Consider the following 144179-nt stretch of genomic DNA (forward strand, 5'->3'; position numbering starts at 1 on the left):
GGATTGGGTAGCGTGTCCCCAATCCCATGCTCGGTCTATGTTTTTGTATAAACTAATGGGTCAAAATAGTCACTTGTGGTATTTTGGGTCGATGTGGGCCCGGTGTCGTAAAACTCGGTTTTTATTATGAAAAACTCTTAGTTTAAACTATTGTAATCTATTGTGAAAGTGTTTTGGTTTAAAAGTGTCGGGAAGCGGATTTTCGCCCGCGTGTGTTCGAAAAACTTATCAGAATGTTTTAGTACATCTGGACGCCGTCCCAGATGGCTGGACGTCGTCCCAGTCTTAAGTACTGGACGCCGTCAAAGCTTTTGGACGCCGTCCAGAACAACTATTCCAGAAAAAAAAATTGTGGCACAATTTCGGAAGGTTAACGGGTTGGGTTGTTACAAGTGGTATCAGAGCATGGTCTAAGGGATTTAGGTGACTTGAGATAGGTGCCTAGACTTAGACTTTTGTGTGTACTTAATTGTTGCGGGACTTGTAGGATTACGGGTCGGAATGGGTTCTAGCTAGTGCCTTTTTTTATAGGTTGGCTAACGTTTATATTAGTAATGCGGATATTATTAATATGCTATTGTGATGTGATAATAATTCTCGCGTTTGTTTATATCGCGTAGAATTTTGTTTGTGTTTGCATATATCATCAAGCGAGGCAGTCGTTGTACTCACGAGTCGATACGGCGTGTATGCGTAATAAGGACTTGCAAACCTTATTACTGGTGCAAATCGTGTCAAACAAGTGATGTACGACGAATGTTTAGCAAGATGGGGTGGTGTTGTGCGTGTGATTTTATACGTTCGTGGTCTAATCGCTTTGCATTCCTTAGAATGGCGACGAGAAATGGGATCGAGACGAACGACGCTGAGTTTAACGCTAGAGTTGCGGCCGCCGTTGCGGAGCAAATGAGTGCGTTTTGAGAAGAAATGAATAGGAAGTATTCTGAATTTCGGGGTAGTAGTGAAATGGAGCGTTGCCTTAAGAGCTTCATGAGGACTAAACCCCCGATGTATGACGGGAAACCGGATCCTTTGGTAAGCACAACTTAGATCTCGGATGTCGAAGGGTGTTTTTGTACTATTGAATGCCCTCCTAAGAAGAGGACAAGACTCACTACTAGTTTGTTGCGGGGTAGGGCAAAGGATTGGTTGGATGGTAAGATTGATGTTGTCGGTGGTGAACCGTTTATGGCGTTATCATGGGACGGGTTTAAGAAGGAATTCTTCGAGGAGTTCCGGACTTCAGCCGATTTGTCGGAAATGCGTAATGAGTTGCGAAAATTTCAACAGGGTTATATGGATTTAATTACTCTCAAGACGACCTTTATGGCGAAGGCTCGTTTTTGCCCGGAGTATTTGGGGAATGATAATTTGTTGATGCAAGATTTCTATCGAACCTTGAATGATGACTTGAAGAATAAGATTAGCCGGGGTCACGCGAAATAGTTTGCGTAATTATTCACCGTGGCTAGAGATTTTGAGTCGTATACGCGATCAAATATTGGTGAACCTTCAAGTGAGAGAAGGGTTGTTTCGTATGGTGCTCTGAGTAAGAGGACTAAGGGTCCGAGTGTGAGCACGGGTGGTACGCGGACTGGTATACCGGATTCTAGTGCATCTAGATGTTACAATTGTGGCATGAGGGGTCACAAGTCTTGGGAATGTTCGGTACCAAAGAGTGATGGCATGGTGTGCTTCAATTTCCAAGAAGAAGGACATCGTAAGTCGGAATGTCCCAAGTTAGCGGGGACGGGTGCGGCAAGGAGACGTTAAGGTACGTTTCGTTTTAATAAATATGTCCTTTGATTATTTATTATGTGCCGTTTGAGTTGGAGTATGTTAAATGCATCGTGTTGTGCATGTTATCGTCATGGGTGACGTTCCTAATGGAAGTACCCTATGGTGACGTTTTGATTGTTGGGTGAATGGCGTAAGACTTGGTGCAACCAAGCATTCCTTAGTATTTGGGAAATGTTCTACCAAGCCGTGGAAATGGGTTTTGGTGTTCGATTGTTAAGCGCGTGTTCGCTTTTGCGTTGAGATTGATGAATCGTGAGGTTCGTCGGGTGGTTGAAACCCTTGAAATCGAGTGTTGTGAATCTCGATGTACGTTGGTAAAGGAGTCTACGTGACGCGACATTAGGTGCTTCTTTTATACCTACTAGCGTAGTGTTCGACTCCGATTATGTTGTGGTTACATGGTACTTAGGGTACCGAAGTGAAACCCTTAGGTACATGAGTGACAAGGTGGAAGTTGACAAACTAAAGCAATTGGATGATTGCGAGGGTATGGTTTGTGTAATTGGTGGTACACTTTTAGTTCGACGTGTCTAAGGATAGGTTAAGATCCTTGGTATGCTCAAGGTTGGAGCAAGAGATGGTGATGGGTCGTGTGAGCCTAATTGTTGGTAAGGTCTACCTTTGGTAGCATGGTACGGTTGTACGAGTTGTGGATATGGAACATAGTTCCAAGTGGGGGAGTTACATTTTCGCCCGAGGAAGTTTTAGTGTGAGATTTCGGATGATGCTTTTGGTAGATCCGGAAAATGTTGTCGAGACCTGGTTTTGGTCGATTTGTGGTAGATTAAAATTTCGGATAAATTGTACTTATGGTTTGGATTTGAATTATCGCCGAGGTGGTAATGTGGTAAATCTCGTTGAGAGATAATGGACGTGTTGGTGAGCAAGGTGAAATCCTTCGGTTAAGGGTGGTGTGTGTCGGATCTCTTCTAAAGAATTATTGATTTGTGCCTATGTTTGATATAGGTGGTTCTTGCTCGATTGTGTGGATGGTTAGTGGTATCCGTTAGGATTCACTATGGCGTAACAGAGCGCGATGTTACGCTACTCGTTGTTCGAGGCCAAAAGGGCGTTGATTGGTGAAGCATGACCTTCGGGGTCCGCTGACTTCATCGTGGTAGTACGTGATTGGTGGAGCATGGCTTTCGGGGTCCGCTGACTTCATCATGAGCGTGGTGTTATATCGGTGAAGCATGACTTTCGGAGTCCGCTGACTTCATCCGGTGTGGAGATTGGTGAAGCATGACCTTCGGGGTCCGCTGACTTCATCATGGTAGTGGATCACGTGTAATTCGGATTCACAAATGACTCGTGTAGTTCGGTCATTCCTCTGGGTTAGTGAGTCGCGTGTAGTTCGGATTCACTAAGGCGCGTGTGTTTTCGGCCAGCCTTCGGGTTGTGTGATCTGTCGGTTGTTTTATACACCGATGGTGGGGTCGTAAGGACCATGATGTTTGATCTATCAGTTGTTTTATACACCGATGGTGGGGGTCGTAAGGACCGTGTAGTTTGATCTATCGATTTTTTTATACACCGATGGTGGGGTCGTAAGGACCGTGTGGTTTGATCTATTGGTTGTTTTATGCACCAATGGTGGGGTCGTAAGGACCATGTTGTGGGAACTATCGGTTGTTTTATACACCGATGGTGGGGTCGCGAGGGCCGTGTTGTGTGATTAGTGATGCGATAGCCGTGTTTCGCTCACGTGTTGTTACGGGTGTGACGATAGTCGATTTTGGTACACCTTGGGATCTAGCGTTGCCATGATCGTTTTGGGCGCTATCGGTTTTAACCGTTGGATTATGATGTTACGGTAGTTGCGTATTGGTCGTATTGCTCACTACAAGGGATGTTAGTGATTGGTGTTATCCGTAAGGATTCGTTTGGATCGGTCTTCATCGTTTCGGATTGTTGACTTTAGGATTGAGACTTGGTTGCTTTTAGCATTGTACTTGGTAATGGTACGCTAGAGGTTTGATATCTCGGTTCGAGATTTGGTTGAGTTTTTCCCGATGTTAGGGAATGAGCATGGTTTTAGTGCTCGGGATTGTGAATTGATAAATCGCGTGTGACGATTTAGTTGTTAAAGGCGATTCATTGGGAAGGATTGCTTAGGAAAGTCAGATTGGGGCTATGTTTGAGGACCGTTGAGTGAGTTCTGTCCGGTTACGTGTTGCAGATCGCGAGGACGCGATCGTGTTTAAGTGGGGGAGAGTTGTAAGACCCTGTTTCTATTTCTGATTTTTGCAGTATATCGGGACACCGTCCAACCTTCGGGACGCCGTCTAGTAAAGAAGGACGGGACGCCGTCCAAAATTCGGGATGCCGTCCAAACTGTCTGTCGAGCCAGCTGTTTTAATTAATTAAAAAGGGGTAAAATGGTAAATTCACTTGGATGCCGGTTTGGAGCCTTCAAGGCTGGTTCCTTGGTCATTTGTGGATGATATTTCATCCTCACAAACACTCTCAACCTTATCTAGATAGAGAGGAGGGTTTTAGAGAGAGAGAGAGAGAGAGAGGTGGATTTGGAGAAGAAGGAGTCGGATTCTCGCAAAAGCTCGGGTTCTAAAGTTGTTCATCTCGCTCCTAGCTATGTTGTGGTGGTATTGGTAAGCTCAAACTCCGATTTTCATTTGTTAGATTTGATGTTCAAGTTAGGGTTTTGAGCTAGATTGTTGTGAAGCCCTTTTAGATGATGAAGTAGGTTCATGGTGACTTGTTAACCTTGTCACTTGGCGGGTTTTGGGTTGGTTGACGTTTTAGCGTTGATTAGGGTTTAATCTTGAGTTTAATCACTAGGTTTAGTGATTATGGAAGTGGTGAAACTCTTTTGGGTGAGTTTGGCTACCTAATTTTAAAATGGGCCAAAATTAGGGTTTTGGTGTCAAAATGGGTATGACACGTGTTTAACACTTGTGTTCGGGTTTAATTGGCGTGTTAGGACCATTTTCACTCGTGTTAGCGATTATTGGTTAGTTTGGGCGCGGTTTGTGCTTGGAAGTGCATTTGGGTCGGAATTGCACTAAGTGTCATATGGGTTGATTGTAAGTCAACCCTAATTATGTTGTTGTGTTTGTGATAATGGAATAGGTACGTTCCATTGGGGCATTGCGGATTATTTTGGAAGCATTCATCAAGGCGACAAGGTGAGTGTTAATATCCTATATGCATATGTATGTGTAGAATGGGTGCGGGTCGGGTGAAGGGGTTCTCGGTTATAGAGCTCACTTCTCATATAGGTGGAATTGTTGGACTTGTGTATAGGTCCAATTGGCACGGTTGTGCGTTTTGGTTGACTACCTTGACGAGGTGCACACTTTGTGTGTACGTTATCACATGGGCGTGTGATGTGGATTATATAACCCCAATGGCGAAGGGTTAATATTGTGAGTGGAATATCTATGTATGTATGTATATGATTTATGTGCCCGTACTAATGGTGTCACATAGCCGTTTTTGTGACCATAGTTGTGGGACATAGCAGTTTTGTCCAATTGATAATTATGCACATAGCCGTGTTTGTGCATATGGTGGTGAGTAATAGCCGTGTTTTACTCCCACGTTGTTGCCCGTATTAATTGTTGCACATAGCCGTGTTTGTGCACATGATTGTGAGTAATAGCCGTGTTTTACTCACACATTGATCAAGTGATGCCATAGCTGTTTTTGGAACACTTGGGGGTGATGCCATAGCCATTTTTGGAACACCTCGGGGGTTAGCATGCCATAGCTGTGTTTGGAAGCTAACGGTTGTTATGAACATCGATGACTTGTTTCGCGAAGTCATTCCCTTGCGAAGATTTGGTTAACCCTGGTTATTGTGTTGTAAGCGTAAGCAAATTATGTTATTCGAGATATATATATATATATATATATATATATATATATATATATATATATATATATATATATATATATATATATATATATATATATATATATATATATATATATATATCTTGTATACGTATAACGTTGTATTGTCGTGATGTAGCTAACCCTCTGGGTGTAGCTTATTGGCATTGTTCACATCATCGTTGGTGAACTTATATTTAGTTGATGTATCTTTAGCTCGTTGCTTAGTGATCTTACGGTATGCTTAGTGTAGTTGCCTTATACATGGATGCTCCGGTGTGCGGTATTTGATTATTTGTATGGCGTGTCCATTTTATGCATATATATGTATGTAGTATATTTTCACTCCCTAAGCGTTAGCTTACCCTCTCGTTGTTTACATTTTTATAGATTGCACGGATGCGGTAGCTCGGGTAAGCGCGGGGACTAGTGGACTTGCGTAGTTGCTTTAGAAGACTTGCTTTTGGATTTGATTAGGATTGGGTAGCGTGTCCCCAATCCCATGCTCGGTCTATGTTTTTGTATAAACTAATGGGTCGAAATAGTCACTTGTGGTATTTTGGGTCGATGTGGGCCCGGTGTCGTAAAACTCGGTTTTTATTGTGAAAAACTCTTAGTTTAAACTATTGTAATCTATTGTGAAAGTGTTTTGGTTTAAAAGTGTCGGGAAGCGGGTTTTCGCCCGCGTGTGTTCGAAAAACTGATCAGAATGTTTTAGTACATCTGGACGCCGTCCCAGATAGCTGGACGCCGTCCCAGTCTTAAGTGCTGGACGCCGTCCAAGCTTTTGGACGCCGTCCAGATCAACTGTTCCAGAAAAAAAAAATTGTGGCACAATTTCGGAAGGTTAACGGGTTGGGTTGTTACAGTTTGCAGGTAGTGAATTCCTTGTAGGAGCATCCTACACGATTTCTTGCGCTGTTAGCTGTACTGCTAGATTCAGAGTTATTGTTGGTATGTAGCACGGCCTGTACTGCGGCTATGTTTGAAGCAAGAAAGGCACGAAATTCCTCTTCGCTCATATTCAAGGTGTGTCGAGTAGTCGGTGCCATTTCCTTCAAAATAGTCAAATGAAACGAGTTAATCATATAGAATATCAAGAGTAGTCAATAGTATTTCGTAGCGTAATATGAACTTATTTATAAAAGCTCTTTCTTCATATTAGCGTTTTATACTCTTTAATTCGGGTAGTACCTACCCGTTAAGTTCATACTTAGTAGCTAACATACCATTTCAACTACTACAATTCTATATGAAAAACTAATCACAACAAAAAAAATAAATATATATCATATTCAAACCTTTATACAATAACTTGCAAACTTACAATACCGCTATTTTACATATAGCATGAAATATAGCACATAAAACTTTGATACAAAGTAGTTGCGAAGATAATTCTAGTTAATAAATAAGGCGTTCAGCAAAGGCAATAAAGACACGTAATTCATACGTCCAGAAACAAGTCATGCATTCTGGTTTTACTAATACCACTTCCCATCCTTGGTTTTATGGAACATAACCGTTGTGACCGATAGTAAGACAATGTGATGTAACGTCGTCAAAAGGATGAAGGTTACGTAATGACCAACAGTCTCGTAATAACCTAAAAACCTCATTTCTTACCCCAATTACTGACTCTGTCACTTGTGGGAACGTTTTGTTTAATAGTTGTAGCCCGATGTTCTTGTTCTCACTTTGGTGAGAAGCGAACATTACTAACCCGTAAGCATAACATGCTTCTTTATGTTGCATGTTAGCCGCTTTTTCTAAATCACGAAGTCCTATATTCGGATATATTGAGTCAAAATAATTTCTTAACCCGTTGCGTAAAATAGCATTTGGGTTCCCCGCAATATATGCATCAAAGTAAACACATCGTAACTTATGGATTTCCCAATGTGATATCCCCCATCTTTCGAACGAAAGCCTTTTATAAACCAAGGCATTCTTGGAACGTTCTTCGAATGTCTTACAAACTGATCTCGCCTTAAATAGTTGTGCCGAGGAATTCTGACCGACTCTAGACAAGATTTCATCAGTCATGTCTTCGGATAGGTCTCTTAAAATATTGGGTTGTCTATCCATTTTGTGTTTTTATACTGTAAAATAGACAAGAGTTAGATTCATAAAAAAAATACTTATTAATACAAGCAATTTTTACATATATCATAAAGCATAAGCACACTATATTACATATATTACACCACACGAATACAACTATCTTATTCTGACTCGCTCGTTTCTTCTTCTTCGGTTTTGGTTCATTTTGCCATCTTTCTAGGGATATATGATGTTCCCCTAATACGAGCCGTCGTTTTCCACATTGGTTTAAAAAAACCTGGTGGTTTAGAGGTTCCCGTGTTATTGTCACAACTTAAGAAATACGGGTGTTGACGATACATATAAAGTTCATTGGGTTTGGAATCAAATTTCTCTATTTTTATGCCCTTTCCCTTATTGTTCTCTTTTGCCTTATTAAATTGTGTTGGGGTAATTTCTATAACATCATCGGAATCCTTGTCAGGATCCGATTCATCAGAGAATTGGTAATCCTCCCAATACTTTGCTTCCTTGGCGGAAACACCATTGACCATAATTAACTTTGGTCAGTTGGTTGAGGATTTTCTTCTACTTAACCGTTTTATTATTTCCCCCACTGGTTCTATTTCTTCTTCCGATTCCGATTCTTCTTCCGGTTCCGACTCTTCTTCCGGTTCCTCTTCGGGAACTTGTGAATCAGTCCACGAATCATTCCAATTTACATTTGACTCTTCATTATTATTAGGTGAGTCAATGGGACTTGTTCTAGAGGTAGACATCTATCAAATAATATCAAACACGTTAAGAGATTAATATATCATATAATATTCACATGTTAAAAATATATAGTTTCCAACAAAATTTGTTAAGCAATCTTTTTTCAAGTAAACACGGTCGAAGTCCAGACTCACTAATGCATCTTAACAAACTCGATAAGACACACTAATGCAAAATTCTGGTTCTCTAAGACCAACGCTCGGATACCAACTGAAATACAGTTGGGGACAACCACCGTCCCACCCAGTGCCTTCCCAGCTAACCGCCTGGTGACCACTGAGTGTACCTCAGATACTGATTTTAGGGCCTGCCTCTCGGCAACTGCCAACCCTCGTAAGGGATCGCAAGGAGTAAGAGCCAATGCTTCGTCACAGGTAACACTGTGAGAACCTCCTCTACGACTAACCCGCCACACATGGACGGCATTATACCAGCTCTGATACCAACTGAAATGTCCCGTTCTTATTAATTAAAAACGTTACATATTAATTGATTTCGTTGAGAGGTTTTGACCTCTATATGAGACGTTTTTCAAAGACTGCATTCATTTTAAAACAAACCATAACCTTTATTTCATCAATAAAGGTTTAAAAAGCTTTACGTAGATTATCAAATAATGATAATGTAACGACCCGGAATTTTTCGATCGTTCTATACTTATGAGATTAATATTTACATAAATTAAACCTTACCAACATGATAAGCAATCCAAACTGTTGAGACTTATATTTTTGAAAAGAGTTTTACACAACGTTTGACCGTCCAATTTGACCGATGATATCACGAACTATATAACACATGATAATTATACGATTATGTATATGTACATATCTATACATATTTAACATGCTTTAAGGATGGTTTAACATTTCATTGTGAACTAACAACAATGAGTTATAAGTATACTTTGAGACCACTAACTTAAGTTTTCAAAACGATAACTATATGTAACATTCTTTGACATATATACTTACAATCTATAATGTGTTGTGATTTATGTCACCAATATGATTTAAGTGTAATGGAATTAATTTGTAACCAAAATAATCTTGATAAATATCGAACAAATTTGGGGAAGTGTGGAGTGCACACTTATTTGAACTTATCTTGATTATGACGGGGGTTCGGGGGCAGCGCCCCCGATAAGCGGGGTCCAAGGGGTGGCAACCCCTGGCGGGGTCCAAGGGGCAGAGCATTGCTTTATTAAAAATTTCTTAAAATTTTATTTTTGGCCCGGTTGGACCCAAAATAAAAGCCCGATTTTGAGCTTCTTTTACCGTATCATACCCATCATCTATACGTATTTACTATTAGTAAATACACATCAAATCAATATCATTATCAGCCTTAGATCTGCCCTAGATAAGAGGGAATCTTATTTGTAAGCTAGCATACATTATTACTCAAAAATTCAACACAATAATTTGTCCTTGTTCCCTCAACAACCAGACTGTCCTATAAGTATCACCATCACCTTGGTTTTTCATATCATTCTTACCACCATCTTTCTCTAACCAAAAACACACTCTTAGGAACTCTAAGTGTTCTTCACAATTTCAGCAAATACTCATGAAGAACTAGCTTCATGAACAACCTATAATCATCATAAGAAAGTTTGATCAAGATTATTTTCTATCTTTTCCAGTAGCTTTATCCAAGTAACTTGAGGTAGTAACCTTATTCATAATCTTATTCGATTCATATTTATATAGCTATCTTGTTTTGTTATAAAATTTTTAACAACAAGAACATAGTTTGAATGATTTCAAACCTGTTCACAAACTAAATAGATCCTTCTAATTTGATTTTTAAAACACTTCAAAACCTGTAATATATCATATTATGACAAAATCAGATTAATCATATCTTGGCTAATTAACATAATATTTAATATATATTTACTTATGATTTGATTTTATATATTTCAGGACCACCCGTAAACAACACGAGAAGATTAATCATAAGACCCCATGATTGTACGCAACACGTCATCTGACAACACGGTACTTTATGTACGCAACACGTCATTTGACAACATGGTACCATGGGTCGAGATTAATTCTGATCAATACGAATACGATGGGGTCTTTATTTATTTTATTGAGCAACTAATTGTGGACCATTAACAACAGACTGCTAACTACAGACTAAGAATATATTAAAAGTATTATAAGTATATATATATATATATATATATGTAACGATTACTTGAAAATAAAATATGTTGATATATTATATATATGGTTAGGTTCGTGATATCTATCGGAGACCAAGTCGAGTTAAATACCTTCAAGGAAAAAGTGAGTATATAGTCTAACTTTTAAACTCTAAATATTTCGGGATGAGAATACATGCATTTTATGATTTACGTTATGGACACAAGTGATTAAAAATATATATTCTACGTTGAGTTGTACCACTGGCATACTTCCCTGTAACTTGGTAACTACTATTTACATGAGGTATTGTAAACGCGAATCCTGTTGATAGATCTATCGGGCCTGACAACCCCAATCGGACTGGACGACCAGTATTCAACGGTTGCACAGTACTTCGTTTTGATGACTACACTTGGTACGGTGTAGTAAGATTTCATAATAAAGGGAATATACGACGTTGATTAAATGTTAAGTATGGTTATCAAGTGCTCAACAACTTAGAATATTTTCAATTAAAACGTTTATATATGAAATCTTGTGGTCTATATTTATAACGTTGCCGGCATTAAACCTATATCTCAACAACTTTATGTTGACGTTTTAAGCATGTTTATTCTCAGCTGATAACTAAAAGCTTCCGCTGTAACATGTTGAATTTAAGCAAGATCTTGAGTATGCATATTTGTGTCAAAAATAAAACTACATATCGGAGGATTTGTAATGTAAAATATGTTGGAAGTCATATTGTTATTATCACATGTAAAGTTTGTAAGTCTAAGATTATCGCTAAACGATAATCATTATTATCTTGTTTAAACCTTGTATTTGTAATAAAAGTTATGGTTTGTATTGTAAAAACGAATGCAGTTTTTGAAAAACGTCGCATATAGAGGTCAATACCTCGCGATGAATCATATGTTATTGTATTCATCCTTATGGTTAAGGTCGGGTTATGACATGTGGTATCAGAGCGTTGGTCTTAGAGAACCATAGAATTTGCATTAGTGTGTCTTATCGAGTTTGTTAGGATGCATTAGTGAGTCTGGACTTTGACCGTGTTTGATTTCGAAAACTATTGCTTATCCTTGTTGGTTAAAAATTAATATGTAAATATTATGTGGTATTAACGTGCTAGTTGTTATGTGATAGATGTCTGGCTTAGAACTTATTATCACATTCAGCGACTCCGAACCAGACTCTTCAGATGGTGTTCCAGTCATTAATCTATTCGATGATGAAAACGACACCTTTGGGGAAGACTCACAAGTTCCGGATGAATCAATTGAAGAGGAACCGGAAAGTGATCCTGAGGAGAAAGAAATACAGGAAATTACGAAAGACAAGTTCGAACGAGGAAAGAAACGAAAGGCTACTGAAATGGAAAATCTAAATCCCGAGTCTAGAGAGGATGTTGTGGCACCAAATCCACCAGATACTTCCACACCTATTTCCGCTATTCCTATTAGTTCTATCCCAACATCCAGTTCTTCGGTTCCTCAGCCAAAACGCAGGGAGACAACCAGGATAACCTTTAAGCGATTTCTTTGAACACAAATGCTTTGGGTTAAATGATGCGCTGTTGTTTTAAACCATGGGATCATATAATGTTTTGTATAATATTACTAGTGTGGTTTGCTTAATGTTTGATGTAAGATAAGCATATGTAAAATAGTGAAGTGTGAAATGCAATAATTTTCCATGGTTAAGTATTATTTGGGTGGTAGTAATTGATTTTCGTACTAAGCTATTAAGTATGAACTTTAACGGGTAGGTACTACCCTAGATATAAATATAAAACGCTAATAAGAAGAAAAGGCTTTTATAATAATAACTGGTTCATATTATTAATAAGCTACGATGTACTGTAAATACATACTACATCTATAATATTCCATGTGAATAATTATTTTTTTCATTCTTATTGAAGATTATGGCGCGATTGAACCGAATGACGGAACAAGAAATCCAGGAACTCATCAATCAGCGAGTGAACGACAGAATGTTATGGGTCGAGGCTGCAAGAGGTGCTGCAGTTAACCCAAATCCTCGTGTGGGGTGCACTTACAAAACTTTTCAAGGTTGCAAGCCCTCATCATTCAGTGGAACAGAAGGACCGGTCGGTTTAACCCGGTGGATCTAAAAGATTGAGTCTGTGTTTAAAATCAGTGATTGTATTGAGAAGGACATGACCAAGTATGCATCGTGCACCCTACAAGATAGTGCACTCACGTGGTGGAAAAACTATGTGAAGGCCATAGGAGGAGATGTAGCTTATGATACTCCTTGGGAAGAATTCAAAACAATGCTAATCAACGAATATTGTCCAAGGAACGAGGTTAGGAAGTTGGAAGCTGAATTATGAAGCCTGAAAGCTGTTGGTACTGAACTCACCAACTACAATCAGCGATTCATGGAATTAGCTTTGCTATGTCCCGAATTGGTACCAACCGAAAACGGAAGATTGAACTGTACAAAGACGGTTTGCCTAAAAAGGTCAAGGTAAATGTTACAGCATCCAAACCCAAGACTATTCATGAAGCTATCACCATGGCGAACGAATTGATGAACCAGATTATTCTGGATAAGAACACCGATGTCAAGACATCGGGAAACAAAAGAAAGTGGGAAGGTAATCATCAACAATCCAACAAGAAACAAGAAACCACGCAAGGTGCGGGTAGCGGTTCAAACTCAGGTTACAAAGGATGAAATCCTTTTTGTAACAGATGCCACAAACATCACTCTGGTTATTGTAATGTGGTGTGCAACAATTGTAATCGAAAAGGTCATCTTGCTGAAGATTGTAGGGTTCCCACTACAAATACAAACGGTACCAAGACTCCTGCCACCAATGCAAATAGAACTGCCTTGGCCACTATTACTTGTTATGGGTGTGGGAAACAGGGTCATTATAAGAGCCAGTGTCCGAATCCAGAGAAGAATAATGGATCTGCACGTGGAAGAGCATTTGTTATTAATGCTAGAGAGGCGTGTGAAGACCCGGAGCTTGTTACGGGTACGTTTACCATTAATAACTTATTCGCATCTATTATATTTGATACTGGTGCCGATAGAAGTTACGTGTGTAGAGACTTTTACGCTAAATTGAATTTTTCATCATTACCTCTAGATGCTAAGTACATGATTGAGTTAGCTAATGGTAAACTAATTAAAGCCGATAAAATTTGCCGTGATTGTAAAATAAATTTAGCCGGAGAAACATTTAAGATTGATTTGATACCCGTAGAATTAGGAAGTTTTGATGTAATAGTCGGCATGGACTGGATGTCCAAAATAGGAGCTGAAGTTGTGTGTGCCAATAAGGCAATTCGCATTCCTCGTAAGGATAAAACGCCAGTAATGATTTATGAAGAGAAGGGTAACTCAAAGCTAAAACTCATTAGTTGTTTGAAAGCTCAAAAGTGCTTGAAGAAAGGGTGCTATGCTATCTTAACACATGTTAATAAAGTCGAAACGAAGGAGAAAGTGAAGAGCATCAATGACGTGCCTGTGGCAAGAGATTTTCCTGAAGTCTTTCCGGAAGAGTTGCTGGGATTACCTCCATTTAGATCTGTAGAATTTCAAATAGATCTAGTACCAGGAGCTGCACCAGTGGCTCGTGCTCCATATAGACTTACACCATCTGAGATGAAAGAGTTACAAAGCCAGTTACAAGAATTACTGGACCGTGGTTTCATTCGACCAAGCACTTCACCGTGGGGAGCTCCGATTTTATTCGTCAAGAAGAAAGATGGATCTTTCCGAATGTGTATAGATTATCGTGAATTAAATAAGTTAACTATCAAGAATCGGTATCCACTACCGAGAATTGATGATTTATTTGATCAATTGCAAGGATCATGTGTTTACTCAAAAATCGACCTAAGGTCGGGCTATCATCAACTACGCGTCAAAGAAGAAGATATTCCAAACACTGCTTTTCGGACACGCTACGGTCATTATGAATTTTTGGCCATGCTGTTTGGATTAACGAATGCGCCAGCTGTATTCATGGACCTCATGAATCGAGTTTGTAGTCCGTATTTAGATAAGTTTGTTAACGTTTTCATTGACGATATTCTTATCTATTCCAAGAGTGAGCAAGAGCATGAACAGCATTTAAGATTGGTATTAGAATTGTTAAGAAAAGAACAATTATACGCCAAATTTTCTAAGTGTGCTTTTTGGTTAAAAGAAGTGCAATTTCTTGGTCATGTTGTTAGTAGCAAAGGAATTCAGGTTGACCCAGCTAAAATTGAGGCCATTGAAAAATGGGAGACTCCTAAGACACCAACGTAGATACGCCAATTTTTGGGTTTAGCCGGTTATTATAGAAGGTTTATTCAAGATTTTTCCCGAATAGCTAAACCATTGACAGCGTTAACACAAAAAGGGAAGAAGTACGAATGGACCTTTGAGCAGGAGAGTGCATTTCAATTACTCAAGAAGAAGTTGACCACGGCACCTATTTTATCGTTACCTGAAGGGAACGATGATTTTGAGATATATTGTGATGCTTCGCGACAAGGTTTTGGTTGCGTCCTTATGCAACGAAAGAAAGTTATTGCATACGCATCCCGACAATTGAAGATTCACGAGCGGAATTATACGACGCATGATCTAGAATTGGGGGCAGTAGTGTTTGCATTGAAGATATGGAGACACTATTTATATGGAGTAAAATGCACTGTGTTTACTGATCATGAAAGCCTTCAACATATTTTCGATCAGAAACAGCTGAACATGAGGCAACGTAGGTGGGTCGAGCTGATAAAAGACTACGATTGTGAGATTCGCTATCATCCCGGGAAAGCGAATGTAGTGGCCGACGCTTTAAGCAGAAAGGAACGAGAACCAATTCGAGTACGAGCGATGAACATAAAAATTCGCATGAATCTCAACTCACAAATCAAAGAGACTCAACGAGAAGCTCTTACTAAAGAAAACATAGGAAATGAAATAATGAAAAAGTATACGAAGCAACTCGTTATACGGGAAGACGGAATTCGATATTTTGCAAACCGTATTTGGGTACCGAAGTTGGGTGGATTAAGGAAGTTGATATTGAATGAGGCGCACAAGACAAGATACTCGATACATCCGGGAGTTGGAAAGATGTATCAAGATCTTAAGACGCATTATTGGTGGCCTAATTTAAAGACAGACGTTGCAACGTATGTTGGGGAATGTTTAACTTGTTCTAAAGTTAAAGCAGAACACCAGAAGTCGTCAGGGTTACTTCAACAACCAAAAATCCCAGAATGGAAATGGGATGGTATTACCATGGATTTCATCACAGAGTTACCTAAGACTGCCTGGGGTTATGACACCATTTGGGTAATAGTTGATCGACTCACCAAATCTGCACATTTCTTTCCTATAAAGGAAACGGATAGAATGGAGAAACTATTATGACTGTACATAAAGGAAATTGTTTCAAGGCATGGAATACCTATTTCCATTATATCCGATCGTGATAGTAGATTTACATCAAAGTTCTGGCAATCACTACAGGAGGCCCTAGGAACTCGTTTGGATATGAGTACCGCATATCATCCGCAAACTGACGGGCAGAGTGAAAGAACAATTCAGACTCTTGAAGACATGCTTAGGGCATGTGTGATCGATTTTGGAAACGGATGGGATAAATATCTACCATTAGCAGAATTCTCGTATAATAATAGTTATCATGCGAGCATTAAAGCTGCACCATTCGATGCACTGTATGGAAGGAAGTGTAGATCCCCTATCTGTTGGAACGAAGTAGGAGATCGACAATTAACTGGACCCGAGATCATCCATGAAACTACTGAGAAGATAGTGCAAATCAAGGAGAGATTGAAAACAGCCCGTAGTCGCCAAAAGAGCTACGCCGATGTCCGAAGGAAACTATTAGAGTTTCAGATCGGTGACATGGTTATGTTAAAGGTGTCACCTTGGAAAGGTGTAATACGTTTTGGAAAAAGAGGTAAACTGAACCCAAGGTATGTAGGCCCGTTCAAGATCATCGAACGCATTGGACCGGTAGCTTATCGACTCGAATTACCACAACAACTCGCCGGAGTACATAATACATTTCACGTTTCAAACCTTAAGAAGTGTCTTGCAAAGGAAGACCTCACCATTCCTCTTGAAGAAATCCAAGTCGACGAGAAACTACAATTCATAGAAGAACCAGTCGAAATCATGGACCGTGAAGTTAAACAACTCAAGCAGAGCAACATACCAATCGTTAAGGTTTGTTGGAATGCTCGAAGGGGTCTCGAGTTTACTTGGGAAAAAGAGGATCAGATGAAACAAAAGTACCCACATTTGTTTCCCGAGAACGCAAAATAGGTACAATTTTAAAATTTCAGGACGAAATTTATTTAACGGGTAGGTACTGTAACGACCCGGAATTTTCCAATCGTTCTATACTTATGAGATTAATATTTACATAAATTAAACCTTACCAACATGATAAGCAATCCAAACTGTTGAGACTTATATTTTTGAAAAGAGTTTTACACAACGTTTGACCGTCCAATTTGACCGATGACATCACGAACTATATAACACACGATAATTATACGATTATGTATATGTACATATCTATACATATTTAACATGATTTAAGGATGGTTTAACATTTCATTGTGAACTAACAACAATGAGTTATAAGTATACTTTGAGACCACTAACTTAAGTTTTCAAAACGATAACTATATGTAACATTCTTTGACATATATACTTACAATCTATAATGTGTTGTGATTTATGTCACCAATATGATTTAAGTGTAATGGGATTAATTTGTAACCAAAATAATCTTGATAAATATCGAACAAGTTTGGGGAATTGTGGAGTGCACACCTGTTTGAACTTATCTTGATTATGACGGGGGTTCGGGGGCAGCGCCCCCGATAAGCGAGGTCCAAGGGGTGGCAAACCCTGGCGGGGTCAAATGAACTAGACTCATTTGATGTATGTGAATCTTGTTTACAAGGTAAAATGACCAAAGCACCTTTGGGCTAACATTGCTTTATTAAAAATGTCTTAAAATTTTATTTTTGGCCCGGTTGGACCCAAAATAAAAGCCGATTTTGAGCTTCTTTTACCGTATCATACCCATCATCTATACGTATTTACTATTGGTAAATACACATCAAATCAATATCCTTATCAGCCTTATATCTGCCCTAGATAAGAGGGAATCTTATTTGTAAGCTAGCATACATTATTACTCAAAAATTCAACACAATAATTTGTCCTTGTTCCCTCAACAACCAGACTGTCCTATAAGTATCACCATCACCTTGGTTTTTCATTTCATTCTTACCACCATCTTTCTCTAACCAAAAACACACTCTTAGGAACTCTAAGTGTTCTTCACAATTTCAGCAAATACTCATGAAGAACTAGCTTCATGAACAACCTATAATCATCATAAGAAAGTTTGATCAAGATTATTTTCTATCTTTTCCAGTAGCTTTATCCAAGTAACTTGAGGTAGTAACCTTATTAATAATCTTATTCGATTCATATTTATATAGCTATCTTATTTTGTGTTATAAAATTTTTAACAACAAGAACATAGTTTGAATGATTTCAAACCTGTTCGCAAACTAAATAGATCCTTCTAATTTGATTTTTAAAACACTTCAAAACCTGTAATTTATCATATTATGACAAAATCGGATTAATCATATCTTGGCTAATTAACATGATATTTAATATATATTTACTTATGATTTGATTTTATATATTTCAGGACCACCCGTAAACAACACGAGAAGATTAATCATAAGACCTCATGATTGTACGCAACACGTCATCTGACAACACGGTACTTTATGTACGCAACACGTCATTTGACAACATGGTACCATGGGTCGAGATTAATTCTGATCAATACGAATACGATGGGGTCTTTATTTATTTTATTGAGCAACTAATTGTGGACCATTAACAACAGACTGCTAACTACGGACTAAGAAAATATTAAAAGTATTATAAGTATATATATATATGTAACGATTACTTGAAAAGAAAATATGTTGATATATTATATATATGGTTAGGTTCGTGATATCTATCGAAGACCAAGTCGAGTTAAATACCTTCAAAGAAAAGGTGAGTATATAGTCCCACTTTTAAACTCTAAATATTTCGGGATGAGAATACATGCATTTTATGATTTATGTTATGGACACAAGTGATTAAAAATATATATTCTACGTTGAGTTGTACCACTGGCATACTTCCCTGTAACTTGGTAACTACTATTTACATGAGGTATTGTAAACGCGAATCCTGTTGATAGATCTATCGGGCCTGACAACCCCAACCGGACTGGACGACCAGTATCCAACGGTTGTACAGTACTTCATTTCGGTGACTACACTTGGTACGGTGTAGTAAGATTTCATAATAAAGGGAATATGTGACGTTGATTAAATGTTAAGTATGGTTATCAAGTGCTCAACAACTTAGAATATTTTTAATTAAAACGTTTATATATGAAATCTTGTGGTCTATATTTATAACGCTGCCGGCATTAAACCTATATCTCACCAACTTTATGTTGACGTTTTAAGCATGTTTATTCTCAGATGATAACTAAAAGCTTCCGCTGCAACATGTTGAATTTAAGCAAGATCTTGAGTATGCATATTTGTGTCAAAAATAAAACTGCATATCGGAGGATTTGTAATGTAAAATATGTTGGAAGTCGTATTGTTATTATCACATGTAAAGTTTGTAAGTCTAAGATTATCGCTAAACGATAATCATTATTATCTTGTTTAAACCTTCTATTTGTAATAAAAGTTATGGTTTGTATTGTAAAAACGAATGCAGTTTTTGAAAAACGTCGCATATAGAGGTCAATACCTCGCGATGAATCATATGTTATTGTATTCGTCCTTATGGTTAAGGTTGGGTTATGACATGTGGTATCAGAGCGTTGGTCTTAGAGAACCAGAGAATTTGCATTAGTGTGTCTTATCGAGTTTGTTAGGATGCATTAGTGAGTCTGGACTTTGATCGTGTTTGATTTCGAAAACATGCATTAGAGAGTGTCTATGGTTGTTCCAAATAATATATATACATGGGTCGATATGATATGTCAAAACATTTGCATACGTGTCTATGGTATCCCAAGATTACATAATATATTAGAATACATATATAATACAATATAAGTTAGCTAGGATATGATTTGTATAGAATTGTTAATATTTCCCGTAGCTACAAAAATAAAAAATATCCAATCTTGTTTTACCCATAACTTCTTCATTTTAAATCCGTTTTGAGAGAATCAAATTGCTATGGTTTCATATTGAACTATATTTTATGAATCTAAACAGAAAATGTATAGGTTTATAGTCAGAAATATAAGTTACAAGTCATTTTTGTAAGAGGTAGTCATTTCAGTCGAAAGAACGACGTTTTGATGACCATTTTGAAAAACATAGTTCCACTTTGAGTTTAACCATGATTTTTGGATATAGTTTCATGTTCATAAGAAAAATCATTTTCCCAAAAAAACAACTTTTAAATCATAGTTTATCATAGTTTTTAATTATCAAACCCAAAACAGCCCGCGGTGTTACTACGACGGCGTATGTCCAGTTTTACGGTGTTTTTCGTGTTTCCAGGTTTTAAATCATTAAGTTAGCATATCATATAGATATAGAACATGTGTTTAGTTGATTTTAAAAGTCAAGTTAGAAGGATTAACTTTTTTTTGCGAACAAGTTTAGAATTAACTAAACTATGTTCTAGTGATTTCAAGTTTAAACCTTCGAATAAGATAGCTTTATATGTATGAATTGAATGATGTTATGAACATCATTACTACCTCAAGTTTTGTAGATAAACCTACTGGAAAAGAGACAAATGGATCTAGCTTCAAAGGATCTTGGAAGGCTTGAAAGTTCTTGAAGTTGAATCATGACACGAAAACAAGTTCAAGTAAGATTTCCACTCGAAATAAGATTGTTATAGTTATAGAAATTGAATCAAAGTTTGAATATGAGTATTACCTTATATTAGAAAGATATCTTACTGTAAATAAGAAAGATTTCTTGAGGTTGAATGATCACTCTACAAGATTGGAAGTAAGCTAGCAAACTTGGAAGTATTCTTGATTTTATGAAACTAGAACTTGTAGAATTTATGAAGAACACTTAGAACTTGAAGATATAACTTGAGAGAGATCAATTAGATGAAGAAAATTGAAGAATAAAAGTGTTTGTAGGTGTTTTTGGTCGTTGGTGTATGGATTAGATATAAAGGATATGTAATTTTGTTTTCATGTAAATAAGTCATGAATGATTACTCATATTTTTGTAATTTGATGAGATATTTCATGCTAGTTACCAAATGATGGTTCCCACATGTGTTAGGTGACTCACATGGGCTGCTAAGAGCTGATTATTGGAGTGTATATACCAATAGTACATACATCTAAAAGTTGTGTATTGTACGAGTACGAATACGGGTGCATACGAGTAGAATTGTTGATGCAACTGAACGAGGATGTAATTGTAAGCATTTTTGTTAAGTAGAAGTATTTTGATAAGTGTCTTGAAGTCTTTAAAAAGTGTATAAATACATATTAAAACACTACATGTATATACATTTTAACTGAGTCGTTAAGTCATCGTTAGTCGTTACATGTAAGTGTTGTTTTGAAACCTTTAGGTTAACGACCTTGTTAAATGTTGTTAACCCATTGTTTATAATATCAAATAAGATTTTAAATTATTATATTATCATGATATTATGATGTACGATATCTCTTAATATGATATATATACATTAAATGTCGTTACAACAATAATCGTTACATATATGTCTCGTTTCAAAATCATTAAGTTAGTAGTCTTGTTTTTACAAATGAAGTTCATTGTTAATATACTTAATGATATGTTTACTTATCATAATATCATGTTAACTATATATATAACCATATATATGTCATCATATAGTTTTTACAAGTTTTAACGTTCGTGAATCACCGGCCAACTTGGGTGGTCAATTGTCTATATGAAACCTATTTCAATTAATCAAGTCTTAACAAGTTTGATTGCTTAACATGTTGGAAACACTTAATCATGTAAATAACAATTTCATTTAATATATATATACACATGGAAAAGTTCGGGTCACTACAGAATGATGATTTTGTGATATATTGTGATGCCTCAAAGCAAGGTCTTGGTTGTGTATTAATGCAACGAACTAAGGTAATTGCTTATGCATCTAGACAATTGAAGATTCACGAACAGAATTATACGACGCATGATTTGGAATTAGGCGTGGTTGTTTTTGCATTAAAGACTTGGAGGCACTACTTACATGGGGTCAAAAGTATTATATATACCGACCACAAAAGTCTTCAACACATATTTAATCAAAAACAACTGAACATGAGGCAGCGCATGTGGATTGAATTGTTGAATGATTACAACTTTGAGATTCGTTACCACCCGGGGAAGGCAAATGTGGTAGCCGACACCTTGTACAGAAAGGACAGAGAACCCATTCGAGTAAAAGCTATGAATATAATGATTCATAATAACCTTACTACTCAAATAAAGGAGGCGCAACAAGGAGTTTTAAAAGAGGGAAATTTAAAGGATGAAATACCCAAAGGATCGGAGAAGCATCTTGATATTCGAGAAGATGACACCCGGTATAGGGCTGAAAGAATTTGGGTACCAAAATTTGGAGATATGAGAGAAATGGTACTTAGAGAAGCTCATAAAACCATATAATCAATACATCCTGGAACGGGAAAGATGTACAAGGATCTCAAGAAACATTTTTAGTGGCCGAATATGAAAACCGATGTTGCTAAATATGTAGGAGAATGTTTGACGTGTTCTAAGGTCAAAGCTGAGCATCAGAAACCATCAGATCTACTTCAACAACCCGAAATCCCGGAATGGAAATGGGAAAACAATACCATGGATTTCATCACTAAATTGCCAAGGACTGCAAGTGATTTTGATACTATTTGGGTAATAGTTGATCGTCTCACCAAATCAGCACACTTCCTGCCAATAAGAGAAGATGACAAGATGGAGAAGTTAGCACGACTGTATTTGAAGGAAGTCGTCTCCAGACATGGAATACCAATCTCTATTATCTCTGATAGGGATGGCAGATTTATTTCAAGACTCTGGCAGACATAACAGCAAGCATTAGGAACTCGTCTAGACATGAGTACTGCCTATCATCCACAAACTGATGGGCAGAGCGAAAGGACGACACAAATGCTTGAAGACATGCTACGAGCATGTGTTATTGATTTCAGAAACAGTTGGGATCGACATCTACCGTTAGCAGAATTTTCCTACAACAACAGCTACCATTCAAGCATTGAGATGGCACCATTTGAAGCACTTTATGGTAGAAAGTGCAGGTCTCCTATTTGTTGGAGTGAAGTGGGGGATAGACAAATTACGGGTCTAGAAATAATACAAGAAACTACCGAGAAGATCATCCAAATTCAACAACGGTTGAAAACCGCCCAAAGTCGACAAAAGAGCTACGCTGACATTAAAAGAAAAGATATAGAATTTGAAATTGGAGAGATGCTCATGCTTAAAGTTGCACCTTAGAAAGGCGTTGTTCGATTTGGTAAATGAGGGAAATTAAACCCAAGGTATATTGGACCATTCAAGGTTATTGATCGCGTCGGGCCAGTAGCTTACCGACTTGAGTTACCTCAACAACTCGTGGCTGTACATAACACTTTTACGTCTCGAATTTGAAGAAATGTTTTACTAAAGAAGATCTCACTATTCCATTAGACGAAATCCAAATCAACGAAAAACTTCAATTTATCGAAGAACCCGTCTAAATAATGGATCGTGAGGTTAAAAGACTTAAGCAAAACAAAATACCAATTGTTAAGGTTTGATGGAATGCTCATAGAGGACCCGAGTTTACTTGAGAACGAGAAGATCAGATGAAGAAGAAATACCCGCACTTATTTCCAGAAGAAACGACAACACCTGCAACTGCTTAAAATTTTGGGATGAAATTTATTTAACGGGTAGGTACTGTAGTGACCCAAACTTTTTCCATGTTTATATATATTAAATGAAATTGTTATTTACATGATTAAGTGTTTCCAACATGTTAAGTAATCAAACTTGTTAAGACTTGATTAATTGAAATAGGCTTTATATAGACAATTGACCACCCAAGTTGACCGGTGATTCACGAAAGTTAAAACTTGTAAAAACTATATGATGACATATATATGATTATATATATGGTTAACATGATATTATGATAAGTAAGTATCTCATTAAGTATTTTAACAATGAGTTATATACATAAAATTGAGTTTATTGAATTAAGAAACTCGAAACGATATATATAACGATTATCGTTATAACAACGTCTTACTAAATACGTATGAATCATATTAATATATTGATACACTATGTTTAATCATGATAAATGATAAGTAAACATGTCATTAAGTGTATTAACAATGAACTACATATGTAAAAACAAGACTACTAACTTAATGATTTCGAAACGAGACATATATGTAACGATTATCGTTGTAACAACATTTAACTGTATATATATCATACTAAGATATATTAATATATCATAATATCATGATAATGTAATAATTTAACATCTCTTTAGATATAATAAAAAATGGGTTAACAACATTTAACAAGATCGTTAACCTAAAGGTTTCAGAACAACATTTACATGTAACGACTAACGATGACTTAACGACTCAGTTAAAATGTATATACATGTAGTGCTTTAATATGTATTCATACACTTTTGAAAGACTTCAAGACACTTATCAAAATACTTCTACTTAACCAAAATTCTTACAATTACATCCTCGTTCAGTTTCATCAACAATTCTACTCATATGCACCCGTATTCGTACTCGTACAATACATAACTTTTAGATGTATGTACTATTGGTATATACAATCCAATGATCATCTCTTAGCAGCCCATGTGAGTTACCTAACACATGTGGGAATGATCATTTGGCAACTAGCATGAAATATCTCATAAAATTACAAAAATATTAGTAATCATTCATGACTTATTTACATGTAAACAAAATTACACATCCTTTATATCTAATCCATATACCAACGACCAAAAACACTTACAAACACTTTCATTCTTCAATTTTCTTCATCTAATTGATCTCTCTCAAGTTCTATCTTCAAGTTCTAAGTGTTCTTCATAAATTCTATAAGTTCTAGTTTCATAAAATCAAGAATACTTCCAAGTTTGCTAGCTTACTTCCAATCTTGTAAAGTGATCATCCAACCTTAAGAAATCTTTCTTATTTACAGAAAGATATCTTTCTAATACAAGGTAATACTCATATTCAAACTTTGATTCAATTTCTATAACTATAACAATCTTATTTCGAGTGGAAATCTTACTTGAACTTGTTTTCGTGTCAAGATTCTGTGTAACATCCCAGGTAGTTCCCCGTAGCATGATATTGTCCGCTTTGCCCGTAGGTGCATGGATTTTTCTTGGCAACCACACACGACGAGCAATTTCCAAGAAGGTCACCCATCCTGGTAGTGCTCTCGCCTGAGCACGCTTAACTGCAGAGTTCTCATGAGATCTGCTGCGCTTGTGGTTCCAAAACGCGTCATGCTAGGAAAGGTCTCCACACCCTTATAAGGCATGCTTCGTTCCCCTCTCCAACCGATGTGGGACGGATGTAACATGGATGTTACAATCCTCCCCCTAATGGGACACAGCGTCCTCGCTGTGCACGTTTGGTCCGGGGCCTGGCTCTGATACCATCTGTAAAATCCCAGGTAGTTCCTCGTAGCATGATATTGTCCGCTTTGCCCGTAGGCGCACGGATTTTTCTTGGCAACCACACACGACGAGCACTTTCCCAGAAGGTCACTCATCCTGATAGTGCTCTCGCCTGAGCACGCTTAACTGCAGAGTTCTCATGAGATCTGCTGCGCTTGTGGTTCCAAAATGCGTCATGCTAGGAAAGGTCTCCGCACCCTTATAAGGCATGCTTCGTTCCCCTCTCCAACCGATGTGGGACGGATGTAACACGGATGTTACATTCTGCTTCAAGAACTTTCAAGCCATCCAAGAATCCTATGAAGCTAGATCTATTTTTCTCATTTCCAGTAAGTTTATCCACAAAACCTGAGATAGTAATGATGTTCATAACATTATTCGATTCATATATATAAAACTACCTTATTCGAAGGTTTAAACTTGAAATCACTAGAACATAGTTTAGTTAATTCTAAACTTGTTCGCAAACAAAAGTTAATCCTTCTAACTTGACTTTTAAAATCAACTAGACACATGTTCTATATCTATATGATATGCTAACTTAATGATTTAAAACCTGAAAACACGAAAAACACCGTAAAACCGGATATATGCCGTCGTAGTAACACCGCGGGCTGTTTTGGGTTAGTTAATTAAACACTATGATAAACTTTGATTTAAAATTTGTTCTTCTGAGAAAATGATTTTTATGATGAACATGAAACTATATCCAAAAATCATGGTTAAACTCAAAGTGAAAGTATGTTTTCCAAAATGGTCATCTAGACGTCGTTCTTTCGACTGAAATGACTACCTTTACAAAAACAACTTGTAATCTGTATTTTTGACTATAAACTTATACTTTTTATATTTAGATTCATAAACTTAAGTTCAATATGAAATCATAGCAACTTGAATCACTCAAAACGGATTTAAAACGAAGAAGTTATGGGTAAAACAAGATTGGATATTTTTACTTGTTGTAGCTACGTGAAAATTGGTAACAAATCTATATTAATCATATTCTAGCTAACTTATATTGTATAATACATATATTCTAATATATTATGAAATCTTAAGATACCATAGACACGTATGCAAATGTTTTGACATATCATATCAACCCATCTATATATATTATTTGGAACAACCATAGACACTATATATGCAGTAATGTTGGAGTTAGCTATACAGGGTTGAAGTTGATTCCAAAAATATATATACTTTGAGTGGTGATCTGTAAGACCCAAATATTTATTGTACATAATGTATTTATGGTGTACGATGCGTATACGAAGTGTACGAAGCATGTACGTGTTGCTTGCTCGAACGTCGAAGAAAACTGGACGTTGTTTGAGGTACAAAGTGTGTACGTATCTTTTCAACCCAAAATAAAGTTTGAGTTGATGTTTCAAAGATTTACCATTGGAAAGAATATCTTATTACGTTTCCAACGATATTTGGTTCATCGAAAACGGAGCTACGGTCAAAAAGTTATGGCCAAAACAAGTTTCTGAAATCTGACCTGCAGTGTGGAGCGGCGCGCGACCTTTTGGCGCGGCGCGCCGAATGGGTCTGATGCGTTTTTTTCAGCATTTTAAGTGTCTAAATGAAGGGTATTATGGTCCTTTCACTTGTGGACGGATTTGTGGCTTTTAGATCAGTTTTAGATCCACTTTTGGATCATTTTCAAGTCCACAAACACTCTCATCTTCAACCTCAAGTTCTAGAGTGAGAGTAGAGTGAGAAAGCTTGAGAAGAGGAAGAAGAAGCTTGGATTCTTCAAGTTTAAGCTCATTACTTGTGTTGTTGTTGTACTAGCTTCGTTTTCTTCAAAAGGTAAAACCCTAATTCGGATTTAGTTGTGTTAATTCGTTTATTATGCTAGGGTTTGTGTTAAAGTAGATGTAAAACCCATTTCTTGGAAGTTTGGGGTAAACGGGTTAAGTTTTAGTGCAAGAACCCTAATATTGGTGGGTCTAGGGTTGGATGATGATATTGTGGGTTTGTAAAACTAAATTAGTTGATGAAATCACTAGCTACTTGGATTGTTGGTGATTAGGGGTGTAAACTTACAATTTGGTGTTTTAACTAGTTTTAGGTCAAAATGGGTTTTTGAGTAAACAACCCTATAAATGGCGTTTAATGGCTAAAAGAGTTAAGATTAGCTATTTCGGGAACGCGGGGAGTGATTTCATAAGTTTTGGACTTGTGAGTATCGTTTTATGCTTAATAGGGTGTAAAACACACTTTAGGACCAAATGGGCGGGTCGTGTGTTTAAATGAGTGATCGAATGACCAAACCATGTTTAAATGATGTTGTTGAGGCATAATCACAAGTCATTTGTGATTATGAAGGTTTTCGAGCGAAAAATGGTTTTTGGTCAAAGTTGGTCAATAGGATGTTCTAGGAGAACATATGTATTGTTTAAGTCGAACAAGCATTGTGAGTAGCTTATTTGCATGTATACCTTGCGTAGGTGATTTGCGTGAAGTCGGTGGAAGAAGTTAAGATCGCGGAATACGTTCTTCAAGTATTTCAAGGTGAGTGGAATATTTATACGCTTATGTATATAATTTGGTTGCTTGTGTGCGGGGTGGTAAGTGATATCCGTTAGGATTCACTTTTCGTGGACCACATTTGAGTTGGGAAAAATATAGTGAGTGATATCCGAGTGGATAGCTCTTCGTTGGCTATATTCGTTTTGGATATGTAGCGAGTGGTTAATGTTTGACCTATCACTCTTCGTCGGCTACATGTGTGCGTTTGGATATGTGACGAGTGGTTAATGTTTGACCTATAACTCTTCGTCGGTCATATGTGTATATTTAGTTTGTGGCGAGTGATTAACGTTTGACCTATCGCTCTTCGTCGGCCACATGTGTGTTTGGGTAAGTGGTGAGTGTTAACCGTTTAGGGGTTCGCTCTTCATTGGCCACTTATCGTGGGATGGTAAGCGGTTCCACTTTTCGTCGGCCATCCTTGTGATTGAGGTAAGTGTTAACGTTTCGGTTGCACTTTTCTTCGGCCTCATAGTGCGTAGTGGTGAGTAGTTAACGATTTTGACCTACTACTCTTCGTCGGCCACTTACGCGTGCGATGGGTGGTGAGTAGTTAACGATTTTGACCTACTACTCTTCGTCGGCCACCATCGAGTCGAATGTCGACATTGGGTATATTGGGATGTGTAATTTTATTAGCATTGTACGTATTCGTTTTTGGCATGTATTATTGTTGTGATCTCTATGCTAATGATGTTGACTTGTTGTACGTACGATTAATCGTTTATTTGTTATTGCGGTTTGCTAATGTTATTGTGTTGTTGTGTAGGTGTATGCAAGTAATTGGATTATGTATGTATGCGTATAAGTATTGCATTCACTAAGCATTAGCTTACCCTCTCGTTGTTTACATTTTTAGGTTCGAAGGCGGACGTGGCAAGGGTATGCTCGGGATTAGATGATTTTCCCATTTCGATGCTTGCTTGGATTCGACCTAGGATTGGGTAGTTTATCCCCAACATCATGCTCGTAGTTTGTTGGAACTTAAACTCATTGGGTCGAAGTTGTATTTTGTATTAAAAGGGGTATTTTGGGCATATGTGGGCCCCGCGATGTAAAACTCGTTTTAATTAATTAATCATGTTAGTTTTACTTATATTAATGTGTTGTAAAAAGCGTTTCGTCTGAAAGTGTCGGGAACGAGTCTATCTTTTTCGCATTTAAAAAGCCCGGGGACAGGCCGTTTTGGCGCGGCGCGCCAGGTAGGGGGCGCGGCGCGCGGGGTCACTGTATAGCAATTTTTTTTTTTGTTTGTATTTTCACGGGGTTTGGTCGAGGGTTGGTTTGGGTTGTTACAAGTGGTATCAGAGCGGTGGTCTAAGGGATTTAGGCGACTTGAGATAGGTGCCTAGACTTAGACTTTTGTGTATGCTTTTATGCGGGACTTGTAGGATTACGGGTCGGTTCGGGTTTCTAGTTAGTGCCTTTGAGAATAGGTGCTTTAACTATGTGTTGATTATGTGTTACTAATCATGTTGTGTTGTGTTGAACATCTAGCGAGATGATTGTTGTATTCATGAGTTCGGCATGGCGTGTGAGCGTAATAATGCTTCGCGACCATTATTACGGTTGCAAGCCAAGTCATGCAAGTGATGTACAACAAGTGTTGAACTAGATGGGATGTACGAACGGTGGCATATTATATGTTTGTGAACGATTGATCGTGGTGGTGTGTGTAAGTTATTCATGTAGTGTTCCTAACCGAGTTCATTTCTTAGAATGACGACAAGGAGCAAACAAGCCAACGAAGATCAAGACGAAGACGTTGAGTTCACGGCTAAGGTTGAGGCCATCTTTAAACGTCAAAAAGCGGAGTTTCTCGAGGATGTTAGAAAGGTTTTCCGGGAATCGGTTGATGGGTAAATAACCGATCTAATTGATGAAAGGGTGAAGGTCGCAATCGAGGAAGCGCTTGATGCTAGAAATATTTATCCCCGAGGTGAAGGGAGTGAAGGAAATGGGAGGCGGGACTTCCATTACAAAAACTTCAAGGATGCACAACCTCCTATGTTTAATGGGGTAAGGGATCCGTTGAAGAGTACATGTTGGGTTTCCGACATCGAGGGGGCTTTCCGTACTAGTGAATGTCCTCCCGAGAAGAAAACGAGGTACGGTTCTAGTATGTTACGTGAAGAAGCCAAGTTGTGGTGGGATGACAAGATTCAATTGTATGTCGAGGAACAATGTATGAGCTTGTCATGGGATGAGTTCAAAAAGGAGTTCTTTGATGAATACCGAACTTCTTCCGATCTTGATAGAATCCGGGACGAGTTACACAATTTGTGACAGGGTTCGATGGACTTGGTTACTCTCAAGTCTACCTTTTTAGCAAAGACTCGTTTTTGTCCGGAGTACGTTGGTGACGATCACAAGTTGATGAAAGATTTCTACCGTACACTGAATGACGAATTTAAGGGTAAGATTAGTCGGGGAATGGCTAAGTCTTTTGAAGAGTTGTTTGAGTTGGCTCGGGGTTTCGAACCGGAGGTGTCGAAGCCAAGCGTGTCCGATGTTAGTAAACGGAAGTTCAAAGCGACTGCGTTTTCGAACAAGAAGAGTAAAAGCGCTACCGAGGGTGTCGGGAGCATGAAAAGGAGTGGCACCGGTGGTTTTGTGCCCACGTGTTATAATTGTGGCGAACGAGGTCATTTGTCGCGCGAGTGTACGAATGAAAAGTCTAACCAGGTTATGTGTTTTAATTGTCAAAAGGAGGGACACCGAAGGTCGACGTGTCCGGATTTAGTTAGTGATGCATGAGAACCTGACGATCGTGTTCAGGTAATTTTTTGACTATCTTATTGAAACGTACTTATGATGTTGTTTGTTGCATTTTGTGTTAGTGCGTAGTGTAATGAGAGGTAGTGTTCCTCATGGAATTACCCTATGTTGTTGATCCGGTTGTCGGGCGAAGGGCATAAGACTTGGTGCAACCAAGCATTCCTTGATATTTGGAAAATGTTTATACCAAGCCACATGGGTGGGTTTTGGTGTTCGAATGATAGAGCGTGTTCGCTCTCGTGTAGAGGTTGTTAAACCGTGAGGTTCGTCGGGTGGGTAAAACCCGAGAGATCTAGTGTTGATCTCGACGTGTATTGGTGAAGGAGTCTACATGACGCGACGTTAGGTGGCTTTTTCCATACCTACAAGCGTAGTGTTCGACTCCGATGGTGATGCGGTTATGTTGTACTTAGGGTACCGAAGATAAACCCTTAGGTACATGAGTGACTAGGTGAAACTTTGATTAGTTACGGAAATCGGAGAATTTGCAAGGTTAAAGTTTGGGTAAATTATGGTACACTTTTCGTTCGAAGTGTTTGAGGATAGGTTTTTAGTGTGAGATTTCGGATGATGCTCATAGTGGATCTGAAATTTGTGTAGGGACCTAGATTTGGTCGGTTTGCGGTAGAGTACAATTTCGGTTAAAATTGTACTTATGATTTTGGACTTAAATTATCACCGAGGTGGTAATGTGGTAAATCTCGTTGAGAGGTAATGGACGTGTTTGACGAGCAAGGTGAAATCCCTCGGTTAAGGGATGTGTGTGTCGGATTCTCTTCTAGAGAATTATTGTTTTGTGCCTATGTGCGATATAGGTAGTTCTTGCTCGGTTGTGATGGCGATATACGCGTGCGGATATTTTGTGTGCGGGAATTCCTGGATGTGTGGAATGATTCTAAGTATGTGCATATACTTAATTTGTTTATATGTATTGTGGCAAGTGTCATCCAATTGTGAGGGTTCACTTTTCGTTGGCCACGGTTGAAGTGTGATAAGTAGTAAGTGTTATCCGTTAAGATTCACTTTTCGTCGGCTACTTATTGGTGTGTGGAATGCGTTTTCCGTTAGGGATCGCTTTTGTTTAGCCATGTGTGGGTAGAGGTAAGTGTGATCCGTAAGGATGCGCTTTTTGTCGGCTCTTGTTGCGTAGTGGTAAGCGGTTAACGTTTGACTTATCGCTTTTCGTCGGCCACGTACGCGTAAGGATGTGGGGCAAGTGGTATCCAATCGTGAGGATTCACTTTTCGTCGGCTCCATTGTGTTGTTTATTGGCCATGTTATTGGTGTGTTGTTACTTTAGCGATGTACGTGATAAGGGTACGCTAAAGGGATTGCTAACTTGGTACGAGGATATGGAATGTTAGCTTGTTTATGTCATGCGGTCGAGGCATGAGTTTGTCCCGGTTCGGGGACGAAGCGAGACTTAGTGCTCGGTTTGGTAGAATTGGTGAATCACGGATGATGATTCTAAACAGAAAGGTAACCTTGTGTAAGGTCGCCTAAAGGATTTGTATGAAATTTTCGAATTTGGGGGAAATGTTGTGGACATCGAGTTTGGACGTATGTCGAAGGACCATGGATTTTGGTACTTGCTAATTTAAGTGACGAGGATCACGAGGACGTGATCGATTCTAAGTGGGGGAGAGTTGTAAGACCCAAATATTTATTGTACATAATGTATTTATGGTGTACGATGCTTATACGAAGTGTACGAAGCAGGTACTTGTTGCTTGCTCGAACGTCGAAGAAAACTGGACGTTGTTTGAGGTACAAAGTGTGTACGTATCTTTTCAACCTCAAATAAAGTTTGAGTTGATGTTTCAAAGCCTTACCATTGGAAAGAATATCTTATTACGTTTCCAACGATATTTGGTTCATCGAAAACGGAGCTACGGTCAAAAAGTTATGGCCAAAACAAGTTTCTGAAATCTGACCTGCAGTGTGGAGCGGCGCGCGACATTTTGGAGCGGCGCGCCGAATGGGTCTGATGCGTTTTTTTCAGCATTTTAAGTGTCTAAATGAAGGGTATTATGGTCCTTTCACTTGTGGACGGATTTGTGGCTTTTAGATCAGTTTTAGATCCACTTTTGGATCATTTTCAAGTCCACAAACACTCTCATCTTCAACCTCAAGTTCTAGAGTGAGAGTAGAGTGAGAAAGCTTGAGAAGAGGAAGAAGAAGCTTGGATTCTTCAAGTTTAAGCTCATTACTTGTGTTGTTGTTGTACTAGCTTCGTTTTCTTCAAAAGGTAAAACCCTAATTCGGATTTAGTTGTGTTAATTCGTTTATTATGCTAGGGTTTGTGTTAAAGTAGATGTAAAACCCATTTCTTGGAAGTTTGGGGTAAACGGGTTAAGTTTTAGTGCAAGAACCCTAATATTGGTGGGTCTAGGGTTGGATGATGATATTGTGGGTTTGTAAAACTAAATTAGTTGATGAAATCACTAGCTACTTGGATTGTTGGTGATTAGGGGTGTAAACTTACAATTTGGTGTTTTGACTAGTTTTAGGTCAAAATGGGTTTTTGAGTAAACAACCCTATAAATGGCGTTTAATGGCTAAAAGAGTTAAGATTAGCTATTTCGGGAACGCGGGAAGTGATTTCATAAGTTTTGGACTTGTTAGTATCGTTTTATGCTTAATAGGGTGTAAAACACACTTTAGGACCAAATGGGCGGGTCGTGTGTTTAAATGAGTGATCGAATGACCAAACCATGTTTAAATGATGTTGTTGAGGCATAATCACAAGTCATTTGTGATTATGAAGGTTTTCGAGCGAAAAATGGTTTTTGGTCAAAGTTGGTCAATAGGATGTTCTAGGAGAACATATGTATTGTTTAAGTCGAACAAGCATTGTGAGTAGCTTATTTGCATGTATACCTTGCGTAGGTGATTTGCGTGAAGTCGGTGGAAGAAGTTAAGATCGCAGAATACATTCTTCAAGTATTTCAAGGTGAGTGGAATATTTATACGCTTATGTATATAATTTGGTTGCTTGTGTGCGGGGTGGTAAGTGATATCCGTTAGGATTCACTTTTCGTGGACCACATTTGAGTTGGGAAAAATATAGTGAGTGATATCCGAGTGGATAGCTCTTCGTTGGCTATATTCGTTTTGGATATGTAGCGAGTGGTTAATGTTTGACCTATCACTCTTCGTCGGCTACATGTGTGCGTTTGGATATGTGACGAGTGGTTAATGTTTGACCTATCACTCTTCGTCGGTCACATGTGTATATTTAGTTTATGGCGAGTGATTAACGTTTGACCTATCGCTCTTCGTCGGCCACATGTGTGTTTGGGTAAGTGGTGAGTGTTAACCGTTTAGGGGTTCGCTCTTCGTTGGCCACTTATCGTGGGATGGTAAGCGGTTCCGCTTTTCGTCGGCCATCCTTGTGATTGAGGTAAGTGTTAACGTTTCGGTTGCACTTTTCGTCGGCCTCATAGTGCGTAGTGGTGAGTAGTTAACGATTTTGACCTACTACTCTTCGTCGGCCACTTACGCGTGCGATGGGTGGTGAGTAGTTAACGATTTTGACCTACTACTCTTCGTCGGCCACCATCGAGTCGAATGTCGACATTGGGTATATTGGGATGTGTAATTTTATTAGCATTGTACGTATTCGTTTTTGGCATGTATTATTGTTGTGATCTCTATGCTAATGATGTTGACTTGTTGTACGTACGATTAATCGTTTATTTGTTATTGCGGTTTGCTAATGTTATTGTGTTGTTGTGTAGGTGTATGCAAGTAATTGGATTATGTATGTATGCGTATAAGTATTGCATTCACTAAGCATTAGCTTACCCTCTCGTTGTTTACATTTTTAGGTTCGAAGGCGGACGTGGCAAGGGTATGCTCGGGATTAGATGAGTTTCCCATTTCGATGCTTGCTTGGATTCGACCTAGGATTGGGTAGTTTATCCCCAACATCATGCTCGTAGTTTGTTGGAACTTAAACTCATTGGGTCGAAGTTGTATTTTGTATTAAAAGGGGTATTTTGGGCATATGTAGGCCCCGCGATGTAAAACTCGTTTTAATTAATTAATCATGTTAGTTTTACTTATATTAATGTGTTGTAAAAAGCGTTTCGTCTGAAAGTGTCGGGAACGAGTCTATCTTTTTCGCATTTAAAAAGCCCGGGGACAGGCCGTTTTGGCGCGGCGCGCCAGGTAGGGGGCGCGGTGCGCGGGGTCACTGTACAACAATTTTTTTTTTGTTTGTATTTTCACGGGGTTTGGTCGAGGGTTGGTTTGGGTTGTTACAGATCTAGCCTGAGATGTGTATACACTTTGTCGTAGATTAGGTCAAGATAATATATATCAATTTATTTATGTATATCTAACTATAGACAACTAGTTGTAGGTTAGTAACGAGAACAGCTGACTGAAAATATTTAAAACATCAAAACATATTAAAAATGTTGTAAATGTATTTTGAACATACTTTGATATATATGTACATATTTGTTATAGGTTCGTGAATCGACCAGTGGCCAAGTCTTACTTCCCGACGAAGTAAAAATCTGTGAAAGTGAGTTATAGTCCTACTTTTAAAATCTAATATTTTTGGGATGAGAATACATGCAGCTTTATAAATGTTTTACAAAATAGACACAAGTACATGAAACTACTTTCTATGGTTGAATGATCGAAGCCGAATATGCCCCTTTTGCTTGGTAGCCTAAGAATTAGGGAACATCACTAATTTTGAGAATTAGTGCACGCCTAATTGACGCGAATCCTAAAGATAGATCTATTGGGCCTAACAAACCCCATCCAAAGTACCGGATGCTTTACTACTTCGAGTTTTATATCGTGTCCGATGGATGTCCCGGAATGATGGTGATACTCTTATATGCATCTTGTTAATGTCGGTTACTAGGTGTTCACCATATGAATGATTTTTATCTCTATGTATGGGATGTATATTGAAATATGAAATCTTGTGGTCTATTATTATGATTTGATAAAATATAGGTTAAACCTATAACTCACCAACATTTTTGTTGATGTTTTAAGCATGTTTATTCTCAGGTGATTATTAAGAGCTTCCGCTGTTGCATACTAAAATAAGGACAAGATTTGGTGTCCATGCTTGTATGATATTATGTAAAAACTGCATTCAAGAAACTTATTTTTGATGTAATATATTCTTATTGTAAACCATTATGTAATGATCGTGTGTAAACGGTATATTTTAGATTATTATTTTTTGATAATCTACGTAATGCTTTTTAAACCTTTATAGATAAAATAAAGTGTAACAACCCGACATCGTTTTACCAAAAATACGCCTTAAAAAAAATGTAGTACAGTGCATCTGGACGGCGTCCCATGTATTTGGACGGCGTCCAGTATCGAAGACCAGGACGGCGTCCCAGTCATTTGGACGGCGTCCAAATGAACTAAAGTGGACTGATCAGTATTTCAATTTCACGCAAGCGGAAAACCCGCTTCCTGACACTTTTAAAACGAAACGACTTTCACAGCACATCATATTAAGTAAAACTAAGAGATTTTCACAATAAAAATAAGTTTTACAACACCGGACCCACAATGACCCATTTTACAAATAATATGGCGATTTCGACCCATTTAACTCTTTAGACGGATTAGGACTCTATAACCCAACCCAATACCAAGAGCATAATCCCGGGGACTACCAAATCCCCAATCCGCGTCCAAACATCCAAAAGCTACCCCATCGAGCCCAAGCGCTCCTAAGCATCTAGCTTAACAAACTAGCTAGCTTCAAACCACAATACCTGTAAAAAGGTAAACAACGAGAGGGGTAAGCCTAGGCTTAGTGAATGCAATAATTATACATATACATATATAATATACCTACTTGCAAACACTTACTCAATTACCGCATACACGCTAGCAATATATATATAGCACACCAATGCAAAGTATAATGCTAAGTCTTCAAGACCACGAGCTAGCACAATAATAGCATATATAACTCGAATAATATAATATGCTACACTACAACACACAACCATGGTTAACCAATCGTACAAGGGAATGGTACTTCAGATTTCCCATCGGTGTTCCCAACAACCGTCAGTGTACAACGAATTATATCACTAACCCCTGGGTGGGATCGAACGCCCGAACTTTAAACCCACACTACACGCCCACACACACATATATGACATGGCATCGAACGCCCGAACTTAAACCCATATCATATATCGACCTGATGTGGTATCGAACGCCCGAACTTAAACACACATCGAACCTCGTACAAGTAAATACATTATATACACACATGTATAATCATTCCACTCACCTTGGGATGCCCGCATAAGTCATACATGTAAGTCGTCTCCAAACGCAACCGAGCAAGCTTTTACCTATAATACGCATATAGATATACACACAATCAACATACATTCTCTACGAGAGAATTCGACTTCAACACCCTTGACCGAGGGTTTATACCTACATCCACAATCCGCCCATTCAGACACCTAAAGTGGACTTCATCAATTACCACTACGGGTGGTAATTCCGACCCATTCAACAAGTACAATTTAACCTAAATTATACTTGACCCCATTTAAACCAATCTAGGTCTTAAAAAAATTGCTTATCATCCAATTAATCCAAAATTAAAGTCATTACCAAATTTGACCCATCTAAGTCAACCCATTTTGACATAAGTCCCAAAAACATCTTTAATCACTAACGGCTAGTGATTAACTTTCCAAAATACCATTTAACACATGAATCAAACATTTATATACTTGATTCATTAAATCTTGACCTCATAACTTAGTTTGACACTAAATAAAGGTTAACACCCATTTTGTCATACAAACATGTTCTTATGAACATCTAAACACTAACACATTTACAATCTAGTGGTTAAACACCCAAACCACGACCAAATTCGTCATCAAACCCTAAACCACCAATAACGGGTCAAAACCCATCTACTAACCACAACAAACCCATTTCGCAACCATTAAAGGGTTCCTAACAAAATCAAACTCAAACCCTAATATGAATATTAAAAACAAATAATGGATTTCGGAGTTAGAACTTACCAACACCATCACAAGGTAGCTAAGGATGAGATGAACAACTTTTACTCTCGCGAATTGACCCGTTTCACCCTTCTTCTTCCTCAAATGGAGCTCTCTCTTACTAAAAACACTTCCTCTCTCTAGAGTTTGAAGATGAGAGTGTTGGTGGTTGAAATGTGATTCACAAATGAGATTGGATCAGTTTTAGAGGCTCTAATGAAATGTCCCGTTCTTATTGATTAAAAACGTTCCATATTAATTGATTTCGTTGCGAGGTTTTGACCTCTATATGAGACGTTTTTCAAAGACTGCATTCATTTTAAAACAAACCATAACCTTTATTTCATTAATAAAGGTTTAAAAAGCTTTGCGTAGATTATCAAATAATGATAATCTAAAATATCCTGTTTACACACGACCATTACATAATGGTTTATAATACAAATATGTTACAACAAAATAAGTTTCTTGAATGCAGTTTTTACACAATATCATACAAGCATGGACTCCAAATCTCGTCCTTATTTAAGTATGCGACAGCGGAAGCTCTTAATAATCACCTGAGAATAAACATGCTTAAAACGTCAACAAAAATGTCGGTGAGTTATAGGTTTAACCTATATATATCAAATCATAATAATAGACCACAAGATTTCATATTTTAATACACATCCCATACATAGAGATAAAAATCATTCATATGGTGAACACCTGGTAACCGACATTAACAAGATGCATATATAAGAATATCCCAATCATTCCGGGACACCCTTCGGATATGATATAAATTTCGAAGTACTAAAGCATCCGGTACTTTGGATGGGGTTTGTTAGGCCCAATAGATCTATCTTTAGGATTCGCGTCAATTAGGGTGTCTGTTCCCTAATTCTTAGATTACCAGACTTAATAAAAAGGGGCATATTCGATTTCGATAATTCAACCATAGAATGTAGTTTCACGTACTTGTGTCTATTTTGTAAATCATTTATAAAACCTGCATGTATTCTCATCCCAAAATATTAGATTTTAAAAGTGGGACTATAACTCACTTTCACAGATTTTTACTTCGTCGGGAAGTAAGACTTGGCCACTGGTTGATTCACGAACCTATAACAATATATACATATATATCAAAGTATGTTCAAAATATATTTACAACACTTTTAATATATTTTGATGTTTTAAGTTTATTAAGTCAGGTGTCCTCGTTAGTAACCTACAACTAGTTGTCCACAGTTAGATGTACAGAAATAAATCGATAAATATTATCTTGAATCAATCCACGACCCAGTGTATACGTATCTCAGTATTGATCACAACTCAAACTATATATATTTTGGAATCAACCTCAATCCTGTATAGCTAACTCCAACATTCACATATAGAGTGTCTATGGTTGTTCCGAAATATATATGGATGTGTCGACATGATAGGTCGAAACATTGTATACGTGTCTATGGTATCTCAAGATTACATAATGTCATAACCCGACCTTAACCATAAGGACGAATACAATAACATATGATTTCATCGCGAGGTATTGACCTCTATATGCGACATTTTTCAAAAACTGCATTCGTTTTTACAATACAAACCATAGCTTTTATTACAAATACAAGGTTTAAACAACTTAATAATGATTATCGTTTAGCGATAATCTTAGACTTACAAACTTTACATGTGATAATAACAATACGACCTCCAACATATTTTACATTACAAATCCTCCGATATGCAGTTTTATTTTTGACACAAATATGCATACTCAAGATCTTGCTTAAATTCAACATGTTGCAGCGGAAGCTTTTAGTTATCACCAGAGAATAAACATGCTTAAAACGTCAACATAAAGTTGGTGAGATATAGGTTTAATGCCGGCAGTGTTATAAATATAGACCACAAGATTTCATATATAAACGTTTTAATAAAAATATTCTAAGTTGTTGAGCACTTGATAACCATACTTAACATTTAATCAACGTCGCATATTCCCTTTATTATGAAATCTTACTACACCGTACCAAGTGTAGTCACCGAAACGAAGTACTGTGCAACCGTTGAATACTGGTCGTCCAGTCCGGTTGGGGTTGTCAGGCCCGATAGATCTATCAACAGGATTCGCGTTTACAATACCTCATGTAAATAGTAGTTACCAAGTTACAGGGAAGTATGCCAGTGGTACAACTCAACGTAGAATATATATTTTTAATCACTTGTGTCCATAACATAAATCATAAAATGCATGTATTCTCATCCCGAAATATTTAGAGTTTAAAAGTGGGACTATATACTCACCTTTTCCTTGAAGGTATTTAACTCGACTTGGTCTCCGATAGATATCACGAACCTAACCATATATATATAATATATCAACATATTTTCTTTTCAAGTAATCGTTACATATATATATATATATATATATATATATATATATATATATATATATATATATATATATATATATATATATATATATATATATATATATATATATATATATATATATACTTATAATACTTTTAATATTTTCTTAGTCCGTAGTTAGCAGTCTGTTGTTAATGGTCCACAATTAGTTGCTCAATAAAATAAATAAAGACCCCATCGTATTCGTATTGATCAGAATTAATCTCGACCCATGGTACCATGTTGTCAAATGACGTGTTGCGTACATAAAGTACCGTGTTGTCAGATGACGTGTTGCGTACAATCATGAGGTCTTATGATTAATCTTCTCGTGTTGTTTACAGGTGGTCCTGGAATATATAAAATCAAATCATAAGTAAATATATATTAAATATTATGTTAATTAGCCAAGATATGATTAATCCGATTTTGTCATAATATGATATATTACAGGTTTTGAAGTGTTTTAAAAATCAAATTAGAAGGATCTATTTAGTTTGCGAACAGGTTTGAAATCATTCAAACTATGTTCTTGTTGTTAAAAATTTTATAACGCAAAATAAGATAGCTATATAAATATGAATTGAATAAGATTATGAATAAGGTTACTACCTCAAGTTACTTGGATAAAGCTACTGGAAAAGATAGAAAATAATCTTGATCAAACTTTCTTATGATGATTATAGGTTGTTCATGAAGCTAGTTCTTCATGAGTATTTGCTGAGATTGTGAAGAACACTTAGAGTTCCTAAGAGTGTGTTTTTGGTTAGAGAAAGATGGTTGTAAGAATGAAATGAAAAACCAAGGTGATAGTGATACTTATATGACAGTCTGGTTGTTGAGGGAACAAGGACAAATTATTGTGTTGAATTTTTGAGTAATAATGTATGCTAGCTTACAAATAAGATTCCCTCTTATCTAGGGCAGATCTAAAGCTGATAAGGATATTGATTTGATGTGTATTTACCAATAGTAAATACGTATGGATGATGAGTATGATACGGTAAAAGAAGCTCAAAATCGGGCTTTTATTTTGGGTCCAACCGGGCCAAAAATAAAATTTTAAGACATTTTTAATAAAGCAATGTTAGCCCAAAAAAAAAAATTTCCAAGCTGACCTAGCAGGTCGACCCCAGCCAGGGGCTCTGCCCCTTGGACCCCGCTTGTCGGGGGCGCTGCCCCCGAACCCCCGTCATAATCAAGATAAGTTCAAACAAGTGTGCACTCCACACTTCCCCAAACTTGTTCGATATTTATCAAGATTATTTTGTTTACAAATTAATCCCATTACACTTAAATCATATTGGTGACATAAATCACAACACATTATATATTGTAAGTATATATGTCAAAGAACGTTACATATAGTTATCGTTTTGAAAACTTAAGTTAGTGGTCTCAAAGTATACTTATAACACATTGTTGTTAGTTCACAATGAAATGTTAAACCATCCTTAAATCATGTTAAATATGTATAAATATGTACATATACATAATCGTATAATTATCGTGTGTTATATAGTTCGTGATATCATCGGTCAAATTGGACGGTCAAACGTTGTGTAAAACTCTTTTCAAAAATATAAGTCTCAACAGTTTGAATTGCTTATCATGTTGGTAAGGTTTAATTTGTGTAAATATTAATCTCATAAGTATAAAACGATCGGAAAATTCCGGGTCGTTACAGTACCTACCCGTTAAATAAATTTCGTCCCGAAATTTTAAAATTGTACCTATTTTGCGTTCTCGGGAAACAAATGTGGGTACTTTTGTTTCATCTGATCCTCTCGTTCCCAAGTAAACTCGGGACCCCTTCGAGCATTCCAACGAACCTTAACGATTGGTATGTTGCTCTGCTTGAGTTGTTTAACTTCACGGTCCATGATTTCGACTGGTTCTTCTATGAATTGTAGTTTCTCGTCGACTTGGATTTCTTCAAGAGGAATGGTGAGGTCTTCCTTTGCAAGACACTTCTAAAGGTTTGAAACGTGAAATGTATTATGTACTCCGGCGAGTTGTTGTGGTAATTCGAGTCGATAAGCTACCGATCCAATGCGTTCGATGATCTTGAACGGGCCTACATACCTTGCGTTCAGTTTACCTCTTTTTCCAAAACGTATTACACCTTTCTAAGGTGACACCTTTAACATAACCATGTCACCGTTCTGAAACTCTAATGGTTTCCTTCGGACATCGGCGTAGCTCTTTTGGCGACTACGGGCTGTTTTCAATCTCTCCTTGATTTGTACTATCTTCTCAGTCGTTTCGTGTATGATCTCGGGACCAGTTAATTGTCGATCCCCTACTTCATTCCAATAGATAGGGGATCTACACTTCCTTCCATACAGTGCTTCGAATGGTGCAGCTTTAATGCTCGCATGATAACTGTTATTATAAGAGAATTCTGCTAATGGTAGATATTTATCCCATCCGTTTCCAAAATCAATCACACATACCCTGAGCATGTCTTCAAGAGTCTGAATTGTTCTTTCACTCTGCCCGTCAGTTTGTGGATGATATGCGGTGCTCATATCCAAACGAGTTCCCAGGGCCTCCTGTAGTGATTGCCAAAACTTTGATGTAAATCTACTATCACGATCGGATATAATGGAAATAGGTATTCCATGCCTTGAAACAATTTCCTTTATGTATAATCGTAATAGTTTCTCCATTCTATCTGTTTCCTTTATAGGCAAGAAATGTGCAGATTTGGTGAGACGATCAACTATTACCCAAATGGTGTCATAACCCCAGGCAGTCTTAGGTAACTTTGTGATGAAATCCATGGTAATACCGTCCCATTTCCATTCTGGGATTTCTGGTTGTTGAAGTAACTCTGACGGCTTCTGGTGTTCTGCTTTAACTTTGGAACAAGTTAAACATTCCCCAACATACGTTGCAACGTCTGTCTTCAAATTAGGCCACCAATAATGCGTCTTAAGATCTTGATACATCTTTCCAACTCCAGGATGTATCGAGTATCTTGTCTTATGTGCCTCATTCAATATCAACTTCCTTAATCCACCCAACTTTGGTACCCAAATACGGTTTGCAAAATATCGAATTCCGTCTTCCCGTATAACGAGTTGTTTCCCATACTTCTTCATTATTTCATTTCCTATGTTTTCTTTAGTAAGAGCTTCTCGTTGAGCCTCTTTGATTTGTGAGTTGAGATTCATGCGAATTTTTATGTTCATTGCTCGTACTCGAATTGGTTCCCGTTCCTTTCTGCTTAGAGCGTCGGCCACTACATTCGCTTTCCCAGGATGATAGCGAATCTCACAATCATAGTCGTTTATCAGCTCGACCCACCTACGTTGCCTCATGTTCAGCTGTTTCTGATCGAAGATATGTTGAAGGCTTTTATGATCGGTAAACACAGTGCATTTAACCCCATATAAGCAGTGTCTCCATATCTTCAATGCAAACACTACTGCTCCCAATTCTAAATCATGCATCATATAATTCCGCATATGAATCTTCAATTGTCGGGATGCGTATGCTATAACTTTTTTCCGTTGCATAAGGACTCAACCAAAACCTTGTCGCGAAGCGTCACAATATATCTCAAAATCATCGTTCCCTTCAGGTAACGATAAAATAGGTGCTGTAGTCAACTTCTTCTTCAGTAATTGAAATGCACTCTCCTGCTCAGAAGTCCATTCGTACTTCTTCCCTTTTTGTGTTAACGCTGTTAATGGTTTAGCTATTCGAGAAAAATCTTGAATAAACCTTCTATAATAACCAGCTAAACCCAAAAATTGGCGTATCTGCGTTGGTGTCTTAGTAGTCTCCCATTTTTCAATGGCCTCAATTTTAGCTGGGTCAACCTGAATTCCTTTGCTACTAACAACATGGCCAAGAAATTGCACTTCTTTCAACCAAAACGCACACTTAGAAAATTTGGCGTATAATTGTTCTTTTCTTAACAATTCTAATACCAATTTTAAATGCTGCTCATGCTCTTGCTCACTCTTGGAATAGATAAGAATATCGTCAATGAAAACGATAACAAACTTATCTAAATACGGACTACAAACTCGATTCATGAGGTCCATGAATACAGCTGGCGCATTCGTTAACCCAAACGGCATGACCAAAAATTCATAATGACCGTAGCGTGTCCGAAAAGTAGTTTTCGGAATATCTTCTTCTTTGATGCGTAGTTGATGATAGCCCGACCTTAGGTCGATTTTCGAGTAAACACATGATCCTTGCAATTGATCAAATATGTCATCAATTCTTGATAGTGGATACCGATTCTTGATAGTTAACTTATTTAATTCACGATAATCTATACACATTCGGAAAGATCCGTCTTTCTTCTTGACGAATAAAATCGGAGCTCCCCACGGTGAAGTGCTTGGTCGAATGAAACCACGGTCCAGTAATTCTTGTAACTGGCTTTGTAACTCTTTCATCTCAGATGGTGCAAGTCTATATGGAGCACGAGCCACTGGTGCAGCTCCCGGTACTAGATCTATTTGAAATTCTACAGATCTTAATGGAGGTAATCCTGGTAACTCTTCCGGAAATACTTCAGGAAAATCTCTTGCCACAGGCACGTCGTTGATGCTCTTCACTTTTTCCTTCGTTTCCACTTTATTAACATATGCTAAGATAGTATAGCACCCTTTCTTCAAGCACTTTTGAGCTTTCAAATAACTAATGAGTTTTAGCTTTGAGTTACCCTTCTCTCCATAAATCATTACTGGCGTTTTATCCATACGAGGAATGCGAATTGCCTTCTTGGCGCACACAACTTCAGCTCCTATTTTGGACATCCAGTCCATGCCGACTATTACATCAAAACTTCCTAAGGTATCAAATCAATCTTAAATATTTCTCCGACTAAATTTATTTTACAATCACGGCAAATTTTATCGGCTTTAATTAGTTTACCATTAGCTAACTCAATCATGTACTTAGCATCTAGAGGTAATGATGAACAATTCAATTTAGCGTAAAAGTCTCTACTCACGTAACTTCTATCGGCACCAGTATCAAATATAATAGATGCGGATAAGTTATTAATGGTAAACGTACCCGTAACAAGCTCCGGGTCTTCACACGCCTCTCTAGCATTAATAACAAATGCTCTTCCACGTGTAGATCCATTATTCTTCTCTGGATTCGGACACTGGCTCTTATAATGACCCTGTTTCCCACACCCATAACAAGTAACAGTGGCCAAGGCAGTTCTATTTGCATTGGTGGCAGGAGTCTTGGTACCGTTTGTATTTGTAGCAGGAACCCTACAATCTTCAGCAAGATGACCTTTTCGATTACAATTGTTGCACACCACATTACAATAACCAGAGTGATGTTTGTGGCATCTGTTACATAAAGGATTTTGTCCTTTGTAACCTGAGTTTGAAACGCTACCCGCACCTTGCGTGGTTTCTTGTTTCTTGTTGGATTGTTGATGATTACCTTCCCACTTTCTTTTGTTTCCCGATGTCTTGACATCGGTGTTCTTATCCAGAATAATCTGGTCCATCAATTCGTTCGCCATGGTGATAGCTTCATGAATAGTCTTGGGTTTGGATGCTGTAACATTTGCCTTGACCTTTTTAGGAAAACCGTCTTTGTATAGTTCAATCTTCCGTTCTTCGGTTGGTACCAATTCGGGACATAGTAAAGCTAATTCCATGAATCGCTGATTGTAGTTGATGAGTTCAGTACCAACAGCTTTCAGGCTTCGTAATTCAGCTTCCAACTTCCTAACCTCGTTCCTTGGACAATATTCGTTGATTAGCATTGTTTTGAATTCTTCCCAAGGAGTATCATAAGCTACATCTCCTCCTACGGCCTTCACATAGTTTTTCCACCACGTGAGTGCACTATCTTGTAGGGTGCATGATGCATACTTGGTCATGTCCTTCTCAATACAACCAATGATTTTAAACACAGACTCAATCTTTTCGATCCACCGGGTTAAACCGACCGGTCCTTCTGTTCCACTGAATGATGAGGGCTTGCAACCTTGAAAAGTTTTGTAAGTGCACCCCACACGAGGATTTGGGTTAACTGCAGCACCTCTTGCAGCCTCGACCCATAACATTCTGTCGTTCACTCGCTGATTGATGAGTTCCTGGATTTCTTGTTCCGTCATTCGGTTCAATCGCGCCATAATCTTCAATAAGAATGAAAAAAATAATTATTCACATGGAATATTATAGATGTAGTATGTATTTACAGTACATCGTAGCTTATTAATAATATGAACCAGTTATTATTATAAAAGCCTTTTCTTCTTATTAGCGTTTTATAATTATATCTAGGGTAGTACCTACCCGTTAAAGTTCATACTTAATAGCTTAGTACGAAAATCAATTACTACCACCCAAATAATACTTAACCATGGAAAATTATTGCATTTCACACTTCACTATTTTACATATGCTTATCTTACATCAAACATTAAGCAAACCACACTAGTAATATTATACAAAACGTTATATGATCCCATGGTTTAAAACAACAGCGTGTCATTTAACCCAAAGCGTTCGTGTTCAAAGAAATCGCTTAAAGGTTATCCTGGTTGTCTCCCTGCGTTTTGGCTGAGGAACCGAAGAACTGGATGTCGGGATAGAACTAATAGGAATAGCGGGAATAGGTGTGGAAGTATCTGGTGGAGTTGGTGCCACAACATCCTCTCTAGACTCGGGATTTAGATTTTCCATTTCAGTAGCCTTTCGTTTCTTTCCTCGTTCGAACTTGTCTTTCGTAATTTCCTGTATTTCTTCTTCCTCAGGATCACTTTCCGGTTCCTCTTCAATTGATTCATCCGGAACTTGTGAGTCTTCCCCAAAGGTGTCGTTTTCATCATCGGATAGATTAATGACTGGAACACCATCTGAAGAGTCTGGTTCGGAGTCGCTGAATGTGATAATAAGTTCTAAGCCAGACATCTATCACATAACAACTAACACGTTAATACCACACAATATTTACATATTAATTTTTAACCAACAAGGATAAGCAATAGTTTTCGAAATTAAACACGGTCAAAGTCCAGACTCACTAATGCATCCTAACAAACTCGATAAGACACACTAATGCAAATTCTCTGGTTCTCTAAGACCAACGCTCTGATACCACATGTCATAACCCGACCTTAACCATAAGGACGAATACAATAACATATGATTTCATCGCGAGGTATTGACCTCTATATGCGACATTTTTCAAAAACTGCATTCGTTTTTACAATACAAACCATAGCTTTTATTACAAATACAAGGTTTAAACAACTTAATAATGATTATCGTTTAGCGATAATCTTAGACTTACAAACTTTACATGTGATAATAACAATACGACCTCCAACATATTTTACATTACAAATCCTCCGATATGCAGTTTTATTTTTACACAAATATGCATACTCAAGATCTTGCTTAAATTCAACATGTTGCAGCGGAAGCTTTTAGTTATCACCTGAGAATAAACATGCTTAAAACGTCAACATAAAGTTGGTGAGATATAGGTTTAATGCCAGCAGTGTTACAAATATAGACCACAAGATTTCATATATAAACGTTTTAATAAAAATATTCTAAGTTGTTGAGCACTTGATAACCATACTTAACATTTAATCAACGTCGCATATTCCCTTTATTATGAAATCTTACTACACTGTACCAAGTGTAGTCACCGAAACGAAGTACTGTGCAACCGTTGAATACTGGTCGTCCAGTCCGGTTGGGGTTGTCAGGCCCGATAGATCTATCAACAGGATTCGCGTTTACAATACCTCATGTAAATAGTAGTTACCAAGTTACAGGGAAGTATGCCAGTGGTACAACTCAACGTAGAATATATATTTTTAATCACTTGTGTCCATAACGTAAATCATAAAATGCATGTATTCTCATCCCGAAATATTTAGAGTTTAAAAGTGGGACTATATACTCACCTTTTCCTTGAAGGTATTTAACTCGACTTGGTCTCCGATAGATATCACGAACCTAACCATATATATATAATATATCAACATATTTTCTTTTCAAGTAATCGTTACATATATATATATATATATATATATATATATATATATATATATATATATATATATATATATATATATATATATATATATATATATATATACTTATAATACTTTTAATATTTTCTTAGTCCGTAGTTAGCAGTCTGTTGTTAATGGTCCACAATTAGTTGCTCAATAAAATAAATAAAGACCCTATCGTATTCGTATTGATCAGAATTAATCTCGACCCATGGTACCATGTTGTCAAATGACGTGTTGCGTACATAAAGTACCGTGTTATCAGATGACGTGTTGCGTACAATCATGAGGTCTTATGATTAATCTTCTCGTGTTGTTTACAGGTGGTCCTGGAATATATAAAATCAAATCATAAGTAAATATATATTAAATATTATGTTAATTAGCCAAGATATGATTAATCCGATTTTGTCATAATATGATATATTACAGGTTTTGAAGTGTTTTAAAAATCAAATTAGAAGGATCTATTTAGTTTGCGAACAGGTTTGAAATCATTCAAACTATGTTCTTGTAGCCCAAAATTTTATAACGCAAAATAAGATAGCTATATAAATATGAATTGAATAAGATTATGAATAAGGTTACTACCTCAAGTTACTTGGATAAAGCTACTGGAAAAGATAGAAAATAATCTTGATCAAACTTTCTTATGATGATTATAGGTTGTTCATGAAGCTAGTTCTTCATGAGTATTTGCTGAGATTGTGAAGAACACTTAGAGTTCCTAAGAGTGTGTTTTTGGTTAGAGAAAGATGGTTGTAAGAATGAAATGAAAAACCAAGGTGATGGTGATACTTATAGGACAGTCTGGTTGTTGAGGGAACAAGGACAAATTATTGTGTTGAATTTTTGAGTAATAATGTATGCTAGCTTACAAATAAGATTCCCTCTTATCTAGGGCAGATCTAAAGCTGATAAGGATATTGATTTGATGTGTATTTACCAATAGTAAATACGTACGGATGATGAGTATGATACGGTAAAAGAAGCTCAAAATCGGACTTTTATTTTGGGTCCAACCGGGCCAAAAATAAAATTTTAAGACATTTTTAATAAAGCAATGTTAGCCCAAAAAAAAAATTTCCAAGCTGACCTGGCAGCTCGACCCCAGCCAGGGGCTGTGCCCCCTTGGACCCCGCTTATCGGGGGCGCTGCCCCCGAACCCCCGTCATAATCAAGATAAGTTCAAACAAGTGTGCACTCCACACTTCCCCAAACTTGTTCGATATTTATCAAGATTATTTTGTTTACAAATTAATCCCATTACACTTAAATCATATTGGTGACATAAATCACAACACATTATAGATTGTAAGTATATATGTCAAAGAACGTTACATATAGTTATCGTTTTGAAAACTTAAGTTAGTGGTCTCAAAGTATACTTATAACTCATTGTTGTTAGTTCACAATGAAATGTTAAACCATCCTTAAATCATGTTAAATATGTATAAATATGTACATATACATAATCGTATAATTATCGTTTGTTATATAGTTCATGATATCATCGGTCAAATTAGATGGTCAAACGTTGTGTAAAACTCTTTTCAAAAATATAAGTCTCAACAGTTTGAATTGCTTATCATGTTGGTAAGGTTTAATTTGTGTAAATATTAATCTCATAAGTATAAAACGATCGGAAAATTCCGGGTCGTTACACATAATATACAATACAAGTTGATTAAGTTATGGTTGGAATAGATTTGTTACCAATTTTCACGTAGCTAAAATGAGAAAAATTATCCAATCTTGTTTTACCCATAACTTCTTCATTTTAAATCCGTTTTGAGTGAATCAAATTGCTATGGTTTCATATTGAACTCTATTTTATGAATCTAAACAAAAAAAGTATAGGTTTATAGTCGGAAAAATAAGTTACAAGTCGTTTTTGTAAAGGTAGTCATTTCAGTCGAAAGAACGACGTCTAGATGACCATTTTAGAAAACATACTTCCACTTTGAGTTTAACCATAATTTTTGGATATAGTTTCATGTTCATAATAAAAATCATTTTCTCAGAATAACAACTTTTAAATCAAAGTTTATCATAGTTTTTAATTAACTAACCCAAAACAGCCCGCGGTGTTACTACGACGGCGTAAATCCGGTTTTACGGTGTTTTTTGTGTTTCCAGGTTTTAAATCATTAAGTTAGCATATCATATAGATATAGAACATGTGTTTAGTTGATTTTAAAAGTCAAGTTAGAAGGATTAACTTTTGTTTGCGAACAAGTTTAGAATTAACTAAACTATGTTCTAGTGATTACAAGTTTAAACCTTCGAATAAGATAGCTTTATATGTATGAATCGAATGATGTTATGAACATAATTACTACCTTAAGTTCCTTGGATAAACCTACTGGAAAAGATAAAAATAGATCTAGCTTCAACGGATCCTTGGATGGCTCGAAGTTCTTGAAGCAGAATCATGACACGAAAACAAGTTCAAGTAAGATCATCACTTGAAATAAGATTGTTATTGTTATAGAAATTGAACCAAAGTTTGAATATGATTATTACCTTGTATTAGAATGATAACCTACTGTAAGAAACAAAGATTTCTTGAGGTTGGATGATTACCTTACAAGATTGGAAGTGAGCTAGCAAACTTGAAAGTATTCTTGATTTTATGTAACTAGAACTTGTAGAATTTGTGAAGAACACTTAGAACTTGAAGATAGAACTTGAGAGAGATCAATTAGATGAAGAAAATTGAAGAACGAAAGTGTTTGTAGGTGTTTTTGGTCGTTGGTGTATGGATTAGATATAAAGGATATGTAATTTTGTTTTCATGTAAATAAGTCATGAATGATTACTCATATTTTTGTAATTTTATGAGATATTTCATGCTAGTTGCCAAATGATGGTTCCCACATGTGTTAGGTGACTCACATGGGCTGCTAAGAGCTGATCATTGGATTGTATATACCAATAGTACATACATCTAAAAGCTGTGTATTGTACGAGTACGAATACGGGTGCATACGAGTAGAATTGTTGATGAAACTTAACGAGGATGTAATTGTAAGCATTTTTGTTAAGTAGAAATATTTTGATAAGTGTATTGAAGTCTTTCAAAAGTGTATAAATACATATTAAAACACTACATGTATATACATTTTAACTGAGTCGTTAAGTCATCGTTAGTCGTTATATGTAAGTGTTGTTTTGAAACCTTTAGGTTAACGATCTTGTTAAATGTTGTTAACCCAATGTTTATAATATCAAATGAGATTTTAAATTATTATATTATCATGATATTATCATGTATGAATATCTCTTAATATGATATATATACATTAAATGTCTTTACAACGATAATTGTTACATATATGTCTCGTTTAAAAATTATTAAGTTAGTAGTCTTCTTTTTACATATGTAGTTCATTGTTAATATACTTAATGATATGTTTACTTATCATAGTATCATGTTAACTATATATATATCCATATATATGTCATCATATAGTTTTTACAAGTTTTAACGTTCGTGAATCACCGGTCAACTTGGGTGGTCAATTGTCTATATGAAACATATTTCAATTAATCAAGTCTTAACAAGTTTGATTGCTTAACATATTGGAAACATTTGATCATGTAAATATCAATCTCAATTAATATATATAAACATGGAAAAGTTCGGGTCACTACAGTACCTACCCGTTAAATAAATTTCGTCCCGAAATTTTAAGCTGTTGAAGGTGTTGACGAATCTTCTGGAAATAGATGCGGGTATTTCTTCTTCATCTGATCTTCACACTCCCAGGTGAACTCGGGTCCTCTACGAGCATTCCATTGAACCTTAACAATTGGTATCTTGTTTTGCTTAAGTCTTTTAACCTCACGACCCATTATTTCGACGGGTTCTTCGATGAATTGAAGTTTTTCATTGATTTAAATTTCATCTAACGGAATAGTGAGATCTTCTTTAGCAAAACATTTCTTCAAATTCGAGACGTGGAAAGTGTTATGTACAACCGTGAGTTGTTGAGGTAACTCAAGTCGGTAAGCTACTGGTCCGACACGATCAATAATCTTGAATGGTCCAATATACCTTGGATTTAATTTCCCTCGTTTACCAAATCGAACAACGCCTTTCCAAGGTGCAACTTTAAGCATGACCATCTCTCCAATTTCAAATTCTATATCTTTTCTTTTAATGTCAGCGTAGCTCTTTTGTCGACTTTGGGCGGTTTTCAACCGTTGTTGAATTTGGATGATCTTCTCGGTAGTTTCTTGTATAATCTCCGGAACCGTAATCTGTCTATCCCCCACTTCACTCCAACAAATCGGAGACCTGCACTTTCTACCATAAAGTGCTTCAAACGGCGCCATCTCAATGCTTGAATGGTAGCTGTTGTTGTAGGAAAATTCTGCTAACGGTAGATGTCGATCCCAACTGTTTCTGAAATCAATAACACATGCTCGTAGCATGTCTTCAAGCGTTTGTATCGTCCTTTCGCTCTGCCCATCAGTTTGTGGATGATAGGCAGTACTCATGTCTAGACGAGTTCCTAATGCTTGCTGTAATGTCTGCCAGAATCTTGAAATAAATCTGCCATCCCTATCAGAGATAATAGAGATTGGTATTCCATGTCTGGAGACGACTTCCTTCAAATACAGTCGTGTTAACTTCTCCATCTTGTCATCTTCTCTTATTGGCAGGAAGTGTGCTGATTTGGTGAGACGATCAACTATTACCCAAATAGTATCAAAACCACTTGCAGTCCTTGGCAATTTAGAAAAATCCATGGTAATGTTTTCCCATTTCCATTCCGGGATTTCGGGTTGTTGAAGTAGACCTGATGGTTTCTGATGCTCAGCTTTGACCTTAGAACACGTCAAACATTCTCCTACGTATTTAGCAACATCGGCTTTCATACCCGGCCACCAAAAATGTTTCTTAAGATCCTTGTACATCTTCCCCGTTCCAGGATGTATTGAGTATCTGGTTTTATGAGCTTCTCTAAGTACCATTTCTCTCATATCTCCAAATTTTGGTACCCAAATCCTTTCAGCCCTATACCGGGTTCCGTCTTCCCGAATATTAAGTTGCTTCTCCGATCCTTTGGGTATTTCATCCTTTAAATTTCCCTCTTTTAAAACTCCTTGTTGCGCCTCCTTTATTTGAGTAGTAAGGTTATTATGAATCATTATATTCATAGATTTTACTCGAATGGGTTCTCTGTCCTTCCTGCTCAAGGCATCGGCTACCACATTTGCCTTCCCCGGGTGGTAATGAATCTCAAAGTCGTAATCATTCAATAATTCAATCCACCTACGCTGCCTCATATTCAGTTGTTTCTGATTAAATATGTATTGAAGACTTTTGTGGTCGGTATATATAATACTTTTGACCCCATATAAGTAGTGCCTCCAAGTCTTTAATGCAAAAACAACCGCGCCTAATTCCAAATCATGCATCGTATAATTTTGTTCGTGAATCTTCAATTGTCTAGACGCATAAGCAATCACCTTCGTTCGTTGCATTAATACACAACCGAGACCTTGCTTTGATGCGTCACAATAAATCACAAAATCATCATTCCCTTCAGGCAATGACAATATAGGTGCCGTAGTTAGCTTTTTCTTCAATAACTGAAACACTTTCTCTTGTTCATCATTCCATTCAAATTTCTTCCCTTTATGCGTTAATGCAGTCAAGGGTTTTGCTATTCTGGAAAAGTCTTGGATGAACCTTCTGTAGTAACCAGCTAGTCCTAAAAACTGGCGTATGTGTTTCGGAGTTTTCGGGGTTTCCCACTTTTCAACAGTTTCTATCTTTGCCGGATCCAACTTAATACCTTCTTTGTTCACTATGTGACCGAGGAATTGAACTTCTTCCAACCAAAATGCACACTTTGAAAACTTAGCGTACAATTCTTCCTTCCTCAATACTTCTAACACCTTTCTTAAATGTTCACCGTGTTCTTGGTCATTCTTTGAGTAAATAATTATGTCGTCAATGAAAACAATGACAAACTTGTCAAGGTATGGTCCACACACTCGGTTCATAAGGTCCATGAACACAGCTGGTGCATTAGTTAAACCAAACGGCATGACCATAAACTCGTAATGACCGTAACGTGTTCTAAAAGCAGTCTTTGGAATATCATCTTCTTTCACCCGCATTTGATGATACCCGGAATGTAAGTCAATCTTTGAATAAACAGACGAGCCTTGTAGTTGATAAAATAAGTTGTCGATTCTCGGTAGTGGGTAGCGGTTCTTTATGGTAAGTTTGTTTAACTCTCGGTAGTCGATACACAACCTGAATGTACCATCTTTCTTCTTGACAAACAAAACAGAGCTCCCCACGGTGATGTGCTTGGTCGAATGAAACCACGCTCTAAAAGTTCTTGTAATTGGCTTTGCAGTTCTTTCATCTCGCTGGGTGCGAGTCTGTAAGGAGCACGAGCTATTGGTGCAGCTCCTGGTACGAGATCTATTTGAAATTCAACGGATCGATGTGGGGGTAATCCCGGTAATTCTTTCAAAAATACATAGGGAAATTCTTTTACAATGGGAACATCATTGATGCTCTTTTCTTCAGTTTGTACTTTCTCGACGTGTGCTAGAACAGCATAGCAACCTTTTCTTATTAGTTTTTGTGCCTTCAAATTACTAATAAGATGTAGCTTCGTGTTGCCCTTTTCTCCGTACACCATTAAGGGTTTTCCTTTTTCTCGTATAATGCGAATTGCATTTTTGTAACAAACGATCTCTGCTTTCACTTCTTTCAACCAGTCCATACCGATTATCACATCAAAACCCCTAACTCTACTGGTATCAAATCAATCTTAAATGTTTCGCTAACTAGTTTAATTTCTCGATTCCGACATATATTATCTGCTGAAATTAATTTACCATTTGCTAATTCGAGTAAAAATTTACTATCCAAAGGCGTCAATGGACAACTTAATTTAGCACAAAAATCTCTACTCATATAGCTTCTATCCGCACCCGAATCAAATAAAAATTAAGCAGATTTATTGTCAATAAGAAACGTACCCGTAACAAGCTCCGGGTCTTCCTGTGCCTCTGCCACATTAATATTGAAAACTCTTCCGCGGCCTTGTCCATTCGTGTTCTCCTGGTTCGGGCAATTTCTAATAATGTGGCCCGGTTTCCCACATTTATAATAAGCTACATTGGCATAACTTGCTCTGACACTACTTGCTCCGCCATTACTCGTTCCGACACCATTTGTTCCTTTCGTTCTATTAACCCCTGGTCCGTAGACCTCACACTTCGCCGCGCTATGACCATTTCTTTTACACTTGTTGCAAAATTTGGTGCAGAACCCCGAGTGATACTTTTCACACCTTTGGCATAGCTGCTTCTGATTGTTGTTGTTGTTGTTGTTGCGGTTATTATTGTTGTTGGGATGATTGTTGTAGTTGCTGTTGTTGTTGTTGTTGTTGTTGTTGTTGTCGGGCCGTTTGTTGTAGTTGCGATTGATGTTGCGATTGTTGGGATAATTGTTGCGATTATTGTTGTAATTGTTGTTGTTGTTGTATTGGTGATTCTTATCACCGTTTTCCTCCCACTTTCTTTTGACTTGCTTCACATTGGCCTCTTCAGCAGTCTGTTCTTTAATTCTTTCTTCAATCTGGTTCACTAGTTTGTGAGCCATTCTACATGCCTGTTGTATGGAGGCGGGCTCGTTTGAACTTATATCTTCTTGGATTCTTTCCGGTAATCCTTTCACAAACGCGTCGATCTTCTCTTCCTCATCTTCGAATGCTCCCGGACACAATAGGCACAATTCTGTGAATCGTCTTTCGTATGTGGTAATATCAAATCCTTGGGTTCGTAACCCTCTAAGTTCTGTCTTGAGCTTATTGACCTCGGTTCTGGGACGGTACTTCTCGTTCATCAAGTGCTTGAATGCTGACCACGATAGTGCATACGCATCGTCTTGTCCCACTTGCTCTAGATAGGTATTCCACCATGTTAACGCAGAACCTGTGAAGGTATGCGTAGCGTACTTCACTTTGACCTCTTCAGTACACTTACTTATGGCAAACACCGATTCGACCTTCTCGGTCCACCGTTTCAATCCGATTGGTCCTTCGGTTCCATCAAATTCTAAAGGTTTGCAGGCAGTGAATTCTTTGTAGGTGCATCCTACACGATTTCCTGTACTGCTAGATCCAAGGTTATTGTTGGTATGTAGCGCAGCCTGTACTGCGGCTATGTTTGAAGCTAGAAAAGCACGGAATTCCTCTTTATTCATATTCACGGTGTGTCGAGTAGTCGGTGCCATTTCCTTCAAAATAGTCAAATGGAACAAGTTAATCATACAGAATATTAAGAGTAGTTAATAGTATTTTGTAGCATAATATGAACTCATTTATAAAAGCTTTTTCTTCATATTAGCGTTTTATAAGTTTAAATTCGGGTAGTACCTACCCGCTAAGTTCATACTTAGTAGCTAATATACAATTCAACTACTACAATTTTATATGAAAAACTGATTATAATAATATTTCGCGTTCAAACTTTTACACAATATTTTACAAACTTACAATACCGCTTATTTTACATATAGCATGAAATATAGCACACAATAAATTTGATACAAGATGGTTGTGAAGATAATTCTAGCTAGTACACAAGTCGTTCAGCAAAGGCAATAAAGACACGTAATTCATACGTCCAGAAACAAGTCATGCATTCTGGTTTTACTAGGATTACTTCCCATCCTTGGTCTTTTGGAACATAACCGTTATGGCCGTTGATAAGACAGCGTGTTGTAACGTCGTCAAAGGGACGAGGGTTACGTAATGTCCAACAGTCCTGTAACAATCTAAAAACCTCATTTCTTACCCCAATTACCGACTCCGTCACTTGTGGAAACGTTTTGTTTAATAGTTGTAGCCCGATGTTCTTGTTCTCACTTTGGTGAGAAGCGAACATTACTAATCCGTAAGCATAACATGCTTCTTTATGTTGCATGTTAGCCGCTTTTTCTAAATCACGAAGTCCAATATTCGGATATATTGAGTCAAAATAATTTCTTAACCCATTGCGTAAAATAGCATTTGGGTTCCCCGCAATATATGCGTCAAAGTAAACACATCGTAACTTATGGATTTCCCAATGTGATATCCCCCATCTTTCGAACGAAAGCCTTTTATAAACCAAGGCATTCTTGGAACGTTCTTCGAATGTTTTACAAACTGATCTCACCTTAAATAGTTGTGCCAAAGAATTCTGACCGACTCTAGACAAGATTTCATCAATCATGTCTCCGGGTAGGTCTCTTAAAATATTGGGTTGTCTATCCATTTTGTGTTTTTATACTGTAAAATAGACAAGAGTTAGATTCATAAAAAAAATACTTATTAATACAAGTAATTTTTACATATATCATAAAGCATAAGCACACTATATTACATTTATTACACCACACAAATACAACTATCTTATTCCGACTCGCTTGTTTCTTCTTCTTCGGTTTTGGTTCGTTTTGCCAAGTTTCTAGGGATATATGATGTTCCCCTAATACGAGCCGTCGTTTTCCACATTGGTTTAGAAAAACGTGGTGGTTTAGAGGTTCCCGGGTCATTGTTACAACTTAAGGACTTCGGGGGTTGACGATACATATAAAGTTCATCGGGGTTGGAATTAGATTTCTCTATTTTTGTGCCCTTTCCCTTATTATTTTCTTTTGCCTTTTTAAATTCAGTTGGGGTAATTTCTATAACATCATCGGAATTCTCGTCGGAATCCGATTCATCGGAGAATTGGTAATCCTCCCAATATTTTGCTTCCTTGGCGGAAACACCATTGACCATAATTAACCTTGATCGGTTGGTTGAGGATTTTCTTTTACTTAACCGTTTTATTATTTCCCCCACCGGTTCTATTTCTTCATCCGGTTCCGATTCTTCTTCCGGTTCCGATTCTTCTTCCGGTTCCGACTCTTCTTCCGGTTCCTCTTCGGGAACTTGTGAATCAGTCCATGAATCATTCCAATTTACATTTGACTCTTCATTATTATTAGGTGAGTCAATGGGACTTGTTCTAGAGGTAGACATCTATCACATAATATCAAACGCGTTAAGAGATTAATATATCACATAATATACACATGTTAAAAATATATAGTTTCCAACAAAATTTATTAAGCAATCATTTTTCAAGTAAACACGGTCGAAGTCCAGACTCACTAATGCATCCTAACAAACTCGATAAGACACACTAATGCAAAATTCTGGTTCTCTAAGACCAACGCTCGGATACCAACTGAAATGTCCCGTTCTTATTGATTAAAAACGTTCCATATTAATTGATTTCGTTGCGAGGTTTTGACCTCTATATGAGACGTTTTTCAAAGACTGCATTCATTTTAAAACAAACCATAACCTTTATTTCATCAATAAAGGTTTAAAAAGCTTTAAGTAGATTATCAAATAATGATAATCTAAAATATCCTGTTTACACACGACCATTACATAATGGTTTACAATACAAATATGTTACAACAAAATAAGTTTCTTGAATGCAGTGTTTACACAATATCATACAAGCATGGACTCCAAATCTCGTCCTTATTTAAGTATGCGACAGCGGAAGCTCTTAATAATCACCTGAGAATAAACATGCTTAAAACGTCAACAAAAATGTTGGTGAGTTATAGGTTTAACCTATATATATCAAATCATAATAATAGACCACAAGATTTCATATTTTAATACACATCCCATACATAGAGATAAAAATCATTCATATGGTGAACACCTGGTAACCGACATTAACAAGATGCATATATAAGAATATCCCCATCATTCCGGGACACCCTTCGGATATGATATAAATTTCGAAGTACTAAAGCATCCGGTACTTTGGATGGAGTTTGTTAGGCCCAATAGATCTATCTTTAGGATTCGCGTCAATTAGGGTGTCTGTTCCCTAATTCTTAGATTACCAGACTTAATAAAAAGGGGCATATTCGATTTCGATAATTCAACCATAGAATGTAGTTTCACGTACTTGTGTCTATTTAGTAAATCATTTATAAAACATGCATGTATTCTCATCCCAAAATATTAGATTTTAAAAGTGGGACTATAACTCACTTTCACAGATTTTTACTTCGTCGGGAAGTAAGACTTGGCCACTGGTTGATTCACGAACCTATAACAATATATACATATATATCAAAGTATGTTCAAAATATATTTACAACACTTTTAATATATTTTGATGTTTTAAGTTTATTAAGTCAGCTGTCCTCGTTAGTAACCTACAACTAGTTGTCTACAGTTAGATGTACAGAAATAAATCGATAAATATTATCTTGAATCAATCCACGACCCAGTGTATACGTATCTCAGTATTGATCACAACTCAAACTATATATATTTTGGAATCAACCTCAACCCTGTATAGCTAACTCCAACATTCACATATAGAGTGCCTATGGTTATTCCGAAATATATATAGATGTGTTGACATGATAGGTCGAAACATTGTATACGTGTCTATGGTATCTCAAGATTACATAATATACAATACAAGTTGATTAAGTTATGGTTGGAATAGATTTGTTACCAATTTTCACGTAGCTAAAATGAGAAAAATTATCCAATCTTGTTTTACCCATAACTTCTTCATTTTAAATCCGTTTTGAGTGAATCAAATTGCTTTGGTTTCATATTGAACTCTATTTTATGAATCTAAACAGAAATAGTATAGGTTTATAGTCGGAAAAATAAGTTACAAGTCATTTTTGTAAAGGTAGTCATTTAGTCGAAAGAACGACGTCTAGATAACCATTTTAGAAAACATACTTCCACTTTGAGTTTAACCATAATTTTTGGATATAGTTTCATGTTCATAATAAAAATCATTTTCTCAGAATAACAACTTTTAAATCAAAGTTTATCATAGTTTTTAATTAACTAACCCAAAACAGCCCGCGGTGTTACTACGACGGCGTAAATCCGGTTTTACGGTGTTTTTCGTGTTTCCAGGTTTTAAATCATTAAGTTAGCATATCATATAGATATAGAACATGTGTTTAGTTGATTTTAAAAGTCAAGTTAGAAGGATTAACTTTTGTTTGCGAACAAGTTTAGAATTAAGTAAACTATGTTCTAGTGATTACAAGTTTAAACCTTCGAATAAGATAGCTTTATATGTATGAATTGAATGATGTTATGAACATCATTACTACCTTAAGTTCCTTGGATAAACCTACTGGAAAAGAGAAAAATGGATCTAGCTTCAACGGATCCTTGGATGGCTCGAAGTTCTTGAAGCAGAATCATGACACGAAAACAAGTTCAAGTAAGATCATCACTTGAAATAAGATTGTTATTGTTATAGAAATTGAACCAAAGTTTGAATATGATTATTACCTTGTATTAGAATGATAACCTACTGTAAGAAACAAAGATTTCTTGAGGTTGGATGATCACCTTACAAGATTGAAAGTGAGCTAGCAAACTTGAAAGTATTCTTGATTTTATGTAACTAGAACATGTAGAATTTATGAAGAACACTTAGAACTTGAAGATAGAACTTGAGAGATATCAATTACATGAAGAAAATTGAAGAATGAAAGTGTTTGTAGGTGTTTTTGGTCATTGGTGTATGGATTAGATATAAAGGATATGTCATTTTGTTTTCATGTAAATAAGTCATGAATGATTACTCATATTTTTGTAATTTTATGAGATATTTCATGCTAGTTGCCAAATGATGGTTCCCACATGTGTTAGGTGACTCACATGGGCTGCTAAGAGATGATCATTGGAGTGTATATACCAATAGTACATACATCTAAAAGCTGTGTATTGTACGAGTACGAATACGGGTGCATACGAGTAGAATTGTTGATGAAACTGAAAGAGGATGTAATTATAAGCATTTTTGTTAAGTAGAAGTACTTTGATAAGTGTATTGAAGTCTTTCAAAAGTGTATAAATACATATTAAAACACTACATGTATATACATTTTAACTGAGTCGTTAAGTCATCGTTAGTCGTTACATGTAAGTGTTGTTTTGAAACCTTTAGCTTAACGATCTTGTTAAATGTTGTTAACCCAATGTTTATAATATCAAATGAGATTTTAAATTATTATATTATCATGATATTATCATGTATGAATATCTCTTAATATGATATATATACATTAAATGTCTTTACAACGATAATCGTTACATATATGTCTCGTTTAAAAATTATTAAGTTAGTAGTCTTGTTTTTACATATGTAGTTCATTGTTAATATACTTAATGATATGTTTACTTATCATAGTATCATGTTAACTATATATATATATATCCATATATATGTCATCATATAGTTTTTACAAGTTTTAACGTTCGTGAATCACCGGTCAACTTGGGTGGTCAATTGTCTATATGAAACATATTTCAATTAATCAAGTCTTAACAAGTTTGATTGCTTAACATATTGGAAAAATTTAATCATGTAAATATCAATCTCAATTAATATATATAAACATGGAAAAGTTCGGGTCACTACATCTAAACCGACCCCCAAGTGATAAGACACAAATACCCCTTTTAAATTCATTAAAATTCCAACAGTTGGCCTGTCAGGCCATTTGGACGGCGTCCAAAATGGCTGGATGGCGTCCAACCTTTCACTGGTGGACGGCGTCCCAAAATCTGGACGGAGTCCCACTGAACTAAGTCTGAAACTAAACTTGTTTTGGTCGTAACTTTCAAACCGTAGCTCCGTTTTTGATGAATCAAATATCGTTGGAAACGTAATGAGATTTACTATCTAATGGTAAGGGTTTAGAACATTAACTTCAACTTTATTTGGGATCCAAATATACGCTTACAAGCCTCGTAATTCGAATGACGTCCAAAATAACGTGTAACTGAAAAACAGGTGTTACAACTCTCCCCCACATAAATTGGATCACGTCCTCGTGATACGCACCTACGCTAGAAGTCAAACACTTCTCCCTCGAACGTTTCCGCTTCCTACGCGAAGTCACACAAGTAGTAATCATGCATTCAAATTTCTCGCTTCGTACACTAACGCATCATAATACAACCATATCGGGTAATCAACCCACGAGTCAAAACAATCGTAACCGTTGCTCCTACGCCGAGTATCCAAACTCGTACCATACACTTCACAATCATCCTTTGAGTAGAACAATTCACCAACAATCATCGTCGTCACGCCTCACGATCCTACGAAACACAACCAAGCCTGACATCCATACATCTTCTACGAATCCGAAGATCTCATCACACGCTAATAATCACTAGCGTGCACTACCGCAACAAGAGATATCTCATACACTCGAAGTCCAGAATTCCTGCTGAGGAAAAATAAGAAAACACCACATGTCTCTAGACCAAGAACCAAACTTCCCCCGACTCCATATCCGGGTCATCCTTCAACGAAGAAATTTTGGTAACCCCGAAATAAACACCTTAGAAGTAACACTTTCCCATCGACCGATCCGCACATGACTATCCATCACTGGATTAATCCAGGACGACAATAATACACCACGAGTTAGACGAAACATCAACACATCGTCATAGGGTTTCTCCTCTGAACCATATAATACGGCTTCCTAGTACTAGCATAGAAGCTACTTGTATACTAAAATCCCGTCAACGGCGAATCATCATCACAAAATTTCCGCAATTCGCCACACGACTCATGAAAATAGTAACCAAATCCGGGTCAACCTTCCTACCTAGACCATCCGCTAAGGATGGTCTCGACATTTTAATGCAACCTACGGGTCACATCACTAGGGTACACACTCTCGCAAACAAACAACATCCGCGTGTCTCTACGAGAGACAGTCAGAACTGACACTCTCTGCCTCATAATCATCCATAAAGTGGAATAATCCACTGACAATTCCCACGACCACGTTTCCCGATAAGAAAAAATACAGTATTCACCACTATATCATACTCGTACTCCCTTAACAGTACTATCCGAGTTTCACACCAGCCCAAATTTGCATCACGAAAGCACTTGCAATGACAGTTTCCTTTCCTCACCCCGACATCTCAAACTTCACATTTGGTCTCACAACGCACAATGGTACTACACGACCACCTTTCATAAGAAGAATTTCACTTCCTTCGATCCCATCATCACAATTTTCACGCATAACACTCCGGAATTGTAACTCACAACCGTAATGAACGACCTCGAGTCGACATCAACAACCCGTCACTCTTCCTCGTTAGGAACTCCGAATACCTATTAAGGCTTAGTACGATACACTCCGACATTTCGCTATATATAATACCACCGGAGCTTCTTCGGGCGGCAGTAAAAACTCCCCCACTTAGAATTTGGCTCCACATTCTTACCGCCAAGATGATAACATCCTGCGGAATTATCATTCCATGAAACACAATGACCATTCTCATCATTGTTCATATACTCCAAGTCACCACGAATTCACTTTAGGCTCTCAGAGCCGACATACACCTTCACTTGAGACGTCGTACATACGACAACATCGCACCCTCATACCACAATTACAAATAACAGTCCTTCACCGTTCGCAAAGCGAACTCCACCAAGGTCTCACACGCGCCTCTACGACTAGGCATATGCCACTCCGCTTAATCAGTCGCGCATCTCAGTCGAGATCACCCGACCTTCCACTCAACGAACCTTTATCAACAATTGCTCACTCTCATGGAGAAGAATGACCAATCCGACACAATAATTATATCGTCTACAATATCAACACTTCATCATAACCTTTCGGACCAACCGACCATTAAGTCCGTCACCGGCTCACCGGTCATCTTTACCCGTCTATCACTTAAGAGCAACAAGATTCGCTCACCCGTCACTTCATAAGAAGTATTCATCACAATGCTCTTAAACTTCGACTTTCGCAACCGTCGATTTACTATCACCCGTCGATCACTATTATAATCTCCGCTGCTTCCAAGGGTATCTCACCGGCACCCTACGCATAAAGTGATCACACCATCATCGGAGTTGAACATCACACTAGCAGGTATAAGAAGGCACCTGACGCAGTGTCATGCAGACTCCCGCCACAACCTACTGAATTTTAGAACTCGATCTTTAGGTTCCATACACCCGATGTCACCCACTCCACAATAATGACCCGAAGTCATACCTACCAGACAAACCTTACGGCCTATTGTCTTATCGAAAGTCCCAAGCGATCACACGCTACCCGCAATTTCCATAAGGCCAAACGATATAGCCTAACGAAACCCTTCATCTAACACTAAGGAGATGCTTGAGTACACCAAGTCTTACACCCTTCCACATATCGGCACAATCACAGCAACAGGGGTATTCCGTTAGGAATGTTACCCTATAATCCACAACACACTAACACACTATCGTAAACATCGTCATATGGGTCCCACTCCCATGAGTTTAATGACCCGAAGACTCCTCGATTAGCCAATTCCAAGGCGACTCACAATTAGAATCCTAACACGATTCTCTAACCATACACACTCTCCCGAGTGTAACCCAACTACAATCATTAGACTCGTCGCATTCCTTTACGGAATTCAAGTCCTCGACGCACACACGCACGCACATAACTCGGTCATCCAAGTTACGATATATAACTACAACCAATGACAATCTTAATAATGCGCCCACTACATAGGGTGACTAAGTACGCACCAAACTCGTGAGTTTGCTCACTCACTTAACTAAGCGAATCCACCATAACACTTCTCGACTCGCAACGAACCCGATGTGACTACAAGCACATCACTCGAGACAACTATCACCTAGGAACCAATAAAGATTCCTCATTTATCCCGAATCTACCCCAACCATGCCATGTTTCCTCCGTTCGGTACTCGTCATGTCATGCTTGGTGTCAAGATACACTTTCGTAATAATGGTGATCGGTCACTATTACAAATGCGTACCTTACCATTTTCACATGGTCATGCAAAGTACTTTATCCGGACTGACGCAACATTCACACAAAATAACACGCGATATTTCCTAGTACCCGAATGACCAAAGTCCTTACCGCGAACTTGATCACTCAAACTGCCAAGTATTCGAATCTCTCCAATAGATTCGTCCCTAGGACACCGCACGAAATAGATACTTGTATATATATACATATATAAAATATAAATACTAAATGTACACAAGTACACTGCAACAACAAGTCAACCTACAACCTAGGTGACTATCACTAAAACAACGTCCAAGTTCGACTACTTACATTAGGCACTAGCAATCTAAGGCACTAATTTACTCACGAAATAAGGCCCCACATAATCCCACATTGGACAAGCACTAGTCCTAGTTAGTTACCTACTCTAAGGCACTAACAAATCTTAATCCGACCCGTATTCCTACAAGTCCTGCAAATAATATATAACCGCCAATAAGTCTAAGACTAGGCACCTATTCCAAGGTCACCTAATTCCTTTAGACTATGCTCTGATACCACTTGTAACAACCCGACATCGTTTTACCAAAAATACGCCTTAAAAAAATGTAGTACAGTGCATCTGGACGACGTCCCACGTATTTGGACGGCGTCCAGTATCGAAGACCAGGACGGAGTCCCAGTCATTTGGACGGCGTCCAAATGAACTAAAGTGGACTGATCAGTATTTCAATTTCACGCAAGCGGAAAACCCGCTTCCTGACACTTTTAAAACGAAACGACTTTCACAGCACATCATATTAAGTAAAACTAAGAGATTTCCACAATAAAAATAAGTTTTATAACACCGAGCCCACAATGACCCATTTTACAAATAATATGGCGATTTCGACCCATTTAACTCTTTAGACGGATTAGGACACTATAACCCAACCTAATACCAAGAGCATAATCCCGGGGACTACCAAATCCCCAATCCGCGTCCAAACATCCAAAAGCTACCCCATCGAGCCCAAGCGCTCCTAAGCATCTAGCTTAACAAACTAGCTAGCTTCAAACCACAATACCTGTAAAAAGGTAAACAACGAGAGGGGTAAGCCTAGGCTTAGTGAATGCAATAATTATACATATACATATATAATATACCTACTTGCAAACACTTACTCAATTACCGCATACACGCTAGCAATATATATATATATATATATATATATATATATATATATATATATATATATATATATATATATATATATATATATATATATATATATATATATATATATATATATATATAGCACACCAATGCAAAGTATAACGCTAAGTCTTCAAGACCACGAGCTAGCACAATAATAGCATATATAACTCTAATAATATAATATGCTACACTACAACACACAACCATGGTTAACCAATCGTACAAGGGAATGGTACTTCAGATTTCCCATCGGTGTTCCCAACAACCGTCAGTGTACAACGAATTATATCACTAACCCCTGGGTGGTATCGAACGCCCGAACTTTAAACCCACCCGTCACGCGTAATGTGGTATCGAACGCCCGATCTTTAAACCCACACTACACGCCCACACACACATATATGACATGGCATCGAACACCCGAACTTAAACCCATATCATATATCGACCCGATGTGGTATCGAACGCCCGAACTTAAACCCACATCGAACCTCGTACAAGTAAATACATTATATACACACATGTATAATCATTCCACTCACCTTGGGATGCCCGCATAAGTCATACATGTAAGTCGTCTCCAAACGCAACTGAGCAAGCTTTTACCTATAATACGCATATAGATATACACACAATCAACATACATTCTCTACGAGAGAATTCGACTTCAACACCCTTAACCGAGGGTTTATACCTACATCCACAATCCGCCCATTCAGACACCTAAAGTGGACTTCATCAATTACCACTACGGGTGGTAATTCCGACCCATTCAACAAGTACAATTTAACCTAAATTATACTTGACGCCATTTAAACCAATCTAGGTCTTAAAAAAATTGCTTATCATCCAATTAATCCAAAATTAAAGTCATTACCAAATTTGACCCATCTAAGTCAACCCATTTTGACATAAGTCCCAAAAACATCTTTAATCACTAACGGCTAGTGATTAACTTTCCAAAATACCATTTAACACATGAATCAAACATTTATATACTTGATTCATTAAATCTTGACCTCATAACTTAGTTTGACACTAAATAAAGGTTAACACCCATTTTGTCATACAAACATGTTCTTATGAACATCTAAACACTAACACATTTACAATCTAGTGGTTAAACACCCAAACCATGACCAAATTCGTCATTAAACCCTAAACCACCAATAACGGGTCAAAACCCATCTACTAACCACAACAAACCCATTTCGCAACCATTAAAGGGTTCCTAACAAAATCAAACTCAAACCCTAATATGAATATCAAAATCAAATAATGGATTTCGGAGTTAGAACTTACCAACACCATCACAACGTAGCTAAGGATGAGATGAACAACTTTTACTCTCGCGACTTGACCCGTTTCACCCTTCTTCTTCCTCAAATGGAGCTCTCTCTTACTAAAAACACTTCCTCTCTCTAGATTTTGAAGATGAGAGTGTTGGTGGGTGAAATGTGATTCACAAATGAGATTGGATCAGTTTTAGAGGCTCCAAACCGACCCCCAAGTGATAAGACACAAATACCCCTTTTAAATTCATTAAAATTCCAATAGTTGGCCTGTCAGGCCATTTGGACGGCGTCCAAAATGGCTGGATGGCGTCCAACCTTTCACTGGTGGACGGCGTCCCAAAATCTGGACGGAGTCCCACTGAACTAAGTCTGAAACTGAACTTGTTTTGGTCGTAACTTTCAAACCGTAGCTCCGTTTTTGATGAATCAAATATCGTTGGAAACATAATGAGATTTACTATCCAATGGTAAGGGTTTAGAACATCAACTTCAACTTTATTTGGGATCCAAATATATGCTTACAAGCCTCGTAATTCGAATGACGTCCAAAATAACGGCGTAACTGAAAAACAAGTGTTACATAAAGGTTGTGATTGTTTTAAAAATGAATGCAGTCTTTGAAATACGTCTCATATAGAGGTCAAAACCTCGCGACGAAATCAATTAATATGGAACGTTTATAATCAATATGAACGGGACATTTCACTAAGTACTTGTGATAATTGCATGATACAACTAAGATCAACTGGTATAAGCTTATGGGAATTTGCAAGTATTAATGATCACAATAACATCTAGTAGGGATACTAGTCCAAATTTGAACACAATTAGACCTTAAGTGAACAAAGAACAACCCGAATGCTTCAAGTGGATTAAACAAGTTTGCATGTCTTTAATATTGATAATTACTTAATCATTTTCAGTCTTAGTTTAAATTGAATTAGCTTTCTTAATATCTTAACTTCAAAACCCCCAAATCAAACACAACTTAGGATGATTATGAGTTTGCATCGATTCAACTAGCAAATACCGCTCTCTTGAGACGAACCTTAAACGGAAAACTTACTAATTGCAACTATTGAGTCATTGTTTCTCGTATGCTTGTCAAATAGTTAAGTCCACGTTTGAGAAATGTATAAATGAGTTAAAGTATGATTGTGAACATAGCATCAGTTATGAATCTAGTGAAATAAAAAAGCGCCTAAAAGTACTCGAACAATAAAATAAAGACGTTATAAAAGCAGCAACAATTTGTAGCTAGTGGTGAGATAGTAGCCCCAACAAGATTTTTGATGTACTTAAATACAGTATTAAATAAAAACAAGTATCATAGTGGTATTTAGACAGGCACAACAATTCACATATGAAGGTATTACTTATCGTAAGATCTAAAAGTGCAAAAATCACCTTTAAAAATAGTAAAATGTCATTTTCGGCAACTAAACTGCTTTGAACGGGGGAAAGCCTTAAGGAAGTCTTGCTCGTAGTACCGTTTTCTAGTTAACTTGCAAAAATGGGCCTAATCTGCAATTGAAAATTTTTTTGAAAAATTCTCTACAAGATTTTGCCCGATTTTGTGGGGAATATAGTGACTTGAAATATGTTTTTGTGGCCATTAGTTATCATCAAAACGAAACTACACTCTCATATATTCGCATTGAATATGAAATTTAGAAACTAAAATAAAAATAAAGTTATAAATCTAGAGAAATAAAAAAGCTGCTAAAATACTCGAACAATAAAACCAAGACGTTATAAAAGCAGCAACGTTTTGTAGCTAGTGGTGAGATAGTAGCCCCAACATTATTCTCGATCTACCTAAATACAATATTAAATAAAAACAAGTATCATAGTGGTATTTAAATAGACACAACAATTCACATGTGAAGGTATTACTTATCCTAAGATCTAAAAGTGCAAAATTCACCTTTAAAAAAAAAGTAAAAATGTCATTTTCGTAATCTAAATTGCTTCGAATCGGGGAAAGCTTTAAGAAAGCCTTGCTCGTAGCGCTGTTTTCTAGTTATCTTGCAAAAATGAACCTAATCTGCAATTAAAAATTTTTCAGGAAATTCTCCACAAAAGTTTGCCCGATTTTGTAGGGAATGTAGTGACTTCAAATATGTGTTTTGCAGTCATTAATTATCATCAAAACGAAACTACATTCTCATATATTCGCATTCAATATGAAATTTAGAAACAAAAACAAAAATAAGGTTATGAATCTAGTGAAATAAAAAAGCGGCTAAAAATACTCGAACAATAAAACAAAGATGTTATAAAAGCAGCAACATTTTATAGCTAGGGGTGAGATAGTAGCACAACATGATTCTCGATGTACTTAAATACAATATTAAATAAAAACAAGTATCATAGTGGTATATAGACTGGCCTAACAATTCATATATGAAGGTATTACTTATCGTAAGATCTAAAGTGCAAAATTCACCTTTAAAAATAGTAAAATGTCATTTTCGGCATCTAAACTGCTTCGAATGGGGGAAAGACTTGAGGAAGTCTTACATGTAGCGCCGTTTTCTAGTTATCTTGCGAAAATGGTCCTAATCTGCAATTGAACATTTTTTTTGAAAATTCTTCACAAAAATTTTCCCGATTTTGTGGGGAATGTAGTGACTTCAAATATGTGTTTTGTTGCCATTACTTATCATAAAAATGAAACTACACTCTCGTATATTCGCATTCAATATCAAATTTATAAACAGAAACAAAAATAAGGTTCTGAATCTAGAGAAATAAAAAAGCTGCTAAAAAGACTCAAACAAAAAACCATGACATTATAAAAGCAGCTACGTTTTGTGGCTAGTGGTGAGATAGTAGCCCCAACATGATTCTCGATGTACCTAAATACAATATTAAATAAAAAGAAGTACCATAGTAGTATTTAAACAAGCACAACAGTTCACATGTGAAGGTATTACTTTTCGTAATATCTAAAAGTGCAAAATTCACCTTTAAAAATAGTAAAATGTCATTTTCGGCATCTAAACTACTTCGAACGGGGGAAAGTCTTAAGGAAGTCTTGCTCTTAGCACTGTTATCTAATTATCTTGTGAAAATTGGCCTAATCTGCAATTGAAAATTTTTCGAGAAATTCTCCACAAAATTTTGCCCGATTTTGTGAGAAATGTAGTGATTTCAAATATGTGTTTTGCTGCCATTAATTATCATCAAAATGAAACTACACTCTCATATATTCGTTTTTAATATGAAATTTAGAAACAAAAACAAAAATAAGGTTATGAATCTAGAGAAATAAAAAAGCTGCTAAAAATACTCAAACAAAAAACTATGACGTTATAAAAGCAGCTACGTTTTGTAGCTAGTGGTGAGATAATAGCCCCAACATGATTCTCGATGAACCTAAACACAATATTAAATAAAAACATGTATCATAATGGTATTTAAACAGACACAACAATTCACATGTGAATGTATTACTTATCGTAAGATCTAAAAGTGTAAAACACACCTTTAAAAATAGTAAAATGTCATTTTTGGCACCTAAACTGGTTCGAACAGAGGAAAGCCTTAAGGAAGTATTGCTCGTAGCGCCATTTTCTAGTTATCTTGCGAAAATGGGCCTAATCTACAATTAAAAAAATTTCGGAAAATTCTCTACAAAGTTTTGCCCGAATTTGTGAGGAATGTAGTGACTTCTAATATGTGTTTTGCAGTCATTAATTATCATCAAAACGAAACTACACTCTCATATATTCGCATTCAATATGAAATTTAGAAAACAAAAAGAAAATAAGGTTATGAATCTAGAGAAATAAAAAATCGGCTAAAAATACTCGAACAATAAAACCAAGACGTTAAAAAAACATCAAAGTTTTGTGGCTAGTTGTGAGATAGTAGCCTCACATGATTCTCGATGTAAATAAATAGAATATTAAATAAAAACAAATATTATAGTAGTATTTAAACAAGTAAAACAAATCATATGTGAAAATATTACTTATCGTAAGATCTAAAAGTGCAAAATTCACTTTTAAAAATAGTAAAATTTTCATTTTCGACATCTAAACTGCTTCGAACGGAGGAAAGCCTTAAGGAAGTCTTGCTCGTAGCGCTGTTTTCTAGTTATCTTGCGAAAATGGGCCTAATATGCAATTAAAAATTTTTCGGAAAATTCTTCACAAAATTTTGCCCGATTTTGTAGAGAATGTAATGACTTAAGATATGTGTTTTACGGACATTAACTATCATCAAAATGAAACTACACTATCATATATTCGCATTCAATATGAAATTTAGAAACAAAATAAAAAATAAGGTTATGCATTTAGAGAAATAAAAAAGCTGCTAAAAATACTCAAACAATAAAACCAAGACATTATAAAAGCATCAACGTTTTGTAGCTAGTGTTGAGATAGTAGCCCCAACATTATTTTCAATATACCTAAATACAATATTAAATAAAAACAAGTATCATAGTGGTATTTAAACAGGCACAACAGTTCACATGTGAAGGTATTACTTATCGAAAGATCTAAAAGTGTAAAGCTCACCTTTAAAAATAGTAAAATGTCATTTTCGGCATCTAAACTGCTTCGAACAAGGGAAATCCTTAAGGAAATCTTGATCGTAGAGCCGTTTTCTATTTATCTTGCGAAAATGGGCCTAATCAGCAATTGAATTTTTTTTTTTAAATTCTCCACAAAATTTTGGCCGATTTTGTGGGGAATCTAGTGACTTCAAATATGTGTTTTGTGGCCATTAATTATCATCAAAATGAAACTATACTCTCATATATTCGCATTTAATATGACATTTAGAAACAAAAAAAAAAAATAAGGTTTTGAATCTAGAGAAATAAAAAAGTGGCTAAAAATACTTGAACAATAAAACCAAGACGTTATAAAGTAGCAACATTTTGTAACTAGTGGTGAGATAGTTGAAGCGACCCGTCCCAATCCATCTGGACGAATACATTACATTTGGTTACATCGCAAGGTACTTGACCACTATATGATACATTTTACAAACATTGCATTCGTTTTTAAAAGACAAACTTTCATTACATCGAAAGTTTACGGCATGCATACCATTTCATAATATATCCAACTATAATTGACTTAATAATAATCTTGATGAACTCAACGACTCGAATGCAACGTCTTTTGAAATATGTCATGATTGACTCCAAGTAATATCTCTAAAATGAGTAAATGCACAGCGGAAGATTTCTTTCATACCTGAGAATAAACATGCTTTAAAGTGTCAACCAAAAGGTCGGTGAGTTCATTAGTTTATCATAATCATTCATTTTCATCATTTTAATAGACCACAAGAATTTCATTTCCAGTTCTCATAAATATACGTCTCATGCATAGAGACAAAAATCATTCATATGGTGAACACCTGGTAACCGACATTAACAAGATGCATATAAGAATATCCCCTATCATTCTGGGAAATCCTTCGGACATGATAAAAATAACATCGAAGTACTAAAGCATTCGGTACTTGGATGGGGTTCGTTAGGCCCAATAGATCTATCTTTAGGATTCGCGTCAATTAGTAGATCAGTTTAATAATTCTTAGGTTACCAAGCAAAAGGGGCATATTCGGCTTCGATCATTCAACCATATAATGTAGTTTTGATTACTTGTGTCTATTTCGTAAAACATTTATAAAAGCGCATGTATTCTCAGTCCCAAAAATATATATTGCAAAAGCATTTAAAAGGGAGTAATGAAACTCACCCTACTGTATTTTGTAGTAAAAATACATATGACGTCATTGAACAAGTATAGGGTTGGCCTCGGATTCACGGACCTATATCATTTGTATATTTATTAATATTCATAGTTGTAATTGAACACACACACACACACACACACACACACACACATATATATATATATATATATATATATATATATATATATATATATATATATATATATATATATATATATATATATATATATATATATATATATATAAACGTATTAGTTATATTATTTTTATGTTAATAATATATATATATATATATATATATATATATATATATATATATATATATATATATATATATATATGTTTTATATATTCATTTTGTATATAAAGATATTAGATTTTGTTATGTTATATGTGTTAAATATGTATATTTATGTATGTATTTAGTTTGTTTATCGAAACAGTAGTTCTATTATACTAAGTTAATATTAGTAACAATAATGATGATAATATTAATAATACACATATGTTAATAATAACCCTATTAGTGATAGTAACAATGATATTAATAGTAGTACTTGTAAAAAAATATTAATTTTACTGTTTAAGATAGTTATGATATTAATGATTTACTAATAATAATAATAATAATAACTTTATTAAAAATGATAATACTAATAAAAATAATGATATTGTTATTATTAATACAATTGCTTAATAATAAACATAATAATACTAATAGTTACAAAAGCGTTACTAATACTAATATTAATAATGATAATAATAATAGTTTGTGTTGTTTTCGTAGTAACAATAATAATAATAATCATATTCGTGATCATAATAATAATCATACTTTATATTAATAATAATAATAATAATAATAATAATACTTTTAATTCATACGATATTACTTAATAACAACTAAAATAGTAAAAATCATGTTATAACAATAACAATAGTTACTAATGATCATAATATCGATATTAATACTAATGGTTATGATACTTGTAATTAGGATAATAATATTAATAATTACAATACAATTAATAATTATGATACTTAGTAATAATAGTAATAATTAATAATATCAATAATAATAATTATAATAAAGGTAATAATAATAATAATAATAATAATAATAATAATAATAATAATAATAATAATAATAATAATAATAATAATAATAATAATAATAATAATAATAATAATACAAAAGAAAATGCACTACCTTCAATGAAAAAGGCTTAAAAAAATAAGCTCCATCAGGGACTCGAATCCGAGACCCCTAGCTAACCCGACACCATGAAATATCCCGTTCATATTGATTATAAACGTTCCATATTAATTGATTTCGTCGCGAGGTTTTGACCTCTATATCAGACGTTTTTCAAAGACTGCATTCATTTTTAAAACAACCATAACCTTTATTTTATCTATAAAGGTTTAAAAAGCATTACGTAGATTATCAAATAATGATAATCTAAAATATACCGTTTACACACGACCATTACATAATGGTTTACAATAAGAATATATTACATCAAAAATAAGTTTCTTGAATGCAGTTTTTACATAATATCATACAAGCATGGACTCCAAATCTTATCCTTATTTTAGTATGCAACAGCGGAAGCTCTTAATAATCACCAGAGAATAAACATGCTTAAAATGTCAACAAAAATATTGGTGAGTTATAGGTTTAACCTATATATTATCAAATCATAATAATAGACCACAAGATTTCATATTTCAATAAACATCCCATACATAGAGATAAAAATCATTCATATGGTGAACACCTGGTAACCGACATTAACAAGATGCATATAAGAATATCCCCTATCATTTCGAGAAAATCCTTCGGACATGATAAAAAAAAAATTCGAAGTACTAAAGCATCCGGTACTTTGGATGGGGTTCGTTAGACCCAATAGATCTATCTTTAGGATTCGCGTCAATTAGTAGATCGGTTTACTAATTCTTAGGTTACCAAGCAAAAGGGGCATATTCGGCTTCGATCATTCACCCATATAATGTAATTTCATTTACTTGTGTCTATTTCGTAAAACATTTATAAAACTGCATGTATTCTCATCCTAAAATATTAGATTTTAAAAGTGGGACTATAACTTACTTTCACAGATTTTTACTTCGTCGGAAAGTATGACTTGGCCACTGGTCGATTCACGAACCTATAACAAATATGTACATATATATCAAAGTATGTTCAAAATATATTTACAACATTTTTAATACGTTTTAATGTTTTAAGTTTATTAAGTCAGTTGTCCTCGTTAGTAACCTAAAACTAGTTGTCCACAATTAGATGTACAGAAATAAATCGATATATTATCTTAAATCAATCCACGACCCAGTGTATACACGTCTCAGGCTAGATCACAACTTAAAGTATATATATTTTTGTAATCAATCTCAACCCTGTATAGCTAACTCCAATATTACTGCATATAGAGTGTCTATGGTTGTTCCAAATAATATATATACATGGGTCAATATGATATGTCAAAACATTTGCATACGTGTCTATGGTATCCCAAGATTACATAATATATGAATACATGTATAATATAATATAAGTTAGCTAGGATATGATTTGTATAGAATTTTTACAATATTTTCCGTAGCTACAACAATCAAAAAATATCCAATCTTGTTTTACCCATAACTTCTTCATTTTAAATCCGTTTTGATTAAATCAAATTGCTATGGTTTCATATTGAACTCTATTTTATGAATCTCGAAAGAACGACGTCTTGATGACCATTTTGAAAAACATACTTCCAGTTTGAGTTTAACCATGATTTTTGGATATAGTTTCATGTTCATAAGAAAAATCATTTTCCCAGAAGAACAAATTTTAAATCAAAGTTTATCATAGTTTTTAATTATCAAACCCAAAACAGTCCGCGGTGTTACTACGACGGCGTATGTCCGGTTTTACGGTGTTTTTCGTGTTTCCAGGTTTTAAATCATTAAGTTAGCAGATCATATAGATATAGAACATGTGTTTAGTTGATTTTAAAAGTCAAGTTAGAAGGATTAACTTTTATTTGCGAACAAGTTTAGAATTAACTAAACTATGTTCTAGTGATTTCAAGTTTAAACCTTCGAATAAGATAGCTTTATATGTATGAATCGAATGATGTTATGACCATCATTACTACCTCAAGTTTTGTGGATAAACCTACTGGAAAAGAGACAAATGGATCTAGCTTCAAAGGATCCTTAGATGGCTTGAAAGTTCTTGAAGCAGAATCGTGACACGAAAACAAGTTCAAGTAAGATCATCACTCGAAATAAGATTGTTATAGTTATAGAAATTGAACCAAAGTTTGAATATGAGTATTATATTGTATTAGAAAGATATCTTACTGTAAATAAGAAATATTTCTTAAGGTTGGATGATCACTTTACAAGATTGGAAGTAAGCTATCAAACTTGGAAGTATTCTTGATTTTATGAAACTAGAATTTATAGAATTTATGAAGAACACTTAGAACATGAAGATAGAACTTGAGAGAGATCAATAAAATGAATAAAATTGAAGAATGAAAGTGTTTGTAGGTGTTTTTGGTCGTTGGTATATGGATTAGATATAAAGGATGTGTAATTTTGTTTACATGTAAATAAGTCATGAATGATTACTAATATTTTTGTAATTTTATGAGATATTTCATGCTAGTTGCCAAATGATGGTTCCCACATGTGTTAGGTGACTCACATGGGCTGCTAAGAGCTGATCATTAGAGTGTATATACCAATAGTACATACGTCTAAAAGCTGTGTATTGGACGAGTACGAATACGGGTGCATACGAGTAGAATTGTTGATGAAACTGAACGAGGATGTAATTGTAACCATTTTTGTTAAGTAGAAGTATTTTGATAAGTGTCTTGAAGTCTTTCAAAAGTTTATGAATACATATTAAAACACTACATGTATATACATTTTAACTGAGTCGTTAAGTCATCGTTAGTCGTTAGATGTAAATGTTGTTTTGAAACCTTTAGGTTAACGATCTTGTTAAATGTTGTTAACTCATTATTTATTATATCTAAAGAGAAGTTAAATTATTACATTATCATGATATTATGATATATTAATATATCTTAGTATGATATATATACAGTTAAATGTTGTTACAACGATAATCCTTACATATGTGTCTCGTTTCGAAATCATTAAGTTAGTAGTCTTGTTTTTACATATGTAGTTCATTGTTAATATACTTAATGACATGTTTACTTATCATTTATCATGATTAAACATAGTATATCAATATCTTAATATGATTCATATGTATTTAGTAAGACGTTGTTATAACGATAATCGTTATATATATCGTTTCGAGTTTCTTAATTCAATAAACTCAATTTTATGTATATAACTCATTGTTAAAATACCTAATGAGATACTTACTTATCATAATATCATGTTAACTATATATATATATATATAATCATATATATGTCATCATATAGTTTTTACAAGTTTTAACATTCGTGAATCACCGGTCAACTTGGGTGATCAATTGTCTATATGAAACCTATTTCAATTAATCAAGTCTTAAAAAGTTTGATTGCTTAACATGTTGGAAACATTTAATCATGCAAATATAGTTTTTATTTAATATATAATCATGGAAAAATTCGGGTCACTACAGTACCTACCCGTTAAATAAATTTCATCCCGAAATTTTAAGTTGTAGAAGGTGTTGATGAATCTTCTGGAAATAAGTGCGGGTATTTCTTCTTCATCTGATCTTCATGCTCCCAGGTGAACTCGGGTCCTCTACGAGCATTCCATCGAACCTTAACAATTGGTATCTTGTTTTGCTTAAGTATTTTAACCTCACGATCCATTATTTCGACGGGTTCTTCAATGAATTGAAGTTTTTCGTTGATTTGAATTTCATCTAATGGAATAGTGAGATCTTCTTTAGCAAAACATTTCTTCAAATTCGAGACGTGAAAAGTGTTATGTATAGCTACGAGTTGTTGGGGTAACTCAAGTCGGTAAGCTACTGGTCCGACACGTTCAATAATCTTAAATGGTCCAATATACCTTTGATTTAGTTTCCTTCGTTTACCAAATCGAATAACGCCTTTCCAAGGTGAAATTTTAAGCATGACCATCTCACCAATTTCAAATTCTATATCTTTTCTTTTAATGTAAGCGTAGCTCTTTTATCGACTTTGGGCGGTTTTCAATCGTTGTTGAATTTGGATGATCTTCTCGGTAGTTTCTTGTATTATCTCGGGACCCGTAATCTGTCTATCCCCTAATTCACTCCAACAATTTGGAGACCTGCACTTTCTACCATAAAGTGCTTCAAAAGGCGTCATCTCAATGCTTGAATGGTAGCTGTTGTTGTAGGAAAATTCTGCTAACGGTAGATGTCAATCCCAACTGTTTCCAAAATCAATAACACATGCTCGTAGCATGTTTTCAAGCGTCTATATCGTCCTTTCACTCTGCCCATCAGTTTGTGGATGATAGGTAGTACTCATGTCTAGACGAGTTCCTAATGCTTGCTGTAATGTCTGCCAGAATCTTGAAATAAATCTGCCATCCCTATTAGAGATAATAGAGATTGGTAATCCATGTCTGGAGATGACTTCCTTCAAATACAGTCGTGTTAACTTCTCCATCTTGTCATCTTCTCTTATTGACAGGAAGTGTGTTGATTTGGTGAGACGATCAACTATTACCCAAACAGTATCAAAACCACTTGCAGTCCTTGGCAATTTAGTGATGAAATCTATGGTAATGTTTTCCCATTTCTATTCCGGGATTTCGGGTTGTTGAAGTAGACCTGATGGTTTCTGATGCTCCACTTTGACCTTAGAACACGTCAAACATTCCCCTACGTATTTAGCAACATCGGCTTTCATACATGGCCACCAAAAATGTTTCTTGAGATCCTTGTACATCTTCCCCATTCCAGAATGTATTGAGTATCTGGTTTTATGAGCTTCTCTAAGTACCATTTCCCTCATATCTCCAAATTTTGGTACCCAAATTCTCTCAGCCCTATACCGGGTTCCGTCTTCCCGAATATTAAGATGCTTCTCCGATCCTTTAGGTATTTCATTCTTTAAATTTCCCTCTTTTAAAACTCCTTCTTGCGCCTCCTTTATTTGAGTAGTAAGGTTAGTGTGAATCATTATATTCATAGCTTTTACTCGAATGGGTTCTCTGTCCTTTCTGCTCAAGGTATCGGCTACGACATTTGCCTTCCCCGGGTGGTAACGAATCTCAAAGTCGTAATCATTCAACAATTCAATCCACCTACGCTGCCTTATATTCAGTTGTTTTTGATTAAATATGTGTTGAAGACTTTTGTGGTCGGTATATATAATACTTTTGACCCCATATAAGTAGTGCCTCCAAGTCTTTAATGCAAAAACAACCGCGCCTAATTCCAAATCATGCATCGTATAATTCTGTTCGTGAATCTTCAATTGTCTAGACGCATAAGCAATTACTTTAGTTCGTTGCATTAATACGCAACCGAGACCTTACTTTGAGGCGTCACAATATATCACAAAATCATCATTCCCTTCAGGTAATGACAATATAGGTGCCGTAGTTAACTTTTTCTTCAATAACTGAAACGCTTTCTCTTGTTCATCCTTCCATTCAAATTTCTTCCCTTTATGCGTTAATGCAGTCAAGGGTTTTGCTATTCTGGAAAAGTCTTGGATGAACCTTCTGTAGTAACCTGCTAGTCCTAAAAACTGGCGTATGTGTTTCGGAGTTTTCGGGGTTTTCCACTTTTCAACGATTTCAATCTTTGCTGGATCCACCTGAATACCTTCTTTGTTCACTATGTGACCGAGGAATTGAACTTCTTCTAACCAAAATGCACACTTTGAAAACTTAGCGTACATTTTTTCTTTTCTCAACAACTCTAGCACTTTTCTCAAATGTTCTTCGTGCTCTTGATCATTCTTCGAGTAAATAAGTATGTCATCAATGAAAACAATGACAAACTTGTCAAGATATAGCCCACACACTCGGTTCATGAGGTCCATGAACACAGCTGGTGTGTTAGTCAATCCAAATGGCATAACTATAAACTCGTAATGACCGTAACGCGTCCTAAAAGCAGTCTTTGGAATATCATCCTCCTTCACCAGCATTTGATGATATCCAGAACGTAAATCGATCTTCGAATAAATAGACGAGCCTTGTAGTTGATCAAATAAGTCGTCGATTCTCGGTAGTGGGTAGCGGTTCTTGATGGTAAGTTTGTTCAACTCTCGGTAGTCGATACACAACCTGAATGTACCATCTTTCTTCTTGACAAATAAAACAGGAGCTCCCCATGGTGATGTGCTTGGTCGAATTAAACCACGCTCTAAAAGTTCCTGTAATTGACTTTGTAATTCTTTCATTTTGCTGGGTACGAGCCTGTATGGAGCACGAGCTATTAGTGCAGCTCCTGGTACAAGGTCTATTTGAAATTCAACGGATAGATGTGGGGGTAATCCCGGTAATTCTTTCGAAAATACATCGGGAAATTCTTTTGCAACGGGAACATCACTGATGTTCTTTTCTTCAGGTTTAACTTCCTCGATGTGTTCTAGAATGACGTAACAACTTTTTCTTATTAGTTTTTGCGCCTTCAAACTACTAATAAGATTTAATTTCGCGTTGTTCTTTTCTCCGTACACCATTAAAGGTTTTCCTTTTTCACGCATAATGCGAATCGCATTTTTGTAACAAACGACCTCTGCTCTCACCTTTTTCAACCAGTCCATGCCAATTATTACATCAAAACTCCCTAACTCGACTGGTATTAAATCAATTTTAAACGTTTCATCCCCCAGTTTAATTTCTCTCTCCCGACATATATTATCTGATGAAATTAATTTACCGTTTGCTAATTCGAGTAAAAATTTACTATCCAAAGGCGTCAATGGGCAACTTAATTTAGCACAAAATTCTCTACTCATATAGCTTCTATCAGCACTCGAATCAAATAAAACATAAGCAGATTTATCGTCAATAAGAAACGTACCCGTAACAAGCTCCGGGTCTTCCTGTGCTTCTGCCGCATCAATATTGAAAACTCTTCCACGACCCTGCCCATTAGTATTCTCCTGATTCAGGCAATTTCTAATAATGTGGCCCGGTTTTCCACATTTATAACAAACAGCGTTGGTATTACTTGCTTCGACACTATTCGTTTCGGCATTACTTGTTCCGACATTATTTGTTCCTTTAGTTCTGTTAAATTTTGGTCCGTAGATCTCACACTTTGTCGCGCTATGACCATTTCTTTTACACCTGTTGCAAAATGTCGTGCAAAACCCTGATGATTTTCTTCACACCTATGACATGACTGTTTTTGGTTTTTATTGCCGTTGTTGTTATTGAGGTTGTTGTTGGGATTGTTATTTTTGTTGAAACAGTTGTTGTAGTTGCTGTTGTTGTTGGGATGTTTGTGGTAATTATTGTTAGGATTTCGGTTATTGTTGCGATTGTTGTTACGGTTGTTGGGATAGTTGTTGCGATTGTGGTTGTAATTGTTATTGTTGTTGTACTGTGACTCTTGTCACTGTTTTCCTCCCACTTCCTCTTGAGTTGTTTCATGTTGGCTTCTTCGGCCGCTTGCTCTTTAATTCTTCCCTCAATCTGATTTATGAGTTTATGAGCCATTCGACTTGCCTTCTGTATAGAAGCGGGCTCGTGTGAACTCCCATCTTCTTAGATCCTTACTGGTAACCCTTTTACACACGCGTCGATCTTCTCTTCTTCATCTTCAAATGCTCCCGGACACAATAGGCACAACTCTGTGAATCGTCGTTCATATGTGGTAATGTCGAACCCTTGTGTTCGTAACTCTCTAAGTTCTGCCTTGAGTTTATTGACTTCGTTTCTAGGACGGTACTGCTCGTTCATCAATTGCTTGAATGCCGACCACGGTAGTGCGTAAGCAGCATTTTGTCCTACCTGTTCAAGATAGGTGTTCCACCACGTTAACGCAGTACCTGTGAAGGTATGCGTAGTGTACTTAACTTTGTCTTCTTCAGTGCACTTACTTATGGCAAACACCGATTCGACTTTCTCGGTACACCGTTTCAATCCAATTGGTCCTTCGGTTCCATCAAATTCCAAAGGTTTGCAGGCAGTGAATTCTTTGTAGGAGCATCCTACATGATTTCTTGCGCCGTTAGCTGCATTGCTAGATTCAGAGTTATTGTTGGTATGTAGCGCAGCCTGTACTGCGGCTATATTTGCAGCAAGAAAGGTACAAAATTCCTCTTCGCTCATATTTATGGTGTATCGAGTAGTCGGTGCCATTTCCTTCAAAATAGCCAACTGAATCGAGTTAATCATACAGAATATTAAGAGTAGTCAATAGTATTTCGTAGCATAATATGATCTCGTTTATAAAAGCTTTTTCTTCATATTTGCGTTTTATAAGTTTAAATTCGGGTACTACCTACCCGTTAAGTTCATACTTAGTAGCTAATATACAATTCAACTACTAAAATTCCATATGAAAAACTGACTATAATAATATATCACATACAAATATTCTTCAAACTTACAACTTCGCTATATTACATATAACATAAAATATAGTACACTATGATACATGAAAGTTTTGAAGATAAATCTAGTTAATACACAAGTTGTTCAGCAAAGGAAATAAAGACATGTAATTCATAAGTCCATAAACAAGTCATGCATTCTGGTTTTACTAAGACGACTTCCCATCCTTGGTCTTGTGGAAAATAACCGTTATGACCATTGGCAAGACAGCATGTTGTAATGTCGTCAAAAGGACGAGGGGTTTCGTAATGTCCAACAGCCCCGTAATAATCTAAAAACCTTGTTTCTCACCCCAACTACTGAATCCGTCACTTGTGGGAAGGTCGTATTTAAAAGCTGCAATCCGATGTTCTTTTTCTCACTTTGGTAAGAAGCGAACATCACTAACCCGTAAGCATAACATGCTTCTTTATGTTGCATGTTAGAAGCTCTTTCTAATTCACGAAATCCTATGTTGGGATATGTTGAGTCAAAATATGTTCTTAACCCGTAGCGTAAAATTGCATTTGGGTTCCCAGCATTTAACGCTTTAAAGAAAACACGGCGTAACTTACGGTCTCCCCAATGTGATATACCCTACCTATCAAAGGAAAGTCTTTTATAAACTAAGGCATTTCTGGAAAGTCTTTCAAATGTTTGACAAGTTAATTTTGCCATAATTAATTGTGCTGATGAATTCTGACCGACTCTAGACAAGATTTCCTCAATCATATCCTCTGGTAGATCTTCTAAATTATTCGATTGTCTACCCTTAACGTCCATTTTGTTTTTATACTGTAAAATAGAGAAGGATTAGATTCGTAAAAGATAATTAACAAACAATACAAGCAATTTTTACATAGAACATAAAAGTACAAGCACACTACAATACATATAATACACAACATGATTACAACCCTCTAATCTGAATAACTGGTTTCTTCTTTTTCGGACTTGGTTCATTTTCCAAATTTTCTAGGATATATGGTGTTCCTCTAATACGAGCCATCATTTTCCACAATGGTTTAGAAAAACCTGGTGGTTTAGAGGTTCCCGGGTCATTGTTACATTTTACATATAAAGTTCATCGGGGTTGGAATCGGGTTTCTCTATTTTTATACCTTTTCCCTTATTATTTTCTTTCGCTTTATTAAATTGGGTCTAGGTAATTTCTATAACTTCATCAGAATCCTCTTCGGGATCCGATTCATCGGGAAGTTGGTAATCTTCCCAATATTTTGCTTCCTCTGCGGAAACACCATTGACCATTATTAACTTTGGTCCGTTGGTTGAGGATTTTCTTTTATTTAATCGATTTACTATAGGTATCAATATTTCTTCCTCCGGAACCTCTTCTTCTGGTTCCTCCTCTTCCGATTCCTCCTCTTCTGGTTCTTCTTCTTTCGGTTCCTCCTCTTCCGGTTCCTCTTCTTCTGGTTCCTCTTCGGGAATTTGTGAATCTTCCCAAAATATATTCGACTCTTCATTATTATTAGGTGAATCAATGTGATTTGTACTAGAGGTAGACATCTATCACACAATATCAAACACGTTAAGAGATTAATATATCACATAATATTTACATGTTAATAATATATAGTTTCCAACAAAAAATGTTAAACAATCGTTTTTGAAGAAAAACACGGTCGAAGTCCAGACTCACTAATGCATCCTAACAAACTCGGTAAGACACACTAATGCAATTTTCTGGTTCTCTAAGACCATCGCTCGGATACCAACTGAAATGTCCCGTTCATATTGATTATAAATATTCCATATTAATTGATTTCGTCGCGAGGTTTTGACCTCTATATGAGACGTTTTTCAAAGACTGCATTCATTTTTAAAATAACCATAACCTTTATTTTATCTATAAAGGTTTAAAAAGCATTACATAGATTATCAAATAATGATAATATAAAATATACCGTTTACACACGACCATTACATAATGGTTTACAATAAGAATATATTACATCAAAAATAAGTTTCTTGAATGCAGTTTTTACATAATATCATACAAACATGGACTTCAAATCTTGTCCTTATTTTAGTATGCAACAGCGGAAGCTCTTAACAATTACCTGAGAATAAACATGCTTAAAACGCCAACAAAAATGTTGGTGAGTTATAGGTTTAACCTATATATTATCAAATCATAATAATAGACCACAAGATTTCATATTTCAATTTACATCACATACATAGAGATAAAAATCATTCATATGTTGAACACCTGGTAACCGACATTAACAAGATGCATATAAGAATATCCCCTACCATTCCGGGAAATCCTTCGGACATGATAAAAAACAAATTCAAAGTACTAAAGCATCCGGTACTTTGGATGGGGTTCGTTAGGCCCAATAGATCTATCTTTAGGATTCGCGTCAATTAGTAGATCGGTTTACTAATTCTTAGGTTACCAAGCAAAAGGGGCATATTCGGCTTCGACAATTCACCCATATAATGTAATTTCATTTACTTGTGTCTATTTCGTAAAACATTTATAAAACTGCATGTATTCTCATCCCAAAATATTAGATTTTAAAAGTGGGACTATAACTCACTTTCACAGATTTTCACTTCATCGGGAAGTAAGACTTGGCCACTGGTCGATTCACGAACCTATAACAAATATGTACATATATATCAAAGTATGTTCAAAATATATTTACAACATTTTTAATACGTTTTAATGTTTTAAGTTTATTAAGTCAGTTGTCCTCGTTAGTAACCTGCAACTAGTTTTCCACAATTAGATGTACAGAAATAAATTGATATATATTATCTTGAATCAATCCACGACCCGGTGTATACACGTCTCAGGCTAGATCACAACTCAAAGTATATATATTTTTGGAATCAACCTCAACCCTGTATAGCTAACTCCAACATTACTGCATATAGAGTGTCTATGATTTTTCCAAATAATATATATACATGGGTCGATATGATATGTCAAAACATTTGCATACGTGTCTATGGTATCCTAAGATTACATAATATATTAGAATACATGTATAATATAATATAAGTTAGCTAGGATATGATTTGTATAGAATTGTTACAATATTTCCCGTAGCTACAACAATCAAAAAATATCCAATCTTGTTTTACCCATAACTTCTTCGTTTTAAATCCGTTTTGAGTGAATCAAATTGCTATGGTTTCATATTGAACTCTATTTTATGAATCTAAACAGAAAAATTATAGTTTTATAGTCAGAAATATAAGTTACAAGTCATTTTTGTAAGAGGTAGTCATTTCAGTCGAAAGAACGACGTCTTGATGACCATTTTGAAAAACATACTTCCACTTTGAGTTTAACCATGATTTTTGGATATAGTTTCATGTTCATAAGAAAAATCATTTTCCCAGAAGAACAAATTTTAAATCAAAGTTTATCATAGTTTTTAATTATCAAACCCAAAACAGCCCGCGGTGTTACTACGACGGCGTATGTCCGGTTTTACGGTATTTTTCGTGTTTCCAGGTTTTAAATCATTAAGTTAGCATATCGTATAGATATAGAACATGTTTTTAGTTGATTTTAAAAGTCAAGTTAGAAGGATTAACTTTTGTTTGCGAACAAGTTTAGAATTAACTAAACTATGTTCTAGTGATTTCAAGTTTAAACCTTCGAATAAGATAGCTTTATATGTATGAATTGAATGATGTGATGAACATTATTACTACCTCAAGTTTTGTGGATAAACCTACTGGAAAAGAGACAAATGGATCTAGCTTCAAAGGATCCTTGGATGGATTGAAAGTTCTTGAAGCAGAATCATGACACGAAAACAAGTTCAAGTAAGATCATCACTCGAAATAAGATTGTTATAGTTATAGAAATTGAACCAAAGTTTGAATATAAGTATTACCTTGTATTAGAAAGATATCTTACTGTAAATAAGAAAGATTTCTTGAGGTTGGATGATCAATTTACAAGATTGGAAGTAAGCTATCAAACTTGGAAGTATTCTTGATTTTATGAAACTAGAACTTATAGAATTTATGAAGAACACTTAGAACTTGAAGATAGAACTTGAGAGAGATCAATTAAATGAAGAAAATTGAAGAATGAAAGTGTTTGTAGGTGTTTTTGGTCGTTGGTATATGGATTAGATATAAAGGATGTGTAATTTTGTTTACATGTAAATAAGTCATGAATGATTACTAATATTTTTGTAATTTTATGAGATATTTCATGCTAGTTGCCAAATGATGGTTCCCACATGTGTTAGGTGACTCACATGGGCTGCTAAGAGCTGATCATTGGAGTGTATATACCAATAGTATATATATTTAAAAGCTGTGTATTGTACGAATACGGGTGCATACGAGTAGAATTGTTGATGAAACTGAACGAGGATGTAATTGTAAGCATTTTTGTTAAGTAGAAGTATTTTGATAAGTGTCTTGAAGTCTTTCAAAAGTGTATGAATACATATTAAAACACTGTGAAATGACCCGTCCTTATCCACCCGGACGAAGTCTTCAACATATGGTACCATCGCGATGAACTGACTTATATATGCCATGAACGACTCCATGTAATATGAGCAAATGCACAGCGGAAGATTTCTTTCATACCTGAGAATAAACATGCTTTAAAGTGTCAACCAAAAGGTTGGTGAGTTCATTAGTTTATCATAAATAATCATTTTCATCATTTTAATAGACCACAAGATTTTCATTTCTCATAAACATACGTCCCATACATAGAGACAAAAATATGATTCATATGGCTTGAACACCTGGTAAGCGACATTCACAATATGCATATAAGAATATCCCCATCATTCCGGGATCCTCCTTCGGACATGATATAATTTCGAACTACTAAAGCATCCGGTACTTTGGATGGGGCTTGTTGGGCCCGATAGATCTATCTTTAGAGTTCGCGTCAATTAGGGTGTCTGTTCCCTAATTCTTAGATTACCAGACTTAATAAAAAGGGGCATATTTGATTTCGATCATTCAACCATATAATGTAGTTTCAATTACTTGTGTCTATTTTGTAAAACAGTTATAAAAACAGCGCATGTATTCTCAGTCCCAAAAATATATATTGCAAAAGTATTTAAAAAGGGAGTAATGAAACTCACCTAATGTATTTTGTAGTAAAAATACATATGACCATATTGAACAATGCAGGGTTGGCCTTGGATTCACGAACCTATATCAGTTGTATATTTATTAATATTCATATTTGTAATTGAACATATATATATATATATATATATATATATATATATATATATATATATATATATATATATATATATATATATATATATATATATATATATATATATATATATATATATATATATATATATATGTATTAGTTATATTATTTTTATATTAATAACCTATATGTTTTCATATATTCATTTTATATATTTAAAATAAATAAAAATATAAATTTTGTTATGTTATGTGTATCAAATGTATTTTTGTATATATTTATATTATAGTAATACTATAATAATATTAGCAATTATAATGATAATAGAGTTAAAAATGATACTTTTAGTAACACTAGAAATTTTATAAAAAGATAAGTTTAATAATAATGATACTACTAATAATTCATTTAAATCCTAGATACATTTTAATCATTTTTATAATATTTATAATTATAGTAATAATAATAATAATAATAATAATAATAATAATAATAATAATAATAATAATAATAATAATAATAATAATAATATTAATAATAATAATAATAATTTTAACAATAATGATAATACTAATAATGATATTAATAATATCAATAATAATATTAACGATAATTATACTAATAATTAGTAATCCATTTAAATCATAACTTATATTATCGTAATCGTAATTGTACTTATAATTTTTCTTCTCGGTTATTCACATACAAATACTTTAACTATTATCATAACCATAATCTTATTCATATTATTGGTTCGATTTGAAATTGTTGATGAATAAAAATCTTTTCGTATTAAAGATCAAATTGATAAGTTTAGGTTTAAGTTTATACCTTCGGTCTAGCGAGCCCGTCTAGTAACCAAAACAAGTCCAGGTTCAACATCTTTAAATGTTTATTATAATAATTATCTCATGAGCCTAAGAAGCCCAAGATGACAAGCCTAATATAATAGTCCATTTGTTTTGTGATTAGATCCATTAAATAGTCCATTTAATAGTCCATTTAAGGCTTGTGTTAGGCTTATGTTGTGTAACGACCCGGAAATTTCCGACCAAATTTAAACCTTATTCTTTATATGTTTTCGACACGATAAGCAAAATCTGCAATGTTGAGTCTAGAAATTTTGAAATCTATATTCGGATAATCAGTTACCCTTTGACCATGTCTGACAATTCACGAACAACTATTTGTAACTGGTTACATATATATTTAATATATATATATATATATATTTATATATATATATATATATATATATATATATATATATATATATATATATATATAAATATTTCTTGTAAATATATAAAATGATAATAAATTTAATTGTTTAAAAATATATAATATATTTACTTTAGTAGTTAAACTGCCATTTGAAAACTGTTTAGCAATGGACACGATATAGCACTTTGTGGATAAACTGTCGGCACACGAGTTTAAAGAGAATGTTGCTTAACTGTTCGAATTATTGATTTAAGTTTACTTTTTGGTTGTTTTTTTTTTCTCATTCATTTGTTTTGATCTGTGATTATATATTAAAGTAATGAGATTACTGTTTGCTTTATCTATCTATTAAAACCCTCTGTATGTAATATACAAGGTACACTTCTTTCTTCTTGCTCCTAACAACACCAATAACTCTATAATTCACCACTCGATCACCATCTATATCATATAAATAACATCACTCAAATTATACCGTCGATCGTTATCATTTGATTGTTACTACAATTCTATTTCCACACACACAATCTCTTCTCCTATCTCTTCACCTTCGGCACACAAAATCAACACACTTTCTTCATCACTTCCCTTTCACCACGCCATCGCCTTCCACCATCACCTTGTTTTCTTCCTCACCAATCACCATTACAACCATTAACATGAGTGCTTCTGTCTTTGAAACCACCTAAGAACCAAAACTCAACAAAAACCATTTATTGTTTCGGTACAAAAAGCAACAACAAAAACCCCCATATGCTATCACTACCACTGCCGTAATCTACCTGCTGCAGATAACCGTATGTTTCTACTTTTATTTTCGATTGACCACTACAATCATCAAATACCCGTCACTGTTGCACTTCTATATTCCTATATATTTATATATTTTTCTTTCTTTCGAACCACCCATACAACCACACCATAACTATCGAACATATTAATTCTGTTTAACTATTTTGGTTCAAGAACACAGCTAAAAACCATCACCTGCGATATTTTTGCTGCTATTCATTTTTGTTTGGTTCCTATTTGTCGATCATCACTCCAAGAACCAAAACCCATGGGAGGTGGCTGCCTGATTATTCTGTTTCTTTTTCTTTAAACAACACCATTTTCAAACACCACATCACCACCCTACTCTCATCAAACCGTCACCTCATAATCACCAATTCAAAACATCATAACAATCCTTGAAAACCCGTTTAATAGAGAAATTGAACTACTATCGTTGTTTTCTACTCTTTTTGGATCATAAAGCTACTGTGTGTTTGTCTTTCTGTCGAACCCCATCCAAAAACGAAGTTGATAAAAATATTGAATACGTTCTCTTCCTTTGTCTTTCTGTGGACCGATTATAAAGGAGATTAGGTAGTGGATCAATAATTGTGGGTTTGTGCTCTCTTTTTCTTTTGTTCGACACTTTACCAAGGAGAAAACCCCACCAATATTTTTATTCCAGCTGTTTTGGCTAAATCACGTTATATGTGACTATGGTAGGGTATACATATACATTGAAAACGAATAATTGAGGTATAGTTGAGAACCTGGATCTTTACCATGACTTGGGCCGATACCCATATTCGATTGGACTTTTATCAATTAGTTTAATGAACCAAACTAGTGGGATTAAGATTATTACTATATTAAGCGTGCAGATAATTAAAACAAAGTGGTGAGACAACCGGCCCCATTTAAAGGCATACGTGATATTTTTTTTCTTTTTGGATGATACACGATGAAAATTGAGGGTAACAGAAATTTGGATGAAAGATGATGTGGTTGTGTTGCTGTATCAGACGCCTCACCCTCACAAACCTATCGAGTAAGTAAATAACATATTGCCGGGCTTGTTAATCCATTTAACAAATCATATGGGCTAGGTTCTTGGACCCCTTAAACATTAATGGATAATCAATTTCGAGCTTGATTAAATGTCTCGGGGTTGATTGATCCATGGCCAACTCGTAGGTAGAGGTAAAAGGATTTGGGTGTTCGGAAGGAGGTAGTCATGTAATGTTATGTTAATAATGAAGACGATAATGGAGACAATAGGAAAGTCGACTACTTGAAACAGAAATAATAATGGTGATGATAATCACGATCATGATTATGATCATGGGATGATGATGATGATGATGATATATTAGGAAGATGAAATAAGACGATTAGATAAGATGATGATGGTGATGTAAATTCACGATGATGAAGTAACGAAGAAGAAGAGATGATTATGATTATAATTATGGTGATAGAATAGTTCTGGGTTTGGAATTAATAAAGAAGAATAAGATATTCGATGAAAGGATAGGTAAACTTAAAATCCAAATTATTATAGATAAGCAAGGATAGTGGAATGGTGTGTGTTTGTGTACCAAGGGGTCTTGGTTTCGATTCTGACCGGCAGCAGATTATTTTTAAAGACCACAACAACTTGGGCCACTAGGATTTAAAATGGGTTTACATTTTGAGCAAGCTTCATTGTCATGTTGCGCCAACAACATGCATACTTGCTGCCAAGAACATGCATACTTGCTTATTTAAAGAGGTAGTATTATTACATATGAATTAATTATATTAACGATCATTATATAAATATTCATATATATACCCAATTAGGTATTTTGAATATATAAAACTATACAAATAATAGTCATTTTCAAATATATATATATACGAATTAAATATATAATATATAAATTAAGATATAATAAATAAAATGGTTTAATTACAATTATATATATTAATAAATATACAAATGATATAGGTTCGTGAATCCGAGGCCAACCCTACACTTGTTCAATGATGTTATATGTATTTTTACTACAAAATACAGTTTGGTGAGTATATAGATCCCTTTTAACTCTAAATATTTTGGGCTGAGAATACATGTGCTGTTTTTATAAATGTTTTACGTTATGGACACAAGTAACTGAAAATATATTCTACGTTGAGTTGTACCATTGGCATACTTCCCTGTAGCTTGGTAACTAATATTTAGAGCGGTATTGTAAACGCGAATCCTGTTGATAGATCTATCGGGCCTGACAACCCCAACCGGACTGGACGACCAGTATTCAACGGTTGCACAGTACTTCGTTTCGTGACTACACTTGGTACAGTGTAGTAAGATTTCATATTAAAGGGAATATGCGACGTGATTAATTGTTAAGTATGGTTACCAAGTGCTCAACCACTTAGAATATTGTTTATTAAACTGTTTGTATATGAAATCTTGTGGTCCATAGTTATAACGCTGCTAGCATCAAACCTATATATCTCACCAACTTTATGTTGACATTTTAAAGCATGTTATTCTCAGGTACGAATTAAATCTTCCGCTGTGCATTTGCTCATATTAAGGACCTTACTTGGAGCCGATCATCGCAATGGAACCAGATATTGAAGACTTTGTCCGGATGGATAAGGACGGGTCTTTACAGTTGGTATCAGAGCGTTGGTCTTAGTGAACCAGGTCTCCCATTAGTGTGTCTAACTGGTAGTTGTTAGGATACATTAGTGAGTCTGGACTTCGACCGTGTTTACATGTCAAAAGTTTTGCTTATCATATCTAGTCGAAAATCATCTGCTTATCATCCTTAGGTAATTGCCTGCTTATCATTCTTTAGTCTAGACACATCTTACTGCATTTAGTGCATCGATAGTGTATAGACAAAATTCATATCTTAGCGCATCTGTAGACCTGCCTGACAAATGCCGTAGGTTCTTCTGTAGTTTATAAAATCCTTAGTGCTATATATATATATATATATATATATATATATATATATATATATATATATATATATATATATAGATATTCTATGTAGTTAGAATATCATCCTATATTCGAAAATTATTTCACATCGAAGAACTATTCCGTACATCGACTTTCTCTTGGCAATGAACCTGAAAGCACTTACCGGCGAACCTGTTCGAGAAACCATTTACCCTCTCATTTCTAGAGTATTCCGTCACGATTATACATTTCGAATCTTACTTATTCGCTCGTTTCAATCGTCAATCATCCCGACATAATATAAGAAGTTAACGAACTACGCGCTCGTGTGACAACTTTGGAGAACCTGGTGCGAAGGTTACGAACACCAGCAGCAGCACCAGCAGCATAATCAGTACCACCATCATCGACGTCGACAGTACCCTTATCATCTCTAAACCATAACCGCGCCATAACTCTCAATATCACAATCTGTACCTCGAATATCAACATTTCACGCCTCAATATCACCATCTGTACTTCGAGTATGAACTTCGTTCTACACATCGATCTACATCGGCTATCTTCACTTTACGTATCATTCTACCTCATTTTTCCTCATTCGACATGGTGAATATGTAATTTCTAAAGTTTTAGAGATTATGTCATCTAGTATTAACGGTAAATCAGATGAGTTTTTGACTCATTAAATCCATGATTACATCCGATGAAAATATATATGCAAGTATATTTTCATAAAGATTGTAATTAAAAATTCTTTTGTACAAACTGTTAATGATGAAAATATTTTAATGGGTGGGTAGTACCCGAGGAATATTTAGAATTCACATTAATAAGTTACACTGTACATTCTTCGAATCTGATTCAACGATCATTTACTATCCTACTTACAACTACCGATATACGTATCCGTTTACCACAGAATAACCATTTCTATTCAAATTTCATATTTGGATTTTGACCTATCAGAATCCAACAAGTGGCATAACGAAGAAAACATTGGACAAAAATAAAAAGTGTTAGAAACAAACGAATTAATTAATTGGAATTGTGATAGGATTTCACGCTAACTGTTCCGGCTAACTGTTCCCAGCTAACTGATTAACATTTAATTTATCGCAATTTACATTCTCGCAATTTTATTTATCGTCATTTAATTTCTGTTATTTATTTTCACGCACTTTAAATAACGGGACACGTATGCAAGGTTTCGACTTATCATATCGACCCATCTATATATATATTTCGGAACAACCGTAGACACTCTATATGTGAAGGTGGGAGTTGGCTATACAGGATCGGAGTTGATTCCAAAATATATATATACTTTGAGTTGTGATCGACACCAAGACCGGTACACGGGTCACGATACGTATTATTTAATTCGAATATTATATATTAAATTATATATGAATCATTGAACCATCGGACTATTGGACTGCTAACTTTGGACAATTAAAATGAATTAAAATATTGATTATAACATATGAAACTAAACATATCTTCAAGTTTGCCACTTGATTTCATCTTAAACCTCATTTGTATCTCGACAATTACAATGCGTGTTCAAATCTTTCATGATTCTTGAAAACCCCTCAATCGAGAGGATGAACCAACCGCGTTTCATCTACGGAAGAAAAGACTTATGCTCCTGTAAGACTCTCGGAGACTGAGTCAACGTTTAACACGCAGCAGTGTTAATTTCTTTAGTGTTATTATTACCCAAAATAACTTTGCAATCCCTTTTCAAATTAGCTAATTTTGTTACAGCTCCAGCAAGTTAACCTCGACTTCTCAGAAAGGTTAGTTTCGATATATATACACGTTATTCTTTTCGCCGTCGTTATCGGAGAATTTTTTATATTTCACAAACACCATCAGCAGATGTACCTGCAACTCGTTATCTTTTTGGCGAAATCCGCAATCGGTATTTTGAAAATCTCGTAGAAATTCTCCCAGTTATACCGAAAATATTTATCCCTAAGAATTACATATTTCGAATGTGAAGTTTCTGAAAAACACTCTGGACTATGAAGTAGTTCTTGAAATGCTGATAAAGCAGCAAAAACCGTAAACGACCTTAACAGTCAAAAGTTTACGATGAAGTAAAGTATGTTGGAAAAGCTCAGAAAAAGAGAAGGGTTGAAATTGGAAAACGGATTGAGCAAAGTATGAAGGAAACCGTGAACAAATCATGAAAACTAAACTCGACTTCAAAGGATTCAAATGATTCAGTACCTGATGAAATCATTAGTAAGAACCCTACTCCTTATTCTAAATCTTTCCAGATGATATTCATCACCATCATCTTATCTTAGATATTATAAGATATCTTCGTACCTTCCGTTATACATATTCTTCATATTTCTGGAGATATTTTCACAACTATCCTTATCTGGGATCATTTATCTCTCCGTAACATCTGCATTACAACATTAAAGAAACTTTGTTAGTTTCTAAGTTCTACAACCTTCGAGTTTAAAATAGAAATGTTTTGAAGCAGTGTTGGGAACTGATGCATAAACTAGTATAATATAATGAAACTTGATCAACTTCATTATATTATAGTAAGCCATGTTAAGTTTCTAACGGAATGTGATGATTCACAGTACCGTCATCATATGCCATGTTACACGGCTCTTATATTCTATCCAATTCCGAAATGTATTAAGAACAAATCATCTTGATAGTTCTATTTTCCTGGATATTCTAGTAATTTGACAAATCAAAATCGTGCCATTACCATTCCTTTCTGAAAACATTAGCCATGTTCATTCCAAATCTTATACCTATGAATTCCGAACCATTGCTCGTTTGGCTTGAGGACGGGAAGAGGAAATGAAAGAATGAAGCTCCAAAATAGAAACTAGAGTATAAATCGCAACAAATAGGAGAAAGAGCAGAAGATGTGAGATATGGAAATAAGAAAAACGAAGGAGGTAGATTTATAGTAAAATATTCGACAGAGAAATCGAAACAGATTGCCACATTAAATCAAAGAAGATCCTAATCTCCGAAGAACCAAATCTTATTACGTAAGATTTTCTTTAAATTCCTTAAATCCCGGAAATCGATAATAACTACGTCATTGGTTGAAACGAACATATTATTACTCATCTCACTCTTTTGTGATAGCTTCATTCGTGCGCTTCACATGATCGAATCGTTTTATCTACATTACTCAATGATGATAAAACTCCATTATTACCTCATATTCGTCATGAAAACATTCCTATTGTTATTTATGACAACCTCTACCAAATTTCGGGGACGAAATTTCTTTAACGGGTGGGTACTGTAACGACCCGGAAATTTCCGACCAAATTTAAACCTTATTCTTTATATGTTTTCGACACGATAAGCAAAATCTGCAATGTTGAGTCGAGAAAGTTTGAAATCTATATTCGGATAATCAGTTACCCTTTGACCATGTCTGACAATTCACGAACAACTATTTGTAACTGGTTACATATATATTTAATATATATATATATATATATATATATATATATATATATATATATATATATATATATATATATATATATATATATATATATATATATAAATATTTCTTGTAAATATATAAAATGATAATAAATTTAATTGTTTAAAAATATATAATATATTTACTTTAGTAGTTAAACTGCAATTTGAAAACTGTTTAGCAATGGACACGATATAGCACTTTGTGGATAAACTGTCGGCACACGAGTTTAAAGAGAATGTTGCTTAACTGTTCGAATTATTGATTTAAGTTTACTTTTTGGTTGTTTTTTTTTTCTCATTCATTTGTTTTGATCTGTGATTATATATTAAAGTAATGAGATTACTGTTTGCTTTATCTATCTATTAAAACCCTCTGTATGTAATATACAAGGTACACTTCTTTCTTCTTGCTCCTAACAACACCAATAACTCTATAATTCACCACTCGATCACCATCTATATCATATAAATAACATCACTCAAATTATACCGTCGATCGTTATCATTTGATTGTTACTACAATTCTATTTCCACACACACAATCTCTTCTCCTATCTCTTCACCTTCGGCACACAAAATCAACACACTTTCTTCATCACTTCCCTTTCACCACGCCATCGCCTTCCACCATCACCTTGTTTTCTTCCTCACCGATCACCATTACAACCATTAACATGAGTGCTTCTGTCTTTGAAACCACCTAAGAACCAAAACTCAACAAAAACCATTTATTGTTTCGGTACAAAAAGCAACAACAAAAACCCCCATATGCTATCACTACCACTGCCGTAATCTACCTGCTGCAGATAACCGTATGTTTCTACTTTTATTTTCGATTGACCACTACAATCATCAAATACCCGTCACTGTTGCACTTCTATATTCCTATATATTTATATATTTTTCTTTCTTTCGAACCACCCATACAACCACACCATAACTATCGAACATATTAATTCTGTTTAACTATTTTGGTTCAAGAACACAGCTAAAAACCATCACCTGCGATATTTTTGCTACTATTCATTTTTGTTTGGTTCCTATTTGTCGATCATCACTCCAAGAACCAAAACCCATGGGAGGTGGCTGCCTGATTATTCTGTTTCTTTTTCTTTAAACAACACCATTTTCAAACACCACATCACCACCCTACTCTCATCAAACCGTCACCTCATAATCACCAATTCAAAACATCATAACAATCCTTGAAAACCCGTTTGATAGAGAAATTGAACTACTATCGTTGTTTTCTACTCTTTTTGGATCATAAAGCTACTGTGTGTTTGTCTTTCTGTCGAACCCCATCCAAAAACGAAGTTGATAAAAATATTGAATACGTTCTCTTCCTTTGTCTTTCTGTGGACCGATTATAAAGGAGATTAGGTAGTGGATCAATAATTGTGGGTTTGTGCTCTCTTTTTCTTTTGTTCGACACTTTACCAAGGAGAAAACCCCACCAATATTTTTATTCCAGCTGTTTTGGCTAAATCACGTTATATGTGACTATGGTAGGGTATACATATACATTGAAAACGAATAATTGAGGTATAGTTGAGAACCTGGATCTTTACCATGACTTGGGCCGATACCCATATTCGATTGGACTTTTATCAATTAGTTTAATGAACCAAACTAGTGGGATTAAGATTATTACTATATTAAGCGTGCAGATAATTAAAACAAAGTGGTGAGACAACCGGCTCCATTTAAAGGCATACGTGATATTTTTTTTCTTTTTGGATGATACACGATGAAAATTGAGGGTAACAGAAATTTGGATGAAAGATGATGTGGCTGTGTTGCTGTATCAGACGCCTCACCCTCACAAACCTATCGAGTAAGTAAATAACATATTGCCGGGCTTGTTAATCCATTTAACAAATCATATGGGCTAGGTTCTTGGACCCCTTAAACATTAATGGATAATCAATTTCGAGCTTGATTAAATGTCTCGGGGTTGATTGATCCATGGCCAACTCGTAGGTAGAGGTAAAAGGATTTGGGTGTTCGGAAGGAGGTAGTCATGTAATGTTATGTTAATAATGAAGACGATAATGGAGACAATAGGAAAGTCGACTACTTGAAACAGAAATAATAATGGTGATGATAATCACGATCATGATTATGATCATGGGATGATGATGATGATGATGATATATTAGGAAGATGAAATAAGACGATTAGATAAGATGATGATGGTGATGTAAATTCACGATGATGAAGTAACGAAGAAGAAGAGATGATTATGATTATAATTATGGTGATAGAATAGTTCTGGGTTTGGAATTAATAAAGAAGAATAAGATATTCGATGAAAGGATAGGTAAACTTAAAATCCAAATTATTATAGATAAGCAAGGATAGTGGAATGGTGTGTGTTTGTGTACCAAGGGGTCTTGGTTTCGATTCTGACCGGCAGCAGATTATTTTTAAAGACCACAACAACTTGGGCCACTAGGATTTAAAATGGGTTTACATTTTGAGCAAGCTTCATTGTCATGTTGCGCCAAGAACATGCATACTTGCTGCCAAGAACATGCATACTTGCTTATTTAAAGAGGTAGTATTATTACATATGAATTAATTATATTAACGATCATTATATAAATATTCATATATATACCCAATTAGGTATTTTGAATATATAAAACTATACAAATAATAGTCATTTTCAAATATATATATATACGAATTAAATATATAATATATAAATTAAGATATAATAAATAAAATGGTTTAATTACAATTATATATATTAATAAATATACAAATGATATAGGTTCGTGAATCCGAGGCCAACCCTACACTTGTTCAATGATGTTATATGTATTTTTACTACAAAATACAGTTTGGTGAGTATATAGATCCCTTTTAACTCTAAATATTTTGGGCTGAGAATACATGTGCTGTTTTTATAAATGTTTTACGTTATGGACACAAGTAACTGAAAATATATTCTACGTTGAGTTGTACCATTGGCATACTTCCCTGTAGCTTGGTAACTAATATTTACAGCGGTATTGTAAACGCGAATCCTGTTGATAGATCTATCGGGCCTGACAACCCCAACCGGACTGGACGACCAGTATTCAACGGTTGCACAGTACTTCGTTTCGTGACTACACTTGGTACAGTGTAGTAAGATTTCATATTAAAGGGAATATGCGACGTGATTAATTGTTAAGTATGGTTACCAAGTGCTCAACCACTTAGAATATTGTTTATTAAACTGTTTGTATATGAAATCTTGTGGTCCATAGTTATAACGCTGCTAGCATCAAACCTATATATCTCACCAACTTTATGTTGACATTTTAAAGCATGTTATTCTCAGGTACGAATTAAATCTTCCGCTGTGCATTTGCTCATATTAAGGACCTTACTTGGAGCCGATCATCGCAATGGAACCAGATGTTGAAGACTTTGTCCGGATGGATAAGGACGGGTCTTTACATGTTGAGATCACGTACGGGAGCAGCCGACAGTTTCGGTTCTTCTCTGCTCAAAGTCGATTCTCATCATAATCATCTTTAACATCATCATCAATAATATTATCTTAATCGTATCATCTTCTTCCTTCGCCATCATCATCATATTAATCATTTACTCGCATCATCATCTATCATCATGATCGAATCATCATCATCATAATAGAATAGAGTAGCAGCAGCAACAAAATCGATCTAGGTTATTGGTTCCTTAATCGATCAATCAGATATAGGAGGAAGCAGCTGCAACATCTTGCGAATCAGAGGAGCAGCAGCTTTTAACAACGCAGGGTTTGATTCTCTGTTTCAATCGATAAATACAATTAGAGATCTAGGTATGTAATTCGATTTGCTTTTTTTTTATTTATTTATTCGTATATTAGGGATTATTGATCTGATTGAATTGTTTATGCTAAAATTTTATGTTCTTAGTCTACTAAACTCAAAATTATCTTTATCATAACACCTCGTGACTCACCTTTATCTCTTCATTATTTTCCACTGTAATTCAGCGTTGTCGTGTTTAACAGAAACCAGAAACAAAGAGCTGCAGCAGGTTATATATCGTTGGTGTTCAGTTTATTTAGCTTGAATATACAACAAATTTCAGATAGCAGCAGGAACATGTTAATTGTTGTGTTTTACGGGTGGTGTTGGCTCTGGTGTGTTTTGATGGGAGAAACAGAAATCACAGTAGAACAGAAATGTCAAGTGGTGATTTTGTATCTATCTATCTATGATGATGATCAAGGTTGTAATAGCAACAGAAAACCTTTAGGTAGCTTCAATAGTTTGTCGATGGTGGTACTTGACTGAAAGTCGTGCAGAAACAGATGGTTGTTTTGGTGGTATACTGATAACGAACACAGGTATAGCAGTAGCAGCAACAATGGTTCGAACCAGTGGTGTCTTTAGGTGTTTGGTTCGTCTGATAGAAACAACAAACAAAGCAAACAATGATAATGATGGTGGTTTTGCAGCTATACAGTAGCAAGTTGCAATAGCATGTTGGTCAGGTTTTTGTGGTAAACGAATTGGTTTTTCAAACCAACTTATCATAATAGGAACCTGTAGCAGTTTGTGAGGGTGATCTGAGGTAAAGCAGTAGCAGGTGTTGAAGTAATTGTTAATTTGGTCATTTAAGTGGACCAAGTATTCAAGAGGTGAAATAGATGCGGTGATCGAGCTAATATGTTTTACTTTGTATATGTTTCATGTCTATATTAGAGATAGAATAGATATTGGTGATAGTGATATGTAACAAAAAGTTAACTTTGAAATAGTAATGAAATCAATTAGTGTCATAACCCGTCCTTAACCATAAGAACGTGTTAGATAACGTATGATTTCATTGCGAGGTATTGACCTCTATATGCGACATTTTTAAAAAAAGAAAACTGCATATATTATACATTACAAACCAAACCATTATTTTTGTTACAAGCTTTAGACAATAAAAAGATGATTATCGTTTAACGATAATCTTCGACTTACAAACTTTACAAATGATAATAACAACACGATTTCTAGCATATTTTACAACACACGTCCTCGGATATGCAGTTTTATTTTTGACACAAATATGAGTACGCATGATCCTGCTTAGATTCAACATAATGCAGCGGAAGCTTTAATTATCACCTGAGAATAAACATGTTTAAAAACGTCAACATAAAGTTGGTGAGATATAGGTTTAGTGCGCAGCAATATATATATATATAGACCACAAGATTTCGTATATAAACATTTCAATAAAAATATTCTAAGTGGTTGAGCACTTGGTAACCATACTTAACATTTTCACGTCGCATATTCCCTTTAATATGAAATCTTACTACACCGTACCAAATGTAGTCACAAAACGAAGTACTGTGCAACCGTTGAATACTGGTCGTCCAGTCCGATTGGGGTTGTCAGGCCCGATAGATCTATCAACAGGATTCGCGTTTACAATACCGCTGTAAATATTAGTTACCAAGCTACAGGGAAGTATGCCAGTGGTACAACTCAACGTAGAATATATTTTTCAGTTACTTGTGTCCATAACGTAAAACATAAAATACATGTATTCTCATCCCGAAATATTTAGAGTTTAAAAGTGGGACTATATACTCACTCTTGTCTTGATGATATATATATTTTGACTCGGTCTTCCGGTTGATATCACGAACCTATCCATATATAATATATCAATATGTTTTCATTTTTAAACAAACGTTATAAATATATACTTGTTATACTTTTAATACTTTGAATAATTCCTTAGTCCGTAGTTAGCAGTCCGATGTTAGTAATTCAATTTTAATGGTTCATTTTTAGATGTTTAATATACCCGCAATGAAATAAATAAAACCCCCAACGAAATCAATAAAACCCCATCGTATATGTGTTGGTCGAGATTAATCTTGACCCATGGTACCGGTGTTGTCAAATGACGTGTTGCGTACATAAAGTACCGGTGTTGTCAAATGACGTGTTGCGTACAAACATGGGATCTTATGATTAATCTTCTCGTATTGTTTACGGGTGATCCTGAACCATATAAAATTGAATTATAAGTACATATATATAAAATATCATGTTATCTTAGAAATATGTGATTTATATCATTTTTTTCCAATTGATCCCGTAGTTGAAATGATCTAGGATAACCAATTTTGTTTCGGTCATAGTTTCTTCGTTACAAATCCGTTTTCGTTGATTCAAATTGCCATCTTCTTGGATCGAGTTCTTCTTTAAGACTATGAACTGTAAATACCTTGGTTTGTATTCAAAATCATACGGCATAAGTGAAACATTAGTGAAACATATGAAGTTAAACATTTTTGTTACAACAAAATCATTTAATGACCATTTTTCTAAAAATACTTATACTTTGAAAAACCAAGTTTTACCTTGTTAAATTAGTATATACATAAGTTATATTACAGGTCTTGAAGTATTTTAAAAGTTAAGTTAGAAGGATCTATTTAGTTTGCAAACAAGTTTGAAAACATTCAAACTATGTTCTTGTTGTTAAACTTTTGTACCACAAAATAAGATAGCTATATATATATGAATCGAATAAGGTTATGAACATAGTTACTACCTCAAGTTCCTTGGATAAGTTTGCTGTAAAAGAGGAGTAAGAAGCTAGAATCAAAAGGGTGATAGAAGTGGATGAAAGATTGGAAGTAAGTTGGTGTTCTTGGAGGGTTTTCTTGAAGTGTTTTTGTATGGTTTTCTTATGGTGTTTTAGTATGGTTTTTGAAGCTAGATCTTCAAGGTAAGTTGCTGAATTGTTATGGAGTTTAAGACTCTTGAATGTGTGTGTGTTTTTAGCTAGATAATGGAAGTAAAAATGAACTAAAATGATGATACATATATACACCATAAAAAACGTGTTTCATGGGCATACATGGACAAATTTTAGTTTGTAATCTTGCTAATTAGTCTTGCAATCATACAAAAGTAATTACCTAGCTCTAAGGGCATGAATAATGGCTGGTTAGGTGGTGATTTTGATGTGTATTTACTATTAGTAAATACGTATAGGAGCTAGGTATGATACGAGTACAAATACTCTAGGTATACGTATAGAAATTTTGTGAAAAATGAAATGAGGATTCAAATATAGCTATCTTTTGTGAATACACTTATATGGTTTTATGTATTTAAGTTCTTTAAAAGTAATTAAATACATTACTTATACAATATATGTATAACATTATAAGTCTTAAGTATATATGTCAAATAACGTTACGTATTGTTATCGTTTTGAAAACTTAAGTTAGTAGTTTCAAAATACACATATAACTTGTTGTTATTAATATAAAATGAGATATTAAATCATTCTTTAATCATGTTAAATATGTATATATACATATATATACACAGACGTATAATTATCATATATTGTATAGTTCGTGATATCATCGGTCAAACTAGACGGTCAAACGTTGTATAAAACTCTTTTCGGAAATATAAGTCTCAACAATTTGGATTACTTATCATGTTGGTAAGGTTTAATTTATGTAAATATCAATCTTATAAGTATAGAACGATCGAAAAAGTGCGGGTCGTTACATTACCTCCCCGTTAAATAAATTTCGTCCCGAAATTTTAAAATTGTACCTATTTTGCGTTATCGAGAAACAAGTGCGGATACTTTCGTTTCATCTGATCCTCGCGTTCCCAAGTAAACTCGGGACCTCTTCTAGCATTCCAACGAACCTTAACAATCGGTATATTACTCTGTTTGAGCTGTTTAACTTCACGGTCCATGATTTCGATTGGTTCTTCGACGAATTGTAGTTTCTCGTCGACATGGATTTCTTCAAGAGGAATGGTGAGGTCTTCCTTTGCAAGACACTTCTTAAGGTTTGAGACGTGAAAGGTATTATGTACTCCGGCGAGTTGTTGTGGTAACTCGAGTCGATAAGCTACCGGTCCAATGCGTTCGATGATCTTAAACGGACCTACGTATCTTGGGTTCAGTTTACCCCTTTTGCCGAAACGTATTACACCTTTCCAAGGTGACACCTTTAGCATAACCATGTCCCCGACCTGAAACTCTAATGGTTTCCTTCGAACATCGGCGTAGCTCTTTTGGCGACTACGGGATGTTTTCAATCTCTCCTTGATTTGTACTATCTTCTCGGTCGTTTCGTGTATGATCTCGGGACCAGTTAAATGTCGATCTCCTACTTCATTCCAACAGATAGGAGATCTACACTTCCTTCCGTACAATGCTTCGAATGGCGCAGCTCCAATGCTCGCATGATAACTATTATTATACGAGAATTCTGCTAACGGTAGATATTTATCCCATCCGTTTCCAAAATCGATCACACATGCCCTGAGCATGTCTTCGAGAGTCTGAATCGTTCTCTCACTCTGTCCATCGGTTTGTGGATGATATGCGGTACTCATATCCAACCGAGTTCCTAGTGCCTCCTGTAGTGATTGCCAAAATTTTGAAGTAAATCTACTATCACGATCGGATATAATGGAAATAGGTATTCCATGCCTTGAAACTATTTCCTTTATATATAATCGTAATAATTTCTCCATTCTATCTGTTTCCTTTATAGGCAAGAAATGTGCAGATTTGGTAAGACGATCAACAATTACCCAAATGGTGTCGTATCCCCAGGCAGTCTTTGGTAACTTCGTGATGAAATCCATGGTAATACCATCCCATTTCCATTCTGGGATTTCTGGTTGTTGAAGTAACCCTGACGGCTTTTGGTGTTCTGCTTTGACTTTGGAACAAGTTAAACATTCCCCAACATATGTTGCAACGTCTGTCTTCAAATTAGGCCACCAATAATGCGTCTTAAGATCTTGGTACATCTTTCCAACTCCAGGATGTATCGAATATCTTGTCTTATGTGCCTCGTTCAATATCAACTTCCTTAATCCACCCAACTTCGGTACCCAAATACGATTTGCAAAATATCGAATTCCATCTTCCCGCATAACGAGTTGCTTCTCATACTTCTTCATTATTTCATTTCCTATATTTTCTTTAGTAAGTGCTTCTCGTTGAACTTCTTTGATTTGTGAGTTGAGATTCATGCGAATTTTTATGTTCATCGCTCGTACTCGAATTGGTTCTCGTTCCTTTCTGCTTAGAGCATCGGCCACCACGTTCGCCTTCCCGGGATGATAACGAATTTCACAATCATAGTCGTTTATCAGCTCGACCCACCTACGTTGCCTCATGTTCAGCTGTTTTTGATCGAAAATATGTTGAAGGCTTTTATGATCAGTAAACACAGTGAATTTAACCCCATACAAGTAGTGTCTCCACATCTTTAATGCAAACACGACTGCTCCTAATTCTAGATCATGCGTCGTATAATTTCGCTCGTGAATCTTCAATTGTCGGGATGCGAATGCAATAAATTTCTTCCGTTGCATAAGAACACAACCAAAACCTTGTCGCGAAGCGTCACAATATATTTCGAAATCATCGTTCCCTTCTGGTAACGATAATATAGGTGCCGTAGTTAACTTCTTCTTCAGTATTTGAAATGCGTTCTCCTGCTCCGAGGTCCATTCGTATTTCTTCCCTTTTTGCGTTAATGCTGTCAACGGCTTAGCTATTCGAGAAAAATCTTGAATAAACCTTCTATAATAACCGGCTAAACCCAAAAATTGGCGTATCTGCATTGGTGTCTTAGGAGTCTCCCATTTTTCAATGGCTTCAATTTTTGCTGGATCAACCTGAATTCCTTTGCTACTAACAACGTGGCCAAGAAATTGTACTTCTTTCAACCAGAAAGCACACTTAGAAAATTTAGCATAAAGTTGTTCTTTTCTCAACAACTCCAGTATCAACCTTAAATGCTCTTCATGCTCTTGCTCACTCTTGGAATAGATAAGAATATCATCAATGAAAACGATAACAAACTTATCTAAATACGGACTACAAACTCGATTCATGAGGTCCATGAATACAGCTGGCGCATTCGTCAATCCAAACGGCATAACCAAAAATTCGTAATGACCATAACGTGTCCGAAAAGCAGTTTTCGGAATGTCCTCTTCTTTGACGCGTAGTTGATGATAGCCCGATCTTAAGTCGATTTTTGAATAAATACATGATCCTTGCAATTGATCAAATAAGTCATCAATTCTCGGTAGTGGATACCGATTCTTGATAGTTAACTTATTTAATTCACGATAGTCTATACACATCCTAAAAGATCCATCTTTCTTCTTAACAAACAAAATTGGAGCTCCCCACGGTGAAGTACTCGGTCGTATGAATCCACGGTCTAGTAATTCTTTTAACTGACTTTGAAGTTCTTTTAACTCGGACGGTGCAAGTCTATATGGAGCACGAGCCACTGGTGCAGCTCCTGGTACTAAATCTATTTGAAATTCTACCGATCTAAATGGAGGTAATCCCGGCAATTCTTCCGGAAAAACTTCAGGAAAATCTCTTGCCACAGGCACGTCGTTGATGCACTTTTCTTTCTTTTCGACTTTATTAACATGTGCTAAAATAGCGTAACATCCCTTTTCTAAACACTTCTTGGCTTTCAAACAGCTAATGAGTTTTAGCTTTGAATCACCCTTCTCTCCGTAAATCATCACCGGCATTTTATCCTTACCAGGAATACGAATTGCCTTCTTGGCACAAACAACTTCCGCTCCTATTTTGGACATCCAGTCCATGCCAACTATTACATCAAAACCTCCTAATTCTACGGGTATTAAGTCGATTTTAAACGTTTCTCCGGCTAGATTTATTTCACAATCACGACAAATTTTATCGGCTTTAATTAGCTTACCATTAGCTAACTCAATCAAGTACTTAGCATCTAGAGGTAATGATGAACAATTCAATTTAGTGTAAAAATTTCTACACACATAACTTCTATCGGCGCCAGTATCAAATAAAATAGATGCTGATAAGTTATTAATGGTAAACGTACCCGTAACAAGCTCCGGGTCTTCTCGTGCCTCTCTAGCATTAATAACAAACGCTCTTCCACGTGCAGGTCCGCCATTCTGATTCGGGCACTGGCTCTTATAATGACCTTGTTTTCCACACCCAAAACAAGTAATGTTAGCCAAAGCAGTTCTATTTGCGTTGGTGGCAGGAGTCTTGTTACCATTTGCATTTGTAACGAGAGCCTTACAATCTTCAGCAAGATGTCCCTGTCTATTGCATTTAGTGCACAACACACTACAGTAACCAAAATGATGTTTGTGACAACGGTTGCATAAAGGACTTTGTCCTTTGTAACCAAAGCCTGAACCGCTACCCGCACCTTTCGTGGTTTCTTGTTTCTTATAAGGTTGTTGTTGGTTACCTTGATCATAACCTCCATTCCACTTTTTCTTGTTCCCCAATACCTTCACCTCAGTATTGAATGCTTTCTTGTCCAAAATGACCTGATCCATTAGCTCGTTTGCCATGGTTATAGCTTCATGAATTGTCTTAGGTTTCGATGCTGTAACGTTTGCCTTGACCTTTTTGGGCAAACCACCTTTGTACATTTCAATCTTCCGTGCTTCGGTTGGAACCAATTCAGGACATAGCAAAACTAATTCCATGAATCGCTGGTTGTAGTTGGTGATTTCAGTACCAACCACCTTCAAACTTCGTAACTCATCTTCTAACTTAATAACCTCATTCCTTGGACAATACTCGGTGATTATCATTGCTTTGAATTCTTCCCATGGAGTATCATAAGCTACATCTCCTCCTACCGCCTTCACATAATTCTTCCACCATGTGAGTGCACTATCTTGTAAAGTGCACGATGCAAACTTGGTCATGTCTTTTTCATCACAACCGCTGATTTTGAACACCGTCTCCATCTTTTCTATCCATCGGGTTAAACCGATAGGTCCTTCCGTTCCACTGAATGATGATGGCTTGCAAGCTTGAAACGTCTTGTAGGAGCATCCTACACGAGGATTTGGATTAACTGCAGCAGCTCTTGCAGCCTCAACCCATAACATTCTGTCGTTCACTCGCTGGTTGATGAGTTCCTCGAGTTCTTGTTCCGTCATTCGATTCAATCGCGCCATTTCCTAATGAAAGAAAATAATTATTCACATGGATTATTATAGATGTAGTGTGTATTTATAGTACATTATAGCTTATTAATAATATGAACTAGGTATTATTATAAAAGCCTTTTCTTCTTATTAGCGTTTTATAATTATATCTTGGGTAGTACCTACCCGTTAATGTTCATACTTAATAGCTTAGTACAGAATCAATTACTACAATCTAAATAATACTTAACCATGGAAAATTATTGCATTTCATACTTCAATATTTTACATATGCTTATCTTACATCGAACATTAAGCAAACCACACTATTAATATTATACAAAACATTATTCGGTTCCATGGTTTGACACAGCAGCGCATCGTTTGATCTATTTTCTAGGACGTTTAGACACAAAGATTTGCTTAACGCTTATCCTAACTGTCTGCCTATATTTTGGCTGTGGGACTGAAGAACTGGATGCCGGGACAGAACGAATAGGAATAGCGGGGATAGGGGTGGTAGTGTTGAGTGGAATTGGTGCCACATCATTCTCATTAAACTCGGGATTTGGATTTTCTAATTCATTAGCCTTTCGTTTCTTTCCTAGTTCGAACTCGTCTTTTGTAATTTCCTGTATTTCTTCCTCGGGTTCACTTTCCTCCTCGGGTTCACTTTCCTCCTCGGGTTCACTTTCCTCCTCGGGTTCACTTTCCTCCTCGGGTTCACTTTCCGATATTTCTATAGTTGGTTCATCCGGAAATTGTGAGTCTTCCCCAAGGATATCATTTTCGTCATCGGACAGGTTAATGACTGGAACGCCATCTGAAGATTCTGATTCGGAGTCGTTGATTGTGATAACAATTTTTGAGCTCGACATCTATCACACAACAACTAACCCATTAGTACTTATATAATATTTACATATAAATTTTAACCAACAGTGATAAGCAATGGTTTTTTTTTTTTTTTTAAATCAGACCCGGTCAAAGTCCAGACTTACTAATGTATCCTAACGGCTTCTCGGTTAGACACACTAATGCAGACCTGGTTCGCTAAGACCAACGCTCTGATACCACATGTCATAACCCGTCCTTAACCATAAGAACGTGTTAGATAACGTATGATTTCATTGCGAGGTATTGACCTCTATATGCGACATTTTTAAAAAAAGAAAACTGCATATATTATACATTACAAACCAAACCATTATTTTTGTTACAAGCTTTAGACAATAAAAAGATGATTATCGTTTAACGATAATCTTCGACTTACAAACTTTACAAATGATAATAACAACACGATTTCTAGCATATTTTACAACACACGTCCTCGGATATGCAGTTTTATTTTTGACACAAATATGAGTACGCATGATCCTGCTTAGATTCAACATAATGCAGCGGAAGCTTTAATTATCACCTGAGAATAAACATGTTTAAAAACGTCAACATAAAGTTGGTGAGATATAGGTTTAGTGCGCAGCAATATATATATATATAGACCACAAGATTTCGTATATAAACATTTCAATAAAAATATTCTAAGTGGTTGAGCACTTGGTAACCATACTTAACATTTTCACGTCGCATATTCCCTTTAATATGAAATCTTACTACACCGTACCAAATGTAGTCACAAAACGAAGTACTGTGCAACCGTTGAATACTGGTCGTCCAGTCCGATTGGGGTTGTCAGGCCCGATAGATCTATCAACAGGATTCGCGTTTACAATACCGCTGTAAATATTAGTTACCAAGCTACAGGGAAGTATGCCAGTGGTACAACTCAACGTAGAATATATTTTTCAGTTACTTGTGTCCATAACGTAAAACATAAAATACATGTATTCTCATCCCGAAATATTTAGAGTTTAAAAGTGGGACTATATACTCACTCTTGTCTTGATGATATATATATTTTGACTCGGTCTTCCGGTTGATATCACGAACCTATCCATATATAATATATCAATATGTTTTCATTTTTAAACAAACGTTATAAATATATACTTGTTATACTTTTAATACTTTGAATAATTCCTTAGTCCGTAGTTAGCAGTCCGATGTTAGTAATTCAATTTTAATGGTTCATTTTTAGATGTTTAATATACCCGCAATGAAATAAATAAAACCCCCAACGAAATCAATAAAACCCCATCGTATATGTGTTGGTCGAGATTAATCTTGACCCATGGTACCGGTGTTGTCAAATGACGTGTTGCGTACATAAAGTACCGGTGTTGTCAAATGACGTGTTGCGTACAAACATGGGATCTTATGATTAATCTTCTCGTATTGTTTACGGGTGATCCTGAACCATATAAAATTGAATTATAAGTACATATATATAAAATATCATGTTATCTTAGAAATATGTGATTTATATCATTTTTTTCCAATTGATCCCGTAGTTGAAATGATCTAGGATAACCAATTTTGTTTCGGTCATAGTTTCTTCGTTACAAATCCGTTTTCGTTGATTCAAATTGCCATCTTCTTGGATCGAGTTCTTCTTTAAGACTATGAACTGTAAATACCTTGGTTTGTATTCAAAATCATACGGCATAAGTGAAACATTAGTGAAACATATGAAGTTAAACATTTTTGTTACAACAAAATCATTTAATGACCATTTTTCTAAAAATACTTATACTTTGAAAAACCAAGTTTTACCTTGTTAAATTAGTATATACATAAGTTATATTACAGGTCTTGAAGTATTTTAAAAGTTAAGTTAGAAGGATCTATTTAGTTTGCAAACAAGTTTGAAAACATTCAAACTATGTTCTTGTTGTTAAACTTTTGTACCACAAAATAAGATAGCTATATATATATGAATCGAATAAGGTTATGAACATAGTTACTACCTCAAGTTCCTTGGATAAGTTTGCTGTAAAAGAGGAGTAAGAAGCTAGAATCAAAAGGGTGATAGAAGTGGATGAAAGATTGGAAGTAAGTTGGTGTTCTTGGAGGGTTTTCTTGAAGTGTTTTTGTATGGTTTTCTTATGGTGTTTTAGTATGGTTTTTGAAGCTAGATCTTCAAGGTAAGTTGCTGAATTGTTATGGAGTTTAAGACTCTTGAATGTGTGTGTGTTTTTAGCTAGAGAATGGAAGTAAAAATGAACTAAAATGATGATACATATATACACCATAAAAAACGTGTTTCATGGGCATACATGGACAAATTTTAGTTTGTAATCTTGCTAATTAGTCTTGCAATCATACAAAAGTAATTACCTAGCTCTAAGGGCATGAATAATGGCTGGTTAGGTGGTGATTTTGATGTGTATTTACTATTAGTAAATACGTATAGGAGCTAGGTATGATACGAGTACAAATACTCTAGGTATACGTATAGAAATTTTGTGAAAAATGAAATGAGGATTCAAATATAGCTATCTTTTGTGAATACACTTATATGGTTTTATGTATTTAAGTTCTTTAAAAGTAATTAAATACATTACTTATACAATATATGTATAACATTATAAGTCTTAAGTATATATGTCAAATAACGTTACGTATTGTTATCGTTTTGAAAACTTAAGTTAGTAGTTTCAAAATACACATATAACTTGTTGTTATTAATATAAAATGAGATATTAAATCATTCTTTAATCATGTTAAATATGTATATATACATATATATACACAGACGTATAATTATCATATATTGTATAGTTCGTGATATCATCGGTCAAACTAGACGGTCAAACGTTGTATAAAACTCTTTTCGGAAATATAAGTCTCAACAATTTGGATTACTTATCATGTTGGTAAGGTTTAATTTATGTAAATATCAATCTTATAAGTATAGAACGATCGAAAAAGTGCGGGTCGTTACAATTAGACATGTTGAGATTCAATAATATAACATGTCCTTAATGTAACATAATCAAAAAACCAATTTTATGACAATAGAAGCAAGCGGAAGAATGATTTTTAAGAAAACAAGTTAGAAGGTTTAACCATATTAATTGAATCCCATGTATGCATTAAGTCTAGAAAATATGCTTACAAATAATAACTAGGAAGTAAGAATGTATTTACCTCCTCAAGTTAATTGAGGGTGTTTATGAAGAACAAAGTGATGAACAATTTGTGTAAAATCCCAAGCTTTTGATGCACCAACACTAACCTTAATGTAGTTAGGCTTTGGAACCTTAATGAGCTAGTGAACCAAGCTTGAAACCCACTGGTTTCTTCTACTAAAATCCGGACAGCAGCTGTCCAAATGATGATGACGAATGAAGTCTCAAAATGATGAAACCTCAAGGAGAAATACCCCAAACTTTTTACCAACACCTTGAAGTTTAGTTAGGATTTTATTGCACTAGGAATTGAGCTTTTTCAACTCAAAACTCCCTTTCCTTCCCTTGAAAAAAACAGCCAGCAGCAGCAGGAAAAAACATGGGAGAGTTTTATTATTACTTGATATATTAATGCATGTAGAAGTCTCTCTCATTTGATCAAGATACAAGCATGCTGTTTTATACTTGTGACATCTTAAAATCAACAAAAAAAAACAAGGCATGGGTGTGGTGTCTTGGGACACAAAAACCGTCCACCCCATGGGTGGTCAAAATGGTTTTCATTTTTTTATAAAACATGTTATTAATATACATGTAATAAAAACCCATGTTATTTGTTAAGTTAATTTCCTTTTATAAACCATTTTATAAAATATAACACAACTTAATTATTTAAAACCTATAAATAATTAAATCCTCATCATATAAATTATCCAAATAATTTATCTCAAGTAATAATAATATTTTAGAAAACCGATTTTCTAAAATCCAAGTGTCGCGTATTTATTTAATGATCCATTCATTAAGATTAAATACGATTAAGGTATCGGTAAGCTTGTTATTGGGTATGACCCGACTTGGATCATAACATATCAGCCACATTAATTAAATATGTCTCTCGGGCATACGAAAAACCTTCAATCTCCCACTTGCACGAGAGACATAAGAAATTGATGCAAGTGATGGATACCACCTAATAACCGTCCATCACCCCCAATATGTTATGACTTTGTGCCATTCAAAACATCATCCCTTTCGAGTTCCCATCTCGAATATGAATAGGTGAATCTTTCATTCTATCCTTTCGTCCTAGATGTCATGTTAAATCCAAGAGACACAGAGTGATCACTCTCTTTTAGATTTAACTTTATCAGGCCTTAGACATCTGACTCTCAACGAATAAGAGGGACAAATTCCATATTGATTACATACGTCCTAGACATATACTTTGTATTACACCTGAGCTCTTCCTTATGAACTACCATATTTCAGAATAGCGAAGGAAAGAATCAAGGCATAATACTTACTGAATATCCGAACCCAATATGTATCTCAGGTCAGAGGATACAATGATATTCGCCTTTACTCAAGATTACTTGTGATCAACCACAAAGGCTCCATTTAGTAAATCTTGAGGGCGGGTCTTCCAATATTTGTATCCCACAAATATCTATGAACCTTGGTTGCAACCTTGCACCACATTCATCTCTTGAATGTATACCAATCCAAGTTCATAATAGTCTAAACCTCACACTTGTTCCCACACATGTAATCGACTACGGAATTTAGAATAATTACTTATTCATGGATAAAATATGCAAAATAGGAACATGACTCAAAATAAATTAATACCATAATTATATTAATGAGTTTGAACAATTTCGTTCTGTTACAATACTTAAAACAGATCATGACCAATCACTAGAATATCGAAGCCCTAAAGCACAAACATGTCCTGCATGCTTTGATCCATGTAAGAGCTTCGTGAGTGGATCCGCTATGTTAAGATCTGTGTGAACTTTGCGAATACATATCTTTCCCTTTTCAACTTCATCCCTTATGTATTTGAATCTCCGCTCAATGTGACGTGTCTTTTGGTGAGCACGAGGTTCCTTGATTTGAGCAATCGCACCCTCGTTGTCACAAAAGATCTCAAGAGGGTCCTGAATGGACGGGACTACTCCTAAGTCGTCGATGAATTTCTTCGTCCATGCAGCTTCCTGAGCTGCCAATGATGCGGCGATGTACTCCGACTCTGTAGTGGATAGAGCAACAACATCCTGTTTTGAATTCTTCCAAGAGACCGCACCTCCATTTAACGTGAAGACATAACCGGATTGTGATCGAGAATCATCTCGATCAGTTTGGAAACTCGCGTCCACGTAACCTTTTACAGCGAGTTCCTCCTCACCAGACCCATATATTAGAAACATATCCTTAGTCCTCCTAAGGTATTTCAATATACTTTTAACGGCGATCCAATGGTTGTTACCTGGGTTGTTCTGGTATCTACTTGTCAAGCTAAGAGTGCATGACACATCCAGTCTAGTGCATATCATTGCATACATGATTGATCCAATAGCAGATGCATACGGGACTCTCTTCATTCTCTCTTGTTCATCTTTCGTGGTAGGACACTGAGATGAACTGAGAGGCGTTCCTCTTTGAATGGGTACCAAACCACTCTTAGAGTTCTACATCTTGAACCTTTTCAAGACCTTTTCAATGTATGCACTTTGATTCAAACCTATCAGTTTCTTGGATCTATTCCTGTAGATCCCAATCCCCAAAACGTATTGTGCTTCTCCAAGATCCATAATGGAGAAGCATTTACTTAGCCAAGTTTTAACTCCTTGCATTGCCGGAATATCATTTCCAAATAATAATATATCATCCACATACAGTACAAGGAACATGATAGTGCTCCCACTAGCTTTCTTGTATACACAAGCTTCATCACCATTTTTGATGAAGCCAAATTTCTCGGTCTCCTCCTTAAAACGATGATTCCACATTCTAGATGCTTGTTTCAATCCGTAGATTGACTTCTTTAACTTGCATACCTTTTTAGGATATTTCGGATCAACAAAACCTTCAGGCTGAACCATATAGACATCTTCCACAAGATATCCATTTAGGAAAGCGGTCTTGACATCCATTTGCCATATTTTGTAATCATAATGAGCAGCAATGGCAAATAATATCCTAATAGACTTTAGCATTGCCACAGGCGAAAAAGTTTCATCATAGTCAACCCCTTGAGTTTGAGTGAAACCTTTTGCTACAAGTCTAGCTTTATATGTATCCAAGTTTCCATGTATGTCGGTTTTCATTTTGAAAAGCCATTTACAATCAACTAGCCTTGAGCCAGTAGGTTGTGCAACAAGTTCCCAAACTTGGTTGTCATACATGGATTGCATCTCAGCGTTCATGGCTTCCTTCCATTTATCTTTATCAATCCTTGATAAAGCATCTTGGTAGTTTGTTGGTTCATCCAAATCAACCACATAGCAACCATCCATGAGAAACCCATATCTCTCAGGAGGATTACTAATCCTACCAGATCTGCGAACTTCTTGTGTATTTTGATCATCCATTTGATCACTCTCAACATTTTCATGTTGAGTGCTAGTGTTAACCAATTGTGTATCATCTACTTGATCTTAAACCTCTTCAAGATCTATCTTCCTTTCACTATCACCTTCCATTAGGAACTTAGTTTCAAGGAATTCAGCCTTCCGAGCAACAAATACATTCTGCTTGGAAGGATCATAGAAATAATATCCCATATCATCCTTGGGATATCCTATGAAGATACACTTCATGGATCGAGCATTCAACTTATTAGGGACGTAACGCTTAGGATAAGCTTCACATCCCCATACCTTTAAGTATGATAGAGATGGAGGTTTTCCAAACCACATCTCATGAGGAGTTCGTTCCACTTTCTTGGTTGGGGCCATATTTAGAATACGAGCCGCAGAGCATAGACAATAACCCTAAAATGATAGAGGTAATGAGCTTCTAGCCATCATAGATCGAACCATATCCATTAGGGTTCGGTTCCTCCTTTCAAAAACTCCATTAAGTTGGGGTGTTCCAGGAGGAGTGAGTTGTGAGATAATCCCACAACTTTTAAGATGATCTTGGAAGGCATTGCTTAGGTATTCACCTCCTCTATCGGTACGAAGTACCTTGATTTTCTTATTGAGTTGATTTTGTACTTCGTTTTGATATTCCTTGAATGCTTCAATAGTTTCGTCCTTATGTCTTAACAGGTAGACATATCCGAAACGACTAAAGTCATCAATGAAAGTAACGAAGTATCTTTCACCATTCCTAGTTATGGGCTTAAATGGTCCACATACATCCGAATGTATTAATCTCAATAAGTCCTTAGCCCTTTCGTAGGTCCCTTTGAAAGGTGCTTTAGTCATTTTGCCTTGTAAACAAGATTCACATACATCAAACGAGTCTAGTTCATTTGATTTCAAAAGGCCATTCTTTTGAAGTGTATGCATTCGATTCTTGTTTATGTGACCAAGGAGACAATGCCATAAGTAGGAATCACTCAAATCCCTTTTGAGTTTCTTGGTGCTAGTATGGTATATTGAGCTACTAGATGATGTATCATCATGAACCAATTCATAAATTCCATTTGAAGGCGAAGCTTTAAAATAGAATACATTATCAAAATAAACGTGGATATCATCATTAACAAAATTAAGATAAAAACCACATTGTTTTAAACGGGAAACTGAAATAATGTTTCGACATAAATCCGGTGCATACAAAACATTGTTCAAAATAAGTTCCAAACCACTTGGAAGCTTTAATATAAAGTCTCCTTGAGCCTTCACTTGCACTTTGGCTCCATTACCCATAAAGAGACTTGATGTTCCCGTTTGCTTGCTACTTCTTTTGAACCCCTGCAAAGAATTGTAAATGTGAGTTCCACATCCAGTGTCTAATACCCATGTATTAGAAGAAGTAATACTAAGCTCTATATATACCATATATATATTACCTGAGGTTTGCCCCGCATCCCTCTTTTCCTTCAACTCCTTAAGGTAGACCGGGCAGTTGCGTTTCCAGTGACCCATTTCACCGCAACCGAAGCACGGGTCTTCCTTGGGGTTTGCTTGTTCGGCCACCTTTTTCTTATTGTTCTTGTGTTTTGTTGGGGTAACCATCCTCCCCTTTCCCTTGCCTTGATGGGCGGGTCCTTTCCTCTTAGCCGCCCTTGGCTTAGAGGTGTTGTTACCTTTGGACCCACCATCATTGATCATTAGCACGGGTGAAGCCCTCTTACCCATGCTAGTTTCCGCCGTCCTAAGCATGCCATGAAGTTCGCCAATGGTCTTATCCATCCCATTCATATTGTAATTAATTATAAATTGGTCAAACCTCTTTGACAAGGAGTTTAGGATAAGATCCGTGGCTAGCTCATTAGATATGTTGAGATTAAGATGGTTTGCACGATCAATGAGGCTTTCCATCTTAAGGACATAAGATGAAACAGATTGGGAGTCGTCCATACGACATGCATGAAGCGCTCGAACGGTCTCGAAGTGCTCGACACGTGCTTGTTGAAGGAACATCTCCTTCAATTGCGTGATCATGTCGTATGCAGTATGATGCTCGAAATCCTTTTGGAGTTCGGGTATCATAGTCCCAAGCATTAGGCAAGCGACTTGCACCGAATCGGCGCAATACTTATTCCAATAAGCCATGCCTTCCGTATCATCCTCATCGGGTTAATCGGGAATGGGGTCTTCCAACACATACGCCTTATCCTCAAGTTTGAGGACAATCCTAAGATTGCGGAACCAATCCATAAAGTTCGTATGGTTGAGTTTGTCTTTCTCGAGGAGAGACCTTAACGATAGGTTGTTCAAGTTAATAGGTGCGTTTTGCATGTTGTTGTTATTGGCGGCCATCTACAAAATTTAACAAAGTTCATTTAAGTATCGATTTTAAATTTAATAAACAATACCCTTTTAAATTTTAATTGATATTTATTAAATTTTTAGAATCCAACGGTAAAGCAAATTTCGGTTAGGTGACCTTTATCCCGTCATTTGATTTAGCTAGGTAGTCATTATATGACAATTACAATCCTTTTGCAACTTCTAAGTTATGGGATCATGCAATCCTTTTGCATGGCATATTTATCCCATCAGCACCTATTTGTTCCTCATGCTTCGGTGACCCTAAGTTTATGATTCCCAAATCAAGTCGTCCTACTTGTGTAAACATGTAAAATTAACATACAAGTGGTTAGGTGACCTTTATCCCACAAGCATGCGAATTTTACCTTAACCATATTAGTTAGCTCATAACGGTTAGGTGACCTTTATCCCATTATGAGTTCCCTACTATGTTTAAGTGTCCCACAAAAGGATGGCGTTAAACTTGTTTACCTTGTTTTAGTTTTAAAGGGATTTTCGGCTTTCTTTATTCTAGTTTAAGAAAACATATTGCCATACACCAACATGCATTTGGTGTATAGTACATTATAAAAAACCTATTTTCATGTCTTAGTAATAAAACCAATTACTTGATATAAACCATTTTATATACATTGTCATCTTGTTCTTAATAACCATTTATTAGTGTCCTTTTGTTGTTTTAAATATAACCAATTATAATGTCGTTTTGCAAGTTGTTAACATGTGATTTTCTTGTATCAACCAAACATACAAACACAATAATCATACAAGCATGCATAACAACAATGTTCACAATCAAACCAAAGTGGTGGACACTTGTTTAGCCGAAAACAAGTGTCACCGGTAAAGGGTTAAATCACAAAGTAAGAGATTTTTAAAATCTCCCACTAACTCTTGCATCCATATGCTCCATCTTGTGATTTTCTTCATCATCTTGAATCTTCATTTCTTTTACAAAAAATATACAACCTAATACATTTTTCTAGGAAAAAGAAATTACATCCTAATCTATTTTACATACCAAGATAAAATAAATTACATCACCAAATTAAAAAAATATTACAATATTACAAACCAAATGAATGAATATTATAACCAATTGAAATGCAACCAAACATTCACACATCCAAACATAAGGTCTAGGGTTGATTGTGAAAAACAACAAACAACAAAACATGACCAAATTTGAAGCTCCAAACCCTTTTGGAAGCCCCAAAATTTCGGCCAAATTAACACCCCACCCAAAACCCAAAATTTTTTTACATTCTAATTTCATGCATGTTACTAGAATGTAATCTAAATGGGTTTTAAAGCCAAATACAAGAAGCATATTTCTATGACCTCGGCTCTAGATACCATTGTTGAGATTCAATATTATAACATGTCCTTAATGTAACATAATCACAAAACCAATTTTATGACAATAGAAGCAAGCGGAAGCATGATTTTTAATAAAACAAGTTAGAAGGTTTAACCATATTAATTGAATCCCATGTATGCATCAAGTCTAGAAAATATGCTTACAAATAATAACTAAGAAGTAAGAATGTATTTGCCTCCTCAAGTTAATTGAGGGTGTTTATGAAGAACAAAGTGATGAACAATTTGTGTAAAATCCCAATCTTTTGATGCACCAACACTACCCTTAATGTAGTTAGGCTTTGGAACCTTAATGAGCTAGTGAACCAAGCTTGAAACCCACTGGTTTCTTCTACTAAAATCCGGACAGCAGCTGTCCAAATGATGATGACGAATGAAGTCTCAAAATGATGAAACCTCAAGGAGAAATACCCCAAACTTTTTACCAACACCTTGAAGTTTAGTTAGGATTTTATTGCACTAGGAAATGAGCTTTTTTTCAACTCAAAACTCCCTTTCCTTCCCTTGAAAAAAATGGTCAGCAGCAGCAGGAAAAAACATGGGAGAGTTTTATTATTACTTGATATATTAATGCATGTAGAAGTCTCTCTTATTTGATCAAGATACAAGCATGATGTTTTGTACTTGTGCCATCTTAAAATCAACAAAAAAAACAAGGCATGGATGTGGTGTCTTGGGACACAAAAATCGTCCACCCCATGGGTGGTCAAAATGGTTTTCATTTTTTATAAAACGTGTTATTAATATACATGTAATAAAAACCCATGTTATTTGTTAAGTTAATTTCCTTTTATAAACCATTTTATAAAATATAACACAACTTAATTATTTAAAACCTATAAATAATTAAATCCTCATCATATAAATTATCCAAATAATTTATCTCAAGTAATAATAATATTTTAGAAAACCGATTTTCTAAAATCCAAGTGTCGCGTATTTATTTAATGATCCATTCATTAAGATTAAATACGATTAAGGTATCGGTAAACTTGTTATTGGATATGACCCGACTTGGATCATAACATATCAGCCACATTAATTAAATATGTCTCTCGGGCATACGAAAAACCTTCAAGACACAGGGTAGAATTTGATGATTTGTTATGTAGTGGATGTGGGGATCGAATAAGGAAATTATGGATATTATTGTTATTCACGTGGGGTTGTGGTGAATGACAGAATCTTTGAGAGAAGATAAAAAATGAAAATGACTCAAAACAGTTTTGGATTGTATCTGTATGATCTTCATATATAGTAAATATTAATAATTAATAAATATAAATATATTCATAATAATAATACTAATAATATTAAAAATACTAAGAATAATAATAATAATAGAACTAATAATAATAATAACGATATTAACAATGATAATAATAATATTAATAATAATGTATCAAATCTAATGCATCAAGTATAATATCATTAATAATACTGATATTAATATTAATATTGAATGTAACAATAATATAATAATTATAACTAAATTTGTAATTTCATTTAATATTATAATTTATTAATTTCGTAATATTTAATAATTATATCATATATTATATGATTTCATCTATTGAATATTTAATAATGATATGTTTCATATATGTTTTAACATAATAACTATTAATAGAAATCATTTATATATATTTATCGTATATAGATTTGTAATAATATTATATATATATTTTTATATATTCATTTTGATACTAACATAATTATTCTATTCATTATTTTACATTTTAAATTTCAAATTGATTAAAGTGTATTTTATTAATTATACTTATTTTTATATATTCACTTTTTTTTTATTTACACAATTGTTCGTGAATCGTCGAAAATGGTCAAATGTATATATGAAACAGTTCAGAATATTTGAGATTCAACTTTACAGACTTTGCTTATCGTGTCGAAATCATATAAAGATCAAGTTTAAATTTGGTCGAAAATTCCCGGGTCATTACAGTACCTATCCGTTAAAGAAATTTCGTCCCGAAATTTGAGTGAGGTGGTCATGGTTAACAATAAAAATGTTTTCATGACTAATATGAGTTGATAAATAGAGTTTTATCATCATTGAGTAATATGGATAAAAACAGTTCGATTATTCAAAGAGTACGAATGAAGTTATTACAAAAGATAGAGATTTAACTTTTGACGTAGTCACTGTTGAATTTAGAAGATAAGGTTTGTCTTAACTTTTGACGTCGTCTTGGTTGAATTCCGGAATTCAAGGGATTTTAAGAAAATTTTTAAAAATCTAAAAGATTTGATTCTTCGGCGAATAAGGGAATTAAGATCTCTATAATTAAATATGGTGATCTGCCTCGATTACTCTGTCTGATATTTCAATTATAAATTTACCTTTTCCGTTCCATTAGTTTCCACTTCTATACCTTCTTTCTCAGTTCATATATCCAAAAGATTATAATAATGCTTAATCTGGTTTTAATCCTTATTCTTATTCTGACTATCGCAATGATCGTTCTTCTTTTCCAACTCCCACTGGAAGAATCTGTTTATTTCTACTATGCTCTAGGGATTATTGTATTTATAATCCTCCCGTGTCTTTATATTGCTATACGCACTGATATCCACAGTTTGTAATTTTGGTGTTGTTGTTGGGCTTTATATTTTCCCTTATATATCGAAGTTTCATGCTCTTATTTTCTCTTCCCGACTTTGAATCAAGCGAATAATGGTCCAGAATTCGTAGGTATAGAGTTTCGAATGATTATAATATTCTAAGCAGGAAGGAACGTGATAGCACGATTTGATTTTCAAATTTATCAGAATCACTGAGAATAGAACTATCAAGAATATATTTTCTTGATATGTTTAGAATTTAAGCTGAATGAAAGAGTTATGTAACATGGCACATGATGACGTTATGATCTGTGAATCATCACATCCCATTAGAAACTCAGCATGACTTACTGTAATATAATCATGTTGATCAAGTGTCATTATATTATACTAACTCATGCATCAATTCCCAACATTACTTCAATAACATTCATATTTTAAGCTCGAAAGTTTACAGAATATAGAAACTAACAGTTTCTATATGATGTAACACTGATAGCACTAAGAGATTAATGATTTCATATAAAAATAGTTATGAAAATATCTTCAGAAATATGGAGGATATTTATAATGAAAGATACGATGATATCTTGAAATTTCAAATATCGAAGGATGGTGAAGAAAATTTGTCCGCAAGAGTTTGGAGTCAGAAGCAAGATATTCGCTAAAGATTTCATCAGAAACAGAATCATCAGGATTCTTAATGTACAAGTTTAGTCCTTGTGATTTGTTCAGAGACTCCTTCGTAGTTTGCTCAATCAGTTTTTCAGTTTCAAACATTTTCTGAGCTTTACCAACATACTATTCTTTATCATCAAACTTCCGATGATTAATGTCGTTTACAGTTTTTGTTGCTTCATTCAACTTTTCAAAATTCAGAGCATTGATTCGTAGACTGAGTGCTTTTCAGAATTTCAGAATGAAAGATCATAATTCTAAGAGATAAATGTTAAACGTATACATATAACTGTTGATATAGAAACACTGCGAGATGTCGAAATACTGATTGCTGATTCTCGGTATTTGGTATGGCAATTCTCGTTACAAGATGCGGATGAGTATATGATAAGACTTCAATAGATAAATATAGTGATTTGTCGGAGAGATTTAAGCCAAAGAGCAACGAGGTTGCTGGTACGTCTGTTGGTAATATGGTGGAATATAGAAGATTCCCCGGTAACAATAAAATAGCACGCATATATATCAAGGTTGTAATAAGGTTGTTCTGAACGAAAAGTTGAAGTTGACTTGCAGAAGCTGTGACAAAATTGGCTACTTTGGAAAGGGATTGCATAGTTATTTTTGATAATAAAAATGCCAAAGGAGCTATCACAGATACGTGTTAAATGTTTACTCAGGTTTCGAGTGTTTTCAGGTGCATAACTATATGCATCAATTTTTTCTTCCGTAGATGAAGTGCGGTTGGTTCATCCTCTCGATTGAGGTGTTTTCAAGAATCATGAAATATTTGAATGCTGGTTGTAATCGTCAAGATACAAATGAGGTTTAAGATGAGATCAAGTGGCAACTTGAAGAAATATTTAGTTTCATATGTTATTATCAATATTTTTTTAATTGTTCAATATTATTAGTCCGCAGTCGATAGTCCACAGTTAACAGTCCAATAATTCATATATAATTTAATATATAAAATTCGAATTAATTAATATGTATTGTGACCCGTGTACATGTATCAGACTCGATCACAACTCAAAGTATATATATTATTGTAGAATCAACCTCAACCCTGTATAGAGAACTCGATCATTACTGAATATAGAGTGTCTATGGTTATTCCAAATAATATATATATATGCGTCGATATGATATGTCAAAACCTTGTATACGTGTCCCGATATTTAAAGTGCGTAAAAATAAATAACAGAAATTAAATGACGATAAATAAAGTGCGTAAAGTAAATAACAGAAATTAAATGACGATAAATAAAATTGCAAGAATGTAAATTGCGATAATTAAATTGCGATAATATAAAATGTAATCAGTTAGCTAGGAACAATTAGCTAGGAATAGTTATCATGGATTCTTAACAAAATTTCTCAAAGTTAATTTGTTTGTTTCTAATAATTTTTATTTTGTCCAATGTTTTCTTCATTATGCCATTTGTCGGATTCTGATAGGTAAAAATCCAAATATGAAATTGAATGAAAATGGTTATTCTGCGGTGAACGGATACGTATATCGGTGGTTGTAAGTAGAATAGTAAATGACTGTTGAATCAGCTTCGTCGAATGTACAGTGTAACTTATTAAAGTGAAATCTAAATATTCCTTGGGTATTACCTACCCGTTAAAATATTTTCACTATTAACAGTTTGTACGAAAGAATTTTTAATTACAATCTTTATGAAAATATACTTGTATATATATTTTCTTCAGATGCAATCACGGATTTAATGAGTCAATATGATATTAAACTCATTTGTTTTACAGTTAGAATAAGAATATATATAATCTCTAAAACATTAGAGATTACATAATCGCCATGTCGAACGAAGATAAATGATGTAGAACGTCATGTAGAACGATGATTATACTCGAAGTATAGAATGAGATGTTGAGACATGTGATGTTGAGACTTGGGTTGTTGATGGTACTATTGGTGCCGGTAATGTTACTGAAGCTGGTAAGCTGGTACAATTAGACACAGGGTAGAATTTGATGATTTGTTATGTAGTGGATGTGGGGATCGAATGAGGAAATTACGGATATTATTGTTATTCACATGGGGTTGTGGTGAACGACAGAATCTTTGAGAGAAGATAAAAAATGAAAATGACTCAAAACAGTTTTGGATTGTATCTATATGATCTTCATATATAGTAAATATTAATAATTAATAATTATAAATATATTCATAATAATAATACTAAGAATATTAAAAATACTAAGAATAATAATAATAGAACTAATAATAATAATAACGATATTAATAATGATAATAATAATATTAATAATAATGTATCAAATCTAATGCATCAAGTATAATATCATTAATAATACTGATATTAATATTAATATTGAATGTAACAATAATATAATAATTATAACTAAATTTGTAATTTCATTTAATATTATAATTTATTAATTTCGTAATATTTAATAATTATATCATATATTATATGAATTCATCTATTGAATATTTAACAATGATATGTTTCATATATTTTTTAACATAATAACTATTAATAGAAATCATTTATATATGTTTATCGTATATAGATTTGTAATAATATTATATATATATTTTTATATATTCATTTTGATACTAACATAATTATTCTATTCATTATTTTACATTTTAAATTTCAAATTGATTAAAGTGTATTTTATTAATTATACTTATTTTTATATATTCACTTTTTTTTATTTACACAATTGTTCGTGAATCGTCGGAAATGGTCAAATGTATATATGAAACAGTTCAGAATTTTTGAGATTCAACTTTACAGACTTTGCTTATCGTGTCGAAATCATATAAAGATCAAGTTTAAATTTGGTCGAAAATTCCCGGGTCATCACACACTGCATGTATATACATTTTAACTGAGTCGTTAAGTCATCGTTAGTAGTTAGATGTAAATGTTTTTTTGAAACCTTTAGGTTAACGGTCTTGTTAAATGTTGTTAACTCATTATTTATTATATCTAAAGAGATGTTAAATTATTACATTATCATAATATTATGATATATTAATATATCTTAGTATGATATATATACAGTTAAATGTTGTTACAACGATAATCGTTAAATATATGTCTCGTTTCGAAATCATTAAGTCTGTAGTCTTGTTTTTACATATGTAGTTCATTGTTAATACACTTAATGACATGTTTACTTATCATTTATCATGATTAAACATAGTATATCAATATCTTAATATGATTCATATGTATTTAGTAAGACGTTGTTATAACGATAATCGTTATATATATCGTTTCGAGTTTCTTAATTCAATAAACTCAATTTTATGTATATAACTCATTGTTAAAATACCTAATGAGATACTTACTTATCATAATATCATGTTAACTATATATATATATATATATATATATATATATATATATATATATATATATATATATATATATATATATATATATATATATATATATATATATATATATATATATATTAATAATCATATATATGTCATCATATAGTTTTTACAAGTTTTAACATTCGTGAATCACCGGTCAACTTGGGTGATCAATTGTCTATATGAAACCTATTTCAATTAATCAAGTCTTAACAAGTTTGATTGCTTAACATGTTGGAAACATTTAATCATGCAAATATATTTTTCATTTAATATATAATCATGGAAAAGTTCGGGTCACTACAGTACCTACCCGTTAAATAAATTTCATCCCGAAATTTTAAGTTGTAGAAGGTGTTGACGAATCTTCTGGAAATAGGTGCGGGTATTTCTTTTTCATCTGATCTACATGCTCCCAGGTGAACTCGGGTCCTCTACGAGCATTCCATCGAACCTTAACAATTGGTATCTTGTTTTGCTTAAGTCTTTTAACCTCACGATCCATTATTTCGACGGGTTCTTCAATGAATTGAAGTTTTTCGTTGATTTGAATTTCGTCTAACGGAATAGTGAGATCTTCTTTAGCAAAACATTTCTTCAAATTTGAGACGTAAAAAGTGTTATGTACAGCTGCGAGTTGTTGGGGTAACTCAAGTCGGTAAGCTACTGGTCCGACACGTTCAATAATCTTGAATGGTCCAATATACCTTGGATTTAGTTTCCCTCGTTTACCAAATCGAATAACGCCTTTCCAAGGTGAAACTTTAAGCATGACCATCTCGCCAATTTCAAATTCTATATCTTTTCTTTTAATGTCAGCGTAGCTCTTTTGTCAACTTTTGGCGGTTTTCAATCGTTGTTGAATTTGGATGATCTTCTCGGTAGTTTCTTGTATTATCTCCGGACCCGTAATCTATTTATCCCCTACTTCACTCCAACAAATCGAAGACCTGCACTTTCTACCATAAAGTGCTTCAAACGGCGCCATCTCAATGCTTGAATGGTAGCTGTTGTTGTAGGAAAATTCTGCTAACGGTAGATGTCGATCCCAACTGTTTCCAAAATCAATAACACTTGCTCGTAGCATGTCTTCAAGCGTATGTATCGTCCTTTCACTCTGCCCATCAGTTTGTGGACGATAGGCAGTACTCATGTCTAGACGAGTTCCTAATGCTTGCTGTAATGTCTGCTAGAATCTTGAAATAAATCTGCCATCTCTATCAGAGATAATAGAGATTGGTATTCCATGTCTGGAGACGACTTCCTTCAAATACAGTCGTGCTAACTTCTCCATCTTGTCATCTTCTCTTATTGGCAGGAAGTGTGCTGATTTGGTAAGACGATCAACTATTACCCAAATAGTATCAAAACCACTTGCAGTCCTTGGCAATTTAGTGATGAAATCTATGGTAATGTTTTCCCATTTCCATTCCGGGATTTCGGGTTGTTGAAGTAGACCTGATGGTTTCTGATCGCTTTGACCTTAGAACACATCAAACATTCCCCTATGTATTTAGCAACATCGGCTTTCATACCTGGCCACCAAAAATGTTTTTGAGATCCTTGTACATCTTCCCCGTTCCAGGATGTATTGAGTATCAGGTTTTATGAGCTTCTCTAAGTACCATTTCTCTCGTATCTCCAAATTTTGGTACCCAAATTGTGCTACTACCTTTCCTTTCTACCTTGTATATTATGATAATTCGAAACTCCATACTTACGAATTCTGGACCGGGACTCGCTTTATTAGAGGTCGAGAAGAGAATAAAAAGGCAAAGAGCTCCAAAATATAAGAGAAAATATAAAGCCCAATAACAACACGGAGATTACAAACCGTGGATATTAATACGAATAGCAATATAAAGAGAATAGTATCACCCTAAGGTAATAGTAGAAGTGCACGGATTCTTCTGGTGGAAGATCGTAAAGAAGAATGACAGAAATGATAATTAGGAACATATCAAGGATTAGAACGGGATTAAGCATTTGCATAATCTTTTGGATGTCTGAACTAAGAAAGAGAGTATAGGAATGGTGAGAATAACGGAGCGGAGGAGTTTAATTTATAGTGGAAATATGAGACAGAGTAATCGAGGCAGATCACCGTATTTAATTATAGAGATCTTAATTTCCTTATTCGTCGAAGAATCAAATCTTTTAAATTACAAAGATTTTCTCTAAATCCCTTGAATTCCGGAATTCAACCGTGACTACGTCACCGGTTAGGACGAATTTGCATTTACTCATTTCACTATTTTGTGATAGCTTCACTCGTACGCCTCGAATAATCGAATTGTTTTTTTCAGTATTATTCATTGATGATAGAACTCTAATTTTCAGCTCGTATGCATCTTGAAAACATTTCTATTGTTAGCCATGACCACCTCACTCAAATTTCGGGACGAAATTTTTTTAACGGGTAGGTACTGTGATGACCCGGGAATTTCCGACTAAATTTAAACTTAATCTTTATATGTTTCTGATACGATAAACAAAGTCTGTAATGTTGAGTCTCGAAAATTTTAAAGTGTTTTCATTTATGCAATTACCTTTGACTGTTCCTAACGATTCACGAACCTTTAATGTATATATAAATGGTTATATATATTTAAATAATTATATATAATAAATTAAATACGTTACTGAACTATTATAAAATAACTTAAAATAACCAAAACTCGTTATGTGAATATGTAGAGTAATTGAATGTAAATGATTTCTAACATAATTTGCCAACGTTAACAAAGGATTAAATGTATACCTTGAATTATATGTTTCAATATAAATAATTGATATATTCATCTAAGTAACAAAAAATTAATATTTAAAAACAATAATATATATATATAATAGTTGAATATATAAATATGATTAAAATACATAATAGATGATTATATGCATATTGTAATATATTAAATATTAAATGTAAATTATTATATATATTATATTTACTGTACATAATTAATAATACGAAATATTAAGTTATTAAATGTGATTATAATTTAAAATAGTAATGTTACTAGTACTTTATCATTACTATTAATATTAGTATTATTATTATTATTATTATTACAATTATGATTATAAAAAAAAATAAAGATGATAAATATAATTACGATTATAAGAGTGATTGAAAATATAATTATTATTAACTTCATCAATATTATTACCAATATTATTAATATCATTTTTATTACCAATATTTGATAAGAATAATATTATTAATAGTAAATATACTATCATTATTATTCTTATTAACTACATTCACATAATATCAGATTTATAAATTACAAAATTTAATACAACAATTATGTATATGTATATACTGACAATAAGCGTATATATAAAAAGAAATACGGATATGTATATGCATACAACTATAAGCGTATATAAATAACAGATATATAATCTGATAAAGATGATACGTATTATTTAATTACTTATATTCACTATCGGCTCTTAATCTGATTCTTTTTCTATGCTTAGCCGTGACCTGCTACTCCACTCATAACCCTACCAAAAACACTCGATCATCTAATGTTCATTATTTCAATCATTCGACTACCATTATCATTATGAATTAAACACAACTAATTGCTGTTGCCACTGGAAGAATCAAATCAGATTTTAAATGGTAAGAACCCGGTTCCTCTGTACATCCACTTTTTAGCTAAAACCCGAATTTGAACCAATCTTCAAAAACTAATAATGTCAAGTTGTTACTAATCTGTTACTCAATCTTTATGCAAAGCCTTACGATTCAATTCCTCAATTCGAAGCTTAATTTGTCGAGTCAAAGATTTGTTTAAAAAGTCAAATGAATTTGTTTTGATCGAATTCAAGTTATAGATTACAATTGAAGTGCAATTGAGGTTTGAAAACGATTTTAGGAAGTTTTTAAAACTCTTTTCCTATAGAAAGTTTTGGCTAAAAATGTTTCAATTTCGAAAACATTTTTTTTTGTTCTTCGTGGTATTCGAAGACACAGCAACTGCTGTGTTCTTTTTTTTTGTTTTTTTTATATATTTTTTTGTTTAATTGAACATACATCTATTCCAGGTCATTTATAAATGAATTTCAAATTTTATTTTAAGTTGTAAATTGCTGTATTAACTAGGACATGAGTCCCCTGATCGACGATGTAAATTGAAGAAGAAGAGAAGGAAAACAGAATGATTAACGGGTTAAATAATTTGGTCTGTGTAATAAATCAGATAAACATGGTAGCTCAGTTGGTTTAGAGAGTGTTATGGGTTACAAGAGGTCTCAGGTTTGGTCTCGGGTTCGATCCCTGCGGGTGACAACTATTTTTTTTAGGGCAACTTGAGGTAGTTATACAAAAACCAAAATTCTTTCATATTATTGTTATTGTGATTATAACTAGAATTATAATTTTGGTCATTGTTATTATTATGATTTTAATTATTATTATTATTGTTAGTATTATAACTATTATAAATATTATACCATGTATTATAAACATAAATTAAAATTTAAAAATTTCAATTACTATTATTATTGTTACTACTAAAATTATTATTAATGTTACTAAATAAGTATTATTAGTATTATTGTTATTATTATTATTGTTAATAAGATTGATATGAATATTGTAATATTATTATTATTATCATTGATATAAATATTATTATTATTACTATTGTTATTACTAATATTAACATCAAAATATGTATTATTATTAAGTAATATAATTATTAATATTATCATTATCAATGAGATAGCTATTACTATTTCTTATTATTATAAGTATCAATACTAACAATATCATTATTAGAATTGTTATTAATAAAGTTATTATTATTATTATTATTAGCAAATCATTATTGTATCAAAACTAAGTTTTTTTAAAACAAATAAATATTTTGTGTATAAAATATACTTACTACATATACTATAATTATATTAATATTTAACGTGACTATATATATATATATATATATATATATATATATATATATATATATATATATATATATATATATATATATATATATATATATATATATATATATATATATATATCAAATCTAGTAATATTACCTATATAAATATTTACATATAACAAACTATTGATTTTTAAATATAACATTAAACAATTTTATATATAAATATAGACATATTAATATAACTACATAAATATTAATCACTTTGAATAAATACATAAACTAAATATATAGTATATATAAACTATGATATAATAAATAAATTTATTCAATTACGATTATAGGTTTTAATATATATATATAATTAATATAGGTTCGTGAATCGGAGGCCAGCCTTGCATTGTTCAGATTCATCATATTTATTTTTACTACAAAATACAATAGGTGAGTTCATTTGATTCCCTTTTTCTCTTTACATTTTTGGGACTGAGAATAAATGCGTTACTTTTACAACTACTTTATTAAATGCTTTTGAAATACATTTTTGAACTGCGAATACATGAAATGCTTTTATAAATGTTTGACGAGATAGACACAAGCAAAACATTTCTCGAATGAATTATGTGGACGTGATAATTGCCATCATTGAATTATGTGGATGTGATAATTGTCACAATTAATATGAATATTTTTCCCCTGATTATTATTGTTTGGTAACCTAAGAATTAGGGAACATCACTAATTTTGAGAATTAGTGCACACCTAATTGACGCGAATCCTAAAGGTAGCTACCAGGTTTAACACCCCCATCCAGAATGTTCACTAGACGGAAGGGCTAGTGGGCGTGGTGTTTAGTACTTCAAAGTTTATATGATTTTTATACAGACGAGATGTTCTGTTTTGGGGATATTATTATGTGCATTATATGTTAAGGTCGGTTACCAAGCCAAACTATGAAAGAAATGAAAAGTGAATGTTATGTATCAAGCGAATGATTTTATACACAGGTTATGTGTATGTTATTTTTGTACACGAGATATGTGTACGGTTACTAAGATTTATGAAAGATGATTTCGTACACGAGAAAGGTGTACTATATTTTAAAGATATCGCATGTATATTACAGGTAGGTATAGGATTCGGGCCCATTTATACCATGCAGCATTTAAATCTTATGGTCTATCAAAAGTACTGAATTTTATTGTTTACGATAAACCTATGAACTCACCAACCTTTTGGTTGACACTTGAAAGCATGTTTATTCTCAGGTATGAAAGAAATCTTCCGCTGTGCATTTGCTCATATTAGAGACATTACTTGGAGTCATTCATGACATATTTCAAAAGACATTGTATTCGAGTCGTCGAGTTCATCAAGATTATTATTAAGTCTATTATAGATGGATATATTATGAAAGGGTATGCATGCCGTCAACTTTTGATGTAAATGAAAGTTTGTCTTTTAAAAACGAATGCAATGTTTGTAAAATGTATCATATAGAGGTCAAGTACCTCGCAATGAAATCAACTATTGTGAATCGTTTATAATGTATATGAATGAGTCCTTTCAGTTGATATCAGAGCGGTGGTCTTAACGAACCATGTCTTGCATTAGTGAGTCAAACTGATAGTTGTTTAGATGCATTAGTGAGTCTGGACTTCAACCGTGTCTGCATGTCAAAAGTTTTGCTTAAAGTCTTGAATAAAAATGGTTATTCTGTGGTGAACGGATTCGTATATCTGTGGATGTAAGTAGGATAGTAAATGACTGTTGAATCAAATTCGGAGAATATACAGTGTAACTTATTAATGTGAAATCTAAATATTCCTCGGGTATTACCTACCCGTTAAAATATTTTCATCATTAACAGTTTGTACGAAAGAATTTTTCAATTGCAATCATTATGAAAATATATATACATATATATTTTCTTCAGATGTAATTATGAATTTAATGAGTCAATATGATATTAAACACATTTGATTTTCGGTTTGAGCTAGAATAAATAATCTCTAAAACTTTTAGAAACCACATATTCTTCGCAGAATATTTCTTCAATGAAGTTATAAATTAATACTTCATCGTTCATTGTTGTTGGTACTCCTTGGGATCTATGGTGCATATGACGTTGATGTTCGTGTGACAGATTGTGAAGTTGAGATTTGTGATGCGGTTGTTGTTGGTGGTGGTAATGGTACTGTTGGCGTTGATGATGGTGGTACTGGTTATGCTGCTGGTGCTGCTGCTGGTGTTTGTAACCTTTGCACCATATTCTCCAATGCTACTACCCGAGCGCGAAGCTCATTGACTTCTTCTATTATACCGGGGTGATTGTCGGTTTGGACGAGCGGATAAATATGATCTAGAATTTGATATAGTATATAATCATGACGAGATACTCTGGAAATGAGAGAGAAAATGGTGTTTCAGACAGGTTCGCCGGTAAGTGCTTCAGGTTCTTCGCCAAGAGGGCAATGTGGTGGATGAAAAGGATCACCTTATTCTTGTCTCCAATGATTGAGGAGGCCACGAACCCAGCCCCAATTCATCCAGAATAGATGATGGCTAATCGGTTGATCCATTCCGGTAACACTGCTTTCGGAGCTTGAGTGAAAATCCATATCGGAATAGTTATCGGCATCCGACGAACTTGAACTAGTTGAGGGATTCATCTTGTACGATCAGATGAAGGATTTCCGATAAGAAATAGATTATAGGATGTAGATTAGTACCCTGCAATACATAATTTATATATGCATATATAATACTAAAATCCCATAAGTTACGGAGGAATCTACGGAATCTGTCAGGCAAAGTCTACAGTATCAGATACGCTAAGATATGAATTTTGTCTATACACTATTCATGCAATCAATGCAGTAAGATGTGTCTAGACTAATAATGATAAGCAGATGATTTCCGACTAGAAGCGATAAGAAAAAACTTTTGACATGCAGACACGGTCGAAGTCCAGACTTACTAATGCATCTAAACAACTATCAGTTAGACACACTAATGCAAGACCTGGTTCGCTAAGACCACCGCTCTGATACCAACTCTAACATAGTTGGGGACAACCACCGTGCCACCCAGTGCCTTCCCAGGTAACCGTCTGGTGACCACTGAGTGTACCTCAGATACTGATTTTAGGGCCTGCCTCTCGGCTACTGCCAACCCTCGTAAGGGATCGCAAGGAGTAAGAGACAATGCTTCGTCACAGGTAACACTATGAGAACCTCCTTTACGACTAACCCACCACACATGGACGGCGTTATACCAGCTCTGATACCAACTCTAACAACCCGTCCTAATCCATCCGGACGAATACATTACAATTGATTACATCGCGAGGTACTTGACCTCTATATGATACATTTTACAAACATTGCATTCGTTTTTTTTGAAAAGACAATCTTTCATTACATCAAAAGTTGACAGCATGCATACCATTTCATAATATATCCAACTATAATTGACTTAATAATAATCTTGATGAACTCAACGACTCGAATGCAACGTATTTTGAAATATGTCATGACTGACTCCAAGTAATATCCTTAAATTGAGCAAATGCACAGCAGAAGATTTCTTTCATACCTGAGAATAAACAAGCTTTAAAGTGTCAACTAAAAGGTTGGTGAGTTCATTAGTTTAACATAAATAATCATTTCCATCATTTTAATAGACCACAAGATTTTCATTTCTCATAAAAATATATTTCCCATGCATAGAGACAAAAATAATCATTCATATGGATTGAACACCTGGTAACCGACATTAACAAGATGCATATAAGAATATCCCCTATCATTCCGGGAAATCCTTCGGACATGATATAAAACAACATCGAAGTACTAAAGCATCCGGTACTTTGGATGGGGTTCGTTAGGACTAATAGATCTATCTTTAGGATTCGCGTCAATTAGTAGATCGGTTTACTAATTTATAGGTTACCAAGCAAAAGGGGCATATTCGGCTTCGATCATTCAACCATATAATGTAGTTTCGATTACTTGTGTCTATTTCGTAAAATATTTATAAAAGTTGTGCATGTATTCTCAGCCCAAAAATGTAAAGGGTTAAAAGGCAAATGAAACTCACCTATTGTATTTTGTAGTAAAAATACATATGACGATATTGAACAAATGCAGGGCTGGCCTCGGATTCACGAACCTATATCATTCATATATGTATTAAAACATATTCTTGTAATCGAATAAATTTATATATTATTATTAGTGATATAATTGTTATTTTTAATAATTTATATGTTTCATTATTTATTTATTTTTCTTTTTATATCTTTATTTTATATATAGTAATATTAATATAGTTAAGTTAAGTATATTAAATATATCTTTTATATAAAGATCATTTGTTTATGAAATTGTTAATTTTGATAATACTAAGGTTAGTAAAAATAATGATATTATATAATTATATCCATAAAAGTGATAATAATAATAATGTTAATAGAATTAATGATATTAATAATGATAATAATACTAAATTGTATTATTATAACAATAGTTATAATAATTTTAACAATTCCTTTAAATCATAAATTAATAAATTTTAATTTTTCCCATTTTCTTACTAATCTATATATCCAAGATTTCCATATTTATAATCGTAATAATATTATTATTAAAAGCTTTATATTCCTAATCATCATAATCTTCGTGTCAACTTCCTACGCTACTGCCTAAAATTTTGTAATACATTAATTTGTACTAAAATCATAATTTTTACACGTAGTCGTATACTTATAACTAATTTCTATAATTTCTATCCTATCATCTTTTATTATGTGTTTATGTTAATAATATGTTTAGCATCATAATGATAATAATAATACTAACAATAATAATAATAATAATAATAATAATAATAATAATAATAATAATAATAATAATAATAATAATAATAATAATAATAATAATAATAATAATAATAACAATAATAATAATAATAATAATAATAATAATAATAATAATAATAATAATAATAACAATAATAGCAATAGTAATAGTAATAGAAATGACAATACTAACAAATTATAAGTTTAATACTAGTAATAATAAGGTTGATATTATAAATTGTATTAATAATTATTTTGTTAATAATTATATTTTAACATAATAACTATAAGTATAGTAATAGTAATAATAATAATAACAATAACAATAATAATAACAACAATAATAATAATAATAATAACAATAATAATGATAATAATAATAATAATAATAATAGAAGTAAAAAAAAATAACAAGGTATACCCTTTGAAATCTTTTCTAAAAAGACTTGCTGCAGACCGGGCTCGAACCCGAGACCTCTTGCTCAACCCACAACCACGCTAACCACTGTTCTACCCGTTGTTTTTCTGTTTTATATGTCGGTCTAAATTTATTTAACCCGTAAATCATAACCTTCTTCTCCTTCCTCTCAAAACATAGTCGACCAGAGATATACCATAACAACGAATAACTAATTATTTTAGGATTTGGAAATTGAAACAGGATAAGTCGGCCGTGGTTAATTTGAATTAATCAGAGGAGAAAGAAAAAGAGAGTTTTAAAAAAAAATAAACAAAAGCAGTAACAGTAACATCACGATGAACAAAAGAAACTCAAACTTTGATTATGAATTCTAGCTCGGTTTAGACTATACCTACAACATTAAATAGGTGTTAAATTGTTCCTAGAAACTTTAGGAATGATCAATTGATCCAAAAACCTCAAAATGAATTTGAATTTCTTCATGAACAATGTCATACCCCGTCCAAATTCTCCTGAACAAATACAATAACATCTGGTACCATCGCGATGAACTGGCGTCTAAATGCCATGAACGACTCCATGTAATATGAGTAAATGCACAGCGGAAGATTTCTTTCATACCTGAGAATAAACATGCTTTAAAGTGTCAACCAAAAGGTTGGTGAGTTCATAAGTTTATCACAAAACAATAAAATTCATCATTTTAATAGACCACAAGATTTAAATGTTGCATGGTACAAATGGGCCCGAATCATATACCCACCTGTAATGTACATGTGATAACTTTTAAATACATTACACATTTCTCGTGTACGAAATCCATTTTCTCATAAATCATAGTAACCGTACACATATTTCGTGCACAAAAATAACATACACATAACCTGTCTATAAAATCATTCTCTCGATACAAAACATTCACGTTACTTTCATTGCTTGACTTGGTAACCGACCTTAACATATAATGCGCATAATAATATCCTCAAAACAGAACATCTCATCTTTATAATAATCATATAAACTTCGAAGTACTAAACACCACGCCCACTAGCCCTTCCGTCTAGTGAACATTCTGGGTGGGGGTGTTAAACCCGGTAGCTACCTTTGGGATTCGCGTCAATTAGGCGTGCACTAATTCTCAAAATTAATGATGTTCCCTAATTCTTAGGTTACCAAGCAATAATAATCAGGGGAAAAATATTTATATCAATTGTGGAAATTATCACGTCCACATAATTCAATGGTGGCAATTATCACGTCCACATAATTCATTCGAGGAATGTTTTGCTTGTCTCTATCTCGTCAAACATTTATAAAAGCATTTCATGTATTCGCAGTTCAAAATGTATTTCAAAAGAATGTAATAAAGCAGTTGTAAAAGTAGCGCATGTATTCTCAGTCCCAAAAATGTAAAGAGTAAAAGGGAGCAAATGAACTCACCTACAGTATTTTGTAGTAAAAATACATATGACGACATTGAACAAGTGTAGGGTTGACCTCGGATTCACGAACCTATATCATTTGTATATTTAGTAATACACATAATCGTAATTAAACAAATTTATTTATTATATCTCAATTTATATATTATATATTTAATTTGTGTATATATTCAAAATGATTAACATCTATATAGTTATATTAATATATATTTAGTTAGTATTATATTAAAATACTTAAGTTGTTATATATGAATATTTATATATAAAATGTTAATATTATTATTAAATACTTATATGTAATATTACTAAAAGTATATTTTATATACAAAATGTTTATTTGGTAACATAATATCAATAATAGTAATAAAAGTTGTTTTTGATTATAATGGTAATATACTACTAATAATAATAACTATAAAAATAATGATTTTATAAATAATAATAATAATACTAATTCTTAACTTAATAACTACCATGATAATAATACTATTAATAATATTAATGATAAAAATAATAATATTAGTGTTAGAAATAATAAAATTGATAATAAAAATAATAATGATAATTCTAATAATAATTATTATGATAATAATAATACATTCATTAATAATTAATAATCATAATCATAATCATATTGAAAATAATAATAATATTAATAATAAACATGATAAAATTAATGATAATAATAAAAATGTTAAGACTACCTTAAGAGGTTTAAAAAGATAAGGTGCCCGAGCCGGGACTCGAACCCACGACCTCTCGCTTATCAAATCCCTTACTAAACCAATGAGCCGTTTACTCTTTTCCATTTCAAATCACAAGTTATATTCATATAACTCGTCTCTCCTCTAATTCGGCCCAACAGGTGTTGCAGCCCAACAAGATAGCCCAATTAAATAAAGAAATATGCTAACTGTATTGGATCGTGGGTTTTTGATTTTTAGGGTAACGTTGGTAATTCTCTTCCTCAACAGAACCATCATCATCGATCCATCATTGTTAATCAATTATCTCATCATCATCATACTTCCCTAATCATCTAAATTATCATCTCATCATAAACATCGTCATCATATATTCATCATTATCATCGACCCCACATCATGATCAAGAAAACAACTGGTTTCGATGGTTGATGGTAGTGGTATAAAAATAAAACAGATGGAAATCGTGAGCTTGTTGTGGGTCACCCATGAGTCTTGATTTGTTGTTGGAACTCGAAAGAAGAAAGGAAGAAAAGTCTAGCATCCGTGGCCACCTTTTCCTTATTCTATTTAATCGACTTGGGTCACCCTTGGACCTACTCCATATTCCAATTTCTAATTTCTAAATTTCGTTAGATACAGGATAAAAAGAACACACACACACAACCGAAATTAGTGGTATATTATATCAAGTGGGTCTATCTTTATTGCCTTTATTAACTTTAAAGATCAACCCATATTTATATATATATAAGTCGCTGTGCAATTGTTTGAAGAGGAGAAAAAAAATGTCGGCCAATACTAGTCCCACTTGTTTGATTAGTAAACGCCAATATTGTTCATTCTATAAGCTAATCTGATCCCTTTTATCCCATCAAAAGTTACACATATAAATTTAATAATCTCCTATTATATCGCATCATGGGTGAGTGGGGTTTCTACAAGAGCAGCAAAAACTGAACTGGGTTTGTATTGTAGTGTTAGTCTTTGTGGTTTAGTGAAGATAGTGATTAACGTTGGGGTTGTAGGACTTTAGCAGTTGCAACAGCCGTAATTCACGATGAATCCGGTTGATTCATGGCTGTGTAAACAGCAACATATGATAACTATAGTGGTGGTTTAATCATGGTTCACAAATAGAGATTGTAGAGAGATGGGAGAGAGAGTAAGGTGGCAGTTTGCCATGTGCTTCGGTGGTGGTTATTGATGGAGCTATTAGCAGGCGACAACATGGTAACAAGTGTGGTGTTTAAAACAGAAAAACGCAAAGATGAAGAGAGTGGTGGTGATAGTTCGAATAAAAAAATATATGATGATATGGGTTTTAGGGTAGCGGTTTGTTCATGGTGGTTGATCCATGGGTGGTGATGATTATATTCGGTGTTGTAAATAACAAGAAAACTAGTTAGTTTGATGGCGTTTTTTGGATTGTTTTCGAGCAGTAAACAATGGTTCATCATGTGGTGATCTTGATTGTTTTGGGTCCAAGAACCAGGAACAACTTGTATCATTTTTCTCTCTATTTTCTGTTTTTAATTCTTGATTTGCAATAACAGATAACAGTATATATTGAGATTAATCAAATCATTGAGCAGTACATATGAATAGATCGATTTTTGTTTGTGTGTAAACAATTGAGGTCTACTTTTGAAACTAAGGAGACAAGAAGTACCAAAGTTATGTAGCAGGTGAAATAATGGTACGATTGAAATAGATGGGTAACAGATTTGGAGATAAGAACAAAAGTTTTACACAGCTTGATTGCAACCAGTATCTAAATCTGATTCGTATATATCTATATCTGTTTCTGAATATGATATGTTTTTGTTTATAAATATAATACTGATTACTAGTACGTATTTGTATATATTTATATATACATCAGAGTATAGATACATATTTATACATGTATCTGAATATATCCTGTGTAAATAAATATATACTTGTATTAATAATAATATTAATACTAATAATAAGTTCATAAATAATAATAATAATAAAATTAATAATAATGATATTAAATATGATACTCATTTTAATAATAATAATAATAATAATAATAATAATAATAATAATAATAATAATAATAATAATAATAATAATAATAATAATAATATTGATAATAATACAAATAATGATATTAATATCAATGTTAATAATAATAATAATGAGAGTAATAATGATATTGATAAACTTGTAATAATACTTAATATATTAATTTTACACACTGATGTTCGTGAATCGTCGGAAGTAGTCAGAGGTCAACAGTATATATATATGAACACAGTTCAAAGTTTTAAGATTCAACATTACAGACTTTGCTTATCGTGTCGAAACCATATCAAGATCATGTTTAAATTTGGTCGAAAATCTCCGGGTCGTCACAGTACCTACCTGTTAAAGAAATTTCGTCCCGAAATTTTATCGAGATCGTCATTGCTAACAATAAAAATGTTTTCATGACGCATACGAGCTAGAAATTAGAGTTTTTATCATCAGGGAGTAATATGGATAAAATGATTCGATTAAGTGAAGGATACGAGTGAAGTTATCACAACAGTGTGAAATGAGTAAATGTAGGTTCGTCTTAACCGGTGACGTAGTCACGGTTGATTTCCGAAATTCAAGGGATTTAAGAAAATCTTTGAAATCTATAAGATCTGATTCTTCGGTGAATAGGGGAATTAAGATCTCTTTTAATAAATACGGTGATCTGTCTCGATTGCTCTGTCGGATATTTCCATTATAAATCCACTTTTTCCGTTCCATTAATTTTCACCACCTCAATACTTTCTTTCTTAGTTCATACATCCAAAAGATTGTGAAGATGCTTAATCCCATTCTAATCCTTGATATTTTCCTAATTATCATTTATGTCATCCATCTTTTCAATCCTCCACTAGAAAAATCTGTTTACTTCTGCTATTAACTTAGGGTGATACTATTCTGAATTCTACCGTGTATTTATATTGTTATTTGTATTAATATCCCCGTTTTATAATTTCTGAGTTGTTGTTGGGTTTTATATCTTCCCTTATATTTCGATGTCTCTGCTTATGTCCTTCTGTAATCATTGATATCCACAGTTAATACTCTCTCCAATTTACTTTGATTAATACTCCCATTTTTATTTCAGATCTTCATTCTTTTGTTTTCGCTTCCCGATTCTAAATCAGGCGAATAATGGTCCAGAATTCGTAGACATAGAGTTTCGAATGATTATAATGTTCTAAGCAGGAAGGAACGTGATAGCACGATTTGATTTTCAAATTTATCAGAATCACTGAGAATAGAACTATCAAGAATATATTTTCTTGATATGTTCAGAGGTTAATTAAAACGAAAGAGTTATGTAACATGGTACATGATGATGGTATGATCTACTGTGAACCATCATCAGGTTTCATTAGAAACTCAGCATGACTTACTGTAATATAATCACGTTGGCCAAGCGCCATTATATTATACTAACTCATGCTTCAATTCCCAACACTTCTCCACAATTCATTCATAATTTATACTTATATTTTACAGAGGTTTCCAATATAATGGAATACAGAAAACACGAAGAGGTAGATAATTTCGGACAAGAATATTTATGAAAATATCCTCAGAAATATCGAAGATATTTATGATGATATTTTAGAATTTCTAAGTTTGAAGGTTGATGAAGAAGAATTTTCCGCAAGATTTTAACATGAGTACGGAGCAAGATATTCTTTAAAAATTTCATCGGATCTGAAATTACCTGGATTCTTTGAATATAAGGTTTAGTCCTTGTATCTGTCCTTGGTCTCCTTCATGGTTAGCTCAATCCGTTTTTCAGTACCAAATTTTCTATCGAGCGTTCCTAACATTCTATTCTTTATTATCAACTTTTAGCCATTTAGACCATATACAATCTTGTTGCTTCCTCTGCATTTAATGCTACTATATCTGAATTTTCGATTATCATTCCGAGGTGGTTTCAAAGGAATTGTGTTTTTAGATGATTAAACGCTGATTTTTGGTAATTGGTATGGCAATTCTCGTTACAAGGTGCAAATGAGTTCATGATAAGTCTTCAATAGATAAATATAGTGATTTTTCGGATAGATTTAAGCCAAGGAGCAACGAGGTTGCTGGTACTTCTGCTGGTGATGTGGTGGAATATAAAAGGTTCTCCGATAGCAATAAAAGAGCACGTATATATATCAAGGTTATAATAAGGTTATTTCGAATGAAAAGTCGAAGTTGACTTGCTGGAGCCGTGACAAAATTGGCTAATTTGAAAAGGGATTGCAAAGTTATTTTTGGTAATAACAACTCCCAAAGAGTTAGCATAGATACATTTTAAACATTTACTCAGGTTCCGAATATTTTTAGGTGCATAACTATATGCATCAATCTTTTCTTCCGTAGATGAAGTGCGGTTGGTTCATCCTCTCGATTGAAGTGTTTTCAAGAATTATGAAATGTTTGAATTCAGATTGGAATCGTCAAGATACAAATGAGGTTTAAGATGAAATCAAGTGGCAGACTTGAAGAATGGTTTAGTTTTATATGTTATAATCAATATTTTAATTCATTTTAATTGTCCAATGATAGTAGTTCAATAGTCCAATAGTTCAACCAAAACTAGTATATTATAAGGATATAGTCATATAAGAATAGTTAGCTAGAATTTGGTTAGTATAGGTTTAAAGTTTTACGTAGTTAATTAATTGGTTACTAATCAATTTTAATTTATTCATTATTTTCTTCATTATGCCACTTGTCAAATCATGATTTGGATTCTGATAAATCGACATTCAAATATGAAATTGAATGAAATTAGTTATTCTGTGGTGAACGGATTCGTATATCTGGGGATGTAAGTAGGATAGTAAATGACTGTTGAATCAGATTCGAAGAATGTATAGTGTAACTTATTAATGTGAAACTAAATATTCCTCGGGTATTACCTACCCGTTAAAATATTTTCACCATTATCAGTTTGTACAAAAGAATTTTTAATTACAATCTTTATGAAAACATATATACATGTATATTTTCTTTAGATGTAATCATGGATTTAATGAGTTAATATGATGTTAAACTCATATGATTTTCAGTTTGAGCCAGAATAAGTAATCTCTAAAACTATTAGGAACCACATATTCTTCGCAGAATATTAATGAAGTTATGGATCAATACTTCATCGGTTTTTGTTGTCGGTATTCCTTGGTATTTATGGTGCGTATGATATTGATGTTCAAGGTAAAGATTGTGATGTTGAGGTGTGGAATGCTGATGTTGCTGTTGATGGTGGTACTGTTGGTGCCGGTACTAATATTGATCGTGATGTTGGTGCCGGTGATGATGGTACTGGTTATGCTGTTGGTGCTGCTGCTAGTGTTTGTAACCTTTGCACCATATTCTCTAAGGCCACTACCTGCGCGCGAAGCTCGTTGACTTCTTCTATTACACTGGGGTGACTGTCGGTTCGGACGAGCGGATAAATAAGATCTAGAATTTGGTATAGTA

The sequence above is a fragment of the Rutidosis leptorrhynchoides genome, chromosome 3 (genome assembly GCF_046630445.1).
Source record: "Rutidosis leptorrhynchoides isolate AG116_Rl617_1_P2 chromosome 3, CSIRO_AGI_Rlap_v1, whole genome shotgun sequence".
In the NCBI taxonomy this organism is placed as follows: Eukaryota; Viridiplantae; Streptophyta; class Magnoliopsida; order Asterales; family Asteraceae; genus Rutidosis; species Rutidosis leptorrhynchoides.